This window comes from Paramisgurnus dabryanus, chromosome 2, assembly GCF_030506205.2.
Source record: "Paramisgurnus dabryanus chromosome 2, PD_genome_1.1, whole genome shotgun sequence".
Taxonomy (NCBI): domain Eukaryota; kingdom Metazoa; phylum Chordata; class Actinopteri; order Cypriniformes; family Cobitidae; genus Paramisgurnus; species Paramisgurnus dabryanus.
In genome coordinates, this window is record NC_133338.1 from 3,482,136 (window position 1) to 3,611,912 (window position 129,777).

The 129,777-nt window shown below is 39.4% G+C and overlaps 8 protein-coding genes and 1 long non-coding RNA gene across 11 annotated transcripts in view; 4 read left to right on the forward strand and 5 right to left on the reverse strand.

The window, feature by feature from the left end:
* Positions 1–32,233: 32,233 nt before the first annotated feature.
* On the reverse strand, positions 32,234–46,771 carry LOC135783457 (E3 ubiquitin-protein ligase TRIM39-like). The gene is made up of 8 exons (XM_065294188.2): positions 46,578–46,771; positions 46,156–46,245; positions 45,495–46,045; positions 45,296–45,391; positions 44,967–45,200; positions 34,092–34,233; positions 33,391–33,417; positions 32,234–33,257 (listed from the first exon to the last, which is right to left on the reverse strand). The coding sequence occupies exons 2-8, from the start codon at positions 46,223–46,225 to the stop codon at positions 32,710–32,712; spliced, it is 1,668 nt and encodes a 555-aa protein (XP_065150260.1). The 5' UTR covers positions 46,226–46,245; positions 46,578–46,771; the 3' UTR covers positions 32,234–32,709.
* A 5,821-nt stretch (positions 46,772–52,592) lies between these two features.
* On the reverse strand, positions 52,593–55,137 carry LOC141281592 (uncharacterized). Its single transcript, XR_012335934.1, has 3 exons — positions 55,010–55,137; positions 54,005–54,069; positions 52,593–53,633 (listed from the first exon to the last, which is right to left on the reverse strand). It is a non-coding gene; the product is annotated as an uncharacterized lncRNA (long non-coding RNA).
* Positions 55,138–57,885: 2,748 nt separating this feature from the next.
* On the reverse strand, positions 57,886–64,611 carry LOC135783460 (E3 ubiquitin-protein ligase TRIM39-like). Of its 2 annotated transcripts, none has more exons than XM_065294190.2 (8): positions 64,441–64,611; positions 64,019–64,108; positions 63,355–63,908; positions 63,156–63,251; positions 62,827–63,060; positions 59,871–60,012; positions 59,153–59,179; positions 57,886–59,019 (listed from the first exon to the last, which is right to left on the reverse strand). In XM_065294190.2, exons 2-8 carry the CDS (start codon positions 64,086–64,088, stop codon positions 58,472–58,474), a joined length of 1,671 nt encoding a protein of 556 aa, XP_065150262.1. In that variant the 5' UTR covers positions 64,089–64,108; positions 64,441–64,611; the 3' UTR covers positions 57,886–58,471. The 2 variants fall into 2 exon arrangements, with proteins under 2 accessions (XP_065150262.1, XP_065150263.1); XM_065294191.2 differs by having other exon boundaries at positions 64,019–64,120.
* Positions 64,612–70,650: 6,039 nt separating this feature from the next.
* On the forward strand, positions 70,651–78,135 carry rcn1 (reticulocalbin 1, EF-hand calcium binding domain). The gene is made up of 6 exons (XM_065294192.2): positions 70,651–71,087; positions 73,634–73,827; positions 73,973–74,151; positions 74,237–74,297; positions 74,544–74,743; positions 77,461–78,135. Exons 1-6 carry the CDS (start codon positions 70,867–70,869, stop codon positions 77,566–77,568), a joined length of 963 nt encoding a protein of 320 aa, XP_065150264.1. The 5' UTR covers positions 70,651–70,866; the 3' UTR covers positions 77,569–78,135.
* Positions 78,136–78,750: 615 nt separating this feature from the next.
* On the reverse strand, positions 78,751–104,062 carry fancd2 (FA complementation group D2). 2 transcript variants are annotated; one of them, XM_065294194.2, is made up of 44 exons: positions 103,936–104,062; positions 103,637–103,769; positions 102,821–102,955; positions 102,634–102,701; positions 102,448–102,551; positions 101,304–101,361; positions 101,152–101,204; positions 100,926–101,004; positions 100,646–100,770; positions 100,354–100,441; positions 100,081–100,185; positions 98,673–98,764; positions 98,071–98,173; positions 97,957–97,992; positions 97,718–97,864; positions 97,402–97,536; positions 96,129–96,260; positions 95,910–96,017; positions 95,603–95,712; positions 95,459–95,513; positions 95,252–95,371; positions 95,100–95,173; positions 93,176–93,322; positions 92,955–93,055; positions 92,698–92,813; positions 92,491–92,599; positions 91,474–91,572; positions 89,784–89,875; positions 89,273–89,440; positions 89,061–89,174; positions 88,828–88,956; positions 88,179–88,297; positions 86,019–86,129; positions 85,061–85,194; positions 84,485–84,584; positions 82,562–82,684; positions 82,388–82,481; positions 82,235–82,306; positions 82,060–82,098; positions 81,752–81,826; positions 81,471–81,545; positions 81,229–81,375; positions 81,019–81,099; positions 78,751–80,144 (listed from the first exon to the last, which is right to left on the reverse strand). In XM_065294194.2, the coding sequence occupies exons 2-44, from the start codon at positions 103,698–103,700 to the stop codon at positions 80,079–80,081; spliced, it is 4,302 nt and encodes a 1,433-aa protein (XP_065150266.1). In that variant the 5' UTR covers positions 103,701–103,769; positions 103,936–104,062; the 3' UTR covers positions 78,751–80,078. The 2 variants fall into 2 exon arrangements, with proteins under 2 accessions (XP_065150266.1, XP_065150267.1); XM_065294195.2 differs by having other exon boundaries at positions 103,637–103,790.
* Positions 104,063–105,783: 1,721 nt separating this feature from the next.
* LOC135783397 (erythroid membrane-associated protein-like) lies at positions 105,784–108,776 on the forward strand. Its single transcript, XM_073811735.1, has 4 exons — positions 105,784–105,990; positions 106,077–106,218; positions 107,538–107,561; positions 107,672–108,776. The coding sequence occupies exons 1-4, from the start codon at positions 105,784–105,786 to the stop codon at positions 108,226–108,228; spliced, it is 930 nt and encodes a 309-aa protein (XP_073667836.1). The 3' UTR covers positions 108,229–108,776.
* Positions 108,777–110,845: 2,069 nt separating this feature from the next.
* On the reverse strand, positions 110,846–111,604 carry LOC135783398 (lymphocyte antigen 75-like). Its single transcript, XM_065294075.1, has one exon. It carries the CDS (start codon positions 111,602–111,604, stop codon positions 110,846–110,848), a length of 759 nt encoding a protein of 252 aa, XP_065150147.1.
* Positions 111,605–117,834: 6,230 nt separating this feature from the next.
* On the forward strand, positions 117,835–123,359 carry LOC135731509 (E3 ubiquitin-protein ligase TRIM39-like). The gene is made up of 8 exons (XM_065249524.2): positions 117,835–118,196; positions 118,525–118,614; positions 118,700–119,220; positions 119,307–119,402; positions 119,498–119,734; positions 119,831–119,972; positions 122,136–122,162; positions 122,289–123,359. Exons 2-8 carry the CDS (start codon positions 118,545–118,547, stop codon positions 122,834–122,836), a joined length of 1,641 nt encoding a protein of 546 aa, XP_065105596.2. The 5' UTR covers positions 117,835–118,196; positions 118,525–118,544; the 3' UTR covers positions 122,837–123,359.
* A 1,986-nt stretch (positions 123,360–125,345) lies between these two features.
* Positions 125,346–129,777, forward strand: part of LOC135783465 (E3 ubiquitin-protein ligase TRIM39-like) — an 8,303-nt gene continuing 3,871 nt past the window's right edge. Inside the window, exons 1-5 of the mRNA XM_065294198.2 lie at positions 125,346–125,450; positions 126,012–126,101; positions 126,219–126,769; positions 126,873–126,968; positions 127,064–127,297. Coding sequence (XP_065150270.1) covers positions 126,032–126,101; positions 126,219–126,769; positions 126,873–126,968; positions 127,064–127,297 — 951 coding nt within the window. The 5' untranslated portion in view covers positions 125,346–125,450; positions 126,012–126,031. The remainder of the gene's footprint in view (positions 125,451–126,011; positions 126,102–126,218; positions 126,770–126,872; positions 126,969–127,063; positions 127,298–129,777) is intronic.

The following is a 129,777-nucleotide window of genomic DNA, read 5'->3' on the forward strand; positions in this document are numbered from 1 at the left end:
CTTGCAGTTCATTACCAGTGTTACACATCATGGTCAGTTGTCTAATTCTCTTTTAAATGAATTATAAGGATAGTGTCATGTTTTATTACACACAAGACACATGTTTACGTTGTACGCTGTTCAAATTAATAAAACCATTTTGCTGAGAGCTGAAAATAACCCAAAAGGACTTCTGTGATGATGTCAAGTCAATGTCTTACTATAAGTTACTACAATGCAAACCAAAAGGTGTTAAAAGATGCCAATAAGATTCTTTGCATTTCAAAAATGAACGCATCTATTGAAAACACATACCTGAATTAAGTCCTGTTTTGAAGTTTGTCTCTTTCTTGTGTGTTATATTGTGAAGATTTCTCTGCTAGATAAAATTCTTCATATTATGGTAATTTCTTCTTTCTTTGGAGAGTAAATTCAGGTGTTGTTTTAAGAAACATGACAGTTTGCTGTTAATGTGATATATGATGCATAAAACACATTTTAAAATCTAATGTTCATCGTCATAAATAAATTTTTATCTTTATCACACGGTACTGTAAATACTATTTTCTCCACGTATGCCTCCCATTTGCAAAAGGCTTTTTAATGCAGGCACAGTGAGGGGGAAGACAGATAAATGGTTAAGAGAAAAGCACAATGTAATTACTGAACTACTACTACTGAAAATGTTCCCAGTTGTCTGTGTTAAAGGAACAGTATGTAGGATTATGGCCAAAACTGGTATTGCAATCACAAAACTTGTGGCTAAAACTGGTACTGCAATCACACAACTGGTGGCCAATACACAAAATGACAACATAAACATCAGTTGAGGGCTGCATCTCCACTTTTTAAATGACATAATCCTGGCCGGACCACTGTTGTCAGTGATATAAGTATTTGAAATGAAAACTATTTCTTAATGTCTAGTGACATATCAGGGCCATTTTATGATTAAAGGAAGAGTATGTAGAATTGTGGCCAAAACTGGTATTGCAATCACAAACCTTGTGGCTAAAACTGGTACTGCAATCACACAACTGGTAGCACATAACATTTCTTTTTATTGTAGCAGTGAGATCTACATCTTTCTCCTCTCGCTGAATGAGACTTGTTTTGAACAGATGCAGCACAGGTTTAATGTAGGAAACACTTACATAAGATTCTCCGGACAGCGCGTCAACAAAGTCCTGAAGTGGTTTGACAGCTTTTAGACAGCATATAAAACCTCCAGATCTTGCCACGTAGGAACAAGATGGCGGGTTTTCTTGTCAACACCCAGAACAAGATGATGGCTCTCTCTTGTTCAAGAAATCGCTCAATCATTTTTTGATGCGAACCCCATTTTGTGTGTGACTCTGTTACCAGTTGATGAGGAGGAAGACCCAGGTCTGCCTGAACCTCTGCCATGTCCCGTCTTTTTTTCCAACTATGTGAAAAGGCAGAAACTGCCTTTTTACACACTCCGATGGCACAGTCAATCCTTTCATCTTTCACACCATTCACTGTAATAAAGAAAACAACAACAATATTTAGTTTCAGTAAGTGTACATTTTTTGAGCACACGCCCTACACACAGCTTAGGTACAAAGAATTGTTATCTTTACTTTAGAAATGTATTTTCCCATATTTATTGTAACACCATATTCATACCATATAGTCTTAAATGGTAATAGTTAAATCAGTGTAGTACTAGTAGAGGTTTTGACAAAAAAAAAAACGTTTTAAAATAGTCAGGGGAAATACATATAAAAATGTTGAGTTTAAAAAATATATAAACTAACAAAGAAAAAACAAAAAAAAATTTACTTCAAAGTGTAATTTAGGTTAAAAAACTCGTAATAACTTTTATAGTGAAGGTGAGTAGTACTAAACTTTCGTCATACAGGTAAGGCACTTTTCTGAAAGGCCCCAGGAGTTCAGAGCATCCTTTAACTCTAGTGCAATAGTTTGGCCCGTATGGTCCTGGGGGAAATAAGACGTTTGGAGACGGCGCTTCGCATGTCCCAGCTCTCGCTGACATAATGAACTGTAAGACACATGTAAGGCTGCATTGTTCGGCTCGACCACAGGTCAGTAGTGGCAGCGTGAAAGTCAGTTCCCTTCAACTCGCTTATTATCTTTTGCCGAGTGTTATACAGCTGAGGAAGAGCACCGTCAGAGAAATACTTGCAGCTAGGTACTGTATATCGAGCGTCCAAAACTTTCAGCATGTTGTTCAACCCTCTCTTCTTAACAGAGTAAACTGGCAGCATATCTATAGCTATGTAGAGGGTAATTGCCTCAGTTATGGCTTTCCACCTTGCCCCGCTCTTCTCATACGGTACACTGTTTGAAAAGCTTTGTTGAAGAGTTGTTTGCTTTGCAAACGGGGTGCTAGCGCTCATGCCACTAGAGTGGTTTTGTTTTTCGAATAAGGCAACACTTCTCCCACTCAGCCGCATGTCTTCACTTTAAATGCTGAAACAGATTTTTCGTACTGCTGCCAGCAACAACAACAGCTTTAAGACATAGTTTGCATCGAGGTGTTGTCTGTTCCTCATCAGATGCCGTAAATCCAAACCAACTCCACAGGACTAAGTCGAAGAGCTTTTTTTTGGAAGGACCTGCTCTCTTTCGCCGGCTGTTCCTGCCATGTTGTTTGTGTATGCATGCGCTGCCTTCGGGAGAGGGGATGAGCAGAGGGCTGCGCCGCAGGGAGCGTACCAACTCGACTTTTAAATCAAATCGATTTTTTTCCCAGCCCTAGCCCGGACTGAGCAGACAATCGCACAAGGACAACCAGTACGATCACGAGGCCTTTCTGGGCAAAGAGGAGGCGACCACTTTTGACCAACTTACCCCAGAGGAAAGCAAAGCCAGATTGGGGTAAGATCTGGGGTTTGTGTATTATTAATGCTTAACTTTATGTATAACGTTAAGTGTGTTTATCTGTAATGATCCAGAGATGTTTCAAACTGTCAGACTATAGAAATGTCTCTTCTTTAAACATTTGCATGTCAACATTTGCATAATGTAGATAAGCACTGCATTAGACACTGAATTGACTAAGTTATATAAGAATGAGTGTCATGGGTAAATATTTTTGTTTGTTTGTTTGTTTGTTTGTTTTAATTATAAGTTATTTGTCATTATGGTAAGTTTGTCCAGTTAGATCAGATTGGCAAATCAGGCTTGGTGCTTTAGGGGAGGGGTCAACATCCCAACGTGGCATTGGGATAAAAATACATTTGCTGCTCTTTAAACACAGTCTTCCAGTTGCCCCAGCCAGATTTGACTCGGCTTGATTAGTGGGTGGATCTTACACATGTCAAGATCATGTCTGGGTCACAATACAACGCGAAATAACAAGAAATTACAAAATTATTTGTTAAAAGCTTTTTAACATTAAAATACATTTTGTCAGGGTGTGGTGGTGGATAGAACCCAATCGCAGACAGCTCGTAACTTAAAGACGTTTATTAAAACATAAATACCCTCGAGGGGGCAAACAATGACAATAACTATACTAGTCAACATTTGAAGTGGATCAAAAACTTTCATCCACGTTGTCCTAAGACAAGAACGGATATTGGGTATTGGTTTAAAGGCAACTTTTAGGAAAGGTTTTGATCCACTTCAAATGTTGACTAGTATAGAAAAATAAACACGACAAGACAAAGCACACACACGACATGGTATCATTGGATACACAATGAACAGGCACAAGACATAAGACACAATGGCTTTAAATAGGGAAAACTAAACTAGGGAACAATGACAAACAGGTGAAGGGAATAAACCAATCATGAATAATTAACAAGGAAACGAGGGGGCAGGGTCAAAACTTAAGACAGGAGAGCATGCGGTACACAAAACATAAACACAGACCACATGACTCTCCACACAAACACAGAACACGTATACAGGGGTGTCAGGATCCCGGCACCAGAAACAAGACTAAATACACTTAATAACATTCGGGATCCTGACACATTTACATATTTGTCAGATGCTTTTGTCGTAAGAAAACAAACCTGTGACTAATACTTGACCGATATTAATGACCAATACTGCGCCAATACTATTAATGAATGTTTACAATCATCCTACCTTCAGATGATGGTGAAAAGGGGGTTTGAAAGGATGATAAGCAGATGATGTTGGCCAATCAAAACGTCCTCTTCTTCTCTGCTTTGGCACGAAGGTCAGACAAATAGAGGGGGTCATGAACATTTCAAGGCATTGTAAGCGAATCGGTGTGTTGATTTTTGAAATGTGTTTTCAAACAAACTGAGCGTAGTTAACTCCTCCCCCTCCCTTCCGTGCTTTCATGAACGCGCCCAAACCCCAAATCCTTCTTGGCGTTTATTGGCTGGAACAGTTTGTTTTGTTTTGTGGTGCAGGTTTGGCCACTGTGTGTTTATTGCAGTTTGTAGCGCCTGTAATGTCTACAGAGATCACGTTTTTTTACAGTTTGATCAGCGGACAGGCAGCAAGCAGATAGTGAGGAGATGTTTGCTGTATGTAACAAAAAATGTTTTATGGTCTAAAACGCGTCAATTCGCTTAGAGCGCCTGTCAGGGTTATCCCACAACCTGTATCCCCCTATTCACCTTATTCCGACCCGCCCATTAAATTTTTTTCTTAACAGTCATTGTCCCGGTCTTTTAGTTTTAGTTTTTAGATCAGTTTGATGTGTTTTGGCTTTTACAACATTATTCTGATGTCAGTATTGATTTATTTGTTCTTTATATTTGTCTAAACAAAATCATGAAAAAATAGGATGCTATTTATTTATCTTTAAAGTCTGTGTAAAGTCTGATAATAAATGTGTTCTCAGTTTGTCACACCACAGAAAAATGTGATATTAACCACCCAGCCAAAAACCAGAAAAACTGCTCTCAAGGGGTGGGGGTGTGTCCGGTGTCGCTGCTAAAACCACACCCAATAATGGGAAAGCTGCCATCTCTCCTAACTTTTAAATGCCACTACAACCTGAATGGATGCTCATGTTAGGGGTGGGGCCATGCTCTGTGGCTCCAGTGCGTCATGGAGCCACCGTTTGAGCCCCGCCCAAATAATCTTAAACACAGAAATGTGGAAAAAACTTTTAATGGTGTAACTCAACAATTCAGTTCAATATAGTTCATAGTCTTTGTAACGTTTTTCAGTAATAGCCTAGATTTCTAACATTAATAATGTGTTTAGAAACAATTCTCTGGAATGACTTTACACAAACTTTAATAACATTTGATGTGTTTATATGACTTTCTTGTGAAATATAATAAAAAAGAAAGAGCAAAACAATATTGAAGAACTGATGGAGGGTCAGTTGAAATGGTTTTGTATGAATGATGTTGTTTGGTGATGAATCGGTTGACTAAAGCACAATGTGGGTGTTGGATAGCGTTGCCCTGAGGCAACATAAGAGCTGACTGTGGCTCTTTTAAAACAGTATTTATATCTTTTATACATTAAGCTTACTTAAACATCTTCTTTGGCTCTATATGATTTTAACTGTGATTTTATATCATAAATTGTATATAAGTTTTTTAAACAAGGATTCACTAAGAAGCGGGATTTTATCTGAAGCTCTCCTGAGGAATCTGTGCCTTAAGTTTTATTGAAGTTGTGTTTGTGCGCCATCTGCTGCTTTCTGAGAATAATTCATTTATTTTTATTTACCTTCTGTTTATCTGACAGACTGCGATAAATGATCAGCAGATTTTTCGGTAATTGGATTTCTTTCTTGTATATTTTGGTAGTAACATGTTACAAACATTTTAAAAAATGAGCCATAAAACATAAAAAAAACACTTTAACCAAAACATCCTCTAATATCATAATGTAAATGGGCCATTCCACAGAGTCAGTGCCATTCTGTCCACAGGACATTATATGTATAAAATGGCAAGAAAACAAACTCTAAAATAAATTTTATTTTAAGCAAAGTGTCACACATGTTAATCGAATGCCAAATTGAAACTATATAATTCAAAACATTAATAAAAACTACATGGGACAGCATTTTTTATCCGTCCCTGCTCTCTATCTCTATACTTTACCTTTAGCTATTAGCACATATTTAAAGATCAGCGTGACCTCTCTAAGTGCTGTGTTGATCTTGAGCTCAGGTCTTTTACTGAATGTTTCTTTACAGTATGGACAGCTGTAGATCTGACTGTTGTCCCAGCACTGTTTCAGACAGATCCTGCAGAAGTTGTGTCCACATGGAGTGCTGACTGGATCACTGAACACATCCAGACAAATACAACACTGAAGCTCTTCAGACAGAGAAACACTGGAGGATAACAGAGCTGAGACACACAGAGATAAATCATCAACATTATCTACCCCTGTCAATAGTTGTGCTACCCTATCTGAGGAATTAAACATCTTTTATGCCCGCTTTGACAGAGATAATAAAGACGCTGTGTTACCCCCTCTCCCACCCAACGATACGGCACTAGTTTTGTACACCCATGAAGTCAGACGTTGCCTACGCAATATCAACCCGAGGAAAGCAGCGGGACCAGATGGAGTACAGGGTCGGGTGCTTAGAGATTGTGCAGCTGAGCTAACACCAGTCTTCACTACCATTTTTAACCTGTCTCTGGCGACCTCATGATTCCCTGCATGTCTGAATTCGGCCACAATAGTCCCAGTCCCTAAGCAGTCGAACATTACAAGCCTTAACGGCCAGTGGCACTTACTCCTATCGTTGCAAAATGTTTCGAAAGATTGGTCATTACGCACATAAAAACTGCAATACCGTCTTCGTTGGATCAATACCAGTTTGCTTACAGGAGGAACAGGTCAACAGAGGATGCCATAGCTATGGTGCTACATACCGTGCTGGAACATCTAGAGCATAAGAACACATATGCACGGCTTCTGTTTGTTGATTTTAGTTCAGCGTTTAATACAATTCTGCCAAACAAACTACGAAATAAATTACATGAACTTGGACTAGGTACCACATTATGCAATTGGACACTGGACTTTTTGACAAACCGTACACAACGACAGCAAACACTAAACTTTGATTTACAATAAGAAACAAATGTTACAGTCTACATTTAATAAATAATATTAAACTTTTACAGTAGATTTAAATAGTTCAACTAGTTTAACTCATGCATTAACCAGATTTTGTCTAATGTGTTCTACTTAATTATAAACCCTACTGAACCAGAACACTAACATTAGAAACATGTTCAGAGAAATGTCTCATATATTTCTATCATGTTACCTGTGAATGAGTATCAGATGTGTTCATGTACGGCTTTAAGTCTCAAATATCTTCTTTCGTGAGGTTTGCAAAGTTTGCAGATTGTTGTTTGTCACTTAAGTTTCATTTACACTGATGATGTCATCTCTCCCACAATTAGTGGTGATGTCACATAAGCTCCTCCCACATTAATTAAGTAAACTGGTAGCATTACAGCGAGACTGTTCCTAAAAACATATCAGTCTCAAGATTCATCCTCACTTCCTTCATCTCATGTCCTCTGTAATGTTTCAGGAGCATCAGATGATTATTAACTGATTATTGTACATTGTTATACAATTGTTTGTGTTCAAGTGAATAAATGAAGTCATATACATCTGGGATGATATGAGGATGAGTACATGTAAGGAATAATTGATGACGGACCTTTAAATCATATCTGCATTACCATCTTGTGTTTGCATTATTTTCTAATAGTTTAAAGGTCCGTCATCAATTATTCCTTACATGTACTCATCCTCATATCATCCCAGATGTATATGACTTCATTTATTCACAAAAAAATTTATTACAGTGTAAAATAATCAGTTATTAATCATCTGATTCTACTGAAACATTACAGAGATCATGAGATGGAGGAGGTGAGGATGAATCTTGAGACTGATATGTTTTTAGGAAAAGTCTGGCTGTAATGCTACCAGTTTACTTAATTAATCCTAGTGGTGTTTATTAAGACAACATCATTGTTTACTATTGCTCATACTGTTTTAAGTTTATTCACATTTACAAATTAAAAATTTTCTGCAGACATCTGTTTATCTACTTACAGGAAGAGTTTAAAGCATTTCAGTTGTGATTTGATCTCTGTGTTTGCAGACTATAGAAAGATTGTCTGTGTTTCAGTCCAAATCTTATGATGTTTATAATCAACACATTACTCAATCTACAAAAAAGCCCATCTTGATTGCTTTTGTTCTATCAAACATGTTTACATATTATGACACTTTCAGATGACAGTAAACATTTTTTGTCACCCGCTTTTATGTTGTTCTCGTCAAACTTTTTTGATTATATTTAAAAATCTCACATAGCCAGACTGAAGGTCATACTGAAGGTATGGGAGCATGGCCGCTTTGAATGTCCAAGGACCATCTTAGAGTCCATATGACCAAAGTCCTTTTAAGGAAGTCCCCTCACTGTGCTGCCATATTTGCAACACCTCATGCACAAAAAGTCCCTCCCCCAGAGATTTTCATTCTTTAATGGTTGGCGATTGGCTCTTTTTACTGTAAGACGGGATTAGGGCGAATGTACTGACCATTGTGATCTCCCCCATTCATATCAATGCCAGTGACACATCTTGTGTCTTTAATATGACTCACACATAGAGCAACCAATCACATTTCCCATTGTGCCACAGCATCTTCAGGGGTCAAGAGATGTCTTGTGCAACCATCAATCAGAGGATGACTTCGAAGCTGCTGAAGTGGTTCCAGTAAAGTGTGCCATACGTATCAGATGTTCAGCAAACTGTCCGTGGGCACGTCTGCGCCTGAGACTAGATATTGGATAACAGTTATCATTTTTTAAATGCGGATGTCACCGGGTGACTATATAGGGTGGAACTAAATGATGGCGAAGATTGGTTCCACCCGAAGATGGTTTCCGCCCGGACTAAAATTTTCGAACATGACCACTTCCTGGTTTCGGATGGCAACACAATTCAGGGCTTACGAGCAACAGGTGTGAGGATTAAATGCAGCAGCTTGTGATTGGAGGGTGTGTTGAAGCGGAGACACATAAATAGATCTGCAGAAACACAAGTGAGGGGGAGTTGATTTCGGGGCGAGCTCCGCTCCGCCAAGGGCAGATCAAACACCCACTCCTCTGAAGGCGCCGTTGATCCGGGGATTGCTAAAGCGAGCGGAAAGAGTGCGGGCCGAAGGAAGTGAAAGGAAGGAGTGGAGGTTGTTTGCTAAAGGAGCACCACGGAAGAGTTGTGTTTTGTGGTACAGTCGATTCGTTGGCCTCGATCGGTAGGGTGCTCACCAAGCTGTGGTGGTGTGAAAGCGGAGATCTGGGCGAAACTACGTCTGGTAACAACAGGAGAGGGTATTTACTGGGCGAAGAAAGAAAGAGGATATTTATATCACTGGGCTGAGTATACTGAAACTTCCTTGCTGTTTTGGACGAAATAACATGCATGCTTCATAGATGTGTTTATATGACAGTTGGATGAATACTTACTGGATCACGTGAAGAGTGAAGAGAACCCAACCAGCTTGAAGGCGAAGGAAACGAAGGAGAGAGTGTTATCATTCACCATTACAACGCCCAATAGGTTCCCAGGCAAGTTCCCAGAAGACCGTGGCCTGACCTTATCTTTTTCACTTAAAGTGTGTGGAGTGCTGTGTGTGAGTCCTTGACTTTGCTGAATGTGTGTGCACTTGACATATTGCAGTGGAATGCTGTGCTTATGTTGTCAGAAGCCATTATAGACGGAGTTAGCCGTGGGAGAACCAATAACCGTGAGGCTGGTGAAGTGTTCTTTAATTATATGCTGTCCAGCGACACTGTGTGAAGACAGGTGTAACGTCCCTCTCCAGCCCTGGAAATTGTCTTGGCTCTGTGGAGACGGTGGTGAATCATACAGGGAGCTCAGACTGTACGTGAGTAGAGTTTTCAAGGTGGTTTCACATGTATGAAGGAAGTTGTATTGCTGTCCAAGCACGGTGTGGATTAACTTTGCCTGTTGCGGAGCCTCTTCAAAGGTGCGCCCCTGTCTAGGTCTCTGGAACCATACGTGGAAGAGAGGCAGCGTTCGGCTCGACTGTGACAGTGTGGAATTCCCCCGTTGTATCGGAGGCCTCTGGGGAAGGCCTGTGTGAAGACATCCGACTACGAAAGGTCTGTGAGTAAATCCAACCATGGTGTATCCGTAGTTCATTGTAAGCTCACCGCCCACGAGTAGTATTTGAGGTAAAAACTTCTGAGGATAGAGAACCTGAAGAGTCAGAGGCAACCTGTGTCATACTTACCACTGTGTTACAGCCACGAATCCTCCAAGGGAGAAGAGTACAAGCCCAGTTACCTGAGAAGTACCTACCGTATCCGCTGCTACCAGCTACCTGTAAGAGAGAACAGTCTCAGTTATCTGTAAAGTGTCAATGTGTTACAGCCACGAATCCTCCAAGGGAGAAAAGTACGAGCCCAGTTACCTGAGAAGTACCTACCGTATCCGCTGCTACCAGCCACCTGTAAGAGAGAAAAACCTCAGTTATCTGTGAAGTTTCATTCTGTGTTACAGCCACGAATCCTCCAAGGGAGAAGAGTACGAGCCCAGTTACCTGAGAAGTACCTACCGTATCCGCTGCTACCAGCCACCTGTAAGAGAGAAAAATCTCAGTTATCTGCGAAGTGTCATTCTGTGTTACAGCCACGAATCCTCCAAGGGAGAAGAGTACGAGCCCAGTTACCTGATAAGTACCTACCGTATCCGCTGCTACCAGTTACCTGTAAGAGAGAACAGTCTCAGTTATCTGTAAAGTGTCATTCTGTGTTACAGCCACGAAACCTCCAAGGGAGAAAACTACGAGCCCAGTTACCTGAGAAGTACCTACCGTATCCGTTGCTATCAGCTACCTGTAAGAGAGAACAGTCTCAGTTATCTGTAAAGTGTCATTCTGTGTTACAGCCACGAATCCAAGGGAGAAAACTACAAGCCCAGTTACCTGAGAAGTACCTACCGTGCCAGTTGCTATCAGCTACCTGTAAGAGAGAAAAACCCAGCCACCTGTTAAGTGTATTCCGTGTCCACAGCTACGAGTCGGCAGAAAGAGCGGAGGAAGGCCTAGCTACCCACGTACTATTTACCTTTGTGTTTTGTGCTGAGTTACAGGACCAAAGTGTGGATCGCCAGGAGAGTCCATAGCAAGATCTCAGCAGATTGAGTTCGCTATAAGATAGCGCAGTGACCTACAGCGACAGGTAGCCACGTTTATTGAGTCTGACATTAATCTAAATACCTTCTTCTTAAACTCTGCCTCCAGGAGAAGAGGAGGGCGCCACGGGTTCAAGGAAAACCAAGCTGAAGGAGCCTCGGCCCCCCTTGTCCCCCCCTTCTGGACAACCTAGTGAAGAGCAGAAGAGAGAATATTTTAACTCCCCTTTTTCCACTTCCCAATAACCTATTTTAAATAATTTAAATAAAGTTTATTTTAAGTATACTTGCGCTCTGGTTGTGTGGTCATTGGGGTGGCTTTGGGAACTCCTCGAGGTGGAAACTAGGAAGGGGCGTGGCTTGTTACATCTGTGGTCCGCCCCGACCTGTGACACATACATGATTGAGAATTATGTGTGTTACTTAATAAACACATTCACACAAACATTCAGAAATTTTTTTTTATTTAAGTTTAGGTTTATTTATTTATACCTTTAGTATGATGTTTGCAGTCTTTAACAGACAGATCAGCTAAAATGGTTTATGTCATGTTCCTCGGTCTGATCACCTGGGTTTTGTTGTCCTGTGTGCATGTCATGCTTGTGTTGTTTTGTCGAGCACATGGCTCCTTGTTTTGACAGCTCACCATGTGCTCTGTGTCAGATCGTTGAGTTTATTACCCTTCGCTGATCGCTCTCATAGTCTTGGCTCGATTACCAATTTATTCATCTTAGTGCTCACCTTGTCTTGCCTTGTCCTGTTCAGGCTCCAGTTTTTGTGGCATGTGTCACGAGTGACTTTAAGGGCGAAACTAAAGAAAAGTTCCGCCCGGACCGATTTACGCAAACACCTGTCACTTCCGGGTAAACCCGGGCAACGAAATCAGAGGTAATACGCAACAGGTGTGTGTGATGAGGTGGCGAATGCTGACTGGGCAGTTCACACGCTGTGAGGAGTATAAAGGAAGCGTGTGAGACACAGGAAGTGTGCTTGCGGATGGTTGGAAAGAGGCGCTGCGGGCGAAGCTCTGTGTATGTTACAGAGACAAGGCAAACGGGACAGGAGAGGATTCGCTGAATTGGACGAAGTATTTGGGGATGAGCCATCGAAACAGGTTTGAAGGAATAAACACTTACCTGTGTGTGCATGTCATATTGAAGGCTGCATAGAAAGACGATCTCTGGGTGGAAATACTGTAGTGTTGTGGGCTTTCTGGAGAGCTGTTGGAAGAGAAAGAACGACACGAAGGAAGGGAGACAAACGTTACGAAGACTGTGAGTACAAGTGGTTTTTTACTTTCATTAAGACATCAGAAAACAGAGATTAAATCCTTGTGTGGAGTGTTGTTATTGTTTAGTGGCCCCACCGTGAAGGACGAAGCCGGTGGGCGAGCCAGAGGATTGCAGGGCACGCATACCATTGCGTGGGGACTCGCGACACCTATACCACTGCCCGTGGCAGCGATCTTAACGTTTCCCCCAACGTGGAACTTGACTTAGTGTGGAAGTATTGGCCTTACTAATCACTAAAGAGTGTGGATTGCAGTGGGTGAGTGTGCTTTATTGATGTGTGTGCACCTGAAGTATTGCAGTGCTGTGCCGTGACTCCTGTTGCCTATACCCGCCTCTAGGTCAAGTAAATCACTGTGGGTGTTCCGTGAACTGCTGTGGTGCACTACCATCGTGTATTTATCTAGCTACAACCCTCCGCCTGTGTGCCCAGGTTCGAAGGAAGTGAGTGAGTACAGCGTGTGGAAAAGACCATACTGTGATAAGGGGAGTGGTGAAACTGTTACAAGCCAGTCTAACCGTTGTGTGCATGTCCTGTACTGGGGAGAAAGTCTAGCCGTCTGCCCCACTGATTTAGGTGACTACCTGGCCCTGGAAAGGACCATACTGTGATAAGGGGAGTGGTGAAACTGTTACAAGCCAGTCTAACAGTTGTGTGCATGTCCTGTACTGGGGAGAAAGTCCAGCCATCTGCCCCACTGATTTGGGTGCATACCTGGCCCTGGAAAGGAACGGGAAGCGGACGTGTCCAGCTGACCGCACGGACGCAGCATTGCGATCCATCTACGCCCTTGAGTGTGATTAGAATCGAGCTAAAAACTACACTTACCTTAAAAGCCTTGTAAGTCCAGAACAGCACGCCCAGTGAACCACAGAGTATTACCAGAATTGAGCTAAAAGCTATACTTACCTTAAAAGCCTTGTAAGTCTAGAACAGCATGCCCTGTGAACCACAGAGTATTACCAGAATCAAGCTAAGAGCTATACTTACCTTAAAGGTGCCCTTCCTCTGGCGTTTTTATTGTTTTAGACTGTTGTCTGAGGTCTACTCATGACGTTTGCATGGTTTTTACATCCAAAAACATCAAAAGCAATAAGTAATATGCTATTTTGTACCCTGATTTTGAGGGCTGGTTAGAGAAATGATCCGTTTTAATGGGCGGGCTGCATTGACGACTTGGAAGTAAAAGCTCACTGCTATGATTGGATAACAGTTTTTCGTTCAAACTAACTTTCAATTTAATCTCATGTGTAATCAGTTTAATGTTAAGTGAGTGTCTTAAGACACAGTGTCTTTCTTACACACGCATATTTTATCATAAACCCTTTTGACACACACACACGCGTGTCTTTTATCGTAAACCCACGCACAAAAACACACACACAAACAAAAACGTACACGTGTCTTTTATCGTAAACCCTTTCGATGCACGTGTAGCAGCACACACACACACACGCACGCACGCACGCACGCACGCACACACACACACACGTTCTGGTTTCCATGTTTTTTGGGGACATTCCATAGACGCAGGCCCGGATTAAGAGGACTTTGGGCCCTGGGGCTATAGCAAACACCAAAGGCCCCCCTTCATCTGATTGCCAAGCCAGTCTTCTACCGCAATAGCCTATATATTTTTTATTGTTATTAATCAATGTATTTAATTAGTGTTTTTCTTTAACATTATTTATTATTATTTTTGCACACTAAAGAGTTCAGGCTATTTAACACAGTAACCCTCAACTGCACAGATTTTGGGAACATTTTATTGATAAAACATTTGTACCCTATGTAGTGCATTTACTCCAGATATGAACTCAAAAACATAAAGGTTGCCAAAAATCAGCAAAAACATTACTCCTACTTCAGTCATACTTCCTCAATAAGTACTTAACCATGAATAATTTAGGGATAGTTCAAAAAACATCACCCTCATGTTAATAGCATGAGGGTTATTAATAGCCTATATTAACACTGCATTTACAATTACATAAATGCTATGATTGTTATTTTAGAAGAGTTTATTGAAGAGCTAATATACAAGGTGATTTTGGCTACACTACCTCTCAAGCATTGCAGAGCTTTAGGCTACTGATGCTCTTCTCATCTTGTTGTGTTTATGAGCGCTTTTAATTTTAAATGCAAGTGATAGTTGGATTGTAGATCGCGTATGGCAAAGACAATTCAGCGCAAATTCAAAAATATGAGAGAATACACTGTTACACAGAACTACAGAACACGCGCGCATAACGCACCGCACCATAGGGAAGGAGAGAGCTCGCACACAGAGAACCGATGTGTGTGTGGGAAAACACTACTAACCTTTCGTTAAGTTATGATAAAGTCTGTCAGCCGTCTTCTCTGTCAGTAACATCTGTTGACGTTTACGTGAAAATACAAGTACATTGAAAAATGACATGAAAATGTCACAGGAGTGACGATCTGTTAGGCGGAACCAAAAAAATTGGAGAGTTTTGGTTCCGCCCGGATGTTTCCGCCCGGGCCGGGAAGAGAAAACACCGGACATCCGGTAGCACCGCGAGGGCTGTAATCAGCCAAACTACGGACAGCTGTGAGTTATTAACAAGAGCGCCGGGTGATTGGACGAAGGCAACACCCAGGCAGATATTTAAGAGCAGTTTAAACCACAGTTGTTGTTGTTGTTAGGACGAGTGTTGGTGTGTGCTGCAGCGCTGAGTTAAACTCACCGGGTACGCCAGTCGGATTACTGGACTCGCTCTCTCTCTCTTTGTGCATCGTAGGATTTCGGCTGATGCAGATATTGAAGACCTTACGGGTTGGAAAGTAAATGGAGACTGACCTTGTAGGAATGAAGTGAAAGAAGACGGAACGTGCTATCGTGAGTACCCATCTGTGTAGTGGTGGTATTGACGACTGGAGAAAACGTAATCTGTGTAGCTGGAATTATCATACGGAGGAGTTAACCTAAGGAAACGTGAGATAACCGAAGCACCACAGTCGTGAGTAAACGAATTCATTCATTGAGTGTACCTTGTATGTACTGGACCTGGATATCCTTTAAGAGCTTTCCAGCAAGAGTGGGTGGCCCTGCCCCTGAGTCAGCGCGGTGGGTGAGCCACCGGATCTTTGTGCGAGACAGCCACAGTGACGGAAAACAACTGCTAGGCCGTGTTACCATCTCCACATTCTTGCCCAGAGCGAGGCGAAGGAAGACGGGCGTCTATTGTGTGCACTGAGAGTGGTGGGTGAGTCTTGGATGTAGAAATTTCACTTTGAAGTGGTGCTGTGTATATTGCAGTGAGATTGCTGTGTCGTGTCTGACGTAACCCCGCCTCCAGTCACTCGCTAGGGGCGTTGAAGAGGAAAACGGGTCCTAAAATAAACCTGTGTACGATTATGCTGTGAGTGTGTTTCAGCCTTAGAAAACCACGGAGTAGTTCCTGAAGTACTTTCGTAGCCAGACGCTTGGCGGACTTGTGTTAGGAGTGGCGGTGAAGACCTGTACGACAGGCGGTGTGAGTATTACCAGTTTCATTGCTACTTTACCCGTGTGCCGTTTATCATCACAGAGACAGAGGCGAAGGAGATCCGCTGCCCCGAGGTCTTTACAAAGGGGCGCCCCGGTCCGGTGTTCGATTGCCAACGGGTGTCGAGGAAAGGGCAGCGCTCGACCCGGTGTGACGGCGTGACACTCCCGCCCCTCTGGGGAACCAACGAGTCAGCCGAGAGGGTTTGGTCCCCGGCGCTATCTTGGAAACCACTGTCGGTCGATGCAGTACGCCTAGCCGTGATCGTAAGTCCGCCACCCCGAGAAATAGAGCATAACCTGTTCAGTCTGTCCATCAATAGGGAAGAAAGCTGTCGTCTGTGGAGAAAGAGAGAGAGAACCAGTGTGAGCTCCAAGGAGACCCGTTGTGAAGGAGAACCATACGTACCCGAAGCTGTAATCAGCAAGGAGGTGAGAGAACTAACTGAGAACGATTCACTGTGCCTTTGTGTCCCAGCTGTTGTCTGTGGAGGAAGAGAGAGAGAACCAGTGTGAGCTCCAAGGAGACCCGTTGTGAAGGAGAATCATACGTACCAGAAGCTGTAAACAGCGAAGAGGTGAGAGAACTAACTGAGAACGATTCACTGTGCCTTTGTGTCCCAGCTGTTGTCTGTGGAGGAAGAGAGAGAGAACCAGTGTGAGCTCCAAGGAGACCCATTGTGAAGGAGAACCATACGTACCAGAAGCTGTAATCAGCGAGGAGGTGAGAGAACTAACTGAGAACGATTCACTGTGCCTTTGTGCCCCAGCTGTTGTCTGTGGAGGAAGAGAGAGAGAACCAGTGTGAGCTCCAAGGAGACCCGTCGTGAAGGAGAACCATACGTACCAGAAGCTGTAAACAGCAAAGAGGTGAGAGAACTAACTGCGAACGATTCACTGTGCCTTTGTGTCCCAGCTGTTGTCTGTGGAGGAAGAGAGAGAGAACCAGTGTGAGCTCCAAGGAGACCCGTTGTGAAGGAGAATCATACGTACCAGAAGCTGTAAGCAGCGAAGAGGTGAGAGAACTAACTGAGAACGATTCACTGTGCCTTTGTGTCCCAGCTGTTGTCTGTGGAGGAAGAGAGAGAGAACCAGTGTGAGCTCCAAGGAGACCCGTTGTGAAGGAGAACCATACGTACCAGAAGCTGTAATCAGCGAGGAGGTGAGAGAACTAACTGAGAACGATTCACTGTGCCTTTGTGTCCCAGCTGTTGTCTGTGGAGGAAGAGAGAGAGAACCAGTGTGAGCTCCAAGGAGACCCGTTGTGAAGGAGAACCATACGTACCAGAAGCTGTACTCAGCGACGAGCTGTCATCTGTGGGAGAAGAGAGAGTACAAGTGTGAGCACCAAAGTAACGAGTCGAGGAGGAAAAGTCATACTTACCCAGCAGCGGTAGTCGGTGGAGAGGTGAGGAGACTCTCGGGAGAACGATCCACTGTGTCTTCGGGTCCCAGCGGTAGCCTGTGGAGAGAAAGAGGAACAGGAAAGGAGAGTGAGTCGACGACCAAGGAGCTGCGTGGGAAGACGGCGGAGTGCCGCGAACTACACGCAGGTACACGGACGGGAAACAGTACATACCCATATTCATTGTGATTTTATTCTGCCTCCAGGAAGGAAGAGGAGCGCGCCACGGGCAGAGGGAACCAGAGGCAGGAGCCCGTTCCCCGACGCAACTTTCACCCCCCGGTCACTCACTTGCTCGTGGCCCCTTGGAGGACAGATTCAGACATTAGTTTTAATTTTCCTTTCCCCAATCCCCCGAATCTTTTAAATATTTAAACCAATAAAGAATATTGTTTTTATACTTACCTGTTCCTCGTTGTTGTTTGGTCATTGGGTTGGTTTTGGGGACCTCCTCGAGGTGGGAATTTAGAAGGGGCGTGGCTTAACCAGTAGTAGCCAGCCCCTGGCTTGTGACAGATTTTGGCGTAGTCGGCAGGGTCCCACCTCGAGTTGAGTAACCAGACTAGCCCAATGACCGACAACGCGGGGCCCGCAGCCCAACCCCGTGCGGTGCCTGTCTTTATGGGTAGCCCTTGGGTCCAAAAGTATGGAGGGATAGAGTCGGGAATACGACTAACGGAATGGAAGGCCCAGTTGGAGTATTTAGCCGATCTGCAAGGCCTTAGTGTAGCCCAGCGGCTCCAGTTCGTGTTAAACTCCTTAGAGGGAGAAGCGCGGCGAGAAGTACAGGCCGCCCCTGAAGCTGTCCGAGCCAGTGCCCAAACTATATTTCAGTTCCTTACCGAGCAATATGGTGACCACACCCCCGTAGCTGTCCTCCGTTCCCAATTCTTTAACAGTAAACAAGGCCCCTGACAACCCATTAGAGCTTTTGCCCTGAGACTGCGAGAACAGTTCACCCGGCTACAGGCCCGCCGCGACCATGGATTGGGAGATGGCGAGACTTTGCTGCGCGACCAATTCCTCCTGGGGATGAAAGAGGGCCCCGTGAGACAGAGTTTGAGGGTCCAGTTTCGCAGAGACCCCGACCTCACATTTGAAGATCTAAGGAAGGAGGCGTTAGCCTTGGAGGGCGACGAGGTCGAGGTGAGTGAAACCCCAGTATGTGCAGCGGTAAATGAGAGTGTGCCACCGCCACCAGAACGCACGGATTGGAAGCAGGCTCTAAAAGTCGAACTGTTGAAGGATGTCCGGGAGCAGATGTCAGAATTATCTAGAACTCTTCTGGGAGAGCTGCGCCAAGGTAGGGCGCGGGAGGAGCCACGGCCGGCACCCCGGGAGCGAGTATACTCGGAGAGGAGCCGAGAGCCGCCGGGACGCCCAAACCGTAATAATCGACCCCGTTTCGAATGGGATGACCAGGGACGACCAATTTGCAATCGTTGTGGGGAGCCTGGACATTACAGTCGTCAGTGTGGGCCTCGCAGGGCATCTGAAGGGGGTTTTTAGGACGACCGGCCACAGTGGGTCGTGTGGCCGGGACCCCTCGAGAAGACCCGGGAAGGAGGGACAGCTCTAGGCAGCAGATGATCGGGCATAGCCCGGTGGCAGAAGTAAAAGTGTGTGGCAAATGGATTCAGTGCCTGGTAGACACAGGCTCGCAGGTAACGATGTTCGCAGAAAGCCTCTCCAAGGAGATATTCGGACAGGAAGGAACACGAGGAACAGAGGCCCCCTGGCTGACGTTGAAAGGCGCCAATGGCCTAGAAATCCCCTACATTGGCTATCGCCTGGCGGATCTTGAAGTGCATGGGGTGGTCGTCCCCCAGAAAGGTGTGATCATTGTTGAAGATAGGTGTCTGGGCGCCCACCGAGCCCTATTGGGCATGAATGTCCTCTCCGAATGCTGGGAGGAGATATTCCAGGCTAGGCCTGGTCCGAGGATTTCACCCACTGAGAGACCCAAGTGGGAGCGGGTAGTGGCCGACTGCCGTCGGGTCCAAATGAACCAGGTGCGTAGAAATCGGGAGGAAGTGGGAAGAGTAATGTGTCGTTTTGCTTTGTCTATTCCCCCTAGGAGTGAGGCTATTGTATGGGCCAGAGTGCCCCTTCGAGAAGCGAGCCCAGAGGAGTGGGTGTTGGTAGAGCCACATACAGACTGCCCACAAGTGGAGGTAGCACGGGGACTAGCGGCGGTCCACCGGGGGAGAATCCCGGTAAGGGTACGGAACGAGCACCCCTATGCAGTACAGCTACACCGGCATCAACGACTGGCTCGGCTGACGACGGTCACACCCCACCAGGTGAGGGAAGAGAGAGACGTCAGTTTTCGTCAGGTGTGCCCCACTGTGATCGAGGTGGCCCTGACCCAGTTGGATGCCCCGGCGAGTAGCCAGGAGGGAGGTGTGCCCAGACACCTAGCGGGTGAGTCACTGCAAGGGGACAACCTGGGACAGGTACAGGCACAGAAACTGCAGGCACTCCTTCGAAAGTGGCAACATGTGTTTGCGAGGCACGATGAGGACTACGGGTGCACCAGGGTGGTGGAACACCACATCCCCACCGGGGATGCAGGGCCGAGTAGGGAGAGATACCGACCGATTCCACCTACCTTGTATGCGGAAGTACGTACACTCCTGCAGGGCATGTTGGGCCGGGGCATTGTCCGAGAGAGTAGCAGTCCCTGGGCGGCCCCCATCGTGCTCGTACAAAAGAAGACGGGAGCCTGGAGGTTCTGTGTGGACTATCGCAAGCTGAACCTGGTAACCAAAAAAGACGCCTTCCCCTTACCTCGAATCGAAGACTCCCTTGCTAGCCTCACGCAGTCAGCCTGGTACTCCACCTTAGATCTGGCCAGTGGATATTGGCAGGTGCAAGTAGCCGAGGCCGACCGGGAGAAGACCGCCTTCACGACCCCGTTCGGACTATTCGAATGGGACCGGATGCCCTTCGGACTCTGCAACGCTCCAGCCACCTTCCAACGCTTGATGCAACGCTGTCTTGGAGGTCAGTTGATGGAGTCAGTACTGGTGTATTTGGATGATGTGATTGTGTATTCCCCAGATTTCGATTCCCACCTCCAGCACCTAGAGGAAGTCTTCCGAGCCATGGAAAGGTACGGGCTGAAGCTGCAGCCGGACAAATGCCACCTGTTGCGGCGAGAAGTGAAGTTCCTGGGCCATGTGGTCAGCGCAGCGGGGGTGGCCGTGGACCCCGAGAAAGTCTCCGCAGTTAAGGATTGGGACGCGCCGAAGACTGTGAGGCAAGTACGATCCTTTCTGGGGTTCGTGGGATATTATAGGCGCTTTATTAAGGATTTTTCGAAGATTGCCAAGCCCCTTAACCAGTTGCTGGTTGGCACGGGACGAAGCCGGGGCCATGGATCGCCCTCTATTAACTGGGACAATGAGTGTGAGATGGCTTTTCAGAGGCTGAAGCAGGAGTTGTTACAGGCCCCCATCTTGGCGTATGCTGACTTTTCTGAACCTTTTGTCTTATATACAGACGCGAGCAACCTGGGATTGGGGGCAGTATTGGCCCAACGGCAAGAAGGAACAGAGCGGGTGATCGCTTATGCGAGCCGGAGTCTGCATCCGGCAGAGAGGAACGACGCAAATTACAGCTCCTTCAAGCTGGAACTGCTGGCCCTGAAGTGGGCCCTGAGCGAAAAGTTTAAGGACTACCTCTGGGGAGCTAAGGTAACAGTCATCACCGATAACAACCCTCTAGTACATTTACAGACGGCGAAGCTGGGGGCCGTGGAACAGCGATGGGTGGCTCAGCTGGCCAACTTTGATTATAAGCTGCAGTATCGGCCGGGACGAGAGCATACGAACGCGGACGTCCTCTCGAGACTACCTGAGGGAAAGAGCCCCAGACGCCAGGGGTATCAAAAGGAGGATAGCCGTGAGGAGGGCTACATGATCGGGGCCGTGGAGGCGCCAGGAGGTCAGCAGGAAGCTGCACCAGGGAATTGGGGGTGGGACCCCCGTCGCTGGATAGAGAGGCAGGCCCAGGACCGGGACGTGTGCCAGGTGAAAACGTGGGTAGAGCAGAGCAAACGGCCAACGTCGGCGGAAAGACTGGCCCAGACGGAGACTGGGAGAAGATTACTGGGGCAGTGGGAGAAGTTAGAGCTACAGGAAGGAGTGCTTTGTAGGAAGACCCGCGACCCGAAGTCGGGCGAGGAAGTGAGCCAGATTGTGGTACCCGCCGACCAGGTAAACGCATTAGTCACAGCCTATCATGACCAGTTGGGACACCAGGGACAGGAGAGAACCGTATCCCTACTACGGAGATTCTTTTACTGGCCTGGGTTGGAGGCGTCTGTGCATGACTCAATTCAAGCCTGCCCCCGGTGTACACTGTTTAAATCTAGACGAGAGGCCCGAGCGCCGATGGTACCCATCCATGTAAAGGCCCCCCTCCACATAATGGCAATGGATTTCCTGACGCTGGGCCGTCCCCAGGACCGTTATCAGAACATCCTGGTGATCACAGACCTGTTTACTAAGTACGCCTGGGCGGTCCCGACGCTTGATCAAACAGCCAACACCACCGCCACAGCTCTATGGCGCAATGTGTTCCAGACCTTTGGATGTCCCGAGTTTCTGCACTCCGACCAAGGGACCAACTTCGAATCTAAAGTAATCCGTGAGTTGTGCCAGTTGTATGGATGCACTAAAACCCATACGACATCATATCATCCCCAGGGAAATGGAAGCTGTGAGAGGTTTAATCAGACCCTATTGGGACTACTGGGGACGTTGGATCAACGACAGCAGAGCGACTGGGTGAGTGCTTTACCAAATCTTCTGCAAGCATACAATAACAGTGTTCATAGCACGACGGGGTATGCCCCCACTTACCTGATGTTCGGCAGACACGTCCGGATGCCCACTGACCTGGTCCTGGGAGTGGCCGCGGACCGGGAAGAAGTGAGTGTGACGGAGTGGGTGGGGCGCCACCACCAGCGGTTACATTTTGCATATGAGCAAGTGTCAAAGAAGATACAGACAGCGGGAGAAAGGAACAAACGGTTGTACGATCGGACTGCTCGAGATGCCCCCCTGTTACCAGGTGAGAGGGTCCTGGCGAGGGATAACCGGCGACAGGGAAAAGGAAAGCTGAGCGACCGCTGGGAGGCTATCCCGTATGTGGTCTGTAAGCAGCAGAGGCCGGGACAACCGGTGTATACCATCCGGCCCGAGGGAAAACCTGGGCCCGAGCTTCGCCCCTGCCCGAACTACCCCGAGGCTGCGAAGGAAGGGCCCGTGGAACCAGTACCGGCGGCCCCCTGGACGGAGGGATGGGCTGTGGTACCGGGTCGACCTGTGGTGGCGCTGCCCCCGGCGGCTCAGATGCAACCAGCGCTAGCACCCGAACCGGTTGCACCTCCAGCTGCCCAGATGCAGCCAGAGCTGGCGCCTGAACCGGCCGAACCCCCAGCTGCCCAGAGGCAACCAGAGTTAGCACCCGAGCCCGTTGAACCCGATTCACCCGTGAGACGTTCCCAACGGGAGAACCGAGGACGCCCCCCGGCCCGGTACGGTGAGTGGACGACACCGAGGCATTCCAGGGACTAGAATGCATTGGCGGGGGAGGATGTCACAGGAGTGACGATCTGTTAGGCGGAACCAAAAAAATTGGAGAGTTTTGGTTCCGCCCGGATGTTTCCGCCCGGGCCGGGAAGAGAAAACACCGGACATCCGGTAGCACCGCGAGGGCTGTAATCAGCCAAACTACGGACAGCTGTGAGTTATTAACAAGAGCGCCGGGTGATTGGACGAAGGCAACACCCAGGCAGATATTTAAGAGCAGTTTAAACCACAGTTGTTGTTGTTGTTAGGACGAGTGTTGGTGTGTGCTGCAGCGCTGAGTTAAACTCACCAGGTACGCCAGTCGGATTACTGGACTCGCTCTCTCTCTCTTTGTGCATCGTAGGATTTCGGCTGATGCAGATATTGAAGACCTTACGGGTTGGAAAGTAAATGGAGACTGACCTTGTAGGAATGAAGTGAAAGAAGACGGAACGTGCTATCGTGAGTACCCATCTGTGTAGTGGTGGTATTGACGACTGGAGAAAACGTAATCTGTGTAGCTGGAATTATCATACGGAGGAGTTAACCTAAGGAAACGTGAGATAACCGAAGCACCACAGTCGTGAGTAAACGAATTCATTCATTGAGTGTACCTTGTATGTACTGGACCTGGATATCCTTTAAGAGCTTTCCAGCAAGAGTGGGTGGCCCTGCCCCTGAGTCAGCGCGGTGGGTGAGCCACCGGATCTTTGTGCGAGACAGCCACAGTGACGGAAAACAACTGCTAGGCCGTGTTACCATCTCCACATTCTTGCCCAGAGCGAGGCGAAGGAAGACGGGCGTCTATTGTGTGCACTGAGAGTGGTGGGTGAGTCTTGGATGTAGAAATTTCACTTTGAAGTGGTGCTGTGTATATTGCAGTGAGATTGCTGTGTCGTGTCTGACGTAACCCCGCCTCCAGTCACTCGCTAGGGGCGTTGAAGAGGAAAACGGGTCCTAAAATAAACCTGTGTACGATTATGCTGTGAGTGTGTTTCAGCCTTAGAAAACCACGGAGTAGTTCCTGAAGTACTTTCGTAGCCAGACGCTTGGCGGACTTGTGTTAGGAGTGGCGGTGAAGACCTGTACGACAGGCGGTGTGAGTATTACCAGTTTCATTGCTACTTTACCCGTGTGCCGTTTATCATCACAGAGACAGAGGCGAAGGAGATCCGCTGCCCCGAGGTCTTTACAAAGGGGCGCCCCGGTCCGGTGTTCGATTGCCAACGGGTGTCGAGGAAAGGGCAGCGCTCGACCCGGTGTGACGGCGTGACACTCCCGCCCCTCTGGGGAACCAACGAGTCAGCCGAGAGGGTTTGGTCCCCGGCGCTATCTTGGAAACCACTGTCGGTCGATGCAGTACGCCTAGCCGTGATCGTAAGTCCGCCACCCCGAGAAATAGAGCATAACCTGTTCAGTCTGTCCATCAATAGGGAAGAAAGCTGTCGTCTGTGGAGAAAGAGAGAGAGAACCAGTGTGAGCTCCAAGGAGACCCGTTGTGAAGGAGAACCATACGTACCCGAAGCTGTAATCAGCAAGGAGGTGAGAGAACTAACTGAGAACGATTCACTGTGCCTTTGTGTCCCAGCTGTTGTCTGTGGAGGAAGAGAGAGAGAACCAGTGTGAGCTCCAAGGAGACCCGTTGTGAAGGAGAATCATACGTACCAGAAGCTGTAAACAGCGAAGAGGTGAGAGAACTAACTGAGAACGATTCACTGTGCCTTTGTGTCCCAGCTGTTGTCTGTGGAGGAAGAGAGAGAGAACCAGTGTGAGCTCCAAGGAGACCCATTGTGAAGGAGAACCATACGTACCAGAAGCTGTAATCAGCGAGGAGGTGAGAGAACTAACTGAGAACGATTCACTGTGCCTTTGTGCCCCAGCTGTTGTCTGTGGAGGAAGAGAGAGAGAACCAGTGTGAGCTCCAAGGAGACCCGTCGTGAAGGAGAACCATACGTACCAGAAGCTGTAAACAGCAAAGAGGTGAGAGAACTAACTGCGAACGATTCACTGTGCCTTTGTGTCCCAGCTGTTGTCTGTGGAGGAAGAGAGAGAGAACCAGTGTGAGCTCCAAGGAGACCCGTTGTGAAGGAGAATCATACGTACCAGAAGCTGTAAGCAGCGAAGAGGTGAGAGAACTAACTGAGAACGATTCACTGTGCCTTTGTGTCCCAGCTGTTGTCTGTGGAGGAAGAGAGAGAGAACCAGTGTGAGCTCCAAGGAGACCCGTTGTGAAGGAGAACCATACGTACCAGAAGCTGTAATCAGCGAGGAGGTGAGAGAACTAACTGAGAACGATTCACTGTGCCTTTGTGTCCCAGCTGTTGTCTGTGGAGGAAGAGAGAGAGAACCAGTGTGAGCTCCAAGGAGACCCGTTGTGAAGGAGAACCATACGTACCAGAAGCTGTACTCAGCGACGAGCTGTCATCTGTGGGAGAAGAGAGAGTACAAGTGTGAGCACCAAAGTAACGAGTCGAGGAGGAAAAGTCATACTTACCCAGCAGCGGTAGTCGGTGGAGAGGTGAGGAGACTCTCGGGAGAACGATCCACTGTGTCTTCGGGTCCCAGCGGTAGCCTGTGGAGAGAAAGAGGAACAGGAAAGGAGAGTGAGTCGACGACCAAGGAGCTGCGTGGGAAGACGGCGGAGTGCCGCGAACTACACGCAGGTACACGGACGGGAAACAGTACATACCCATATTCATTGTGATTTTATTCTGCCTCCAGGAAGGAAGAGGAGCGCGCCACGGGCAGAGGGAACCAGAGGCAGGAGCCCGTTCCCCGACGCAACTTTCACCCCCCGGTCACTCACTTGCTCGTGGCCCCTTGGAGGACAGATTCAGACATTAGTTTTAATTTTCCTTTCCCCAATCCCCCGAATCTTTTAAATATTTAAACCAATAAAGAATATTGTTTTTATACTTACCTGTTCCTCGTTGTTGTTTGGTCATTGGGTTGGTTTTGGGGACCTCCTCGAGGTGGGAATTTAGAAGGGGCGTGGCTTAACCAGTAGTAGCCAGCCCCTGGCTTGTGACAAAAACACCGCCAACTTTTAATTCTTTCACTCAGTGTCATGTGAGAGATGCACTGTCGAGGTGCGGCACACAGCATGAGACAGAGAGAGCGCGTGCGCACGAGAGAGGTGCCGCTGAGCCCTAGCAATAGTGAATGAAGCCGTTTTAAATATTAAAATAAAAATGTAAATGGTAATCATGAAAAATCTATTCGTGGCGCCCAGTGTTGATTCTGTGGCGGCGCGCCACAAATAATGTATTGGAAACACTGCGATTATCATCCAAATAGTGCTTAACTCATTAACTTCAGCTGCTTGCTTACCCTTTTCAACATTTAAAACACGCGGATCGGGGACGAGGCAGGGGGGTGAAGCTTGTTTTTCCTTTTTTTGTGAACCACTATCACTTTTTTCATCATTTTTGAACTCCAGCGGAGATGGGTCTGTCTGCAAGAGAGGGGCGTAACTATTGCTCCAGCGAGCGTTTCATAGCGCTACAATGTTCATGAAAGCATAACGAAAAGAGGCGTTTCCCAATGTCATGGCGCAAATTGTGGAGTTAATTTGATTGGGCGGTGAATTATATCATTCAAGTCACATTTTCCAATAACGTCTTGTTATTTTATTATACACAAATCAACCACCTATGATTTGACAATCTCATTTCCTCCAGCCAATCACGGGCCCCCAAATCCCGCGGGCCCTGGGGCTTCAGCCCCACCTAGCCCTTATGTTAATCCGGCCCTGCATAGACGTAATGCATTTTATTCTGTACAAACTGTATATTCTATTCCCCTTACCTGCCCCATTCCCTAACCCCAACCATCACAGGAAACTGTCTGATACCTTAGATTTTCAAGAAACATCATTCTGTTTGATTTATTAGCTTGTTTCCTCATGGGGACATCAAAATGTCCCCACAAGGTCACAAAAATACTGGTATTCCTATCTTTGTGGGGACAATTGGTCCCCCCAACGTGATAATTACCCGGCCACACACACACACACACACACACACACACACACACACACACACGCACACAGACATCTTTTAAATAAACCCTTCGACGCGTGTGTAACGAATGCACAAACACATTCAATGGCCGCAACTGATAGTAACACATAGTACTAAAGTGTTTTACTCACACAAACACGCATGTCTTTTATCATAAACCCTTTCAAAGCGTGTGCAGCATGAATTCGCGTCCCTAGGAAGAGAAAACACCGGCCACCACAGTGACACATAGTACTAAAGTGTTTTACTCCCACAAACACGCGTGTCTTTTATCATAAACCCTTTCAAAAAGTGTGCAGCATGAATTCGCGTCCCTCGGAAGAGAAAACACTGGCCACCACAGTGACACATAGCACTAAAGCGTTTTACTCACATAAGCTGCGCCACCATTACGTCCGGATCCAATATTGATATAGGAGCATTGCTTTTTAATCGCAGTCTCTCTTCAAATCCAGCGTTCTTCTGAACATTCAAACATGTAGCAACTGTATTCAATAGGAATGATGTCTCTCGACGAAAAACAATGGCCCGAATACGGTACGGTTAACGTTTAGCCATCCTTGCTGTAACTTGTTATGAAAACTAACTCAACTACACGTAATATGTGGGCGCTGTCTCAAGTTGAAGAGCTCATGAATATTAATGACCTCGATCAGTTCCACGTCACACTGATCAGCTTTTCAAACTGACCTGATTTCTCCGCTTCTTTCTTTTCAGTGGCTAGAGCTGACAGAGGAGGTGGAGAGATGGAAGGAGGAAGGAGATAGGGACTCAGTGTCCTGTAGGAAGCAGAGGAATCACGGAGCATACCCCTTGACGGGGTGCAGGTAGTTGCTCTCAGCCTTCCATCCGCTCATTGTGTGTTTCATTTCTGCCTCCAGGTGAAGAGGAGGGCGCCACGTGTCAACGAAAAACAAGGCAGAGGACCAAGGGATCCCCAGGAGGAAATACATACCGACCAGCGGATGAAGGAGCTCCGTCCCCCCTTTTCCCCTTCCCTTGGGTGTCCTTACCCCTGGCACTTGGCCCTCTCCTCCCCTGCAAAGAAATAGAAACCAGAAGAAGACAATTTTAAATTCCCCTTTCCCCTTCCCAACAATATTTTAATTAATTTAAATAAAGATTGTCTTAATTTTACTCATCTGTTCTCGTGTGCTTGGTCATTTGGGGTACTTTTGGGGACCTCCTAGAGGTGGAACTTAGGTCCACTCCGACCAGTGACACATGCACTCTCTTTTGTTGCCTCATATCTTTCTTCCAGTTTGCCCTTCGGGATCTCTCGTTGTGTTTTTTTTCTTGGTTTCTTAAACCTCATTGGTTCTGGTTTCAAATAGGATTTTCTGGTGGGGCTTCAATGCCTCATCATCTCAACCATATGTAAAAGTTAATTATGTAGACAATCATCATCACAAAACAATCATTATCACAAGACCAGACCCTATCTAAAGATCATTATGTAGACAATGATCCTTTCTTTACAGGCTTAGGCTACACAGCTAATATATGCAAAGGAAACCTCAAATACATAATGGTAAAATATTTGTACATATAAATGGTTATATTCACATAGATTTTACTTGATTCCTTTATATTTTGATGAATTAAATCTTCTTCACTCTGCCCTACAGCTCGTTGACTGGCTCCACGTGGGTTGCTCTATGCCATTGAGCCTTTCTCTTGATACTGCGTTTTCTCTTGCTAGTTACCATTTAGTGTTTTAATAAACTGTTTCACTGCACCCTGCTTTTGAGTCGAGTCATTCATGACAGATTTATATTCACTTGTCTGTTAAATTAAAGGTGCAGTATGTCATTTTTAGAAGGATCTCTTGAAAGAAATGCAATATAGTCTGCATAAATATATTATCAGTGATGTATAAAGACCTTACATAATTAACTGTTTTTATCTACATACACCGGTGGGTTCCCTTACATGGATGTCGCCATTTCACACTGTCATGTTTCTACAGTAGCAGTGGCGTGTTTACCCACCACGCAAACCACGCAATTGCGTAGGGCCTCGCGGGCTTGGGGGCCCCCTACTGGCCACAAGGTGTGCGAAAGTATGTTACGTTTATTCAGACCCAAATAGGCTAGGATAAAGCACGCGCAAGCAAGAGATGTGCAAGTATGCACGCAGAATAATATATGCGCGCATCCTCGCGAGGGCACATATAGTATGGGAAGCCGAACTCATCAAAAGAAGGACGAAACTGCGCCAATCGAGTGATCTGCGCGAACCAATTATATGCGCGGCTATGGCGTTTAATCAGACCAAAAAGTCGCGCGCACAAAAACCACGCGCGAGCGAGAGATACGAGCGCGCAGAACAATATTCGCGCTGGACAAGCGCCCTCGCGAGCGCGCAGATGAGCGAACTCTATGGGACAGCGCACCTCTGCTCTGCACAGCGCGCACAAAAAGCAGCCACACAAGTGCTGGAATGAGCGCTCGCTCGACTCTCTCTGTGCTCTCGTAACTGCACAACATTCACTCGATGGTCAAGTTTACTTTAAAGACTTTGGGCTTCACACTTGTGATTGGTGGTTTGGTTTGATCGGTGACACGCATCTTTTGTTCCACACTCATACAGGTATAAACATGATAAATACACCACGCAGGGGTTTAAATCATGTCTAAAATACATAAATCATATTCTGTATCTCATCATTGTCATTAAAATCTCATCTTTAGTGTATTTCTAGTCTCTATGCTTGTTGTATCTCACAGTAAGTTTGTTTTTACAATATGAACATGAGAGTTATGTGATTCCCATCCATAAATTCAAGCAATAACCAACTTACAATATTGTTTGCTGGTGTTTGTTTGTTAGATCAGTCTGAATCATAATCTAATGCTTCCTCTTTTTCCTCATTTAGTTTTTTTAGTAAGATGTCAGACACTGAAGTTGCAGTATTAATTACATTGTTTTAAATACATCCTATAAGACATTTGCAAGCAAAAGATATATCTGAGAGGGGAGCGAAACATTTTTTTTAAACCAAGAATTTTTGTCATACCAAACTGTAACAATTTAGTGTTATTTTAAGCAGTGTAAAACAAAATAAACCTGGTTTATATATATCTCACTTAATTCTATATACTGAATATTATTGTGCAATTCAATTGAAAAACGTTGGGCAATGCTGGGCCATGGGGGGCCTTGGTTCTTGGACTTTGCATAGGGCCCCCAAAATGGTAAACACGCCACTGTACAGTTGCCCTAGAAATTCACAATCTCACCACTAGATGCCATTAAAAGTGTAATACTGGATTATAATTAATCAACTTTAAGTTTATTCATGAAGAGACACTGTAAAACAATTAAACCTTGGGGGGGTTGTTAACCCAAATTTGACCCATAGATGAAAGAGGTCTTCAGATATGTGATGGCCATTGATGCAGCCACACATTAGAGCGTTACCTGTATGAGGAGTGGGGACTTGTCGCTGCTTAGTGCTGTGTGGAATGCCTGTGGAAGTCCGTGTCTATAGAGGATCGGCTGGCAACAACAACCGTCTTTTAAGTTCCTGGAGTATTCCATGTTTGAAATTAGCTGGGGGGGAATGTATGATGGTTTGTTTTGTTTGATATAATTTGTATATTGGCTAATGGTCTAATTTGATAACATACTTTGAATTGTGTTATTTAACATATTTGATTGGTTTACATTTTTTGTAAAAATTGATTTATTTAAATCTATTTAAATTGTGTTTTGTGTTATCCCCTGTGTGTGTGTAATGGACTAGTCCGGTGTGTATATAAGTTCCCTCATGTGTCATTTGAGTGGGTTTTTTTGTTCAGGTTAGAACTCTTGTGTTAAGTTTGTTTGCTTAGTTTATGTTAGCACAGATTTGAATTTCGTTATTCAAATTTAATTTGCTATTTTTTATGGGTTTGACCTTAAAATAAACCTTCTTTGTTTGGAAAACCTGTGTTCTTTTTGCCTCTGGCTGCTTGGTCCCTTACAAGATATACAACTCTTTGTTGTCTTAATCTATTCATCACAAAGGTTTTTGAACTGTTAGCCTTTAGGCTCACATCACTGAGTATCTGCTAAAATGTATAATGTAATGTATACATATTATGTGGTTCTAAGATTGTGTTTTACATACATATTCATGTGTAATATTATTTTAAAGGTAATGGTGCGAAGAGTAAAAAGGTCTCATTTCTATAAATTTAAGATAAGATGGATCAAGATTTTAGAACTTAGGATAGAAGATGCATTTCTTTTAGGTGGGGTTTTGCCAGAGTACTTCTGGCTAGTTTGACCAGGTGTTCTTAAGTATCACTTGCCACGTGGTCAAACTGGACTTATACACGCTGTGTATAAAAGGTGGCCTGGCTAGATGTTCTGGGAGCCATTCTGTACCCAGAAGCTCCCACACTCTGTGTGTATTCAAACCTTATGGAAGCATTCTGTAGTCAGATCTTCCCGCACTGCTGTGTGTCTTGAATTGCCAGGTATGATTTTATTTTATATGTAATGTTTATTTTTCTATGCTGATCTTTTAGTAAATGTTGTGATATATTTGTAATTGATTTATTTATGCTGATCTTTTAGTAAATGTTTTGATATTTGAATAACCAAATGATTGATTTAAGTGTAGCCTACCTGGCAAAATAAATTGTTAATCTTTATTCATTCCAAAACTTGTCAAATCTTTATTATATTTTCAGGGTTTAAGTTAAATGTATTGAAGGGGGCATAGATTAGGAGAATTGCCTCTATTGAAAATATTACTGGAGTAATTGCCTCCCCGTTTTAAGGTTAGATGGAGAAACCTCAACCTAAAACATAGATGGATCCTCTTATTTTCAATGTGTTTGGAGAAACCTCTAACTTTAACTTAAGTTAGAAGGAGAATGCCTCTATGCCCAGCTGTATGGAACTGCCTTAGCACCTTCAGAATTACACCTTATTCCCTATTTGAATATAATTCATTCTAAATAAATATAATAATAATTTTATAAATTATGATCAGCATCAGAATAGTATTGGTAACTAAGAAATTGGAGTCAGATTATAATTTAACCGCAGAAGTCAAAGAAACAAATTAAATAAATGGAATTATTCTTCTAGAAGCGCTACGGAGGGAAAGAACACGTGATACCTTCACCACGCCATTGGACTTCGACGTTGGGCCAATTGGGTGGCGTCTTACAAAAGTCTACACAGTTGACCTTCAATACAGAATATTAAACAATGATCAAATGAATGCACTGATAAATATGACAATAAAAAGATGTTTTGATAAGATTTATTGTTGTTTTAGTAAATCCATCTGTTAACCCTATTTTTTGCAAATTATAGATGTGTAATAATGTGCATTATGAATGAATAAATGAAACTCATTAGAACCCCAACACTGAACACACAAACCTCATTCATGACGATCAACAAACATCATTCATTATCGTATAACTAACAGAGACAACAAAAACAGCATAAAGAATCCCACAAAAACTAAAACAGTCATACTTTTTAAAATAATATTAATAGAAAAAATGCTGAAAATGTATCATTTATAAACATCATATTTTTGTACCAGTAATGTTTAGTACCAGTATATACCACAGAGATATTAATATGCACTCAAATTATTGAGAGGGTAAAGCCACAGTGACAGCGTTTGTACTGTTTTGAGTGTTCAAGTTTTCTGTTCTTAAGTTTACACATTATCATAAGAAAAAGAGGAAATGCGTATTTTCTTATTCTTAGTTTTCAGCTTTTTAAAACCTTTCATTTGGTATTTTATATTATGGATGTTAATTCATTTGTTGTTATGAACAGGTGAGATGATCAGAGGAGCTGAATTTTTACCTTTATCATCAAAACATGGACCGAAGAAAGGAAAGAGTTTCTCAGTGAAAGTTTGAGCAGTGAAAGAGTAGATATGAGACCTGGACTCTACATCATAAAAACAAACCAAACCCTCCTCATAATCCACAAACACCCCGACCTTCTGTGGTTTCACTTTCAGACACAGAGAGACAGGGCAATTAGCTGAGGCCCAATATTCATTCTCATTCCTCAGAACCACAGTCCAGAATCCATCCTGAGGAGACAGTGCGATCGCTCCCTTTCTGTTAATAGATTCTCTGGCCACTCCTAAAACCCATTTAGTTTTGTCCTTCACCTGAACCTCAAAATAAAATCTCCCTGAAGTGAATCCCTCTTTTCCCAGGACACAGACAAACCTATCAAATCTCTCTGGATTATCTGGGAGTTTATGTTCGATGTCTCCATCTCTCACTTGTTTTCTATCTTCAGACAGGAAGAGATTTGGATGAGCTGTATCAGGATCCAGAGTCACATCCACTGAGAGAGAGATGAGAGAATATGAATGACAATATAAAGATGATGATGTGTTTATAATAGTAGAGATGAGTTTGTGTATGTAAAGTATTATTGTTAGTGAATGTGAGAGAAGAGTGTAGATCACACATTGTACCTGCATACTGCTGCATCTTCATCAACACTGTCAACACAAATCACAATAAAACATCAGCAAGAGTTTAGAGAAGAAACTTAAAAACACTGACAGATAACAAGAATCAGTTACTATATCTCTATAGCAGATTATTTCTTTATATTTGCAGTTACTGGCAGTTACATGTCGACTTTTTTAAGTTTTGAGTACAATCTCTAACAGTGGATGTGCATGCAAATTAATTTTTTCTGCAATTGTCATTTTTCTAAAACTTCATAAACATTAAACAGAGGGGGGAAATATCAGAGAAAAACAATTAATGAGGAAAATGTTTTTTTTTTTTTTTTGTATTCTTGCAAGACTCATATTTACTAAATCTAACTCATATTTAACATCACTACTCTTTCTTTTAAAATAATAAAGTTTTTTTTACATTTCAAACATTTTTATGGATTTTCATAAACATGGGTTTGGGAAAAGAGAAAAACTATAAATATTCCAACTAAAAATATTTTAAAAAGTAAAAAATAAATGAGAAAAGTTCCAAAGCAATGGCCATATAACAAAAGTATAAAAAATATGAAAATTCAACCCCTAAAAAATTAAACGGAATGCAATTAAAGCATATTTATTTAATTATGCAAATGTACTTACTTTGATGGCACATTTTTCTAAAAAAAAAAACAATTATCTTCCAGTTTTGATGACTAATATTCACTTACCAGTTTGTGTGAGTTTCTCATTGAGAGTCTCCTGTAGTTGAGTCAGAGCTCTCCTCAGAGTCTCCACACTCACATGAGTCTTCATACTGATCTCAGACCAGTTCTTCATGTCTGGAGGTATGTGCAGGGATGATGAGTCAATCTACAGCAGGAGAGAGAGAGAGAAGAGAAATACATCAGTATGAGAGAGAGAGAGATAGAGAGAGAGAGAGAGAGAGAGGGAGAATTTTTTTATTAGACTTTTATTACACAAAATACTCCTATTCACAATGGACTCTTACAACAGTTAAAAATTGGCAAAACAATTATAAAGTAGGCATAAACATCAATTCACCCTCAATAACAGAGCCTCATTACATCACCAAATACATTCAAATGTGACAACATCATCAATAAACTTATAGTAAAGAAAATCAACCATAACTCTTAATTTACCCAAGTTAAAAAACAAGGCTATGTTCTGTATTATATTTTTTCTTTTTTTCTTTTTCCTACTTGTATAAATGTCCAGTTTAGCTTGGCCTAGAACAAAATTCAGAAGTTGACAAGCAAGTCTTTGTTTCATATTTAATTTCCAAAATAAACGCTTCCAGAGAAAAATTATCATTACAACTCCTAAAAACATTACTTACAACTAGAAATAAAGGTTGCAATCTAAAACAATTCATAAAAGCATGAAAGAGTTTCTCTATAAGAGCAGAAAGGATATGTAGAAGCAACCTCATGAAATAAAAGCATTAACTGCGAAAGCACCATGAAGTATTCTCCACTGCAAATCAACTGTTCCCTTGATCAACGGTGGTTTATACCAGGACCTCCACTCAGGTTTTATGCAAAACACAAGACCTGTACAAAGATTTATCGGTACTTAAAAAAAGTTTTTACACATAGATGCAACATTTTTAATGAAAGGAGAGGTAATCCCTTCAACATTTATAGACAAAAGCAAACCAGGAAAAAAGTCTTTGGGATTAGGAACTCAGGAACTAACACAATAGTCTGTTAACAAGTCCATTTTAGTTTATTTAAGTGCAGCTTGCCATTTCATGAGCAACTAGTTGACCAGACGAATAAACCTGATTCCCAAATGTTGAGCTAATGCTGCTTCATTCTTAAAATCTGGCCCTATGTCCATTAGCTGACTCAGAGAAACAATGTTTTGTTTAATCAGCAATTTACTAAGTCCAGGAAAAAAGAATTGCCTGTTAAGTCTAACCGGGAGCCGTAGATTAAGGGCTCCTCCAGTAGCCAATGAAGGGAATGTGAGTTTTCTGGTCATTGAACAACATAGACTCCAAACTTTCAAAATGTTCTTGGTAACATGGAGGGGATCCATCAAAAAAGTGCTTTGTCGAGCCCCAACCCTGTGAACTGTGTAAAATCAGTCAAGAAACTTGCCTGATGTTATCATACTTAAAATTCTAGTCAGAATTTGAGTCTGATACCGCTCCATTGGGCTGTGATTATGGGACGTGTTTCAACTGAACCAGGACATAAAATGCCTCTGCACTCAATTGGATAGACCTACAACCAATCAGAGCAAAGAAGTGTGTGATATATGTTGAAATTGCTTCTGTCCTTTTGCAGCCTGAACTTGTAGTTAATACAATGAGACTAACATTATGATCTGTCTGAGTTAGCGAAAGTACACGACATTGTGAGTTATTTACTAAGTCATACAGTCAGACTCTCTCTAACCATTTGTAAGTTAGATGAACTTCATCCACGGGCTTCCGAAAAGGAGCTGGCAACGACCGTTAGTTATATCCACATTGTCGTGCACGCTGAGTTGCTTTGCATCAGCTGATAAATTAAACTTTTGCCGAATCCCGTTGGAGGGACGTCAAAAGCATCTTTAAGATCAACAAATGCTTTGAACGCGTTTTTCTGTTCCTCTTTTAAAATCAATGCACTGTCCATATCTTCTAGAACAGACTCGATGGCAAAATCTACACATCTCAATTCAACAGTGGCAGGCCGGCAGCCATCTTTGTTGTAAACGGATTCAACACAAGTGCTCTTTGGTGACGTGGTTAATAACCATCTGTCCATCATCTTGCGCGACACCAGAACGAACTTCCCAACCTGAACTGTTGTGGACAGGGCAAAGTTCGGCTGGCACCCAGGCTATCAAAAAACAGCACGCCAGCAAAAATTTGATGGTCTTTGCACAAACTGCAGATGGAAGGTTGCAATTCTGATTTGAAGGTGTATTGGTCCCTGACCACCTTCCTCCTTGGGCAAAAACAATAAATTTTGTGAGACCCAATGGAATCTATCCCCAAAATAATCCACCAGAATAGTCTGGATTTTTGAAAGCTGCTAGAAAAGAGGATCTACACAAGCAAACTGTTAGAAAGGCTGCGTTCTGTGCGCATGCGCACTTTTCCATTAGTGGTCGTCAGGGAGATTTATTCAGCAGCAGATGCGAGCGGGACTGTATGTGTGCAAAGTGTGCGTGAATACGCAAAAGTAAGTTATCTGTCTTTTCAGTAGATAATCAATGTTAGTTCAGGAGTTTGTAAAGTATTCATTCAATGTTATTCTGTATCTGAAATATAAGTATTTGTTGTTAACATTATATAAGTATAATGTGCCAATTATGTTCAGTATTACTTGTCATTATTGCATATCTCTGGTAAGCATCGTTTGATTTGTATGTATATATGTGTGATTATCACATTAATAATGTAAATGCTTGCCATTTGATCTTTATCTAAGCAATATATCTGGTTTATATTCAGTTCGTTTAATTTACCTCAGAAATAAGTTTCGGTTTCAGTGTTTTGCCGTTTCTGACCAACAGGTGGTAGTATTGAGTAATAGTTATAATGCCTGTAAGTTCATTTCTGTAAATTATTCTCATTTAGAGGTTTTATTGAGAGATTTACAACTGTTGTGAAGTAAGGTCTGTGCTATAATATTTAAGAAACATTTGTTAATATATATCTTTATTTCTTTCCTTTGTAGACCAAACATAAACACACATTAAACTCCTATACACGCTTGTGACCTGTAACTCTGTGCACTGCTGTGTTGTGAAATACTAAAGAATGACAAATTAAACCCTATTGCATGAAACTAATGGAATTCAGTGTGTTCTAACCGACACCCCATAAAGGAAAGCTAATTTAAAACTTCACCTTACATAGAGAAGAACCTTTTTCAGTCCTGCTATCGAACAAATGGTCCTTCGAGCCGGATATGGCATTTCTTATGGACAAAGAATTCATTAGTAGCAACATGCCACTAGAAGATAAGTCTGCTCAGATAGTAAGACCCAAACGTCAAGTCAATCTTCCTACCTACCTTCAAGACTTTGATCTCACGACTGGGCGTCGTAGAACAGTAAACCAGCCAGTATTTCCTCACACAACACAGCATGCACAAGGGTTTGGAGAGGCTGCGAACAATGTCTCTTCACATTCGACCAGAGGATCAAGTCCTATAAGTCAAGCTCCATGGGAGACAGTGGATGACTGGTCTGTCCATTCTGAAGGAGAACTTCCTGTCCCAGATGTGGGTGACACTGAACAGCATCATCCTAGTCCTACTTATGCTTCAGTACCACCATACCCTCCTCAGTTTTCTCCTTATCACAGACCATGGGAAGAACAGCAGTCTACTCCGCTGCCACAGACCTTCCATGCTAATCAGCATAGGCTATCCCTGCATCGTGAAGCTGTACCTTACCATCCAGAGTCTACATTGTATTCTACAGTGCCTCGTCCAACGTATGGGCAACAGCACCAGATGAGCAGCATAACAGCACCCGCTGTGAAGCCATACCACCCCCCCTTTACTTCTACGGGTGGCCTTTCTTTCAGTCATAATCAGCAGTCTGCTTATCTAAGTCCGCCCAATCCAGCAGATGAAAGAACAGTAGATCATCGAAGTGACTCTGGAATGATAGACCTAATTGGAAAGATGATTGGTGAACTTAACGTAATGAAAGATCATATCTTGGCTGATACATCTCATAAATCATATGTTCATTCTGCTCAATCTGGTGTGCATACTTACCAGCATCCATCTCTCCTGCGGCAGTCTGGACACATCAGTCTCACTTTTCATCCAGTAGGATTTCAAACTACGCCTGGTCCTTACACCGCCACTCCTGATCCATACTGGCATTCAAGAACATCCTTAAAACCCACAATTGAGACTTTTGATCATCCTAAACAGGCATATCATCAGTCAAAACATCCTACTTGGCCACAGTCACCTCAGAAACCTTGCTGCACTACCAATGTAATTCCTGCCGGACAAGAGACCACATACCGAGGTCCAACACCAACCATACCTAACTTCTGTACTAAAGACCCTAGCGAGTTTACTCGGTTGAAGATAGCGCTTGAGAACCTTTTACCACCAGATGCCACTGAGCTGTTCCGGTACCAAATCCTGTTAGATCATCTAAAACTAGATGAAGCACGTCTGGTGGCAGATTCCTACCTCAATTCTCCATTTCCGTACTCTGATACCATGGCTGCTCTGAATGAAAGGTTTGGCCAGCCGCACAAATTGGCTCTCAAGAAAATCGCCAAAGTGATGGACTCCCCAGATATCCGACGTGGAGATACTGAGGCCTTTGATAAGTTCGCTCTGCAAATAAGGGCTCTTGTTGGTATGTTGGAGACTCTTGGAGATGAAGGCGAAGCAGAACTTCGATGTGGGTCACATGTCGAGAGACTGTTGAGTAAGTTACCTGCAGAAATGAGATCAGGATTTCGTAGACAGATGTACCACCGCCCTGGGTCTGTGTATAACCTCCGTGAATTCTCTGAATGGCTCCAGTATGAGGCCTGGTGTCAAAGCAGCGAGTCGCAGAGCAGTTATAAGAGCCAAAGAACAGAACAGAGATCAGAACGCAGGCGAGAATCCAAACCTACTGCCCGTTCAGCCACCATACTTCATGGAGCAGATGACACTGTCACTCCAGCACCGGCCCAAGTCAAACAAGTTAAAGTGGAGAAGCTCAAAGCCCCAACTAAAGCCTTCTGCCCTTTCTGTGATAAAGATGATCATTATCTCAGTCAGTGTGCTACCTTTAAGTCTTTTGATAAACAGCAAATGATTGACTGGATCCGAACGAACCATCACTGCTGGCGTTGTGGACGTGGACACCAGGCAGCTCAGTGTACCCTCAAGAAGCCTTGTAGCATATGTAATGGGAAACACTTGCAAATCTTGCATGAAGTCAACACAAAGAGTACAGGTGAGGGTTCCTGTCTGGTTAGCTCAACCGCTGAGACCTTGTACTTGGATAGACCCACTGACAACAGACGTGTTCTCCTAAAGGTCATAAATGTTCTACTGCGCTATGGAGGCAAGACACTTAACACTTACGCTGTCATGGATGATGGGTCCGAGCTCACTATTCTCCTTCCTGATACTGCCCGTGAGCTGGACATACAAGGCCAGGCTGAAAGCATAGCACTGCGGACCATCCGACAAGAGGTGAAAACCATCAGTGGTACTTCAGTTAACTTCCACATATCACCTGCCACTCAACCACAGAAGACCTTCAAGATTAATGCAGCATTTACTGCAAAAACCCTTGGTCTGGCTGATCACTCATATCCTGTGAGTTTGCTGGAGAAATATAAGTACCTTAAAGACATCCCTCTGCAGACCTTTGACAGAGTAAGTCCTTTACTTCTCATCGGAGCTGATAATACTCACCTTATCACACCGATCGCACCTGTCCGAATTGGTACGCCTGATGGTCCAGCAGCTATAAAGACGAAGCTTGGATGGACACTCCAGGGACCTGCCAAGATCCTGGAGAACCAATTACAGCCACAACAGTGCCTTTTCCTGTCTCTGACCCCTGCCGAACTCCAACTCAGAAGAGATGTTGAAAGATTATGGCAGCTTGATGTTTTACCTTTCCGCTGTGAAAAGCAGGTAACAAGGTCCAGAGAGGACCAAGAAGCCATAAATCTTCTAGAGACCAAGACAACACGTGTGGAGCTGAATGGAATCCTACGTTATGCAACACCCTTATTGCCCATAAAGGATTCACCCTTCTTTTGTGCCCCCAAAGAGGCTGTGCTGCCAAGTCTCCGGAGTATGGAACGCCGACTAGCTCAAAATCCAGTGAAAGCAGCTGTGTACAATGCTGAGGTTGAGAAGTTAGTACAGAATGGCGCAGTTACAAAACTCACACCTGCTGAAAACAGTATGACGGGGGAGACCTGGTATATCCCACACCATCTGGTAAACCACAATGACAAGGATCGTATTGTGTTCAATTGCTCTTTCCGATACAAGGGACTGAACCTTAATGATTCTTTGATGCCTGGTCCAACCTTAAGCCCCTCACTCCTGGGTGTTTTACTGCGTTTCAGGGAGCACTGTGTAGCCATTAGTGGCGATATACGTGGAATGTTCCACCAAGTCCTACTCCTACCTGAGGATAAGCCCCTCCTGCGTTTTCTGTGGCGTGACATGAGACGAGACAACCCACCTGACGTTTATGAATGGCAAGTACTGCCATTTGGAACTACGTGCAGTCCCTGCTGTGCATCCTTTGCCCTCCAAAGACATGTTTCATCGCAAAGCACACCAGATGAAGAAGTGAGGCATTCTGTTGACCACTGTTTCTATGTGGATAACTGTCTGCAGAGCTTTCCATCTGCTCAAGAAGCACGGCAGTTACTGGACAAACTTCGGGAGCTGTTAGCATCTGGAGGATTTGACATCCGTCAGTGGGCCAGCAATATGCAAGAGGTTATCAGTCATTTGCCAACAGAAGCCAGATCATCCAAGCTAGAGCTGTGGCTCTCACATGACAAATCTGACCCACATGAATCCACCTTGGGACTGAATTGGAAATGTGAGTTAGACCAGCTATGTTACAAGCACAGACCTGTCACTTACAATGCTTTGACGATGCGGAACATATATCGTGTGTTAGCAAGTCAATATGACCCCCTTGGTGCCATTCTTCCTTTCACAACACGGGCTAAGGTCATTGTTCAACAGCTTTGGGCTAAGAATAGGAACTGGGACGATTCACAACTTCCTGAGCAGCTTCAGAAGGCATGGAAAGTGTGGGAAGCTGAGCTTTAATACCTGCCTCATGTAACACTACCGAGAAGCTATACGCCAGCCAGCATGGATAACCCTGAAGTCAATCGGGAAATCCATATCTTCACTGATGCTTCTGAGAAAGCTTACGGAGCAGTAGCGTATCTTCGCTCAGAGGATTCATGTGGAAGTATTCATCTTTCCTTCCTTCTGACCCGATCACGTGTAGCTCCACGTAAGCAGTGTTCAATTCCCAGGCTTGAGTTGTGTGCCGCTCTTATAGGAGCTCAGCTGGCTAAGCTGACTGAAAATGAACTCACCTTGAAGATTCAGAAGGTCACTTTCTGGACAGATTCAACAACTGTCCTCCATTGGTTACATTCCGAATCCTGCCGCTTCAAGGTGTTTGTGGGCACTAGGGTGGCAGAGATTCAAGAACTAACTGACCTTAAAGCATGGCATTACGTTGACTCTGCCAGGAACCCTGCGAATGATCTTACCCGTGGTAAGAGCCTGAAAGAACTTACTGAGCCTAATCGGTGGACCCATGGACCTGAATTCCTCCTCCAACCTCAGAGTAATTGGCCATCACCACCAATTACCCACAGTCCAGTACCTGAGGATACCACAGAATTAAAGCACAGTGTATTTTGTGGCATTAATAACTCAGTACCAACAACAGCAGATGGTAGTAAGTTTAGCAGCTGGAAGGACTTAGTCAAAACAGTTGCAGAAGAGCTGCACGGGGCGGCAAATCCAAATGGTTCTCCTTCAGCGAATACTTACCAAACAGCAGAGCTGACTGCAATTAGAAGGGCCCAAATGGACAGCTTTCCAGAGGACTATCAGCTATTAAAAGCCGGTAAGCCTGTTCCTACCAACAGCCGTCTAATTTGCCTCTCCCCAGAGTTTGATCTAGACAACGATCTAATACGAGTAGGGGGACGTTTGAGACGCATAGAAGGCATTGATCAAAGCACAGTACACCCTATTGTGTTGGATTCCCATCACCCCTACACTCAGCTACTCATCAAAGACTATTATACTCGTCTTTGTCATCCGGGACCGGAACGAGTCTTTGCTGAACTTCGCCGGAAGGTGTGGATCTTAAAGGGCAGAGAAGCTGTAAGGAAACACCAAAGAACCTGCCATGAATGCTGCAGATGGAGGTCAAAGCCTGCCTCCCAGAAAATGGCTGATCTCCCTCCACCAAGGCTCCGTTTGTTCAAGCCTGCCTTCCATTCAACTGGAATGGACTGTTTTGGACCTTTCTCGGTCAAGGTAGGACGTCGGACAGAAAAACGATGGGGGCTTCTATTTAACTGTATGACCACTCGGGCTGTGCACCTCGAGATTCTAACATCAATGGACACTGATGCCTTTCTCATGGCATGGAGACGTTTCATTGGACGTCGTGGGAAACCAGCAGAATTGTACTCAGACCAAGGCACCAACTTCCGAGGGGGTAACACAGAGCTTAAAGAAGCCTTCAGTCAGCTCAGTGATGATTTACAGCAGCAGTTGGCACAGCAGCAGATCAGCTTCCATTTTAACCCTCCATCTGCTCCACACTTCGGAGGAGTGTGGGAACGAGAGATTCGTTCGGTTAAAGCTGCACTTTATACAACTCTGGGATCAGAAATGGTGTCTGAAGAAGTACTTCGAACTGTCCTCATTGAAATAGAGGCCATCCTGAACTCCAAACCACTTGGGTATGTTTCAGCAGACATCGCTGATGTAGATCCAGTCACCCCAAACTACCTTCTGATGGGGCGGCCAGATAGTTCCCTTCCCCAAGTCACATATCCAGTGTCTGAGCTCCTGGGAAGACGGAGATGGAGACATTCCCAAGTATTGTCTGATAGGTTCTAGACAGCCTTTATAAAGTACTATTTGCCTGAACTGCAAGCCAGAAGAAAGTGGCATAATTCAGCAACAGACATTCAACCTGGAATGGTGGTTATGGTCGTTGACCCTCAGTTACCTCGTTCATTCTGGCAGATCGGAAAAGTAGTACGGGTCTTTCCCGGAGATGATGGTCAAGTGCGTACAGCTGAGGTACAGATAAAGGACAGAGTCTATGCAAGACCCATTGCTCGCCTAATTGTTCTGCCAGAGATTCGAGATGAAGAGGATGAAAACCACACTGGAAATTAATGGTAGTACCTATGGTGTCAGCCTTTCAATGGTGCAAATTTGAAACCAAATTTGGGGGCGGCTGTGTTAGAAAGGCTGCGTTCTGTGCGCATGCGCACTTTTCCATTAGTGGTCGTCAGGGAGATTTATTCAGCAGCAGATGCGAGCGGGACTGTATGTGTGCAAAGTGTGCGTGAATACGCAAAAGTAAGTTATCTGTCTTTTCAGTAGATAATCAATGTTAGTTCAGGAGTTTGTAAAGTATTCATTCAATGTTATTCTGTATCTGAAATATAAGTATTTGTTGTTAACATTATATAAGTATAATGTGCCAATTATGTTCAGTATTACTTGTCATTATTGCATATCTCTGGTAAGCATCGTTTGATTTGTATGTATATATGTGTGATTATCACATTAATAATGTAAATGCTTGCCATTTGATCTTTATCTAAGCAATATATCTGGTTTATATTCAGTTCGTTTAATTTACCTCAGAAATAAGTTTCGGTTTCAGTGTTTTGCCGTTTCTGACCAACAGGTGGTAGTATTGAGTAATAGTTATAATGCCTGTAAGTTCATTTCTGTAAATTATTCTCATTTAGAGGTTTTATTGAGAGATTTACAACTGTTGTGAAGTAAGGTCTGTGCTATAATATTTAAGAAACATTTGTTAATATATATCTTTATTTCTTTCCTTTGTAGACCAAACATAAACACACATTAAACTCCTATACACGCTTGTGACCTGTAACTCTGTGCACTGCTGTGTTGTGAAATACTAAAGAATCACAAATTAAACCCTATTGTATGAAACTAATAGAATTCAGTGTGTTCTAACCGACACCCCATAAAGGAAAGCTAATTTAAAACTTCACCTTACATAGAGAAGAACCTTTTTCAGTCCTGCTATCGAACACAAACGTATGCCATAAGGAAGATGCCACTAAATTATTATTAACAATTAAAATACATCCTCTGTATGACAATTTTGGAGACAAAAATGTCAATTTTTCTAGGTGTCTTTTGACTTTTTCAATTAGACCTTCCCAGTTTTTATGAACTTTGGTCTCATCGCCTAAAAAGACCCCAAAGAGGAGGAACCCCTGTACAAACTCAAAAAAGAGCACATAGACCACTAGATCTTGAGAATGCTCGGAACATCACTATAGAGAACTTTTTTTATAATTCTGATCTAAAACCAAAAGCTTCCGAAACCCCCAATAAATAAACACGCTCAACACGACCAAAAGCCTTCTCTTGATACAATAATATCAGACCACAAACTAAATTTAGCATCTTAGAGACATCAAGAATATCCATAATCAGGGAAACATTATCAAAGATTGACCTACCAGAGACACAGTATGTCTATTCAAGATATATAACCTGGTCTATAACCTCTGCTAATCGGCAGCATTTCTCTACACCAACCGCGGACGCATCTTCCACTTTATGACTCCCGGTCAATGAACTCACAAATTGTGAGCGTATGGCCGTCATGCTCCCGATAAAAACAGGTAGGATGCGGCCCAAAACAACTACCAACGTAAACTAAAAAAACAACAACCGATAAACAACCAACAAAGAAAAAGTCAGAAAAAAAGATTCACTTACAGAGATCCAAACACACTCACACCACTCAGTCCACAACAATCACACCGGCAGAGAGAGAGAGAGAGAGAGAGAGAGAGAGAGAGAGACCTGAATGAGATGAAGATGATCTTCACTGTGTGTGATCTTCTCCAGCTCACTGTCTCTCAACTTCAGCTCAGTGATCTCCTGCTCCAGATCTTTAATGAGATCTTCATCCTGTTTCTCTTCTGCTTTCTGTTCCTCCTCCATCATCTCCAGCAGCTCAGTCTGACATCTCTCAATGGATCTGATCAGATCACTGAAGAGCTCAACACTCGCTGCTTTCTCCTGCTCTCTGCTTCTCTGAGAAATCAGTTTTTCATTACAATTCATCACCTTTATTTATAAGACAAATCAAAACATTATCATCCATCAAATATTTCACATCTTCAACTCACTTTTCTGAGTTCTGCTGAGTGTTTGATGTCTTGAATCTTCTCGATTCTCTTCTGGATCATCTGCTGAATGTCTGTCTGTGTCTTCATCAGTTGAGTCTATAGACAGACACATTTGATCATCTTCTGACAAAAGATCATGTTGTTTGAATATGTATAACAGATGAATAAAGCATGTATTAATGTTGTTATGAACTCGTACCTTCTTCTCTTTACTCTCCTCCTCTAGAGGAACAGTGTTGTGATTCTTGTGATCTCCATCAGTACAAAACACACAAACACATGTCTGATCATCTCTACAGAAGAGCTCCAGAGGTCTCTCATGTTTCTCACATATATAGTCCTTTATATTCTCCACAGGATCCAGCAGTTTGTGTTTCTTTAAATGAATTTTCTCATGAAGGTCCAGATGAGTTTTACAGTAAGATGTCTGACACGTTAGGCAGGACTTCAGGGCTTTCAGTTTTCTTTCATCACAGATATCACAGAGGACTTCAGATCTTCTCAAACTGAACTTTTCTTTAAAGATCAGCGTGACCTCTCTAAGTGCTGTGTTGATCTTGAGCTCTGGTCTTTTACTGAATGTTTCTTTACAGTATGGACAGCTGTAGATCTGACTGTTGTCCCAGCACTGTTTCAGACAGATCCTGCAGAAGTTGTGCCCACATGGAGTGCTGACTGGATCACTGAACACATCCAGACAAATACAACACTGAAGCTCTTCAGTCAGAGAAACACTGGAGGATGACAGAGCTGAAAAACACAGAGAGAAATCATGAACAATTATCACTGACAGCTTATGTTTCTGATCTTAAGATAATGGTAAGAATTCATAAATAATGTGCTTTGTGTTGTTTGCTTACATGGTGGTTCATCAATACTCTTTCTTCTGGTCCGTCTTGGTTTTGGTGATGTTGGTGAAGCTTCTGCCATTGTTCGTCTTCTCTTTAAAACTTTTCAGGAAACAATCACAACACAAATCACATTTTACAGCGTTTCAATTTTTCATTCTCGTTCACATACTGTACTTCCTGGTTCACTTTAAGCCGTGTGACTCAATGACAACAAACACTTAACGTTGATTTACAATGAAACAAATGTTACAGTCTACATTTAATAAATAATATTATACCGTTACTGGAGATTAAAATTATATACTAGTTTAACTTATACGTTAACCAGACTTTGTCTAATGTTTTATAGTTAGACATAAACTCTACTGAACCAGAACACTAACATTAGAAACTTGTTCAGAGAAATTTCTCATATATTTTCATCATGTTACCTGTGAATGAGTCTCAAATGTGTTCATGTACAGCTTTAAAAGTCTCAAATATCTTCTTTCTTGAAGAGATAAAGAGTTTAAACTCTTGCAGCTTGATTGTCAGTTTAGTTTCATTTTCACTGAACGCTGTCACACCCATCGTGTCAAAGCTCCTCCCATGTTTTGTGGTGTGTGTAAAGTTTGTACTGCATGCAGTTATAATGTAGATTATATATTTATACTTTTCCCCCCATGTGTAAGAAGCATCAGATTCATATGGTGACCTACAAAAGATATCCAATTTAGATCAATCGGAATAATTTACTCCCTGCTGAAAATTTCTAATAGTTTTCATTAAAATACCAACAGGAACCATTAGCTTTTACCATCAAAACCACTACAAAATTCCCTTTTGTAGTGTGTTTTGGGACATATTCTATTAGGATTTAATGGCCCCGCCAATAGAACCCAACACATACCAGTAGAGACCAACAGAGACCATTATAGTTTCCAATACAACCAATAAAATTCCCATTTAAACCAATATATCCAATAGAATTTTTGTTATGGTGTCTATTGTTTTTTTTAGCAGGGTCCCCTTCGTGTCGTGCAGCAATATAACATGTGTGCATTATTTTCAAATAATTCATCTGCCATTTTCGTGAAATAGTCACGCATTATTTTGCTCTGTTTTGCATGGCATTGTCACGTATTTTCACCATTTTACTTACCCGTGCCAAACATTTCTTTTCCGTGTCAGTTTCACATATTGGTTATTCAACTGTTTTTCCTATTTTTAAACAATTGTTGCTTCGGTCTGGGGTTAGATTTGCTGTTTGTGTTAGGATGTCACTTCAAGTATTGGTTTATTATATTTATTCGTATGCTTCTTAAACCATTGTCGCCTGACGTTAGGGTTAGAGTTGGATTTGGGTAAGGATGTAATTTTATGTAACAGAAAGTTGTTCTAACCCCAAACCAAAGGGACAATTGTAAGAAAATAGGAAAAACAGTTGAGTAACCAATACGTGATACTGACACGGAAAATAAATGAGTGGCAAGGGCACGTAAAATGGTGGAAATACGTGACACTCCCTCGCAAAATAAAGCGTGACTATTTCACATATTTTGTGAGATACCAGTGTTACACATCATGGTTAGTTGTCTAATTTCTCTAATGAATTATCAGGATAGTGTCATTTTTTATTACACACAAGACACGTTTATGTTGTACTCTGTTTAAATTAATAAAACCATTTTGCTGGGAGCTAAAAATACCCCAAAGGACTTCTGTGATGATAAAGTCAATATCTCACTATAAGTTACTACAATGCAAACCAAAAGATGTTAAAAGATGTCAGTAAGATTCTTTGCAATGCAACAATGAAAGCATCTATTGAAAACTCGTACCTGTATTAAGTCCTTTTGAAGTCTGTCTCTTTCTTATGTGTTATGTTGTAAATATTTCTGTTTATTTGCTAGTTAAAATTCTTCATATTATGAAAATTCAGATATTGTTTTGAGAAGCATGACGGTTTGCTGGTAATGTGAAGCTATAGATATATATATGATATGATGCATAAAACACATTTTAAATTAGGGCTGTCACAATAATTAAATAATCGTCTCATCACGATTGTTTTACCTCATCGTGATGATTTCAGATCACCGCAATGATTGCACATCTTTTTAAAAAACACAAGGGGGAGCTGAAGCGTCTGTATAAACCAGACAGTATCAGATCTCTCCTATCAGATTGGCTACTATTTGAGGCCTGTTCTGTTATAGTCAGTTTATTTTGATTGCATTTTTATTTTCAGTTATTTTTCAGACACGTTATTGTGTTTATTTCTTATGAAGAATTTTCCATTTTTGAAAGACATATTTGTGTAAAAAAATATTTTATGAACAAACAAACAAAAAATGTATGAGAATTAAATGTCAAAGCAATAAAACAGACAATTTATTGTCATAACTTTCACAATTTATTAGACAAATAACCGTCAGCCAAATTTCATAACCGTGACAGCTTTCAATTCCAACGTTCATCGGCATGGAACATTTATCTTTATAACCCGGTACAGTAAATACTATTTTCTCCACTGATGCCCCCAATTTGCGAAAGGCTTTTTAATTCAGGCATAGTGAGGGGGCACACAGATCAATGGTTAAAAGAACTTAGCTGGAAACGGTTCCTGGTTGTCTGTGTTAAGTTAACCATAACAGCACAACAATTACTGGCTAATTTAACAGCTGGAAAGGATTATTACTTACGCATCATTTGTGAAAAAGAGTCAGACATTACATGTGTCTATCATTTCTAGATTTTGATTTTCATTTTAGAACTTGGCCACGATAAAGTGAAAAGAAAATAATCTGATGTCGTAACCCAGGCTGGGACTAACCAAAGGAGGTCATGAACATTTCAGGGTTATCCCACGACCTGTATCACCCTAGGCAGCTTTGATTCTGTTCAACAGAAATTATGTATTATAACTGAAAGGAAGATTATGCAATTTTAAGCACTAGAGGACGTTAAACAACAACAACGGCGTAGTTTGATGACGAGTTAAAGAGTGTGGAAGAATGGGAGTTGTGGTCTTCAATGTCGATATTAATTGATCGTTGATGAATTGCTCATATAGCTTTGAAGATCTTGAAATTAAATCATGTCATTATGCAGCACACAAAGACATATCAGCCTGATCTCACAAGAATTTTTACATATTTTACAAGTTGGGTAATTCGTATGAATTCATATGAAGTGAATTGTACAAAAACATATGATCATTAAAAACAATAACGAAATCACATCCTTAACCCCGCCTTTAACCCCAACGTCACAGGGGCAAAAGCAAATCATACAAAAACTTACGAATGTGGTCGTACGAATTAATAAGAATTGGCCACCTCGTAAAATACATACGAATTGCCATAAGATTGCGTTGGTCATATACACACAAAGGTTACTTGAGAAAAAAAATCTGATTTTAAAATTTCTTATTTGTAACTGAAGTTTTGACACATTAAATTACATGAAAAGTGTGTGTAGTTTACGAATAATCATCATGTTTTTCTTCAAAACAGTGCTTTCTGCCTGGCACAAAGACACAAATTTGAACATTTGAAAATGAGCCTATCAACAACAGCAGGCTTGAGGCAAGCTCGGTTAAAGGTAACAATACCACCACCCACACTAAAGACCCTCTCCGATGGGGCGCTAGTTGCTGGAATAGCCAGGTATTTTCTTTCCAGACAACTGAGTCTTGTGAGGTTGGGTTGATGCTGCTTCCACCACACTCAAGTGGGTCAGTGTCAGGATCCACATCAGGACCCAATAAGTAGGTGGTGAGCTCTGCCTAGACTTTGTTCTTTACTGACTGGTGGGACAGTGATGCAGGTGCTGCTTTCTTAAAGAAGGCAGCTAAAGTTTTCTTCTTAGGTGGTGGGCTCTGTTCTTCTTGGCACATTTGTACAGCAGGACCTTCTTCATCTGAGCAGAGGGCAGAGAGCTCAGTGACAGCTCTTTTCTTAATAATGTCCAACTTCTCCGGGGTAATGTAGTTGGTACAGAAACGTGGATCCATTAGTGAAGCCATGTCCAGGAGCTCGTCATTCTCAGGGTCACTGTATTTCTGTTCAAGGTAGCAGATAATAATTCACATAGATAAGATTCTCAGAACAGCGCGTCTACAAAGTCCTGAAGTGGTTTGTTAGCTTTATTTGTGGCATCTAAAACCTCCAGATCTTGCCACATAGGAACAAGATGGCAGGTTTTCTTGTCAGCACCCAGAACACGGACGATGGCTCTCTCTTGTTCAAGAAATCGCTTAATCATCAATTTTTTGACGTGAACCTCATCTTATAAGTGACTCTGTTACCAGTTGATGAGGAGGAAGACCCAGCTCTGCCTGAACCTCTGCCATCTCCCATCTTTTTTCCAACTATATGCAAAGGCAGAAACTGCCTTTTTACACACTCCAATGGCATTAATTGGCAGATTTTTTTGTGCTTGTTTTATGCACAAAATCACTTAAATTTGATATTTTTAGTCTAAAAACTAGACTTATTTTCTTAGGTCATTTTGCTCATCAAGAAAAAGCATCTTAATTTAAGAATTTTTTAGATATTTTACTGAAAACAAGACAGAAATACAAAGAAAATGTTTTTCTTGAAAATCATTTTTTGCAGTGTACAACTGGTTTTGTGGTCCAGGGTCACATATGTTGCGTTGTGTGCTTATAGTGTGTTTTCTTTTACATATATTGCAATCAACAGCTTAGCCCACCGTTCACCGAAACGCATAGAGAAGCTACAGTAGCTGCCACAGGACAAACATGTTGTTGTTTAAGACGAAATACAGTAGTGCCAAAACACAGTTTGTCCATTTAGGGCTACCACAAAAACATGGCGGCACAAAATGGCGACTTCCATGTAAGGGGACCCGCGGTGTTTGTAGATAAAAACGTCTCATTGTTAGGTAATAAACAAATAACAGTTCATTGTGTAAGGTCTTTATACACCACTGATATTATAGTTATGTAGATTATATTGCATTTCTGTCAAGAGATCCTTAAAAATGTTACACACTGCATCTTTAACATGCTGCTGTTTTCTACAGTATGGTGCTTTGGCACTGTTTGGTTGAGCTGGTGTTGCAGGTACTGTTACATGTGCAGTCGACATTGTTGAGGGTTTTATGCTGAGTATTTTCTTGTTGTTGACCTACCTACACTATGCCCATTTTTGATTCGCTGTTATTCAATATTTTTCCCGTCCTGCTGTAATGTTTTTTCATCTGATCTTTTGTCCCCACCACTTTTTAACACAAACTGACGCCCCTGAGTATTTATATCTTTTATACTTTAAGCTTAGTTAAGCATCTTCTTTGGCTCGAAATGATTTTAACTGTGATTGTATATCATAAATTGTATATCAATTTTTTAACAAGGATTCACTTAAAAGCTGGATTTTATCTGAAGCTCTCCTGAGGAATCTTTGCCTTTAGTTTCATTGAAGTTGTGTTAGTGCGCCCTCTGCTGCTTTCTGAGAATAATTCATTTCTTTTTATTTACCTTCGGTTTATCTGACAGACCACGATAAGTGATCAGATTTTTTATTCATTGGATTTCTTTTTTGCATATTTTGGTTGTAACATGTTAAAAAGGAGCCATAAAACATAAAAAAAAAAACATTTTAACCAAAACAACCTCTAATTTCATATAATGTAAATGGGCTTTCCACCGAATCTTTGCCATTTTTGTCCCCAGGATGTTATATGTATAAAATTGCAAGAAAACAATCTCTAAAATACATTTTATTATTCAGCAAAGTGTCATTCATGTTAATCGAACACCAAATTTACACTATATAATTCAAATCATTAATAAAAACTACATGGAACAGCATTTTTTATCCGTCCCTGCTCTCTATCTTTATACTTTACCTTTAGCTATTTGCTCATATTTAAAGATCAACGTGACCTCTCTAAGTGTTGTGTTGATGTTGATCTCTGGTCTTTTACTGAATGTTTCTTTACAGTATGGACAGCTGTAGATCTGACTGTTGTCCCAGCACTGTTTCAGACAGATCCTGCAGAAGTTGTGTCCACATGGAGTGCTGACTGGATCACTGAACACATCCAGACACACACAACACTGAAGCTCTTCAGACAGAGAAACACTGGACGATGACAGTGCTGAAAAACAGAAATAATCAACATTTATCACTGACACACTATTAATGTCATAAATCAATGATAAGATTTATTTTATAAAAAATGTGCTTTGGGTCGTTTGCTTACTCTGTCTTCTGGTCGGTCTTAGTTTTGGTGATGTTGGTGAAGATTCTGCCATTGTTCGTCTTCTCTTTAAAGCTTTTCAGGAAACAATCACAACACAAATCACATTTTACAGCGTTTCAGTTTTCAATTCTGTCTTCAGTTCACATACTGTTCTTCCTTTGCTCACTTTTTCCTTTGTTTACTTTGTTCACTTTAAGCCGTCTGACTCAATGACAGCAAACACTAAACTTCACTCTAAAAATGGTTGGGTTAAAAACAACCCAATTGGCAACCCAGCGCTGGGTAAATATTGGACAGAACACATGCTGGGTTAAAGTAACCCAACACGTTGGGTAACACATTTTAACCCAGCAGGTTGGGTTGTTGAAAAAACCCAACGTGTAGTCATTTTAACCACTTATGAGATTAATATTCTGGGTTTGGGTTATTCTTGCTGGGTTATTTTTATCATGTGCTTTATTGTAAATCAAGACCATTGTGAACACCAAATAAATGTTTATTTGACTTCAAAATAACTACAAACTCTTAAATTTTTACAGTTGGCAGTTGCAGAATCATTTAAAGGACTGCTGCTTACTGACATCAAGTATAAATATATTTATTAAATATCAGAAATGATGCACATTGAAGTAACAATGTAACAGGTTAAATCAACTTGTTTAAATTTAAGACAGAATTTGTATATAAGTATATACAATATATAAATGAAATACTGAAATGTACATAAATAAAACTGCAGCAGTGTAAGAAAATAAACAATGTAATTGTTAAATTAAAAGTAAAATCATTTACAGATGTGTAAAGTTTTTTACAGAACAGATGTTCCAAGTTTCAGAGTATGGAATGTATTTGACTAAAAATACTTCATTTATTAAAGTTACTCCTCACGAACAAAGATGTACAAAGGAACCGAACAGCAGAGGATTCATCCATTTGGAAAATGACAGACTACAGTAGATGCACATTGCCTGGGGTATTTATTTTCAAGCACGTAAAATGCCTTTAAACCATAGACTGTAAAAAAATATGAAAGTAGTGTCCGTGATGTCACCCATTGGTTGTGAAGAGCATTTTTGAAGCCTAAAGTAGGCGGTGCGTGCCGTCGCCATCTTGGCCGAATTGCAGTTTAAGTCACTTCCGTATTGGCTCCATCAGAGAGACTGATAGACAAAAAAGATTGAGAGATCTGTTGCATGTTTCCCATGGCCAGGAAATAAAGGAAAGGATTTCGAGGATTCTGTCCAGAGAAGAACTTCCACCACATTTGTTGCAATCTACAAAAGAGGAAAAAACTTTTAGTGGTCTGAACTAAATGATCAGATTTAAGTGTTCAGAAAACCATGTGGGCCAAGTGAATTATACATTTTATAAAAATTATAAGACTTTCTTTTGCATCCCTGGCCGCATTACCACCACGTGTGAGATTTTTTTCCCCAAAAATGCAATGGCCTGTCGTCGGTTTGCATAAGACTTTGGTGTTACACTCCTTTAACTGTTGTGCCAACAACAAAGGCTGCAAACCACACAGACTGACAAATAGGATGATCTGACTATAAAGAATAAAGTACTGCAGAACTAAAATGTAGCAGATAATTAAGACATTCCCAATATATTTTAAATAGGAATTATTAAATGTTATACTTACTGGCTGAAGTTGTATGAAGGCCTTGCTAGCCTCATTAATGGATGGACATAAAAACTCTGCACTCTCTAGAAAAAAAGAATGGGAAAACAACATCACATCTGATCTCTGCTAAAAACATAACATCTTTGATACAGTATCAGCCACAGATCAGAGGGTTGGTCAATATAAACTTGAAATCACAGGAGACAACCCAAGAATATTATAAAATTAATATAAAATAGTAACTAAATACGACTCAAAAACACATCTTCATTCATATAACACATATAAATGTTTGTTAAACTGTACACGCAGTGACACGCAGTGTCTTGGTGACAAATGCGTTTATGTATTCAAGTTCATGTCCAAACACTTAAATTATTGTTTCATTTTAAAAGAGAGGACCAAGCAATATACATATAAGACACCGGTTCTTGGAAACGCTGTTTCGTTTTCATTTATCGACGCGTTACCCGCCGTACCGACTGTGAATTGAATGTGCTGCTTGTCCCTGCCTCTCAGTGACAGAGTAGACGCCGGCTCCGCAATTCTCCGCCGCCGGTTAAGTTAACCCAAGTGCTCGCGCCTCACGGTCTGTCTTTCCATATCGAATGACAAGAAAGCAACTCGTTTGTCATCAACTTTAATTTAATAGTGTCGCTATTGCTAAGCTGGGAAAACTATGCGCGTGTGTGACACAAAAAGCCGAAACGTTGCGGAGGTCGGCTCGGTACCGGTTTTGACTCGCTTTGTTAAAGGCTTACAGAAATTGTCAGGAGTTAACGTAATCAACCGTATGATGGGGATTTTGTAACATCGATTTTATTAATTTTATTAATATGCCATATTAAACATCTTAGAACGATTATCCGAGTCAATTTGTGTAAATGGCGATCTGAGGTAACAGTCGTCATTCCTCTAAATTACACCCGTCGTCAGTCTGTATAAATTAACACGTTGCTGTCTCGCAAAATGTTATAATCTTGTTTATATTCATGAAATGTTTACAAAAACATATAAACTTACCTTGAAACAACTGCTTCCAGTGACTCTGTCCTTTCACGACGACCGTTGCTGAGCACATTCAAACATCAAAGGCGCGAAGCACGTGAGCCTCTTCAAACAACCCAGTATAATAACCCAGCAGTTTTAACCAAACAACCAGAAAACTGAAACTACCCAAAAAGTGTTTAAAATGTTAAAAATTAACCCAGCAAAACAACCCAACAGACTCAACCCAGCATTTTGGGTTAAAAAATAACCCAGCCATTTTTAGAGTGTTTGATTTACAATGAAACAAATGTTACAGTCTACATTTTAAAAGTAATATTATACTTTTACAGTAGATTTAAATAGTTCAACTAGTTTAACTCATGCATTAATCCGATTTTGTCTTCCATAGTTAATTATAAACCCTACTGAACCAAAAGGCTAACATTCGAAACTTGTTCAGATAAATGTCATATATTTCTATCATGTTACCTGTGAATGAGTATCAGATGTGTTCATGTACGGCTTTAAGTCTTAAAAATCTTCTTTCTTGAGGTTTGCAAAGTTTGCAGATTGTTGTTTGTCACTTAAGTTTCATTTACACTGATGATGACATATCTCACACATATAGTGGTGATGTCACATAAGCTCCTCCCACATGTGTGTTTTGTTTGTTTAAGTTTATACACAAATCCAATGTAGATTATATAAACATTTTAATATTTATAGATTGATAAATGTATTCCCCAGGTTAAAGAGACATATAAATCAGATTAAAACAGATCCAGAATAAAATAGTTGAATATTACACTGATCAGTTAGTAAAATATGAATTAATTACTGAAAATAATAAGAGATTACATATTTAACTCAATTCAGCATTAAATATAAACTTAAATATACACTTTAAATCAGGCTGAAATCTGATCATATGTCATGAATGTGAGATTATTAAGTAGAGTTTACTAGTAGAAAATTACTCTAGTCTCTCTTCTTTAGGTTTTACACTGTAGTAATGTTTGTTAAGTGTTAGAATAAAGATTAATTAACCCTGTTAATAGCACAAGCGTCACTTTCCATTAAAAGCTATTTAATATCTTACAATACACATTTGTATCTTGTAAATTATATCTCATATTACTCCAAAGAAACTATTCATTTAGGTTTAAGCTGCACACAATGTTAATCAGTCGCCAAACCTCTTTCAGCCGTTTCTCAGTCAATCACCTCTCATATTTAGGGCCATTTTAAATAAATAATTAATCAAAAAAATGAAAAAGTTTATAATTTTATACGACAGAGCTGTTGAATGCTTCATTCTGATTGGTGGACAAAGATTAAAAGTGTGCAATTATATTTCAGGAAACACACCTATGAAGTAGTTACAGATATGTTGACTGCATGGATATCACTTCTCTATGTTAACCGAAATAAAAGAAAGGTTCACAATCTGCCACAGCACACTGATCATGCTCATATGTTTACATTAATGATAAAGTAGACTTATCAATCTGTATTTATTCAAACAAGACTCAACCATTGAATTATTAGAAAATAATGCAAACCAATGTGCAACAGCCGCTCGAGTCTACATCATAACTGCATTACCATCTTGTGTTTGCATTATTTTCTAATAGTTCAAAGGTCCGTCATCAATTATTCCTTACATGTACTCATCCTCATATCATCCCAGATGTATATGACTTCATTTATTCACTTGAACACAAACAATTTTATAACACTGTAAAATAATCAGTTATTAATCATCTGATGCTCCTGAAACATTACAGAGATCATGAGATTGAGGAGTTGAGGATGAATCTTGAGACTGATATGTTTTTAGGAACAGTCTCGCAGGAATGCTACCAGTTTCCTTAATTAATCCTAGCAGTGTTTATCAAGACAACATTACTATTGCTCATACTGTTTTAAGTTTGTTCACATTTACAAATTAAAAGTTATCTGCAGACATCTGTTTATCTACTTACAGGAAGAGTTTAAAGCATTTGAGTTGTGATTTGATCTCTGTGTTGTTAGATTATAGAAAGATTGTCTGCGTTTCAATCCAAATCTTATGATGTTTATAATCAACACAAAACTCAATCTACAAAAAAGCCCATTTTGCTTGCTTTTGTTCTCTCAATCATATTTACATCTTATGTCACTTTCAGATGACAGTAAACATTTATTGTCACCTGCTCTTTATGTTGTTCTGGTTCAACTTTTTTTATTATATTGGATAGTCTCATATAGCCAGCCTGAAGGTCACACTGAAGGTATGGGAACCATGTCCGCTTAAAGGACCGCCCAAGAGTCCCTATGACCAAAGTCCTTTTAAGGAAGTCCCCTCACTGTGCTGCCACATTTGCAACACCATATTATAAAACTATATTATAAAGACCTTACATAATGAACTGTATTGTTTTTATTACCTTATAATGAGATGTTTTTATCTACATACACCGGCGGGTTCCCTTACATGGATGTCGCCATTTCACACTGTCATGTTTCTACAGTAGCCCTAGCAATTCACAATCTCACCACTAGATGTCGTTAAAAGTCTACACAGTTGACCTTTAATTCAGAATACTAAACAATGATCAAATGAATGCACTGATAAATGACAATAAACAGAGGTTTTGATATTATTTATTGTTTATTGGTTTTAGTAAATCCATATGTTATGCCTATTTTTTTTTTTTTGCAAATTATAGATGTGTAATAATGTGCATTTTATAAATGAATGAAACTCATTACACCAAAAATAAAATTTTCTGATTAATTTTTTGTACTGTATATCTGAGGTAGAGAAAACTTATGTAAATGATATTTCAGGACATTTTTAAGTAACGTCTGAGGTAAGAAATTCACCTAACATTTACGTAGTAATGTCCAAGTCCACCCAACTCATATTTAAAAATTAAGCTCAGGTTTTTATTTAATTTTGTTATATCATTTTATAATACAGTATACATACTCTGCTTAAGACCATTGGTCAAGGTACTGTTCAAAGTGTTGTGATGAATGTATTACTCTGAGCAACAAGACATCATGGACTTAAACCCCAACACTGAACACACAAACCTCATTCATGACAATCAACAAACATTCATTTCACAACAGATAATAACAGAGACAACAACAACAGCATAAATAAATCCCACAAACACTTAAACAGTCATACTTTTTTATAATAATAGAAAAAAATGCTGAACATTTATCATTTATAAACGTCATAATTTTTACTATTTAGGTACAAATACTGTACTGTACCAGTAGTGTTTAGTACCAGTATTTACCACAGAGATACTAATATGCACTCAAATTATTGAGAGGGTAAAGCCATGGTGACAGCTTTTTTCAGTTTTCAACTTTTCTGTTCATAAGTTTACATATTATCATTAGAAAAAGAGGAAATGCGTATTTATTGTTTTCTTATTCTTAGTTTTCAGCTTTTAGAAACCTTTCATTTTAATATTTTATATTCTGGATGTAAATTCATTTGTTGTAATAAACAGGTGAGATGATCAGAGGAGCTGAATTTTTACCTTCTTCATTAAGACATGGATTGAAGTAAGGAAAGAGTTTCTCAGTGAAAGTTTGAGCAGTGAAAGAGTAGATATGAGACCTGGACTCTACATCATAAAAACAAACCAAACCCTCCTCATAATCCACAAACACCCCGACCTTCTGTGGTTTCACTTTCAGACACAGAGAGACAGGAGGATCATCACAGGCTTCATATTCATTCTCCTTCCTCAGCCACACAGTCCAGAATCCATTCTGAGGCTTCAGTGTGATCTCTCCCTTTCTGTTAACAGATTCTCTGACCACTCCTAAATCCCATTCAGTTTTGTCCTTCACCTGAACCTCAAAATAAAATCTCCCTGAGGTGAATCCTTCTTTTCCCAGGACACAGACAAACCTAACAAATCTCTTTGGATTATCTGGGAGTTTATGTTTAATGTCTCCATGTTTCACTTGTTTTCTATCTTCAGACAGGACGAGTTTTGGATGAGCTGTATCAGGATCCAGAGTCACATCCACTGAGAGAGAGATGAGAGAATATGAATGACAATATAAAGATGATGATGTGTTTATAATAGTAGAGATGAGTTTGTGTATGTAAAGTATTATTGTTAGTGAATGTGAGAGAAGAGTGTAGATCACACATTGTACCTGCATACTGCTGCATCTTCATCAACACTGTCAACACAAATCACAATAAAACATCAGCAAGAGTTTACAGAAGAAACTTAAAAACACTGACAGATAACAAGAATCAGTAACTATATCTCTAAAGCAGATGATTTCTTTATATTTGCAGTTATTGGCAGTTACATGTGGACTTTTTGAGGTTTTGATTATAATCTCTAACAGTGAAAGGGCATGCAAATAAATTTTTCTGCATTTTGTCATTTTTCTAAAACTTCATAAACAGAGGGGTAAAATATCTGAGGAAAAAATGAAAAGCAAACAAATGTTTTTTTTGTTTTTTTTTTGCATTCTTGCAAGACTCATATTTACTAAATCTAACTCATATTTACATCACTACTCTTTCTTTTCAAAATAATAATGTTTGTTTACATTTCAAACATTTTTATGGATTTTAATATTTTAAGAGTAAAACTTTGGGTTTGGGAAAAGAGCAAAACTATAAATATTCCAACAAAAAATATTTGAAAAAGTAAAAAATAAATGATGAAGGAGAAAAGTTCCAAGGCAATGACCATATAACAAAAGTAAAAAAATTATGAAAATTCAACCCCTAAAAATTAAACGGAATGCAATTAAAGCATATTTATTTAATTATGCAAATGTACTTACTTTGATGGCACATTTTTCTAAAAAAAAAAACACAATTATCTTCCAGTTCTGATGACTAATATTCACTTACCAGTTTGAGTGAGTTTCTCATTGAGAGTCTCCTGTAGTTGAGTCAGAGCTCTCCTCAGAGTCTCCACACTCACATGAGTCTTCATACTGATCTCAGACCAGTTCTTCATGTCTGGAGCTCTGTACAGGGATGATGGGTCAATCTACAGCAGGAGAGAGAGAGAGAGAGAGAGAGAGAGAGAGAAAGAGAGAGAGAGAGAGAGAGAAAGAGAGAGAAAGAAAGAGAGAGAGAATTTTTATTAGACTTTTTTTACACAAAAAAACTCCTATTCACCATGGACTCTTACAACCGTTAAAAAAGGACAAAACGATTATAAATTTGGCATAAACATCAATTCATCCTTAAAAACAGAGCCTCATTACAACACCAAATACATTCAAATGTGACCACATCATCAATAGACTTATAGTAAAGAAAATTCATCATAACAATAATGGACAGTTTGCTTGGACTTGAACAAAATTTAGAAGTTGACAAGTTTTTTCATATTTGAACCCCGAAATAAACGTCTCCAGAGAAAAATTCTTATAACAACTCCTAAAAACATTACTTACAACTAGAAATAAAGGTTGCAATCTAGAACAATTCATGAAAGAGTTTCTCTATCAGAGCAGAAAGGATATGTAGAATCAACCTCATGAAATAAAAGCATTAACTGCGATAGCACCATGAAGTATTCTCCACTGCAAATCAACTGTTCCCTTGATCAACGGTGGTTTATACAAAGACCTCCACTCAGATTTTATGCAAAACACAAGACCTGTACAAAGCTTTATCGGTACTTAAACAAGGTTTTTACACATAGATGCAACATTTTCAATGAAAGGAGAGGTAATTCCGTCAACATTTATAGACAAAAGCAAACCAGGAAAAGAGTCTTTGGGTTTAGGAACTCAGGAACTAACGCAATAGTCTGTTAACAAGTCCATTTTTGATTTAAGCGCAGTTTGCCATTTCATGAGCAACTGGGTGACCAGACGAATAAACCTGATTCCCAAATGTTGAGCTAATGCTGCTTCATTCTTAAAATCTGGCCATATGTCCAGTAGCTGACTCAGATTAACAATGTTTTGTTCAATCAACAATTTACTAAATCCAGGAAAAAAGAATTGCCTGTTAAGTCTAACCGGGAGCCATAGATTAAGGGCTCCTCCAGTAGCTAATGAAGGGAATGTGAGTTTTCTGGTCATTGAAAAACATAGACTCCAAACATAAAAAAATGTTCTTGGTAACATGGAGATATCAAGTTTTAGGGGATCCATTAAAAAAAGTGCTTAAGAAAGAAGACCCTGCAAACTGTGTAAAATCAGGCTTAGAAACTAAGGCAAGACAAAAAATGCCTCTGCACTCAATTGGATAGACCTACAACCAATCAGAGCAACGGAGTGTGTGATGTATGTTGAAATGGCATCTGTCCTTTTGCAGCCTGAACTTGTAGTTAATACAATGAGACTAACATTATGATCTGTCTGAGTTAGCGAAAGTACATCAACACCTACTATGTTTACAACATTTCATTCATATCACAACATTGTGAGTTATTTACTAAGTCATACAGTCAGACTATCTCTCACCATAACTTCATCCACGGGCTTTCGAAAAGGAGCTGGCAATGACCGCTAGTTATATCCATGTTGTCGTGCACGCCGAGTTGCTTCGCTTCAGATGATAAATTAAACTTTTGCCAAATCCCGTAGGAGGGACGGCAAAAACATCTTTCAGATCAACAAATGCCTTGATCGCATTTTTCTAATCCTCTTTTAAAATCAATGCACTGTCCATATCTTCTAGAACAGACTCGATGGCAGAATCTACACATCTCAATTCAACAGTGCCAGCCATCTTTGTTGTAAACGGATTTAACACAAGCGTTCTTTGGTGACGTGGTTGATAACCATCGGTCCATCATCGTATAATCCCTGACAATGTGATTGGTTCGACCAATTTTGCGTCGAGTATAGTTGCGCCACAACGGAGCGGAACCAGACCAAACTTCCTAACCTGAAATGTTGTGGGCGGGGCTAAGTTGGGCTGGCACCCAGGCTATCAAAAAACAGCACGCCAGCTAAAATTTGATGGTCCATACAACAGTCTTTGCACAAACTGCAAACGGAAGGCTGCAATTCTGATTTGAAGGTGTATTGGTCCTTGACCACCTTCCTCCTTGGGCAAAAACAATACATTTTGTGAGACCCAATGGAATCTAAACCCAAAATAATCCACCAGAATAGTCTGGATTTTTGAAAGCAGTTGGAAAGGAGGATCTACACAAGCAAACTTATACCATAAGGAAGATGCCACTAAATTATTAACAATTAAAATACATCCTCTGTATGACAATTTTGGAGACAAAATTTTCCATTTTTCTAGCTGTCTTTTGACTTTTTCAATTAGACCTTCCCAGTTTTTATGAACTTTGGTCTCATCGCCTAAAAAGACCCCTGTACAAACTCAAAAAAGAGCACATAGACCACCGTAGATCTTGAGAATGCTTGAAAAATCACTATAGATAACTCTTTCTATAATTCTGATCTAAAACCAAAAGCTTCCAAAACCCCCAATAAATAAACATGCTCAACACGACCAAAAGCCTTTTCTTGATACAATAATATCAGACCACAAACTAAATTTAGCATCTTAGAGACATCAAGAATATCCATAATCAGGGAAACATTATCAAAGATTGACCTACCAGAGACACAGTCTGTTCAAGATGTATAACCTGGTCTATAACGTCTGCCAATCGGCAGCATTTCTCTACACCAACCGCGGGCGCATCTTTCAGTTCATGACTCCGGGTCGATGAACTCAAAAAATGTGAGCGTATGGCTGTCATGCTCCCGATAAAAACAGGTAGGATGCGGCCCAAAAAAACTACCAACGTAAACTAAAAAAACAACAACCGATAAACAACCAACAAAGAAAAAGCCAGAAAGAGAGAGAGAGAGACATTGACCTGTATGAGATGAAGATGATCTTCACTGTGTTTGATCTTCTCCAGCTCACTGTCTCTCCACTTCAGCTCAGTGATCTCCTGCTCCAGATCTTTAATGAGATCTTCATCCTGTTTCTCTTCTGCTTTCTGTTCCTCCTCCATCATCTCCAGCAGCTCAGTCTGACATCTCTCAATGGATCTGATCAGATCACTGAAGACCTCAACACTCGCTGCTTTCTCCTGCTCTCTGCTTCTCTGAGAAATCAGTTTTTCATTACAATTCATCACCTTTATTTATAAGACAAATCAAAACATTATCATCCATCAAATATTTCACATCTTCAACTCACTTTTCTGAGTTCTGCTGAGTGTTTGATGTCTTGAATCTTCTTGATTCTCTTCTGGATCATCTGCTGAATGTCTGTCTGTGTCTTCATCAGTTGAGTCTATAGACAGACACATTTGATCATCTTCTGACAAAAGATCATGTTGTTTGAATATGTATAACAGATGAATAAAGCACGTATTACTGTTGTTATGAACTCGTACCTTCTTCTCTTTACTCTCCTCCTCTAGAGGAACAGTGTTGTGATTCTTGTGATCTCCATCAGTACAAAACACACAAACACATGTCTGATCATCTCTACAGAAGAGCTCCAGAGGTCTCTCATGTTTCTCACATATATAGTCCTTTATATTCTCCACAGGATCCAGCAGTTTGTGTTTCTTTAAGTTTAGGACTCTCTGGTGAGGCTCCAGGTGAGTTTCACAGTAAGATGCTTGACATGTTAGGCAGGACTTCAGGGCTTTCAGTTTTCTTTCATCACAGACATCACAGAGGACTTCAGATCTTCTCAGACTAAACTTTTCTTTAAAGATCAGCGTGACCTCTCTAAGTGTTGTGTTGATGTTGAGCTCTGGTCTTTTACTGAATGTTTCTTTACAGTATGGACAGCTGTAGATCTGACTGTTGTCCCAGCACTGTTTCAGACAGATCCTGCAGAAGTTGTGTCCACATGGAGTGCTGACTGGATCACTGAACACATCCAGACAAATACAACACTGAAGCTCTTCAGACAGAGAAACACTGGAGGATGACAGAGCTGAAAAACACAGAGAGAAATCATGAACAATTATCACTGACAGCTTATGTTTCTGATCTTAAGATAATGGTAAGAATTCATAAATAATGTGCTTTGTGTTGTTTGCTTACATGGAGGTTGGTTTATACTCTTTCTTCTGGTCCGTCTTGGTTTTGGTGATGTTGGTGAAGATTCTGCCATTGTTCGTCTTCTCTTTAAAACTTTTCAGGAAACAATCCCAACACAAATCACATTTTACAGCGTTTCAATTTTTCATTCTCGTCCACATACTGTACTTCCTGGTTCACTTTAAGCCGTGTGACTCAATGACAACAAACACTAAACGTTGATTTACAATGAAACAAATGTTGCAGTCTACATTTAATAAATAATATTATACTTTTACTGTAGATTAAAATGATAAACTAGTTCAACTCATGCATTAACCAGACTTTGTCTAATGTTTTATAGTTAGACATAAACTCTACTGAATCAGAACACTAACATTAGAAACTTGTTCAGAAAAATTTCTCATATATTTTCATCATGTTACCTGTGAATGAGTCTCAAATGTGTTCATGTACGGCTTTAAAAGTCTCAAATATCTTCTTTCTTGAAGAGATGAAGAGTTTAAAATCTTGCAGCTTGATTGTCAGTTTAGTTTCATTTTCACTGAAGCTGTCACACCCATCGTGTCAAAGCTCCTCCCATGTATTGTGGTGTGTGTAAAGTTTGTACTGCATGCAGTTATAATGTAGATTATCTATTTATACTCCCCCCCCCATGTATAAGACCCATCAGATTCATATGGTCATATAGAAAAGTTATCCAGTTAAAAATGAGATCAAGCGGAATAATTGACTCCCTGCTGAAAAAAAACAATAAAACCATTACAGAAATTCCTAATAGTTTCCATTGAAATACCAATAGAAACCATTAGCTTTTACCATCAAAACCACTACAAAATTCCTTTTTGTAGTGGGTTTTGGGACATATTCTATTAGGATTTAATGGCCCCACCAATAGAACCCAACACATACCAGTAGAGACCAACAGAGGCAGTTCCCAATACAACCAATAAAATTTACATTAAAACCAATAAATACAATAATTTCCCCCATTTTCCGTGTCAGTTTCACATATTGGTTACTCAACTGTTTTTCCTATTTTTAAACAATTGTTGCTTCGGTTTGGGGTTAGACTTGCTGTTTGTGTTAGAATGTCACTTTAAGTATTGGTTTATACTATATTTCGTATGCAAATCATTGTCGCCTGACGTTAGGGTTAGAGTTGGGTTTGGGTAAGGATGTAATTTTTTTGTAACAAAAAGTTGTTCTAACCCCAAACTATGGGACAATTGTAAGAAAATTGGATAAACTGTTGAGTAACCAATACGTGAAACTGACACGGAAAAGAATGCGTGGCACGGGCAAGTAAAATGGTGGAAATACGTGACAATGCCACGCAAAACTGAGAAAAATAATGCGTGACTATTTCATGTATTTTGTGAAGTACCAGTGTTACACATCGTGGTTAGTTGTCTAATTTCTCTAATTAATTATCAGGATAGTACCATGTTTTATTACACACAAGACACGTTTATGTTGTACGCTGTTCAAATTAATAAAACCATTTTGCTGGGAGCTAAAAATAACCCAAAAGACTTCTGTGATGATAAAGTCAATATCTCACTATAAGTTACTATAATGCAAACCAAAAGATGTTAAAAGATGTCAGTAAGATTCTTTGCAATGCAACAATGAAAGCATCTATTGAAAACTCGTACCTGTATTAAGTTCTTTTGAAGTTTGTCTCTTTCTTATGTGTTATGTTGTAAAGATTTCTGTTTATTTGCTAGTTAAAATTCTTCATATTATGGAAATTTCTTCTTTCTTTGGAGAGAAAATTCAGATATTGTTTTAAGAACCATGACGGTTTGCTGGTAATGTGAAGCTAAAGATATTAAATATATGATGCATAAAACACATTTTAAATTAGGGCTGTCACAATGATTAAATAATCGTCTCATCGCGATAGTTTTATCTCATCGGGATGATTTCAGATCACCGCAATGATTGCACATCTCTTTAAAAAACACAAGGGGGAGCTGAAGCGTCTGTATAAACCTTACAGTATCAGATGTCTCCTATCAGATTGGCTACTATGAAGAATTTTCCATTTTTATTTTGTAAAAAAATATTTTATGAACAAACAAAAAAATATATATGAGAATTAAATGTCAAAGCAATAAAACAGACAATTAATTGTCATAACTTTCACAATTTATTAGACAAATAACCGTCAGCCAAATTTCATAACCGTGACAGCTTTCAATTCCAACGTTCATCGGCATAGGAACATTTATCTTTATAACCCGGTACAGTAAATACTATTTTCTCCACTGATGCCCCCAATTTGCGAAATGCTTTTTAATTCAGGCATAGTGAGGGGGCACACAGATCAATGGTTAAAAGAACTTAGCTGGAAACGGTTCCTGGTTGTCTGTGTTAAGCATAACAGCACAACAATTACTGGCTACTTTAACAGCTGGAAAGGATTATTACTTACGCATCATTTAAAGGTGCTCTAAGCGAATTGAAGCGTTTTAGACCATAAAACATTTTTTGTTACATACCGGAAACATCTCCTCACTATTTGCTTGCTGCCTGTCTGCTGATCAAACTGTAAAAAAACGCGATCTCTGTAGACAGCAGGCTTCACAAACGGCAATATCAACAAATGGCCAAACCTAGCATCACAAAACAAAACAAAGTATTCCAGCCAATAAACGACAAACGTTCATGAAAGCACGGAAGGGAGGGGGAGGGGGAGGAGTTAGCTACGCTCCGTCTGTTTGAAAACAGTTTCAAACGTCAACAATAACTAACGTCTCGCAGATTCGCTTAGAGAGCCTTTAAGAAAAAGAGTCAGACATCATTACATGTGTCTATCATTTCTAGATTTTGATTTTGATTTTAGAAAGTCGCCACGATAAAGTGAAAAGAAAATAATCTGATGTCGTAACCCAGGCTGGGACTAACCAAAGGAGGTCATGAACATTTCAGGGTTATCCCACGACCTGTATCACCCTAGGCAGCTTTGATTCTGTTAAACAGAAATTATGTATTATAACTGAAAGGCACTATATGCAATTTTAAGCACTAGAGGTCGTTAACCAACAACAACAAGTTGTGGTCTTTACCTTTAATGTCGATATTAATTGATCGATGATGAATTGCTCATATAGCTTTAAAGATCTCGAAATGAAATCAAGTCATTATGCAGTACACAAAGACGTATCAACCTGATCTCACGAGAATTTGTACGTAATTTACTAGTTGGGTAATTCGTATGAAGTGAATCGTACAAAAACATATAAGATTATCATAAAAACAATAATGAAATCCCATCCTTAACCCCACCTCTAACCCCAACGTCACAGGGGCAAAGGCAAATCATACTAAAAGGTATGAATGTGGTCTTACGAACTAATACAAATTAGCCACCTAGTAAAATACGTATGAATTGCCTTAAGATTGCGTTGGTCATATACACAAAAAGGTTACTTTAGAAAAAAAATCTGATTTTAAGATTTCTTATTTGTAACTGAAGTTTTGACACATTAAATTACATGAAAAGCGTGTAGTTTAAGAATAATCATCATTTTTTTTCTCTCATAACAGTGCTTTCTGCCTGGCTCAAAGATACAAATTTGAACATGTATGACATGTGCCATGAAGTTTTATGTCGAACAGTTACTAGGCAAAGATTTTCATATTTAATTATTCACAATTTAATGAATATTTTTATATGCTCTAAATTTCCATGGGCTCATTATGTGATAAATTGCTCACAGTGTCATATCAAATACTGCTATGCAAACAGAGTTTGTTCATTTATAATTTGTATAATATGCTAACACGTGAGTCTTTCTTACCTAACCAAAAGCCACAGCTATTCATAATCAAACTAGCCTGAAGGTATGGCCTTTCATTTGAGTAATGAATTGTTTAGTATTTAATTATATTTGCTCTGTCAATTTGAATCAGCTCAGTTTGAAGAGATTAAGGAAATGTAGTATCTTTCTCAGTCTTCTGAATGTATAAATACATCTGATGCAGAACTCTATAGACTCTGTCTGCAACATCAAACCTTGTTCTTAAAGGTACAGTATGTAAGAAATGGATATCAATTAATCATAAAATGGCCCTGATATGTCACATTAAAAAATAATTTTCATTTCAAATACTTATATCACTGACAACAGTGGTCTGGCCAGGATATTGTCATTTAAAAAGTGAAGTTGCAGCCCTCAACTGATGTTTATGTTGTTATTTTGTGTATTGGCCACCAGTTGTGTGATTGCAATACCAGTTTTAGCCACAAGGTTTGTGATTGCAATACCAGTTTTGGCCACAATCCTACATACTGTTCCTTTAATCATAAAATGGCCCTGATATGTCACTAGACATTAAGAAATCATTTTCATTTCAAATACTTATATCACTGACAACAGTGGTCTGGCCAGGATATTGTCATTTAAAAAGTGAAGTTGCAGCCCTCAACTGATGTTTATGTTGTCATTTTGTGTATTGGCCACCAGGGGCCTATACCATGAAGGTAGCTGAACAAACTCGGGGTTACAGGATTGGTTTTGAGTTGACAAAACCAAACCGATGCAATCAGGCTTTATTGGTCCCATGAAGCGGCTTATCAACTTTCTCTGTCAACTCAGGCTCTGATCTTTAGGATATAATTACTCCACCCGCGCGTGCACATAAAAGAGTGACGTCGGCACCGAACAACCAATCGGAATAGAAAAGGGAGAGAGCACGTACGAGCAGTGTATTTTTTTTAGCGGAGGATCATGAGCTAATTATACAAAAGTATGAAGATTTATAAAAATGTATTTCAAGAGCGAAATAATACTGCCTCTGCTCTTTTTAATATATATAACATGTACATTAACATACTTCATTGTATAATATATTTTGGTAGGCTACCCAAAGTGAAATATGCTTTTATTAAAGGACAAGTTCGGTATTTTACACTTAAAGCCCTGTTTTCAGATTTGTTATGGTCAAATAGAATGGTTTTGACTGAAATTTCGACATTTTCGGCTGCCCTGAGAATTTTCGCGTGTTTGTGTTTCAGCTCAGACCTCTACAATGGGTTTAATGGTGCACTGGAACAATCCTTCCTAAAATGCATTAAACTTTTGTTTACAAAGACGTGAAACTCACCGAGTGGTTAATGTAGCCCTACAGTGCGAAGACCACCTTACGCATGGTTCGATAAATCGTGTTTTCCCCACTGACCGCATAAGTATGCACTTGCAAAAAAGCGCAACGCAATACACGTCATTTACGGTACAGTAAGGGCACGGATTCAACGTGATACATTTCTGATGTGAGGCTAGAAGTTTGCAAAGATAAGAGATTCCTTCCGTGGAAGATCTAGATATTTCATACAAATAACTGGGCAAGGGAAAACTAAAAACTCTCCTGAGACTTATTTCTGCTTTGGATGTTTAAGACCTCGCCCTCCTTTTTTTCTTAGTTTTTTTCCTCTTTTTTGTCTTTAAATGCGGTATCAACACGGAAAATAGTGATTGTTAAATATGCCGTAATGTTTATATTTGAATATGTTCAATAAAAAAATACAAATAAATAAAATTTGCGCGGAGACGCTGTAGTTACGTCAGCTATATATTTCTTTGCTCGCAGGTGATTGGTCAAACAGCAGTCTCAGATCTCGAATCCAGAACATAACCTGCCCCAGGGCAGGTTAGCCGTGCAGCGTAAGATACCATGGCGACCAACACCGATTAAAGCCACGCTACTTTCATGGTACCTAAAACCCAGGGTTGGTGGAAACTAATCTTAAACTTACCTGGCTATCCACTTAAACCGGCTTCATGGTATAGGCCCCAGTTGTGTGATTGCAGTACCAGTTTTAGCCACAAGTTTTGTGATTGCAATACCAGTTTTGGCCATAATCCTACATACTGTTCCTTTAATTGTTTGACGTGATGTTTTAATAAAGTAAAATTAATAAAATAATAAAGTGTAAAATAGTTCATTAATTCATGACTTTAGTAGCCAAAATATTGCAGTGGTCTTTTGTGTAAATAAACCATTTAAATTATAATTCAGACATAATCATACACTAGTTTAGTATTATGTGGATAATAAGTAAACAATGAGATTCCTGTCGCTTTCAGCCTTGTTTATTTTTTACTGATATAACAACCATATCAAATAGGGAAAAGCACATTTCAAGACACTAAATATTTAACTGGTTCCCATTAAAATCCTTTAGAAATGATCCTATAGGATATTTTTTGTCTTGTCCTAAAATCCTTTAGAAATGATCATACAGGACAAACCTAATGGAACCCTATAGGAACGACCATTGCTATTAAAATCATTTAGGATCCTTAATCCTTTAAGGAACAGCAACAGATATAAAAAGTATCTATAAAGTATGTATAAAAAAAACATTTATGCATTAATAACTAGGCACTGAACATTAAAACTTGGCTAAATCTAAAAGGATTTCGGATTGTTTGTATTTTTTACAATCTACAGCATGCAGAATATTTGTCATTTCCAAAAAGAAGGCAGTGGCAGCTGCTGCGTGTCATTTTGCAACGTGGCGTCCACGCCCCTCTCGAGTAACAGACAACCCATTGACCAATCACAGAGCTTCTAACAATCACCGTGCTTCGTTAGCAGCAACGCGATTGGCTGTACGTGAACGCGCTTGCGTTCGGGGTTTGGTTGTATCGCTTTGTGATCCGCCGGGTATGTTTGAATCGAAAGCGAACAGAACTGACTCGTATTCACATGACGTGAATTGCTATACATTGATAACGTTTGGAACGCGTCGCTAAGGGCAACGGCGACGATTTTTATCGGTGTCTCGATTCTACGTTTAATTTCTTTTCGGTTTTAAACTTGGATTGAATTTGGTAAACATGGACGTGTCATTGCATTTGTGCGTTTTATCTCTTTGCGCGTTTCTCGTGTACGGAAAGCCCACAGTTAGGAAAGAGCGAGTTCATCACGAGCCCGAACTGAGCAGACGATCGCACGAGGACAACCAGAGCCACCAGTACGATCACGAGGCCTTTCTGGGCAAAGAGGAGGCGACCACTTTTGACCAACTTACCCCAGAGGAAAGCAAAGCCAGATTGGGGTAAGATCTGGGGTTTGTGTATTATTAATGCTTAACTTTATGTATAATATAAGTGTGTTTATCTGTAATGATCCAGAGACTGAGATGTTTGAAACTGTCAGACTTTAGAAATGTCTCTTCTTTAAACATTTGCATGTCAACATTTGCATAATGTAGATAAGCACTATTAGCATTACACTGAATTGACTAAGTTATATAAGAATGAATGTCATGGGTAAAATATTTTTGTTTGTTTTAATTATAAGTTATTTGTCATTATGGGTAGTTTGTCCAGTTAGATCAGATTGGCAAATCAGGCTTGGTGCTTTAGGGGAGGGGTCAACATCCCAACGTGGCATTGGGATAAAAATACATTTGCTGCTCTTTAAACACAGTCTTCCAGTTGCCCCAGCCAGATTTGACTCGGCTTGATTAGTGGGTGGATCTTACGCATGTCAAGATCATGTCTGGGTCACAATACAACGCGATTTAACAAGAAATTACACAATTATTTGTTAAAAAGCTTATTAACATTACAATACATTTACATATTTGTCAGATTCTTTTGTCATAAGAAAACAAACCTGTGACTGGTACTTGACCGATAGGGATTATTTGATAGCCGATACTGAGAAAGCTTTGTGGACGATATAACAGAAATATAATGGATTTACGGGCCTATACAGTAACTAAAATTATCAATATATTCCGATATATTGCCATTAGGTGTGGGCGGTATGACCAAAATTCCATTTCACATAATGAGTCCTTTTATTTCACAATAACGTATATTTCACCATATATATGTTTTTCAGTTTACGGTATATTGTTTCTAGAATATTTGTTTGCAGAAATATGCACAAAGCAGACAGGGAAAATACTAGGGGTGCACACATATATCGCCCGATGATGCTTGCTATGCTTCTCAATGAATAACGTTAAAATGGCGCTACATCCAACAGCCAGAGGGCGCTCTTGTGCACTCAATATGCGGTGTAGACCAAGAACTATACACATGCAGCTATGACACACAGGTCCAGAAAATGTCTTAAGGATATTTATATTGCTGTTCTTCAAACCTTTTCAGGTATTTTCACGATAATTAAGAATATGTAAATGATTATGTTTGATGAGTGTTGCTTTTTCAAATGCATTAAACGACTCAAACTAACAGGTATTTCAGATCGATAAGGACTTACTGATCAAAAGCCGTAGTACATGAAATAGCTGTGCGATTCAGACCAGTTATTGGCCACGTATTATTAGTGTATATCGGCTTTTATCAGTGCACACCTAGAAAATACTTGTATATGAGATCGTTAGATATGGAGATTAAAAATATGATAGGTGCTATGAGGCGATGATCATGGAGTTTTGAGGTCGTCTTGTCACTCCTTATTATGGTGCGTTCACACCAGATGCGAATGAAGAGTTAAGCGCGAGTGATTTACATGATAAGTCAATGCAAAGACGCAATAGACATCCGGCGGCACGAATTGAGTGTTTCGAGCATTTGACACACGTAATGCTGCGTACGCATCAAACGCGTGGCATTGCGTTACTCGCTCTAGATTACTTGCGGGATTTAACTTTTGGTCATGCAAATTTTTCGCTTGAGTTTCAACTTGCGCAAACACGCGTTTGAGGCGAATCAATTGCGCCACCCTATTTGCATCACGCGGGGACAGGTCTGATCGCGTCTTTGCATTGACTTTGTATGTAATCTACTCACGCAAAACTTTGAACTCGCGTTTGATGTGTATGCCCCATAACACATGATTCACACGAGTTGAAAAATCTGAACTTTGACGGATATTAACCAATCTCATAGTACAAATATCTAGCTCAAATTGAGTAAAGAATGTTTTTTATACTTTCATTATACTATTATTATACTATTATATAGCGTTCATTATACTATTAAAATGTCTTGTTAGTTTAAAAAAATCAACACTTCCTTGTTATTTCACAAACAACTTTTTATTTAAACCATAGACACAAAACCTCTGGCGCGCACCTCTCCAAAAATGTAGCAACGTGTCAGTTCTATATATGGACTGCAAGCACTGTGATTGGTCTGTTAGAACCACTTTTGCTAGGTCCTACACAGTGTTTGGTGTAACTAGTTACTAAGTAATTTGTTACTGTATTTTAATTACTTTTTCCCTTGATAAGTAAAGTAAGGGATTTCAAATTTTTCCAGTAATTTAATTACAGTTACTTCTGATGTAACTAAACTAAATACAGTGTTTGGATTGTAGAACAATTATACATAATAATACAATAGTGGATTTAACATCAAAATTTAAAGTATACAATTAAAATGCATGTTTTTTATTGATCCTCTAGTGTACTTTTCAATTCTCACTATTAACTGGTTGGTTATTTTTATTAAAATGACTGAGATATTGGCTGTTAGTACTACTTAAAAAGCACGTATAAAATACATGATTCTGCAAAACCTTATTCTATATCCCTAATATTAGTGGACCATAAAGTACTAAATATGCCACTTCATGACCCCTTTATAAAGTCCTGTTTCTTTGTATGCACTTTGTCTTCTTTAGGAAAATAGTTGATCGTATTGACGGAGATGCCGATGGATATATCACCACTGATGAACTCAAGGCCTGGATCAAGAGAGTACAGAAGCGTTACGTCTATGAGAACGTAGCAAAGGTCTGGGCTGATTATGACCTGAACAAAGACAACAAGATCTCATGGGACGAGTACAAGCAAGCGACATACGGCTACTATCTGGGTGAGTTACTGAACTTTTGGCAAACTGTGGCTGGGACACGTCATTGACACAAAAACTTGTAGGCAAAACGATAAACTTAGCCATAGAAAGTTTGTGCCACCTTGCAACATTACACTGTTTTGATGTGATCAACACCGCCTTTCAGCCAATCCTGATGAGTTTGAGGACGCCACCGATCAGTTCAGCTTTAAGAAGATGATGCCGCGAGATGAACGCAGGTTCAAAGCGGCAGACATGGATGGTGACTTGGCTGCAGAGCGAGAGGAGTTTACTGCTTTTCTTCATCCAGAAGAGTTTGATCACATGAAGGACATTGTGGTTCTTGTAAGTGTGATCAGTTGACTGACAAATAATTAAAGAAGTAATTGCCATAGCAGATTGCTAACAGTTTCTATCTTTGTTCTGCCAGGAAACTCTTGAGGACATTGACAAGAATGGAGACGGTCACGTAGATGAAGATGAATACATTGGTGGGTTTATTTGTATTTTAGACTATTGCGTAAGATAGATGATGTACTACAATATTTTTTGTCTGTGTTTAGTTAGCTAGTTATGCAGTTTACCTCTAAAATATAATTTTGTGAGCTTTGGTTGGTCGACATGTTTTTGGAGGGCGGGTTCTGTAAGACTTAGATTTGGACTGACAGACAAACCCACCAGATGGAAGACCATGTTGTGAAGAAGCACATTTTCAATCTGTTCCTGCCATTTTCCAGCTGACATGTTTGGTAATGAAGACAACGGTCCAGAACCAGACTGGGTGAAGACAGAGAGAGACCAGTTTTCAGACTTCAGAGACCTGAATAAAGATGGGAAGATGGATCTGGAGGAGATTCGCACCTGGATTCTTCCACAGGACTACGATCACGCTCAGGCAGAGGCCAGACACTTGGTGTACGAGTCAGACACAGATAAGGTAAAGGTGCTCAAGATGCATTTCATGCTATTTATTTGTTTCATAATGGCTAAAGTCCTTGTAACCCTGAGTAAAACAAAATAATAGATACCTGGACTCTTTCTTACCTGGGATCACAATTATAAAGGGTGTGGACAAGCAAAAGTGTGTATGTCTGCTCAGACCCCGACGTGGCACAAAGCACTTTTCCACATCAAAGTTTTTATAAATTAACGTTGTCGTGATTTTTTGGGAACACACTATACCAGGTGTCTCAAACCCTGCTCCTGCTGCGCTACCGTCCTGCAGACTTTATTTCCAACCCTGCTCCAACACGCCTGTCTGTAATTATCAAGCAACCCTGAAAACCTTGATTCGCTGCTTCCGCTCTGTTTTATTGAGGTTGAAGCTAAAATCTGCAGGATGGTAGCTCACCAGGAGCAGGTTTGGAGACCCCTGCACTTTTGATCAAATTTATGCTAAGAAAAAAATCAAAGGCAATGTTTATATTTATAAAAACGTCTTTGACATAGAAAAGTTGCTTCGTGCCCCTTAGGGGTCAGAGCAGACTTAGGCACTTTTGTTTGTCCGATTGCTGCAGGTTTTTGAAAATATATGCCATAATTCTTGCTGCTCGAAAAGGATTTAAACATAAAACATTATAACAAAGTGAAGGGCCGGGTATACCTTTTTCCATGTCCACACAGCTTTCCAAGTATACTCAACGAGCTACACACGGATGGCCGCGTTCAACATGTACCCAATACAAATGATTTCTTATTCAAAATATTGCTCTACCAGATCGCCAGCATTGATTCGCGACATTTATAGTACATTTTAAAAATTAGTATAGATAAAGAAAAATAGCAGATTCACCATTGCAAACAAAGTTTAGAGCAAACAACAAGAAAACAAAGAACATGAATCAAATATTATGGTGCCAAATTGCTTCAAAGCTTTCTGTTCTTGGAAGAAGTAAAAATAAAAGAAGAAAAGATGATGTTGTGTGTGTGCAAACGCTTCAATTGTCTTTGTGTAATTGTTTGTAGTGTAGTGTCCTGTCTCAACAATTTTACCCGCATGTGCTGTCGTACACGGACTGTCCCAGAACTTGTCTCAAATTTTGGGCAGCACGCAGACGGTGCATGCGGACGACCGTGGACTCTCCTGATGACATCATGTGGATGGCGCGAATATACCTTCGGCTGAAGGCGTACATGCGCTTTTGAGAAATTATCGCAAGATCAAATTTAGGACGTTGCTATGCAGCATTTTTTAAATTATGCACCTGAAACCAAATGATCAACACTCAATTAAATGGTTACTCCACTTTTATTTAAAAAAAATCAAGAAAATTGACTTACCCCCATGTCATCTAAGATGTTTATGTCTTTGTTTGTTCAGTCGAGAAGAAATCAATTTATTTGAGGAAAACATTCCCGGATTTTTGGACTTTAGTGGATCTCAACAGTTTAAAGTTTCAGTACAGCTTCAAAGGGCTCTAAACAATCCGAAATGATAGCCTGGCTCCGCCCTCCTACGTGCTTCCGCTTAATTTTCATTTCGCTTCAGCAGTACGTCTGGGATTTCTCTATAGAGTTTCGTTTTCTCCTGCAAAAATCTGCAGGACCAATCAGCGAACAGATGGGGGTGGCTAAGAACGATGACGTTGAGGTCGTGCGTAAGTTTGAGTTGTAGTTCAGTAATGGCAGCGGAGAAAGACGTGAGAAAAGCTATTCGGTCCGTTGTTGCAAAACTGCCGAATATACAGAAGTTAAAGCCGGAGCAAGAACCAGGTTTGCTAAGTTTTGTTTGTCTGATTATTCTGACTTGTTGTTTCCGGACGGTTTTGGTGCATGACGACCACACGTTAGCAATTGGCTTTGGCAGATCCTGAGTGACTCTGGGCAGATCCAATAGTTTTAAACTTCAACAATGGACCCTCCTTAACGTTAGTAACGCTTTGCAGTGGAGCGTGGCCAGACTCTCTGTACAAATAAAATGAATGTACAAGAGTCTGGTTGGACCAGGCTACCGAAATGAGGCATAAGGGTCTTATCTAGCAAAACCATTGTCATTTTCAGAAAGAAAAATTAAGAATATGTACTTTAAAGCATATTTCTCGTCTTGCACTAGCCATGTGATGCACCAGCGCAACCTTATGTAATGCATCATCACATCAAAAGGTCACGCATGATGTATGTGAAACTACAGCTCTAGTGTTTACAAGTGTGGAGAAAGAGGAACGTTCACACGTTGTTGCATGTGAAATGATACTAATCAATGTCTTCGTGTCAGTTTATTGTTTAAAATGGTCTGCAAGTGTACCTTCCACAAACGTAACGTGTGACCTTTCAACGTGATTGCGTAATACATAAGGTCAAGCTGGCACGTCACATGGCTAGTGCAAGAAATGTTGTAGCATTTTTTTGGCTAAAATTATGATGGTTTTGCTAGATAAGACCCTTATGCCTCGATTGGGATCTTTTGGAGCCCTTTGAAGCTGCATTGAAACTGTAAACTGTTGAGGTCCACTATATGGAGAAAAATCCTTTAATGTTTTTCTCAAAATTTTTTATTTCTTTTCGATTGAACAAAGAAAGATATCAACATCTTGGATGACATGAGGGCGAGTAAATTATCAGGATTTTTTATGAAAGTGGAGTAATCCTTTAAGTAGTAAGTTAAGTAGGCAATTATAACCACACATTTCTCATTTGTGATGTTTTATTCCTCAGGACCAGATGCTCACCAAAGAAGAGATTCTTGAGAACTGGAACATGTTTGTAGGCAGCCAGGCCACCAACTACGGTGAAGACCTGACCAGGAACCACGATGAGCTATGAGCCCAACTCAAAGGGATGGGACTCAGTAAACACATTAAGGTCTAGTAAGAACACGGTGTGTCCTGGCATCTCTGAAAGCCATTTCACTGTCAGACTGATCTCTATTGCAGCTCTACCTCACAGTCTGGACATAGAGTGAGTATATGAGGAGAGTATGGTTTGGATGCAGGATGATGGTCTCTCAGGTGATGATTCCTCTGTGTTCTTTTGTCAAGAACGTCTTCTGCTTGTGGTTGAATAAGCTGCTAAAGCTGAGCCTTTTCAATCACACTTTTTGTTTGTTTTGTTTGGAAGCAGTCATAGGATGAAGCCTGTTTTCATACACTTGCTGCCTATTTTGGTGTACCGTCAATACATAAAAACGGACGAGAGATAAGAATTGTATTTATTTAGAATTTTAATGACACAATACTACTATGATTTATTACAAGCGCTACATGTATTACAATTCGTTTTTACACTTAAGAAAATTTCAGATTTTTGTTGCCAATGCTTCCATGGAGTCTTGTTTCGCTGCCTCCGATGCAACTTTAAATGAACTTTTACTGTATTTCTTTTTACTTTGCATATGTGGTTTGTTTTGGCTCATGTCTGATTCATTTCCGTTTAAAGGTTACATTGACACACTACATGGCCATTTATCTTTTGGAAGTATACTGTATGTTCTTTTCTACAAAGGGTCGTTCACATTTGACAATAACATTTACTATATTAGCGATCACATCACCAGATGATAACAAAAATTATGTTAATTCTTTCGCATGCCGCAGTACTCGCACAAATCATTTACCTTTTATGGCATTAAAGGGATAGTTCACCCAAAAATTAAAATAATGTCATTAATGACCTTCTTTTCGTTCCAAACTTGTAAGACCTGCGTTCATCTTCGGAACACAGTTTAAGATGTTTATGTTTAGTCCATGAGCTTGTTGACCCTCCATTGAAAATCTATGTATGGTTTCCATGTCCAGAAAGGTAACAAAAACATCATCAAAGTAGTCCATGTGACATCAGTGGGTCAGTTATAATTTGTTGAAGCATTTGAAAAATTTTCGTCCAAAAAGTAACAAAAATTATGACTTTATTCAGCATTGTCTTGACGTGACGTGTTTGTAAAGTTTTTTTTTTCAAACTTACAGCGTGCGTCTCCCTCCGACTGTAAACGAAGCCCGGACACCAGCTGGGGCGCACCAGATAACACGTCAGCCACGTCACTGCAGTCACGTGACTTTAGTCTCACGCATGCACTTCACAACAGACGCGGAAGTGACGACAATACTGAATAAAGTCTTTTTTTTTATTTTTGGACCAAAATGTATTTTCAATGCTTCAACACATTCTAACTGACCCACTGATGTACATTTTGGGTTTTAAGGGGCATCTAGGGATGTAATTGCAAATTGCAACCAACCTCAATTTAGAAACGCAATGAGCAGCTATGGTAGCTGCCACAGGACAAACATGTCGTCGTCTGAGACAATGTATGGATGAAATGCGTTCTGTAGAGCAGTTTGTCTGTTTAGGGCTACTGTAGAAACATGACAGGGACTTACATGTAAAACCCGTGGTGTATGGAGATAAAAACGTCTCATTGTAAGTTAATAAAAACAAAACAGTTCATGATGTAAGGTCTTTATACACCACTGATAATATCATGTATATTAATTAGCATTTCTATCAAAAGATCCTTTCTAAAAGTTACACAAACACCTTTTACTAAATTATAGATATCCTTTAATTAAAAACTATGCACTTGTTTACATGTCATTTAACGTGTAAATATGCTGTTTTCGTTGCATTTACAGCCGCTATAACCAGCTGATGTACTCAGCACACTGCGTTTCACATATCTAAACAGGGCATTTGTGTAATCTATCATCATATCTACTGGCGTAGTCATTGTAGTAAAATAAAAACATTACGTAGTCAATTTCACTGCAACTGCAACAGCACTGGATACCTGAGGTAATGTTATGTTATAGACTTCAGCAAAGTGCTTCATCATCATTTCAAATACGCAAGCACTTTAAATTCGAACAGATCTGATTGGCTGGCAATAGTTTATAGTTCATTATTGAAAAAGGAAAACGATGCAAAAGTGATCCCAACGATATCGTTCCATGTATCTTTCTCGTTGTGTTGTGAACGCCGCTGTTATCTTTAATACAGAATGATTTTATTTTTATAGTTATTGTCCATAATGTGAACGACCCTTAAGACAGTATTACACAGACAGTGTTTTGGTTTCCTTCTGACATGTCACAGTAGCAGGATATATTTGATGGAAATAATATGCATTTTTAAGCATTTATGTGAAAGCTGCACACGATTCTGCTTTTATAATAATTGAGTCGTTATGTTAGATGAATGAACATTACGCAACTTAAACCAGATATTTTATTAATTTTTGCTTTTAAATAAAATCACAAATGAAAGAAATACCTTATAACATGGAAGGTAATAATAGTGTATGGATTACGTGCTTATGTAAATGAACAAATAATTTTATTTTAATCTGATTCCTCCTCCTCCTCATCCTCTGGCTGCTGATCAGTTCTCTCTTCAGTTTCACTTTCCTGTACAAAAACAGACTTAATTAAACTTTTAAGAAAATTACTAAAAAACTATATTTAATTTATTGTAAAGGTTTTTTTTGTTGATATTAGTGTTAGATTTCATTTTATTTTCTAAATGCATTCAAATTATATTGATGGCAACTTCATTAATAGAATGAGAAAGTATCCAAGTGTGCATACTATCTATCCTGAAAAAAATGAGTATGGAAGTGGATGCCAAATCACATTACTATGAAACTAGCATGTCAAATGCACTAAGGTGGAGTACAGTGGCTTTTAAAAGGGAACCTATTATGCAAAATTCACTTTTACAAGATGTTTCTACATAAATGTGTTGGCCTTGTGTGAACACAACCACCCTATGATGAAAAAAACGTTTTTAATCTCCATTAAATCAAAGCAGTCTCATTAGACATGCTGTTTTGATTCTCTTGTTAATGTGACGTCACACAAACAAAGCCCCGCCCATGGCCACTGACTGACTGGTTAATTTTACCGAAAAGCTTTTCTAAATGTGTTTAATAGCACATTGTAGCTAAAGATATTATTTTCTCAGACTGTATTCACAGACATCAGATCTATTTTTAACCAAAATCGCTCACAGTCTGTTGGTAAGGGAGCGAAGAGCAATAGCTCATTTGCATTTAAAGGTGTACACATGAAAACAGCGTTTTTTGCTCCCATCCAAATAGGATCATTTTGGACATACTTTAATAAATGATCTGTGGGGTATTTTGAGCTGAAACTTTACAGGCACACCTGAAACTCATATAACATTTTGTAAAAATTGGCATAATAGATGCCCTTTAAAAGCATGCACTCAATTATACTTGTTAACTCTCTTATTTATGGCCCCACGACTTTTGTTTTATACCTCACTGTCGCTCTGAACTTGAGATGTTTCTTCTTCTTGCTCATCAGCGACCTGTGACCTCTGTGAGAGAATCTCTTCACCCTGAAAACCAAACATATAATCAGTAGAAACGGTACAAAAAATACAGGGAGAAGTGAAGAAACTAAAGGGCCAGCCTCAAACTCTTATTGCCCACATTGGCACCAAGGCTCAACGGGCCACAGCGCTCACCTTTAGATCTCGGTTCTTCAGGTTCCCCAGCCAGAAGGCCTCCTGGCAGTGGTTCAGAGCGAGCATGGCCTTCACACGATAAACAAACTGCTCCAGACTTTTCTTCAAAGCTGGCACATGATTGGTCAGCCCCGTATCTTGCCTAATCTGAGAACAGTCAAGCAGTGCTTACAAAAAGAGATGCTAATGTATGTTTGTAACGTTAGCATGTTGTTACATACATTGCAGATTATCCAGTTTACCTTTGAATGACCACACATGTGGTGGAGTTGTCTTGTACTGAGCTGAAAAGTCTTCAGGAGACTCTGAACATCCTCCTGAGAAGATCCATCAATGTGCAATGATTAAAACGCTCAAGGTTTGTGTTTTAGAGCTCGGGTAGAGCCCTCAGGGTAGTATGTTGGATAAAACATGGTTAAACATTGTGCTAGCAACCATAAGGTCATGGGTTTTAATCTCAGGAAATACATAAATTGATCAAATGTACAGGATCTTGTGTGACATTAAAATAAGATAGAAATACCTTATGCTTTTTAAAGCTGTAGTCGAGCAGAGGCATTCCAAGCTTGAGAAACGACTCCAGAAAAAGACGACCGTACTAAATGAGAAGATCAAAGAATTAAGGTACACATATTATGCAAAATAAGGTGCCACTTTTATAAGGTGATGGACATAAATGTGTTGGGAGTGTGTGATGCTTTTTTCATTCTCTTGTTAATGCGACATCACACTGATAAAGCCCCGCCCACTGACTGACTGATTAATTTTACCCAAAAGCTTGTACATTATTGTCATAAGCAGATCTTCATACACATGGATAATCTTACTTACCTTCAAACACACTGTAAGTACAGGTCTGCTGTCAAACACCTGTTCCAATAACAAACAAATACACATACAGAATGCTGGGATTGTTCATAGGTCATCACTGTTTTTTCCATCACAATAGCTAAACATTGGTAGAAGGTATAAAGGGATCGCATGACAGATGTAAAGGCTTCTATACCTTAACCAGGTTCATGAGAATGTGGAAATCACGCACGGCTAGATTCCACGTCAGCAGTTTCTCACTTTGTACCTGACAAAACCAACAGATTGGATTAATTAGTTTAGGAGAAACACATGCTCTACACTTTATTTTTGTCATTGATGCGCTCACCTCTCTGTTATCGGCCGGTTTGCTGGGAGGAATCTTGCGTACAGCTTTTTCGAGCTCTGCCATCAGGCTCTTGTAGTACACTAGGAAGGTCTGTCTATAAGGTGAGAAACATTAGAAACATCACCGTCGCTCCTTGTGTCAGCAGATGAGTGAAACATCAGGGATATGTTGTACCTGTTTAGGGTGGGCCAGCTGCGTGAGCTGGCGTCTTTAGCGGCATTCATCAGCTCTGGAACGCCCTCACCTGCGATCTCCTCCACGGCCTTCAGGACATCATCAGTGTGTTCCAGATAAATACTATAACCGAAGAGTATTGAAACAAAACAATATGATATAGGACACCTCCAGAAATAATCCATCTATCTAACTCTAAGGGGCTTTTTACACCTCGTCACCTCGTAAAAAGATGCAGTGTAAATGACCTCCGAAACGTTTTCGAGATGCATTTATATCCTATCGCTCAAACCACTTCAGGAGGTGGTCTGGGACGCATTTCAAATGAAAGTGGACAAGTGTAAATACATCTGGTTGATGAAACCACACATCAGCGCTTTACTCCTCCCAAACGTAAGGACGTAACCCAGAATTTAGCCGGCAAAGAGGAAAACAAACAAAGACGACATGCTTATTGCTCTATGGAGCGACGACAGCGGGTAAAAAACTTTCTAGAACGAATAAAAAAGCCTAATGACAAACTCCAATGATATTAAACAAAGAAAAACACCTTTGAGAGACAGTTTTACGCTTTACCCCGTCATGGACCTGCACATCAAATAATCGTCACTCTCCTGCTGCTGTATTGTGCGCTCCACCTTATGCCGCGCGTCCCCTGCCCAACAAACAGTACAACATACAGTAAGTGCTGCCTTTTGTTGCATAAACGTCGTCTTAAGTTTTTTAAGGTGGAGTAATGAATAGTGTATTTGCATTTTGCGCGGGAGTAGAAGATCGGATTCATATCCGTTTTCACAAGACGCATTTATGCCGCCAAATGTAAATGGAACAGTTTTAACAAATCAGATAGCTATCCGATCAGAGAAAACACATGAAGTGACCAGGTGTAAAAAGCCCCTAAGTGCATCTTGCCGTTTTCTTGTAAATGAGAATTTTAGGTTATGTATCAGTAATTGAAATGCCTTATTTTCACAAATGTCACTATAGTGATCTCATTGATATTTAACAAATTTGTCTTCCCCTGCAAAACCCTCTAATTGCATGCAAAAATCTCTTTCCTCTTCCTTCCATGAATAAAGGTAATAAAAGTTCTGCCAATATCCTAATGTATTCTGTAAACCATCTGTAACAACCTGAACCACATGCACCGTTGTTCAATCAACTCTTTTTCCATGCACTAATTGTCTTGATGTTTAACATATTCATGCGGGATTAAGCAGATTTAAAGTGAAAGTATTTAATGTACACGCCAAGAGCATTCGGTCAATATCATTATCTAATTTTTGCTTTTGCATCTCTTTTCAGCTCTTTATATTTTAGTATTAGATTTGTGAGATTTAATACTAAAGTTTCATCTTGTAGAATGCAGGATATTAGATTAGCTGTATAATACAGTCCTTCCAGAAAAACTTGGAGTTTTTTGTGATTGTTACGGGCAAAATTGATTGTTGCGTTTTCTTAAAAAAATGCATTGGAATATGCAGGATATTTATGCAATTTTAAGCAATGAAATTGCATAAACTTGTAAAAACTGTTTGCATTTCATTGATGTTCATGTCGTGTAATTACGTCACTTCCTAACATTTCCATGACAACAGGGGACATGGCTGTGCATGTGTGAAGTAAATGTAACATTTTTCAACTTTCTGCTAAGACATATATGACTTTTTGCTATGAAAATGCGGTGATTATGAAATCATGCAAGCCCCGCATATTTTGCGAGCAGAAATCTTTAATTTATGTGGCGAAAGTGCAGCGTATTTAAAAAATACAGCCCCGGCACAAATATGCAAACTTTGGCAGATTATCCATTGAATCATGCGATCACATAATCACGTTTTTCTGGAGGGACTGATAATAACAATAAATACTGTCCTGATCTAAAATGAACGTCAGTGCTTGTGTGTGTAACTCATAAGATACCCGAGAAGGGTTTGAAGAGCCTCATTGTATTTGTTTCCTCGCTCTCTCTCTCCACTCGCTGTAACCCACTCCTGACACAAGAAATGCCTCGCCAGGGATGCTGGGAAAACAATAGCATTCAAAATCAATGCATTACACATACAAATAAAAACAAACAAAATCTTATGTCATTTACAATATGCACATTTAAAATACTTTTAGGTATATTTGGGGAGGGGTAGGTCAGGTTTACAAAGTAAAATCTGAAGTGATTTCCATAAGCCATGTATTTTAAAAATGAATTTACAGCATATAGAGTGTTATGTTTTTCGAAAGCACAAGGGATAAAATGTATTTGGACATGTTCTGGTTTTCAAATGTTAATGGTGAACTCAAAGAAAATTGACTTGATACATACATTAAAAATCACAATAACAAAATTTCCAAAAAAGTACAGTTAGCATCATTGGTTTTTAGGTATCAGTTTGTTTAACACTGTGCTGTCTAATCAAACTCATATATTTAGTCATCTGAATGGTTTTATGGCCATTGTCCAGTATATAAACCCAATGTGTTGAGAGTATACAGTAAACGCACAGATCTGCTCTCTGTAGGTCCTGTGGTTTGATCCTCCAAACTGGGCCAGCACAATGAGCAGCTGGGTGAGACACAGGGCTGTGGTCAGGCTGGGTAGTGAACTTCTGAAGTTCTGCAGATACTGGAAAGCGTGCCTGAGTATAAAAAACAGGACAAAACATCACAATCAAGGGGCAACCTTCAGTTCTCTTTTGTGAATCCAACACAGAAGTGACTTAATCTGCAATTCATTGACTGGCCACTAGAGACAGGCTACAAAAGGGGATCAATCCCATAGACCAGGAATGGGGAACCCTGGGTCCTGGAGGGCCACTGTCCTGCAGAGTTTAGTTCCAACCCTAATCAAACACACCTGAATTTCATTTCCAAGTAACCCTGAAGACTTTAATTTGATTTTTCAGACATGTTTAATTAGGGTTGGAACAAAACTCTGCAGGACAGTGGCCCTCCAGGACCAGGGTTCCCCACCCCTGCCATAGACCCCAAATGTTAAAATGTATTTTTTTATTTATAGCATAAATAAATCTTTACAGCCTAATAACTGAGAGGGGGTTAGTTTTTTGTAACTCATCCATTTGAATTATATTAAGTTATATATACTTCTTTTGCATATAATGTTTATTATATTATGATGTCTTCTTTTTGTTTTGCTGCTGTAACACTGAAATTTCCCCATTGTGGGACGAATAAAGGAATATCTTATCTTATCTTAAAGTGCTGTCACGAGTGTAGAGCTATGTGGGCGTGGTTTCAGCAACCAGGGCCCCACCCATGTTTTTGGTTATCAGAGAGTGACCCGCCATAAATGCGCTGCCAAGATGGCGACGCCACTTTGGGCTTCGAAAATGCTCTTCAGAAACCTACGGGTGACATCACGGACACTATGTCCATGTTTTATACAATCTATGGTTGCAAACTCTTAACTGATCAAAAGCTCACGTATGAGCACTGATCTCACCTGCTAAGCTGGTCTAGCATTAGGTCAGTCTCTTCCTCCTTTAGTCGACTAGCCAGAACTCTCAGAGCTTTCTTCAGCAAAACACGATGTTCTGTACCAGAGAATCCAGCCCTGAAGACAAAAAGCTGATTATATGGCTTTACCAACAACCAAGTAAGCGGTTAGTGAAGTTGACAAGTGGGTTTTGAGAACCAGAAGTGTTTTAATGTAAATCATTTAAAGTCCCTGTAAAGATCATCTTGAAAATAGTTTCTAAACACATTATAATGAAAGAAAAGTATTGCTGAAACACGCCACAAAGACTTTAAACTATGTAGTACTCAATTGCAGAGTTAGATCGTTAAACAGTTTTTCACCATTTCTGAGATAGGTGGGCCTAAAACGGTGTCTCGATAACATACTTGAGCAGCGCACATGGCCCCGCCCCTAACATAATCACGATCATCCATTCCGGTTGTAGTGGTCATAGATATGTATAAAGGCTAGATGTCTCGCCCACGCTGCTTGCCAATTGAGTGGAACGTCCGCATTTGGCGGCCATCTCATCACAGTGGGGATGTGCATCGATGCATCACGTTCCCATTGAAGAGACCTGTCTAAAAATCGATTCTGAATCGTAAGGTTCGATTCAGTGTTTCATGCACAGCTTGTGCACAGCTTGTGCATGTACTACGGCTCCGTAAGAAGTCCTTATCAATCTAAAATCACTATGAGTTTGACTCGTTTATAACGTGCATTTAAAAAAGCAACACTCGTCAAACAAAATCATTTAAAATATTCTTCATTATCATGAAAATACCTGAAACAATCTGAAGAACAGCGATATAAATATTCCTGTAGACATTTCCTGGAATAGTGTTTGTAATGATACTTCTTCTGTGGCACAAATGGAGTTTCTGCACGAAAGCGCCCCCTGGCTTTTGAATGTGGCGGCATTTCACCGTAATTCATTCAAATTCATTCATTGAAAAAACGCGCATTTGCCCGAATAATTGTCACAACCCTATATCACAGGCAGCTCACTCACTCATAGAATTGAGTTTTAATGGTGCAGGTACTTTTAAATTACTTTTCCATAACTTTCAAACGGTTTGGTTTGTTATAAATGTCAAAGATGTACCTATGACGCTGCATACTAATACAATAAAAAAAATCATGAAACATGTTAAGGCATCCAGAATTATAGCCACGTTAATAACGTTTGTAAGAAACCAAACCGTTTGAAAATTGGTAGAAAATTGAGCAAGTTATGGTCATTTAAAAGTACCTGCATCATTAAACTCAATGCTACGAGTGAGCGAGCTGCCTGTGGTAAGATGGCCGCCAGGCAATGGCGTTATAAGTCTAGCTTTTATACATATCTATGGTAGTGGTTTTGAAAGTTGAGAGAGATGGCAGCTTTCCAGCGAGTGGGCGTGGTTTCAGCGACAACAGCCGACACGCCCCCACCTTTTTAAAGGAAGCAAAGAATGCAGCCTATTTTTCCAAGATTTTGATAATATTTTATTAACTTGGCATTTTGCCAACATTGAAATTTGGTTGGATGATCAATAACACATTTTTTGGTGGTGTGACAAATTCAGAACATTTAATATCAGACTTTACAGGGACTTTAACCTATTAATTAGTTTAGTACTAGGGATGCTTAACGATTAATCGCGATTAATCGTTAGCAGAATAAAAGTTTTTGTTTACATCATATATGTGTGTGAACAGTGTATAATAACTTTGTATAAATAACTGTACACACATGCATGTATATGTTTTAGAAATGTTTACATGTGTATATACATTTGTATATTTATGTATAATTTATATTATATATAAATATAAATACTTAATATATAAAAAAAATTCTTAAAATTATACATGAATGTGTTCATATTTTTATATATACATATTTATTATACACAGTTTACACACATATTTGATGTAAACAAAAACTTTTATTCTGCTAACGATTAATCGCGATTAATTGTTTAGCATCCCTATTTAGTACATGTTAATTAATGTGAGAAGGTTTTATAAAGTCTCAAGGCTACTGTCTTCAGTTGCATTGCATTACACACAAAAATGTTTCTGGCCTTTTGCCTCCACTTGTGGGAGATCCATATTGATCCAGAGAAAGAAAGAGACAGACTGAAGTGTTTTTGGTCTCACCAGCTGAATGTGGTGTGTAGCACCTGCAGTAGAAGCTGATAGGCTGAAGACATCAGCTGTTGTTCCTTCACATCCACACCTGAAGCATCAACAACACCCTGATTCTCCGACAGCAGAGTCTGTGTGAACAAACACATTCAAACACATGTGCTAGCATTAATGCATATGAACATTAGGAATTCAAATAGTAATAAATGCAACAATCCCGGTTCCTATTTCCAACTGCGGTGCATTATGGGATTGAATAAGTGCAAATGGCTGTCCCCTTAAAGGTATTGCGGAGGATTTTTTTTCCGGGTGGATCATCAAGACTATTGGTCCTCCTAGTTGTCAATCAGGAGTGTTGCGCAATTGCATTTTTTTTAAAAGTGGAGAAGGCGGTTATTTTCTAAAATTCGAGAAAATACTCCGCTAGACCTTTAAGGTAGTGTACTATTTAAGGGTATAGGGATCTATTTCGGACACAGTCATTGTTGCATTTCAGTACAGTGTTCAATGCACTTTGAAGAAAGTATAAACGATTCAGACCCATTAACAAAATAATATAATTTTTTAAGAACTGCTTCTTGGTTCCGGACCATTATGAACATTGTCTACTACTGTAATGTAATGTAATAAAAGACTGTCATGAAAAATGTACAGTATGAACCTGAAAATGATTGTGGCAGTTCTCCAGGTGTGTGCACAGTGTGGGCAGCAGCTCAATGCAAAAGGTGATGATTTCTTTAGCATTTTTCTGCTGCAGGTGAGAAAATCCCACAGTTCTGTCTGTCTTACTCTAGAGAGACACCACAAACAATTTTTAATCATCATGATTATAGATCATCTATATAATACAATTTATTCACAACAAATCATAGACATATCACATGGTATTTATACTTTGAAAAATGGAGCCTTTTTGGCTGGAGAAGCCAAACTGAAGTCCAGCTTACGCCACATGTCCTCTAACAGGAAGTGCAACTCTGCAGGACCCAACTGCACTTCTTCTCTGATCTATACATACAAAACGACAGCATATGAGAACAAACCGAACATTTATTAAAGAAGGAAAGTACTTGAAACTGAAAGTACATCACACAGTGTTGATTTACTTTACTGTGTAGCTCAGTGTCTAGTAGAGATCGAGACAGAAGACCACACTGTAACACGCTCAAAGCTTCCACGTCCAGCTCTCTGAAGAACGGCCAATAGGAAGACAGGCTGACCCCTGATGTGCCCTCCTTCTCTTTCTCCTTCTCGCTCTCTTTCTCTGGATGGTCCTGTCACAATACAACATTTACAGTATGTTTATCAAATGGTAAAGAATTGAAGTGTGTAAAATGCCAGTGACAACCAATCTCAGTATATTTTAATGAAGTAAATAAAAGAATGTCATGTCTTTATGTTCTTCTTAAATATTAGTTTCAGGCATGGCTGTCACAATTATCCACCTCGATTAATCCTGTGATGTCATATCCTGATCGGTCTGCGCAGTGCAATTGAAGTCAAACAAACCTTTATCCCATAATAATACACTAACAAGCTGAATCAGGTGTTTTAAATAAAGAGACATCTAAAATACTCTGGAGTTGAGAAACACTGGTATAATTAAACACAAGTTACCTGCTGGGACTCGTCTGCCTCGGCTGCTCCTTCCAGCTCAGACTTATCAGCCGAAGAGTTCTTATTTACTGACGCCTTCCTCTTCTTCCCAGCTGAGCCCAAACACATACAAAGAGATAAAGACTGCTTACGAAAACATTGTGTCTACTAGTGCCGGTCCATCTTCAATTTAACTTTTTCCCTGCCATTGATGAGTTAACGCATCAATTAAGAGAAAGCGCCTTCCGGCCAATGACGAGTATTTCCGGCAATCTGTAATACCAGTATTATCCACCAGGGGGCTGCATTTTATAATACCCAGAAGTATCACCCTAGGGCAAACAGCTGTATGTCTGTGTATGTTTTGAGGATCGCTCTGAATATGATCTCTATCAAAAGTCTTTCACAACAAATTGAATTATCTCAACTTTTTACTCAAAATTGGGTATTTTTGAAGAAACCTACCCATATCTGAGTGGTGATAAAAGAGAACAAATGAAGGTAGAATGAAACAAAGGGGCCGGTTCTTTCATTTGATATAGAAGAACATTTTCTAGAAGGAATTAAACTTTTGTAAAAATAAAAAAAATGCTGGTGCTGGCTAGCAGCTTTTTTTTAAAACGCTGGCGAAGAAAGAGTTAACAAAACAATATAAATTTGGAAATTCCTTAATTGATTCTTATTGTGCATGTTTTACTTCAGGCAGGGCTCGTAAGGATAGCCTGATGGCCCACTTATAAAACACTGAAGCATCCACTGATCCAAAACCAGTAAAAACTCTGTGTATGTTCTGAGGATCGTTCTGAATCTGATCTCTAACAAAAGTCTTTTACAAAAATGCAATTATGTCAACTTATTGCTGATTTTTTTTTATTTTTCAAGAAATATTTGAGAAGTGATAAAAAGAGAACAAATGAATACAGGACAAGGGTCTGCTCTTTCATTTGATACATTGTATGTTTATATATTTAAAGAAGAACATTTTCTTGAAGGCATTAAAGGGACATTCCACTTTTTTGAAAATATGCTAATTTGCCAGCTCCCCTAGGGTTAAACATTTGTTTTTTTCCGTTTTGTAATCCATTCAGCTGATCTCCTGGTCTGGCGCTAGCACTTTTAGCATAGCTTAGCACAATCCATTGAATCTGATTAGACCATTAGCATCGCGGTCAAAATAACCAAAGAGTTTTGATATTTTTCCTATTTAAAATTTGACTCTTCTGTAGTTACATCGTGTACTAAGACAGACGAAAAATTAAAAGTTGCGATTTTCTAGGCAGATATGGCTAGGAACTATACTCTCATTCTGGCGTAATAATCAAGGACTTTGCTGCCGTAACATGGCTGTAGCAGGCGTAGTGATATTACGCACTGCCCGAAAATAGTCCCCTTGGTCACTTTCAATAGCAGGGGAATTTTCCAGGCCCTGCGTAAAACTCTTTGGGTTTTTTTTTTGCGCAATGCTAATGGTCTAATCAGATTAATGAATTGTGCTAAGCTATGCTAATAGTGCTAGCGCTAGACCCGGAAATAGGCTGAATGGATTACAAAATGGTAAAAATCAAATGTTTAACTCTAGGGGAGCTGGAAAATGAGCATAGTGGAATGTCTCTTTAAAATTTGTGAAAATCAAAAAATGCTGGTGCTGGCTGGCAACTTAAAAAAAAATACTGCAGTGGAAAGTGAAGTATGTGAAGTGAAGCCGATTTACCCTTCTTTACTTTCTTTGGTGGAGCGATTGAAGAAGGGACAATCCCCTCCACACGTTCTCCATCAAAGTTTGCCTGAGGAGGAACGTAGCCTGGTGTGGCTGACACAACAAAAACAAAAACAGCGTAAACCTTCTTCCACCAAAGGTTTCACACAAAATGCTAACTGTATAAATAACCTGCATACAGGGTTGCCAGGTCCAAGAAAAATTTCCAGCCCAATGACAACTTAAAACCCGCCCAAAAGGAATGAAAACTAGCCCAATTTTTACATTTGTCCAATCACAGTTGAAAACTCCGGGATTACAACAAAGGCTCTAAAATAAACTCTTACTATTGCTTTCAATGTACTTTCCATGCAGATGAACATTTTCTTAATGCACTTAAAGTGTTCTTTTTTCACACACTATTCTGTTCTAAACAAAAAAAATTCTACTTTAGTAATTCTTAAGATTATTTTAATGTTAAATGTACCCAACCGGGCCATTTTGAGACAGTATGAACTCTGCCCTTTTAACATACTATCTATGTATTTAAAAGTTCTATTTAACTTGAAAATATCATACAAAGATGGGTTCACATAGTGTGTAAATATCCTCTCAGTATAGACGTAACTTCTTACCTAAGGTAATTTCTTGTTTCTAACGTGATATTAAGAGCAAAACGTGACCCTCCACTCACTTTTCCACTGACTTCCTGACGCTGCAGCTGTCCTTGGGTTGACAGGTATTTCTTATGGGATTAATGCACATTAGGAAAATAAAGAACGTTCATTTTATAAGTCTACATATAAACATTTTTGTGGCCGCGGCACATTATAAAACTAGCCCAAAAAAACGCAACCCGCGGCTCCGAAATTTTTCCCGCAACTGTATTTTCAAAATAGCCCAATTGTGTGGGAAAACCGCAAACCTGGCAACACTGCCTGCATATTATATATATTGATTAAATATGTATAATTCAATGAAGTTAAAATAAGAAAAGGATTTGACAACATTGTTTAGTAATCTCTCTGGTACCGGCTAAACCCGTCTGAAGTAAACTCTGAAGGTAGGTGATGTTCTGAATACGATTTACAACCTTCATCTTCATCTCAGCGTCTTTCTGTCTGCAGAAGGCATTTATCACCTACATACACAAACAAAACATTTCATATATTTGTATTAACATACACATGCTTCACTCCCTAACAAACATACATGTAATAAATGTGGATATGCAGAGACCTCTCTGAACCAGTTGATGGTGTAAAAGAGCAGAGAACAGAGAAACTCTCTCTCAGTCCTGGACAAACTCTCCATCTTCTCCATCACCTCCATATCCGTCAGGATCAGAGGACAACCTGAAACATACAAACAAACTTACAACAGACACTCAACACAAAACTGTCAGTATCAGACACCAATGCTGCCAAGACCTGACAGTTTATAATTAAAAACTTAAAAATGGATATAAATAGAGACGGAAATAAAGCAGGTCTGACCTAAAAGTGCATCAATCTCTTCAAGATCTCCGTCATGCTGTACTTCCTCACACAACCTCAGCAGGCGGAAGAAGGAGAAAAGACAGAGAGGAGACACACGCCTGAGAGATACAGAGAGAGATTTGACAACTGTGAAAGATCTTCTTTAGTTTTGCTACCAAATAAAGTGTGGTGATAAACTTGTACTGTATGTTGTGTCAGGTCAGTGAATGTGTACTGACCTCTCTTTATTTACTCCAGCTGTTTGTGTCGTATCTGATTTGTTCTGTTGGTCTTGAGACGTCAGAGGCAGGAGATTGATGGCGATTCCTCCCTGACTCTCTTCCTCATCCAGACTATACATCACAGACGCCGGAAACACAAATGAACTAAAACAGGACACAAGCAAAAGTCAAGACAACTTTATATTATAATGTCAATGTTACAAAAATCATATCCTTCATAACTGCCATAATCTGCTGCATCATTTGCTACACAAAGCCGTAGTTCTCTGACAACCAAGGAAACTTTGCATTCAGTATCGCCTGTCAGTGAAAGCAGGTGATCTCAATTTACTACTAATCAAGGAACCGGCTTTACTAATGAGATGCTTTACTGATTTATCGTGCAGCCCTAATGTCAACCTTATCATGAAAAGCAAAAATTTTACCTAAAGTTTTTCACCATTCTGGTATCTCAAATGTTAAAACCCTGTGCAAAGTCTCTGTTAAAGTTTTTTAAGCCTTTTTTTATTATTGTTTTCCATTGTTAAGTAAGTGCAAACGGAAAAATGTCACATTCATAACGCTGTTTCTTACCGAGCCCCTAAGGTGACATTGGAGTAAAAAAAATCTAAAGTTTAGTTTCATGTGCTCACGTGAAACTTTCATATGTTCACGTGAAACTTTCTTTTTTTTCATTTTTTTTTTCAGGTGAAACTTTCATGTGCTCACGCAAAACCTTCATGTGCAGAATTTTTTTTTAAGTTTCGTTTTGCGTGCTCGCGTGAAACTATTGCGCACGCGCGCACGTGAAATTTTCGCTTTCACATGCGCGCACAATAGTTTCAGGTGAGCACGCGATAGTTTGGTGCCTTTTAATTCACAAAATTACTACAAAGTATGTTGTCTCTCAAAACTTTTTTACATCCATAATGCATGTTTATTTCCCTCATCTATAACAGAGAACAATATAGACAATTTTTATGTCTGGACTCAAGGGTTTAGGAAAATATGAACAGATGGTTTAATACACTGCAAAAAATTACTTTTTTATTTAATATTTTTGTCTTTTTTTTCAGTAAAAATATCAAAAAATTCTTAAATTAAGATGTATTTACTTAATGAGCAAAATGACCTAGGATATCAGTCTAGTTTTTAGACAAAAAATATATTTATATATAGCGAATTTGTGCTTAAAAGAAGCCAAAAATCTGCCAATGGAATAAGAAAAAAATTCTTAATTTAAGTGTTAATGAAAAAAGTAAACTTATTTCAAGAATTTTTTTCTTTTTCCATTTGCAGATTTTTTTGCTTGTTTTACGCACTATTTACTTAAAGTTTATATTTTTTGTCTAAAAAATAGATTTATTTTCTTAGGTCATTTTGCTCATCAAGAAAATACATCTTAATTTTATATATTTATAAATATTTTATATATTATACTGAAAACAAGACAAAAATACTAAGTAAGAAAGTCATTTTTTGCAGTGTATATTGGTAATAAATTAATTCTAAGAACTTAGTTTTCATGTTTCATGTCCAAATGTCCATCTTTGCATGTATTCACGTAAATTACATACATTTGTTTAAAACTTCCTGGTGCTGTGTGTTCATATAAGAATGATTTTTGATCAAATAAATCCAGTTTGATGAGCGTAAGTATCAGGATTCTTAAAAATGTGTATTACCTTGCATGCATGTCTGCTTATGACCAAGCAAAATGTTTATTTATGATAAGGTTTATATAAATTTCCAAATAATTCCCATAAATTCCTGTAAATTCCCATAAATTTCCGTAAAGTTTCCAATTTTCCAAAATTCCAAAGATTAAGTTCCCATGGAAAGTGTAGGAAGTTTACCAGAAGCTTTCGGCCCCTTTGCAAACCTACATTCATAACGCTGGAATTGCTCAAATATTATGCTCAAATCCGCTGTGGTTACTCACCCTGATATCTCTGGTCCTAGATCGACAATGAAGTCGTCCTGAAAATCCTCTAACACCCTTTTCCCGATCCAAGCCTGAAGACATATGACAGCAGGGTAGGTTTTAGTTTTGGTAAACTATCACTTTAAAGGCTAATGGTGGTGGACACCCACCTGCACTAGAGGGTCCAGTTTGCACGTCTGCAGGAGGTTGGCCAGCTCATCGTAATAGAGAGCAGCAGCTTCAGGTGAACTCTCACTGCATGAGCGTACCAGCTCCAACAGAGCCATCACCTACAACACACACACACATACAACACATGCCAAAACACACATCTACATCCCCAATTATCATACAAACCATCAGATCATCTCATTCACCTGTCTGTGAGTTTCTTTGGGCAGTGTTCCTCCTTGAGAGTCAGCGGGGCAGTTTCTACATAAAAAAAGAAAAGAAGAGAGCTGAAGATAAAGAGCACAAAAGTATCTGCTTTCTGCTGATGGTGTCTGAAGTGTAGAGTTTACCTGCAGGTCCCCATACTGCCCACCATCATGACTGCTCCGATGATACCAATACGCTTGTACTTGGGCACCGTGCTGGACAGCTGCTTGCGAATCACAATGTGCATGTCATCCTGGAGACAAAAAAAAGTTTACATCCAAGTGAACAGGTTTCCTCGTAGCATCCCCACCGTTTAGGCAATCCTAAAACTTTGACATTTGGTCCACTATAACAAACAGCAAGAAAGTATCTGAGTGCTTAGGCTTCAACAAAATGGGTTCTTCAAGTTTACCCCACACATTAAACACGGGGTACATGAAAGTCTCTAACCTGGATGTTTCCTCCTTGCTGCTCTTGTCCAAACGCCAGGTGGCTCAGCAGATGAAAGAGACGTCTGATCTGCTGTGATGTCAGGTTATCCATGTAGTCCAAAATACCCTGCCAAAATACCCACAAATGGGTTAAATGGGTAACAATTCAGCTTAAGGATAAAGATAAGAATCAACGTAGGAGTTTGACCGGGCAGGTGTTTATAGGCGTCCTACATACCTTCACAAAAACACTGAATTGTCTCATCTCTGCAGGTCTCTGAGACACCAGCTCACAGAGAAGTTCAAGAGCAACATCCACCTCCCCAGCAACACCACTACACGCGTGTGTGACCAGAGAACCCACAACCTCCTATACAACACACATGACAGCATCACATACATACACTGTCATCATCTTTTCAACTTCATGTCAAACAAGATACATTCTGCTCTTTACACAACAACAATGTATGGTAACTGTTAAAATATTAAAACAATTTGTTATACACTGCTGTTGTTTCTAGGGATGTCCCGCAAAGATCGGTATTGGGACCGATCAACATCTGCGTTGTGGAAATATGAAAGCAAGTTTACTCCTTGCACTGGAAAAATTAAAGTGACTCTGTATTGGCCAATACTCAAAATTAAATTAGGATCGGTGAGGCAAAAAACCCCCCAAAAAAACATGAATATTAGTGTTTTCATGGTACAAATTTCAGTAGTGGGTAACAATACCAGTAAGACTTCCAATTTCGGGAAGAAAGACAATTTTTTTTAAATTAAACACCAGACAATATTATTAATAAAATTAAATATCAAGATAAACTAATAATATAAAAAAATTGCCATTCTGTATTTACTTTACATTTATACATCAAGTATAAATCTGCTGGTTCTCTGTATGATCTGCATTAATCTGAAGTACTTCTGTACGTGATCCTGTGCATCTTCACACAATTTTGTGGAGTTTAGAGACCCTGCATTAGCTCATCATGTCTTCTTGTTGCGTCTATGAAATTCCTGACTGACTACCACGCATCAAACAGTGCATCAGTTCCAGGTGAACCCAGATTTTCTTCGGTTACATTACTTCTGGTACTGAAGACTTAACTTTTTATTACCGACTTTAGGGATGCGCGATAATTTGCATGCAATAGTCATTACGAAACTCGTCAGTGAAGCCGGTTCCTTGATTAGTAGTAAATCTCTATCACCTGACTAACCGAAGACCATGCAAACTATTGCACATCCCTAAGGATTTTAATTTCAAATTAGGTGGTTATGTGTAAACGAATACAAAGTTTTTTTTTAGAAAGTCGCCTCACTGTGGAGCCATATTTGCAATGCGCATGCGCAAAGACCCTTCCCCAAAGAATTTCATTCTTTAACGGTTGACAATATGCTCTTTTTACTGAAAGGTGAGACTAGAGCAGACACACTGACCGCTGCGATCTCTCCTATTCATATCAATACCAGTGCAGTTAATATTATGTATCTTTGACGCATCTTACCTGCTTGCAGTAGGAGTCAAAGGCAGTGAAAGCTTGTTTGTACAAGTGACCTCCAAAAGGCACCACACAGCAGTCTGAAGAACGCAAAAGGCCTTGAGCTAGAGCCAGAATCGAGGAGAAATAACCCCGCATCACCTGCACAACACAGTTACAACACAAACCGCACCATAGTTAAACTAGCTGACTATTCTGCTGGTACATTCCTAATGTGACAACCCTTGAAATAGCAGTCTGTCACCAGTCAGAAGATAGACCTATAGCACAAATGTACACTTGGGCACTTTGGAAGCTTGGATGAAAGCAGCACAGCACTGACCTGAGCGTGACTCTTGAAGGTCTTCTGCAGGAGGGTCTCCTGAATCAGGCACTTGCGAACTTTGACCCTCAGGACTCTCTCAGCATCCCGTTTGCTGTGGTTTGCATTAGTGGAGTGAAGAATGAGGAGCACCAACAGATCGATCACCTGATAAACGTAACAGGTAGCATTCAATTTTAATGTCGATGATTGGGTGTAAAATATTTTTTCTTTAAATGTCAATGACAAACAAATCACACCTTATGGTCCTCTGGCTCATCAACATTCTCTATGGCCTGCAAACAAAATTAACAGTTAATTAAATAATATGGATTTAAATTTTATATAAGGACAGTGAAGACCTCTTGGCTGACCTTAAGCCAGGCCTCTGAGATGGTCTTCTGGAAGCGAATCGCTGACTTTATGACTTCCAGAATCAGAGCCACACTGTCCTGACCGCTGCTGCTTGATGGGACACTAGAGGACCAATACAAAAATGTGACATTTAAGAATAAAAGTCAGTTCACACTATATTAACTTTATACCATGGGCCTGTTGAATGCTTTATTCTAAATGGTTGAGAAATGTTCTATGGGTATGCATTATTTTTCGATAAACGCACATCTAACCGGTCAAATGTCTTAAAATAACCACCAGAGCGATGTTTTAGCAATGTTGAAAATAATGCATAATCTTGGGTGTGGATTATTTTCGAATAATTCAACAGCCCGTTATCAATTATTCCTTACATATCAGCATCCACACCAACAGATGATTACACTTACACGCCGCAGTTTCGCGTTTTAAATGCGCAAGCCCTTTAATGTGTTTTGATTGGCTGTGAAATGAGTATTTGCTAATGTATTGTAACCCATACTTGGAATGTGACCTTTGCATTTAAGCCATCCAGTGAATGTTGAACACACGCACTGCAAGTCATGAACACACAAACAGCCGGACCACTAGGAAATCTCACCCTGCATTTTTTTTGCTGCTCTGAGAGGCCTGCAGGATGGCCGGCAAAACACATTGCTCCAACTCCAGCTTCTTACGCAGGTCACACACCACCTGATGATCAGCAACACAACATGAACAAAATTACCACAAGGATAAACAAATTAGGATATTCCTTTTTCTCAGGGAAGAAAAAACGATAATAAAGACGTAAAATAAAACCTGTAATCTGTCTAATCTATATGAATGTCTGTCACTCTTACTACTGGAAAGCCGTCCTTGCAGAGTTAAGTCTCCTAACCAATCTTTTGAAGTAAACTTAGGGGCTGTTTACACCTGATATGAAGATGTATTTATGTTGATCAGATCACAAGTGGACGACGCTAAAGACAGGTGTAAACAAAATGTAAAACATTTTGAGCTTGTCCACTTTCGAACACTTTGACCGAATTGCTTTTGTGGCGTAAACGTGCATGTGGTTGAATGTGTTAGAACAGCCACAAGAGACCGCCTACTCTCCACCCATTTATCTAATGTGATGTACCGAGCACAACATTTTATAAGATAGCACTAAAGATAGCGCTATCTTTAGGATTTCACTAATAAAACTAAAGCGGCTGCTCTCCGTGTCTTTCATTGGTTTCATTTTGCGAGCTTGTGAAAGTTGCACGATCTTATTTCATCAATTGCATTGAAATATCAGAGAAAGCTCTTAAATATACAAAACATTGTGCAACATGTTTACTACAACACAAGCAGCGGAATCTGACATAATATTAGTTCACGTCAATTTAACCCCGTCATTTCTCCCGCTCGCGTTTAAATGAAAGCAGAGGGACTCGCCGACAGTCTCGACAGACCACCCCGTCAAGTAATCAAGACAAAAATGGTCGAAAGTGGACAAAAGAGACTGATTCAAATACCAGAGCAATTTCTCAATGTCAAGGAAGGATCCTTGGAAGCCAGAATTTCGAAGATGCCACGTCATTGAAATCCGTCGAAGGACTGTTCCAATGTCAAGGATCCTCGGAATTTGAGCCAAGAACTGAGTCCTTCGTTCGAGAAATATCCCATATACAGGAAAGGATGCATATGTGTATCCTTCGCGCTCTCTGACGCTGAAGTCACCCACAATCCTATGCACGCAACGCCGAAAGCACACATTTCATTAATGCAATGACGTGCAACTGCTAGCCTGTTCCATTTACGTGTTCTCCAAATTCTTAAGAGGAGCCTCGCCTAGCCTCCGCAGGAAGTGACTTGGAAGGACATTGAGAAACGGACCACGGTGTAGATGAAATGTCTCTCTCGTCCACTTCTGATCAGATCGATGAAAACACATCTTAATACCAGGTGAAAAAAGCCCCTTAAAGATCTTTGATGAGCTAAACCACAGAACAACAGGAGCAGGAGTGGATCACAGGTCTGACCTCATTAGCATCAGAAGCAGAGATGGAGTGAAGGATGAACTTCACAACAACAGCAAGATCCTCCAACTGTACAGCACAGAGAGTTCTCATCACCGCCTCACGCACCTGACAGACAGAGAAAGCATGAGATCACTAGTTGTGTTTTTACTAGGGCTGATGGGTTGCAATCACTATGTTTACATGCACCCTTATAATGCAATCCAGGCAATATTGGTATTCTCTTAATCTTGAATGTTATCATTTTAGTGTGAACGGGCATTTAAGGTGATGTACCTCGGAGAGTAATGCAGAACCGAGATTCAGGCTGGACAATGAATCCAATATGGGCACAGTGAGCTGAGTGTTTTGCTGAAGTAAAACACTGTAAAACACAATATATATTTAAATATAATATAAGCACCACATACAAGATTATAATAAACATCACACATCCTAATCACAACCACAATTACTTCATAACACAGACCCAAAAAAGCCAGCTGATAAGATAAATCAACTTTGTATGGGTTAAACACATGAACAGGATCTGAATCACCAGCAGCAAGCTCAGATAACGTTGACGTACTTTAGTTCTCTGGCCATGTCTCCATGCTGGGAGTCCTCAAGTATCTCTGGAAGACTGGTGATAATGTCCCGCTGGATTTCCAATGGAGCCACAGACACCATCTCCATCAGTTTACTGCCTAAATCCTACACACACACGGCAGACATTATAGTACTTAAAGCACTAAAAAGTAACGGGATAAAAACAGCTTGCAATATAACATCTGTTATGTCAGTAACTGAATATGATCTACTCCATGTGACCTCTACGACCAAATTTCTTGTGGATATGAGTAGAGTACCTTGCAGTCTATGATTCTGTCCAGCCACTTTAACTGATTTATAATGAGACGAGGAACATTAAGTCCATCCTGCGTCACACTGTAAGAGAGAATATTAAACTCACTGATGATGTGACAATGATAACATGTGCTAAATTATTATAACGGTTTCACGCAATTTAGATTTAAAAAGGCAAAATGTAAAAATGTAATAGATAACAACAATGCAGACTTTATAAACATTTACCCCTCAAACATGAACTCTGGAAGCTTTTCAAACAAAGTGTTTATGACCAGGGTCTAAATATACGAAAAAGAAAAAATAGCATGACTTAGTTTTCTCTCATGTGTGGTTCATGATCTGTGGAAGTATGCAACAGGTGTGTTGATTTATTTTACCTGCAGCATCTCTATTCCAAGCAACAAGCGCACCAGACTCTCCTGATATGAGCCAGAACTATATTTGGAGAAACCATGAGAAAAAATTTAATTTCATTACAATGAAAAACTAGTTTTCTCTTAAAGGGGACATATTATGCCCATTTTTACAAAATTTTATATAAGACTTACTGTGCGTCCACACCAGATGCGAATAAATCGCGCTATACACGGATAGTTGGACGCTTGAAAATTTGAGTTAACTCGCTTCATTTGCGTGTAAAATTCAGATGCAAATACTTTCAATTTGCTGGTTTTAATTAGCTTGTAGTCTCAATATGTATATAAATAGCTCAAATTGAGTAAAAAGCATTTTTTTTACAACTTGTCAGATTGTCCGACGTCCTCACTCACTTTCTTTCAAGCAAGATGCTTTTTAGTCCTGTTTACAAGAATGTGTTGTACAATAGCGGATGGCCACATACAACAATGATGATTTTGTGCTCCATAGTCGTTTCATATTTCTGCCTCTGCTCGCTATGTAGTGCTGCCTCACAATTAGTCGCGACCAATCATTTGCAGAATAAAAGTTTTTGTTTATATAATATATGTCGCGACTAATCGTGAGGCAGCACTATCGCTATGTCATAATAACATCACTACTAAAGCAAATTCCTAATTGGTTAACACGGCGCAAATATCCACCAAAGTTTAGATTTGTAAACTCAGTTCACGCTGCAGAATGTCTATCGCGTCTTTGCATTGACTTAACATGTAAATAACTCACACATAATGCTTCATTCGCATCTAGTGTGAACACACCATTAGATTGTGCCTAGACAGTGAGCGCTTTTGGTTAAAAAAAGTCTGATTCATATACAGACAGTAGTATATTTAGCCGCATTAGCGCTACATTGTGCTAACAAACACATTTAGAAAAGGTTTTGGGTAATGTCAGTCAGTCAGTGGCCGGGGCTTTATCAGTGTGATGTCACATTAACAAGAAAATCTGCTTTGTTTTATGTGGATTAACAAAGAGGTGGGTGTATTTTTTGTTCAGACACTGCCAACACACATTTACGTCCAAAAACCTTGTAAAAATTATTTTTTGCATAATATGTCCCCGTTAAGAAAAGATTTACTTGTTAAAAAGTTACTTAGTTACTTGTTATCCTGCTGAGCAGCTGGCACACAGGGAAGCAGGCAGTTCCTGAAACTCTCTGGATCTTCAATGTATGTTTCCAGCCCAGATATAAACTCCTGAAGAATCTATACAATAAACCACCACTGTAAATATGAATACTGTAAGCTTTCTTTATTAACATTGTGGAATTTATTTGTCATTTCTCACATTTGGGAATCTGGGATTCTTCCGTAGACGCTGCTGGAGTCGCTTCTGAAATATAACTTGGTCTACGGCTGTTATAATGAAAAAAGACATCATTGAAACGCAGCTAATTACATAATGTATGTTTATCATATGATATCACCTGTATTGTATATTGTATAGTTATATACTTTCCCATCCATCATCTTACCAATTTCATTAGCCGTGTTGGCAGGTGTCAAAGTGACCCCGGACTCTCTGAGTAGCTGAACAAAGATCGAATTTGGGTTCGACTCTTTAACCGAAGATTTTGTAGGTCGTTCACTGGTTTTGGTCTTTTTTGACTCTGTATGAATAAAGACAAAACATGAAATTCAGTAATACATAATAAATACAACTAAATGTACCAGGACCCAGCAAACACAGAGCGTTCCGCTAACGTTTTTTGGGGGGGGATAACATTATGGGAACGTTCTATTTAGAATTTTTTTGCAACCATAAAATAACGTTCCCATAACGTTGGGTGACTATTTTTTTTTTAAATAACTCCAAAATACTTTCAGAATTATGTCTCCAACGTTTTTCTAATGTTAGGAGAACGTTAAATTAACTTAAAAATAACGTTCGATTTTCGTTAACAAAACTTTCTTGGCTAACCAAAAACAAACCTTGGAAATAGCGTTCTGAAAACATTAGGGGAACGTTTTGGCAACCAAAAATTGTTAGCTGGTAATGTGGTATACACTGAGTACTTTTATAATAGCACATAAAACATTACCCGGTATATGAATTATTTCAAACAATGACGTTGTGTGATTACAATAGAAAAGCGCATTGCATTTTATTGGATATAACGTTAAAACTCACCGCTGTTTTGCTTGTAACGTTACACATTAGCAAATGTAATACTGTAGGTCATACAAATTTTACCGGCATAAGTTACATAATATTTGCATCCGTGTACTAAGTTACACAAACAGCAGGTTCAGTATGAGATAACTGTACAGATGCCACCATTAAAACTTACTGGGAATGTCAAGTGTTGAATCTTCATCCACTTTAACAGATGATCGCTTCTTCTTTCGCATCATCTTCACTTCAAATGAGATCAGATGGAAATTATGAAGAATAACAGTCGATTTCCTTAGCTCACCTTAGATCTGTGTACAAAGTAAAATAACCTTTGGAATAACAGATGGTAACGTTACAAACTACGAAAAATCAATCTATGAATTTTGTAAACAATCATTTCGCTGACTGAAAAAAAGAGCTAAATTTAAGTCAAACAGTCATCACACTTAACGCATGTAAATCGAAAAAGTGTACCGTAAAGTTATATATGACTCCGAGAGTTTGTCGTTGAAATTGTGTGCTATTAAACGCTCGGTTAAATTAAAATTTTCATAGTTTTGCTAACAGAGTGACTCGCATGTCACGAACCTTCCCGCGCCAGTGTTTCGTAAAACGCAGGGATCGTGGATAAATTATGAATCTTCACGATATAGCAAAATGGGTAGGGACGTCGCTTTATGTCTTTGTGTTTCATGTATGTGTTTCTAAGAGATGAAATAAAGACAAATGCGCGTATTTTCTGTGAAGATCCACAGATAGGATAGATAAATATTACTTTGGAACAAAACATTTTGATGACACTCCCTAACAATGTGCCCGCGTGGTACATCACACAGTGACGTCGCGACTCGCTACGCCCCCAGCAGTTCCTGACTCTTTCCTGTTTAGCTTGGGATAATTTTCCTGCTAGACGACACGGCACATAATAAACATTGTTTTACAACTTTAAAGGACAGAGTTGTAGTTTTTGTGGGAATGAGCCACCTGCATTTGTTTACGGATTTGGTAGACAATATTAACGAAAGCGACTTACAATGCGTCAGCGAATGTATCAGTATATGGGATCGAACCAATAGCGTTTTGCGCTGCTAACCTCTGCTTCACCAACTGAGTTATACATCTGTGTATTAGAAATGTCCATCATTTGTCTCCTAAATCAATGTTAAACATTAAATAAACAAGAATAATTAAACAATAAACGTTTTATGCAACAGTGCTAAGCTAACATTTAATCCTTCTTATGCTATCCTCTGTCCTCTGTGACCTGAAAGGTTATATTTAAGACAATGTTTTATTTTGTCATGAGCCAGTTAAGTAGAAGACTCACTAAAGTTGTATAAACTTTACACAAGCTTAACACACCCCTCACATATATATCCACATTTACATCATGTATATATGCATGAAAACATGTGGGAGGAGCCTTGACGTCATCACAGGTGAGCAAGAGAGCTTTCAAAGTTAAAACCAGAGAAACAACAGGTTGCAAGCCTTTAAAACTCTTTTAATCTCTTCAAGAAAGATATTTGACACTTTCAAATGCGTTCATGATCCAAGCTGATACTCATTCACAGGTAACATGATGAAAATATATGAGAATGTTTGATTTTAGTTGTTGTAACTTAAAATGTAGTGCTGTCATTGTGTCACAGAAACAGGAAGCACATTAAACAAGGGGTTACATCTGATTATATGTTTAATATACGTTACAGGGTTTTTTTTAACTGTATGCATTATGTTTGCCTCTCTGTCGTCATCTTAGTTTGAAACAAAAATGCTGGTTACCTGAGTTGCATTCCTTACGTGGGCTGTCAAAAATAGAAAAGTCAAACTTGACAGCCCAAAATATATATCATTATTATGAGCTTAGCTTCCCTTTGTGAATCTGGGCAAGACAACAGCTTTGTGCTATACTTTTGTGCTACCAAAAAAGTTAGGGACTGCAGTTTTTGCATAATTTAATCTGATTATGTTTTTACCACAGCACCATCCCTTAGATCAGATCAAATAGGCTAGTTTTATTACATCTGTTACATATTTAATAACATGGTAACATTAAGTTCATTAAAAAAAATGTTCTTGGGTCATTATACAACAATGCTAACAAATCTAAATTTACATCTATGTACATAAATGTACATTTATGATCAGAAATACACAAGCTGTTGATGATAAATATTGATCATTTCCCTCTGTGTTTCAGCTCTATTATCCTTCAGTGTTTGTCTGACTGAAAGAATCACAAACTGATGGATCCTGTGGAGAATATAAAGGACTATATATGTGAGAAACATGAGAGACCTCTGGAGCTCTTCTGTAGAGATGATCAGATCCATTGAGAGATGTCAGACTGAGCTGCTGGAGATGATGGAGGAGGAACAGAAAGCAGTGGAGAAACAGGATGAAGGTCTCATTAAAGATCTGGAGCAGGAGATCACTGAGCTGAAGTGGAGAGACAGTGAGCTGGAGAAGATCACACACAGTGAAGATCATCTTCATCTTATACAGGTCAATGTCTCTCTCTCTCTCTCTCTTTCTTTCTCTCTCTCTCTCTCTCTCTTTTTTCTCTCATGCTGATGTATTTCTCATCTCGCTCTCTCTCTCTCCTGCTGTAGATTAACCCATCATCGCTGCACATACCTTCAGACATGAAGAACTGGTCTGAGATCAGTATGAAGACTCATGTGAGTGTGGAGACTCTGAGGAGAGCTCTGACTCAACTACAGGAGACTCTCAATGAAAAACTCACTCAAACTGGTAGGAATATTATTAGCACTGTAAAAATTGAATGGAACACCCTTATCGTTTTGCTCTTGTCCCAGACATCAGTCTGACATGAAAAAGGCAATTTTTGGTTTGGGTTAGAATTCATTTGCAAAAGTTTCATATTAGAAAAAAGCAACAAGAGAGGCAAACTAGTATGATCAGAAATACAGGCAGATATCAAACAAAAGGTACACTGTCAGAAAAAGTTGTCAGAATATATACCCCGCCTGTCAGTGGGGCTGTACCCTTTCAAAAAGTACAGCTTTGGACCTAAAGGTTTAATTTTAGTTCCTCAGAGGTACATACTGGTACCAAAGAGAGCTTATTACCTCAAAATACATATTAGTATCTCAAAGACACATATTGATACTAATGTACATATCTATACCTAATGGTTCATATTAGGACCTTTTAAAGAGTACTGCCCCATGACAGCTGAGCTAGGGGACATATTTTGACAATTTTTTCTAACAATGTAGGTCCTTAAGGTACATTAATCTACCTAAAGTTGTATTCTGTTTAATATTCATGTAAAGGTACAAAACAGAAACTTAGGGTACACCCCCATTGACAGAAATGCAAACCTTTTTTTCTGACAGTGTAAGCAATCCAACAAAAACAGTAATCCAAAACATATAAATCAAGAACATAGGCCGCAGTGGTGGCCAGAGGCCAGTGACTTCTTTTTCGAGGGTGCACGATGCAAAGCTCGTCACATGTCTTTAGCTCGTCATGTGTGTGGTGTGTCATTTCAAAATATGTGTTTGTTGCGTCATGTGAACCATATTTTTAAATGACGAGCCACACATGACACCCCGAACACATATTTTGAAGTCACCGCCGCCACTGATAGGCCGTTTCTCAATCCGAAGGCTGCACCCCTGCGGAGGTCGTATCCCATACAATAAAAAAATATATTTTCAGATATAATTCTAAATATATTTCAAAAAATGGCCAAAAAATATTTGTGCTGAAATATATTTTTAATATTAAAATTTTTGGGATATATTTTAAAAAGAAATATATTTGAAAGCATTGCATTGGAAAAAACTTTGTATGTTACAAACCGGTAAACATATTTAATTTTAAAAGGTTAAATTGTATATATTTTTAACTGCAAAAATATACTTTTATATTGCTATTTTATACAAACTTATATTTAGCTAGGAAATATATAATTTTTGCCATATAGGTTGTAAAATTAAAAATGTATTTGTTGTCGCTGAATTACATTTTAAAATATATGTAAATATATCAAGGTTAAAACTAAATATATTTTGCTGATGTTTTATTGTGATTTGTGTTGACAGTGTTGATGAAGATGCAGCAGTATGCAGTTACTCACATTCACTAACAATAATACTTTACATACACAAACTCATCTCTACTATTATAAACACATCAACATCTTTATATTGTCATTCATATTCTCTCATCTCTCTCTCAGTGGATGTGACTCTGGATCCTGATACAGCTCATCGTAGACTCATCCTGTCTGAAGATAGAAAACAAGTGAAACATGGAGACATTCAACATAAACTCCCAGATAATCCAGAGAGATTTGATTATTGTGTCTTTGTCCTGGGAAAAGAGGGATTCACCTCAGGGAGATTTTATTTTGAGGTTCAGGTGAAGGGAAAGACTAACTGGGATGTAGGAGTGGCCAGTGAATCTATTAACAGAAAGGGAAGAATCACAGCGACTCCTCAGGATGGACACTGGGTTGTGGTTTTGAGGGATGAGAGGGATTATTCAGCCTTTGCCGGACCCCCTGTCTTGCTGTCTCTGAGGTTGAGTCCACCGAAGGTCGGGGTGTTTGTGGATTATGAGGAGGGTTTGGTTTGTTTTTATGATGTAGAGTCCAGGTCTCATATCTACTCTTTCACTGCTCAAACTTTTACTCAAAAACTTTTTCCAATATTTAGCCCATGTCTTAATGATAAAGGTAAAAATGTAGCACCACTGATAATCTCACCTGTTCATTATAACAAATTAATTTAAAATCAGTATTAGGTGTTCATCTGTGTGTTTTTGTCTTCTGTTTTGTAATCTAGCCTTTTTCACTTTTATTTTTATTTTAATTCCCTGTTGTGGTCATGTCTCTCTGTACCCTGCCCTATTGTGTTTATCTTTTTAGGGTTATATATAGCAATGGTGTTTTCTCTGCTTCTGGTTGGTAATTGTTTTACATTTCTAGCTTGCTCTGTCTGTTGAAAAAATAGCTATCCACCTGTTTTTTGACTTGACTGGCTGTTTAATGTTTATTATGAAATCCAGGAAGACCGACATAATTTGTGCAGTTAGGGGTTGCCATAATAGCTGATACAAACGCAGTAAATCTCTACAAAACTTTGGTTTAACCATAATCCATGCACAAGAACTGAATGTGTATGTGGCGCACAAGCACTCATGATCTGTATTTACAAATCCATCCAGTAAAACCTTTTATAGAAACTACTAGTAAACAATAAATACAATCATTGTTTAAAAACAACTAATATTATGCTGATAAAAATATGCTGATTTATTTATTCTGCTACTATATATTATTACAAAAATGCGATAACAGTACAGAATATATATGTCATTATCTGCTTAGTTAATAATAATTAGTTAAATAATAATAATAATAATTATAATAGTTCGTAATGTGTTTGCGTGTACTTTTGTTGTGTTTTAAATGAAAAAGCCAATACTTTAAAAAGTAGGCAAATAATTTAATAAGCTCATGTCTCCACCTAGTGCATAAGAAGCGATGTAATAAAAAAAAAACAATACTCAATACATGTAGTAGTTTAATATGTTTATTATGGTTTGTTCAAATAATGTGTTGAATTAGAAAGATACTGCTGACTGTGTCGGATCGCGTGTAGCTTGACGTGTGGCCATAAACAAGTCCATTAAAAATTGCTGTTTAAAAAAACTCACACCAGAGGAACAGTTGTGACATTTTAAACCAGCCCCTGAAAAGTTAAAAACATGAAGTCTTGGTAAATTCCATGTACAAACACGCGACTGACTTTCCCATTGTAAAGATGGTATGTCTCTGTGCTTTTAATTTGGGCATTGAAGACCCGTCACCTCCGATCAACAACACGAAATGATTGAATATATATTCATAAATCAGGCAACTTCTTAATTTCATCCTCACACTGGTTCATACATGGCAGGTGTAGTAAATATGAACTGTTTAAATCATGTTTTATGCGTGCTGCGTGCTCCCAGTACACTGTTTTCTACCGGCTGGCTATTGAACCGGAAGTCTCGCACTGTAAGGGAAATACGTAACATCACTTACTTCCGCGTTCAAGAAAAATGTGGATACGTCATCTAATGTTGAGATTAAAGCGTCATAGTACGGAAGGCATGACCATAAACATGTCCAAAATTTGTTTTTTTGTGATTATCATTGTAAATGACAGATTAAAAACTAAGCCTTTAATATCCAAAACTTTAACTTTATTTATAACATGCAAAATATTGAAATTAATGGTTTTATTGATACTACGCTTTATTATTCTGCACAAAATTTGTCTTGATAAAACATTGACTTGAAACCTGATGAAACCTTTTATATGGCCTCCCATACGGCAAACATATACACTGAAAAAAAATTATTCATTCAATTTACTCAATTTTTTTAAGGTAAGTGGTCGCAATCAATTTATTTAAGCTACATTAAAAAAGGTTTAAGAGAAACAAAACAAAAAACTTTGGTTTACATGTAGCTTAAATAAATTGATTCCAACCAAAAATTTTGTAAATTGAATGAATCATTTTTTTCACTGTATTTTTACTTTTAAATATATTTTAAAATATACAAAAATGGCCACAAAATATATTTTTAAATCACGGAAACTAAAAAAAAACATTGCTGAAAAATCTTTGTTTATGTAACAAAACTTTTAAAAATAACAGGTGTGACTATGTTAAAATTAACTTCAAAATATACTTTCTAAAATTTACTTGTATTCAGCATTTTTCAAATGTATTTTGGCCAAGAATAAATTTCTTGCCATATGGATTGTGAAATTAGAAATGTATTTGCTTGCCCTTGACATGCATTTTAAAATATGAATATAAGTTATTAAACAGTGACTGGGTTTTCACATGCCGGCGGAGTCACATATTGTCTAGGAGTCACTACAAAATATGCTTACAAAACATAGCTACACTATGGAAAGATGAACAACATAGAATTGTCTTTTCAAAGCTTTACATTATTATACATACAATTAAAATGTACACATTTTCCAATTAATGTTCATAATCAGATGTAATCTAATGTATATAGTTCATAGCCTATGCCATCATCAATAGCACATACCAGTGCAAATTTTATTTATAAATATTTTAATAATATTTATTTTCTTAAGAAAATGTATTACAACACATTAAATAAACCGTGTATGTCTCAGAAACACCAAACATATATTTTTATATTTTTTATACCACGTTCTACACATTATACACCCTACGATAATCAATAAAAGTGAAACCATTATTATACTGATTTACAACTTACTAGGAAATATGCTTATAAATCATATATATTTATTTTTTTAAATGAAAGAGAAGGTTAAGCTTGAAATATAACATGGTAAGTGCATGTTATAGATCAAAATAGTTCAGGCTGTTTGTACTTCTTAAGACAGAAAAAGTTGAGTCTCTCGTTGCAGTCTTTAGGTTTCCAAACGTTGTTTTCTTTATCCAAAGCTGCACACTGGAGATTTTTGGAGGGGCACTGGAGCTCTCCCTCAGACCAGGCTTTATATTTAAAATTTCCCCCATTGACCCAGAACCAATGTCCAGCTAAAAAACGCAGTCCAATCCATACATTAGCTGTCTGTGATGTCATGGTGTTATTTATCGCCTCTGCCATTATCCTCGACGAGTCGATACTGACGAGATCAATGTAGTTTTGTCTGCAGTAGTCCAGAGCTTCTTCCCACGTCTTACTGTCCTGCACCAGAATCAGCCCAAATCTCTCCATGCAAAAAAATGAATAATTTCGATTGCACACAACATTGATTAGTTTCGAACTTGATTTCAGTATAGCAGTGCAATGCTCATAATTCGTGTTTGGTTCTCCAACGTCCCAATAATCAAATGCTTCTTTTTCACCTCCGGACCAAATCCATTCTGTTGAGTTTAGAGTGTTGAGTCCAACCCACAATTTATCACTAACATCCGGATTACTGGCGAGCTGCTGTGCCTCTTGACTGCTAGCGGTGGACAGATCATCATGATGCTCTCTGCAGTACTTCTGTGCATCTTGCCAGTAAAGTCCTTTATTCACATAAAAGTGTTTTCTAAAGAGAGCAGAGCTCAGACCACAGAGACTCAAAAACAAGTAAAGAGAAACAGATGCCTTCATTTTTATATTCGTGGTCTACACCAGACAGGCCTTGTAGAGCAAAACTTGCAGAAGTCAACAATGATGTTATCACAACCCTACAATGTTTTATTATATAGGAAAAAAATTAAAGCTGAAAATCTTTGACCAATCAGATGATCAGGTTCAGTTTTTGTGTATGCAAATGTTTATAGTTTTTACAATTTTGCAAGGCAAATCTGTACATACAAAGTAAACAGATGATGTATAGGCTACTGTGAAAAAACAAACAATGTGGTTTTCTCTTGTTACTTTAAGACCCAAAAACCACAAACCAGTCATAAATTACACAGGTTTATTTGTACTGGTTACATCGTATGGGTCAAAATTATAGATTTTTCTTTATGCCAAAAAGCATTACTATAGTATAAGATCATGTTTCATGAGGATATTTTGTACTTTTCCTACCATAAATATATTAAAAAAATTAGTAATATGCTAAGGACTTAATTTGGACAATTTTAAAAGGTGATTTTCTCATTATTTACCTTCAGATTCTAAATTTTCAAATACAGTAGTTAACTCTTAGAATGGATTTGTTAAAAATAACACAATCAGTGTTAGTTTAGGGACAACACACTAAATCCGTTGTCACAGAATACACACATCTCTGTGTTATTATTAAAACAACACATTTTGTTACGTTTAACACAACTTGTGTTTTATTTTAACACAAATGTGTTAAAATTACACATACAGTGGCAAGAAAATGTTTTTGAACCTTTTGGAATTTCATGGTTTTCTGAATAAATTTGTCATAAGATGTGATCTTCATTTAAGTCAAAGCCAAGGTATTGACAAACAGTGACGGTTCTACATGGAATTAAAAATTATGTTTTTATACATTTTTATGAGGGTTACATATATACCCTTACACACTAAATGTCGTTCATTACAGGCTATCCTTCTGAGACCCAGAAAAAAAGTTTTTTGAATGTAATTTTTTTACATGTCACATTGTTTAGATAAAGCATATGAAACAAATGATAACATTTTATATTTTTATATTTTATTTATATGCTATGTCATCTGTAGTGGACACTTGGACTTTTTACATAATGTCTGAGATGTTGGTTTATGAAATACAATTTGAAAATTCCATTGGCTAATTACAGGGCCTAATGTTAATCCAACTGATGGAAATAAATAATAAATGTACTTGTAACAGTTTATTGCAAAGCACATATTATGGTGAAAATAGATTTAGTTATATTTAGTTATACCCATCAATTAACATTTGCCCTTCATTCATGAAAAGGATATCATAGTAATCAAACAATAACACTGATATGTTAAGATATGTCAGCGCAAGATGTTTTTAAATTAAGGCAGCTCAAACATGCATTTTAGTCTGGGACTAGAATAAACCCTGTCAGGGAAACCATCCCACAAATTATCACATCATTTTTTAGAGTGTTGTATTTTGGCCAAATATTGTCAAACAAACATACACACTGTACAACGATGGAAAGCTTATTTATTCAGCTTTCAGACGATGTATAAATCCTAATAAAATCATGACTGGTTTGGTTGTTCAGTGTCACTTATATTTAACAAGTTGTGTTCAGCAGTGGTTACTTGAAATTGGTAAGTTCTCTGGTTTCCAAATTGTGGGACCTCATTTAGCAATTATCTGGCCAAAAATATGTTTTAAATATGCTAAATACATTTTGTAGGAAGTAAAGTGTAATTAAATATATATTTTGAATTTAAAAATATATTTAGTTTAAACCCCCATATATCAATATTTATTACAAAATATATTTCAGGGGCAATGAATTCATTTCTGGCAAATGTTTTTTTTCTGGCCAAAATATAATGGCTACGGGCCTGTTATAAAATGGTACATTTTAAACATTCTTAATAAACTTTTATATTTGGTCTCATAACCTTGCCAGGGCCAGTATAAAAAATCCTTTACATTGGGCCCTGCGATAATTAATTCCCCCAAATAAAAATTATCTAAACCATACTGAAGCTCTAATCTTGTTAAAAAAAAAATTTTATGCTTCAATCAATGTGTTAAACTTGCACACAACATATATAATAATAATAATTATAATACAAAATAAGAGGAAAACTGCATAAAGGTCCACTTTTTGAAAAAAGGACCCCTCTCCATGCACCAGGCCGGCTAAAGTATATTTTTATAGTTTAATATATAGTTAATTTTAAATCTGTTATGCTTGAAACTAAGTTTTTCTTTCAATGTGCTGTGAATATAAATATTTATTTTTTAAAATATATTTCAAAATATGCAAAAGTGCCCAAAATATATTGGTGAAACATTTTTATAAACATATTCCAAAATATATTTTTGACAATTTTGTATATTTTGAAATATGTTTAAAATTATTATTGAAAATCTACAATTTTTGCTGTGACCCTAGCCCAACTGTTTGGTGTTTTAAGATCAACATGATTATGAAAATAGTGACAAGCAGGCTCCCAACTCCAAACCCAACTCATAGATGAATGATACAACATTACACCAGACAACATTCAAAAGTTTTAAAAATCTACTGTGACAAGGTAAATGGTAATCCAACACCTTAAAAGTAATTTCAATGTTTTCCTATAGTGTTGTCCACCCCCTGTATATTACAATTTGTCATAATCATCTCCTGACCCTGCCCCCTCATCTTTTTCTCCTTTATTTAATGACCTTGTGTTTTGCTGTTCAATGTTTGCTGTTGCAATGATCTGTTTTGTAACCTTTTCTGTTTCTAGCCTGCTGTTGTCTTTTGGTCAAGTTTATTGCCCCTTCTCCTTTGTCTTAGTCTTCCCCTTGCCACTCGAAACTGAGTAAAGGGGAAGGGGTAAGACAGATCGTTCATCTAAAAAATGAGACACCACTCGATTACCGTTTGCGTCACCTTCCCTTGCCGCTAACTGGGGTTACATAAACAGACAAGCATTGACATAAACAAAGAAGATGCCGTTGTCTCAGGTTGTGTCGATTGCCTGAGCTGAGCTCAACAAATAGCGCATAACTTAGCTGCTAGCTAGTGCCTTACCTAGCGATTCAAAACAAAAACATTACCATTAAAACAGCTTGAATGTTTTATTAAAAGTATCATAAAACATGAGTGTCATAATATAATCTCAATTAAACTGCTGAAAATAACGTTACTTTCATTTGTAGGACTCCTTGACAGTTCGACGTTCAGCCATAAAACATCTTGCTGCCTGCTCTCCTGAGAAATTCCTACGTTAAAGTTTACCCCTCTCTTTCAAGTGTGGTCCTTATCACACTTCATTTCAAGGGCTATGCATCCCTACGCCTTGGCCCTAGCCCTTGATCAAACTGAGAATTGAGACGCCACTTCGCCTCACATGAACGCGCAAAATTGAGGAGTAAGGGGTAAAGGGCGATTTATAGTCGTGCGTAGGTCCTACGGCGTAGCTACGGCGTAGGCTATCCGTAGCCTGTGCGTAGCTCTGCGTAGCCTGACGCGCACCTCACAAAATTTCTAACAGCGCGTCGGCTCTACGCGGACCGTAAGCGCTGTGATTGGTCCGCCAAAACCCCTCCCGTCAGGTAAAAAAAACTGCGTCATAGGTATTTCCGTTTGAGACGGTGAAAACAAAGATGAGCCAAGTTGAGGAGTGATTTAACTCAAACTGAAACATAAGTCGCTGTTTATTTACTTCCATCATTGCTGGTCTTCTCAAATTATACACAACAAGTTGCTATTTCTTCTTCGTTTGTGGGTTAACTTGCTTAGCTTCTTCTTCTGTGACAACTTCTGCTGCTACTGTGGTTACATGCGTGATTACTGCCAACCAGCGGTTTCGCGTGTCTTTGCACGTCGACGCGGACGGCGACGCACAAGTATAAATGAAAACCGACGCGGAACCTACGCCGTCGCTGCTACGCCGTAGGACCTACGCACGACTATAAATCGCCCTTTAGACAGAGAAATGAGACGCGACCTTAGTCTAGTCTGTTCATTATTGTGTTTATAAGTTCTGTGTAGGTTTGTCCCCTTGTGGGTTTTGTTTTTCCCCTTGTTTTGTGTAATTAAAGTCTTTTGGTGTCCATCTGCTGTCTTCACCTGGGTTAGTGATGGCAAAATGAGGCTTCCTGAACCTATGGCCCTGTCCAAAATGGCACACTCCAGACTTGTGGAGTTACTTAAACAGAGTCAGCCAGGAAACGAGGGGGCTCTGATTGAACAGGCATTACATGAATAGTCTTTGGCTTGATAAATCTGGCATCTAGGGGTATGGCAGCACGCAAAACTGCACCCAAAAAATCTGCCAAAGTCACAGTCTAAAGGTACAAACTTGCTTAGTTTGGAGTTGAGTCCCAGCCAGTACCACGTCTGCAGGCATTGCTCCGGGTAATCAGTCTGAAACGCCAAACTCCAAAACTTAGCGGTAAAATCCTGAACAGATCCATTACCTTGGCGTAGTTTGGATATCGAAACCGCCGAGTCCATGGTTGTGCAAACTTCTGCTGGATTCAGGATTAGGCAAAGTATTCTGTAACGTGCTGAGACTTTGTGTAGAATCCAAATGCAGAATTTATTAACAAACCAGGCAAACAAGACAAAAGGGTAATCCACAAACTTTAACCAAACAGCAGGCAAGGGTCATAACATGAACAAAGCAACATGAAAAAACTATGGGAAACACAAGGAAACCGCTTAGTAAGGCAGGTTACAGCTGACAATACTTAACAACATGAATGAGATAATGGCTTGGTTATATACACACATGCTGTGTCCGAAACCGCCTACTTCTATACTATATAGAAGGCGAAAAGCAGTAGGCAAGGCGAGTAGTATGTCCGAATACATAGTATTCCAAAAACAGTATGCGAAAAGTAACCGGATGACCTACTACTTCCGGTTAGATTTGCAGCGTGCATACGATGGACACTTCACTATCCCATGATGCCCCAGTAACAAAGAAGAAGAGGTGAAAGCAACAATGAGGCTGTTTTTGTGCTGGTATGACATGACGTGATGACGACGTATGTCACGTAATGTATTAACATGGCGGATGTAGTACATCCGAATGGCATTCATACTACCAGGATTCATACTATACAGTACATCTGTTTTAACGGTCAGTAAGTGGGTACTTCATCTTATTCAGTACATACTGTACAGTATGCGGCTTCGGACGCAGCCACAGACAAGGAAATGAATGCAGAAGCAGTGAGTGAGCAGGGAGTTCACAGTCCAATAGTGGAGTGGGTACCACCTGGTGGTGGGATGAATGGTATCCTTCTATTCATTACATTTACTTCCAAGTCTTTAATGCGACCTTTAAAACAGTCTTCAAAAGTTTTCAAAAAAGAGCATTTCTTGAGCCAACCTCAAAACCAGGGTCAAAATAGCCTGATTCTTATTGCTTTTGATTTGTTTGAATGTAAAAACAATGCAAACGTCATAAGTAGACCTTAGACAACAGTATAAAACAATAAAAACGCCCGATTTAATGCTTCGGGGACAAATGTGGATGGGACTAAAAAGTGGCCCTGGACTTTCTTACACAAAGCGGCCCACCACACCCTGAAGTCAGCAAGATTCATAAATAGTCAGTTGGGTGTAAACCCCTGAAAATGATAATTGGTTTACATTGTTATTATTTTGTCTTCTTTACAAGCTGTAGAAAATACAAGACATTACTAAATTAATAAATAAGATTTTTACAATGTCCAATGTCCAAAAGATGACACTCACCTGACTTTTAAATGTATGAGGTTGACTTCTTGACTATCACTGAATGTTTATATTTATTGTAATAATTGGGTATTAGTCTCTTGATTGTCCTCAATGAAAAATATCTATATTTAAAATCTCATATATATATATATATATATATATATATATATATATATATATATATATATATATATATATATATATATATATATATATATATTAGTCACAGATGATTTTTATAAAGGCAGTAAAAGATGGCTGTATTATAATTCTTTGAACATTCTTAACTTGTTTAGTTAAACAGATTGTGTTTTCACTTTATGTGATCTTTTTTTACATTTTAAACATAGAGGATCACAGTGGACAGTTTCCCTGACAGGGATTAGCTTAAACCAGGACTTGGCCTTAGTTTAATTAGGAAATATAACTAGTTTTAAAAAAACATGCCTTACTAAAACCATTACTTGTGTGCATTTAAGTAAAACCATTACATGAGGCAAAACAAAGGGCACTGAAGTATTTTAAGATGTGTCAGTCCAAGTTGTTTTCAATTTGAACAGCTCTCATTTATTTTAGTCTAGGACTAGTCTAATCCATGTCGGGGAAACCACCCCTATATGTATTATAAATATATTGACATTTTAAATAATCATTGAGTCTGTATATAAACTTTACACACACCAAACACATCTCACAGATCCACATTTACATCAGCTCCATAAGTAAGAGGAAATGTGGGAGGGGCTATGGCATCATCAGTGAGTGACAGCTTTGAGTGAAAATGAAACTAAACTGACAATCTACAAGCTGCAAGATTTTAGACTCTTCAACGTCAAGAAAGAAAATATTTGAGACTTCTAAAGCCGTACAGGAACACATCTGATTCTCATTCACAGGTAACATGATGGAAATATATGAGACATTTCTCTGAACAAGTTTCTAATGTTAGTGTTCTGATTCAGTAGGGTTTATGTCTAACTAGAACAGACAAAGTCTGGTTAATGCATGAGTTTAACTAGTTTAATCTACACTGAAATGTTAAGAGAACTTTAATAAATGTAGACTTTGTATTTGTTATATTCTAATTCTAAGTTTAGTGTTGTCATTAAGTCACACAAATTTAAGAGGTATAAAACAGGAAGTACAGTTTGTGAACTGTAGACAGAATAAAAAAAGTGATTAAACTGGGTATCTGATGTGATGTTGTGATTGTTTCATTAAAAGATTTAAAGAGAAGACAAACAATGGAAGAATCTCAAGCAACATCACCAAAACCAAAATGGACCGTAAGAAAGAGTATAGAGATACCTCCAAGTAAGTCAAAAATTAAAAATGAATTAATATATAAACTGTCAGTGATAAATGTTGATGATTTCTTTCTCTGTTTGTCTGAATGAAGAGCTTCAGTGTTGTGTGTGTCTGGATGTGTTCAGTGATCCAGTCACCACTCCATGTGGACACAACTTCTGCAGCATCTGTCTGAAACAGTGCTGGGACAACAGTCAGATCTACAGCTGTCCATACTGTAAAGAAACATTCAGTAAAAGACCAGAGCTCAAGATCAACACAACACTTAGGCTGCTCACACTGATCTTTAAAGAAAAGTTCAGTCTGAGAAGATCTGAAGTCCTCTGTGACATCTGTGATGAAAGAAAACTGAAAGCCCTGAAGTCCTGCCTGATGTGTCAGACATCTTACTGTGAAACTCACCTGGAGCCTCACCAGAGAGTCATGAACTTAAAGAAACACAAACTGATGGTTCCTGTGGAGAATATAAAGGAATATATATGTGAGAAACATGAGAGACCTCTGGAGCTCTTCTGTAGAGATGATCAGACATGTGTTTGTGTGTTTTGTACTGATGTAGATCACAAGAATCACAACACTGTTCCTCTAGAGGAGGAGAGTAAAGAGAAGAAGGTATGAGTTCATACCAACATTAATACATACAAGGTTTTTTGTCAGAAGATGATCAAATGTGTCTGTGTGTTGCTGTCTGTCTATAGACTCAACTGATGAAGACACAGCCAGACATTCAGCAGATGATCCAGAAGAGAATCAAGAAGATTCAAGACATCAAACACTCAGCAGAACTAAGAAAAGTGAGTTGAAGATGTGAAATATTTGATGGATGATAATGTTTTGATTTGTCTTATAAATAAAGATGATGAATTGTAATGAAAAACTGATTTCTCAGAGAAGCAGAGAGCAGGAGAAAGCAGCGAGTGTTGAGGTCTTCAGTGATCTGATCAGATCCATTGAGAGATGTCAGACTGAGCTGCAGGAGATGATGGAGGAGGAACAGAAAGCAGCAGAGAAACAGGATGAAGATCTCATTAAAGATCTGGAGCAGGAAATCGCTAAGCTGGAGTGGAGAGACAGTGGACTTCTGGAGAAGATCACACACAGTGAAGATCATCTTCGTATTATACAGGTCAATGTCTCTCTCTCTCGCTCTCTCTCTCTCTCTCTCTCTCTCTCTCTCTCTCTCATACTGATGTATTTCTTTTCTCTCTTTCTCCTGCTGTAGAATTACTCATCATCCCTGAACATACCTCCAGACATAAAGAACTGGTCTGAGATCAGTATGAAGACTCATGTGAGTGTGGAGTCTCTGAGGAGAGCTCTGAATCAACTACAGGAGACTCTCAATGAGAAATTAATTCAGACTGGTAGGTGAATATTAATTCCCTTTCAGTCGTTTACTCAGCGTTGTGTCGATGACAACACTAGAGGTTTGCTCTTGAAACCCAATCTATTCTGACTTGTATGCAAAGCCCAGAGGCTGTTCGCCATCAGGACTGGTTCGTGCCCATCGACCTGAAGGACTTGTACTTTCATTTGTCAATTCTCCCTCATCACATGCCCTTTCTATGGTTTGCCTTCTTGGTGAGAGCTTATCAGTACGAGGTCCTCTATTTCTGTCTGTCCCTGCCCCCCGCATCTTCATCAAGGTCGTGAAGGCATCCCTGTCTTCCCGAGGGAACAGGGCATTCGCATTCTCAACTACCTAGATGACTCATCCTAGCCCACACGCAGGAGTTAGTTTGCATGCACAGGGCCCTTGTGCTTCAGCACCTAGACCAATTGGGTCTTCGAGTCAACTGATAAAAAGCAAGCTCTCCCCTGTGCAGAGCATCTCTTTTATCAGCATGGAATGAGACTCGGGTTCAATGAAATCTGGACTTATGAACAAGCGCCTTTAGTCAACGTTGACTTGGCTCAAAGCATTCAGATGCAGTAGTCCCACTCAAGCTCTTTCAGAAGCTCCTGAGGTACATAGCATCCTTGGCAGTGGCAGTTCCCCTCCGTTTAATGCAAATGAGACCGCTTCAACACTGGCTCTACTCACGTGTCCCTAGGTATGCTTGGCACACCGTCATTAGGGTGTCGCCACACTTTTAGCCCGTGGTCAGACCCTTCGTTCCTTAGATCCAGAGAGCCAGATGGAACAGGTTTTCAAGTATATCTTGGTAATGATGGATGCCTTGAAACTGGGCTGGGGTGCAGTATGCAACGGGCATGCAGTGTCGGGTCGTTGGACAGGTCCCCGCCTGCAATGGCATATCAACTGCTTGGAGTTTTTGGCTGTCCTGCTAGGGCTGAGACAAACATGTTCTGGTCTGAATGAACAGCACCACCATGGTAGCATCTTCAGGGTGGCATTAGCTCACGGCGAATATCACAACTCACCCGGTGCCTCCTCCTGTGTAGATTGCTGAGACTCAGGTCTCTTCGCGCCACTCACATTCCAGGCGACCTCAATCGTGCAGCCAAAAGACTCTGATGGCAGGTTACAACATGCAGAGAGTGGAGACTCCACCTCTGCGTAGTTCAGTGCATCTGGAAGATGTTCAGCGAGGCCCAAGTAGACCAGTTTCAGCTCCTCTGACAAAACTATTGCCTGCTATGGTACTCCCTAACTGAGTGTTTTCTCAGCACGGATGCCTCAGCACAAAGCTGGTCACAGATTCTGAGGAAGTATGCCTTCCCCCCAGTAAGCCTCATTGCTTAGATTTTGAGCAAGGTCAGAAAAAAAGGACACTAAGTCCTCTTATGTGCACCTTATTGGCCCATTCAGACGTGGTTCTTGGAGCTCTCGTTCCTAGTGACGTCTCCTCCCTATTCGATTCCTCTGAGGAAGGACCTTCTTTCTTAAGATTAAGGCATGGTTTGGCAGCCAAGACCAGATGTTTGGAACCTCCATGTCTAGCTCCTGGAAGGGATGAAGAAAGTTTTGCTGGACTTTCTCCAGCTGGGCTGATACCATCTCCCAAGCTAGAGATACCTCCACGAGGCAGCTCTACGCCCTTAAATAATAACATGACCTGATTGTCAGGTTATGAGGGGTGTGGGGAGAACCTCTTAGTGGTCCTGTCGGGCCCCAGTTTCGGCCTGTGTCCTCCAAGGCAGCATCAGTTAACTCCGGGTGGCTGGCAAGGTGTCCCGCTTGCTCCAGAATCCAACGTCAGACTGATACCATCTCCCAAGCTAGAGATACCTCCACGAGGTAGCTCTATTCCCTTAAATAATAACATGACCTGATTGTCAGGTTATGAGGGGTGTGGGGAGAACCTCTTAGTGGTTCTGTCGGGCCCCAGTGTCAGCCCATGTCCTCCAAGGCAGCATCAGTTAACTCCGGGGCTGGCAAGGTGTCCCGCTTGCTCCAGAATCCAACGTCAGACACGGGTTAAGAATGAGTTAAGAATAAGAGTCCTCTTAGAATTTTTCTCTCAACTAATTCTCAACATTATGCTGTGTAGAAATGTTGATTATGTTCAATGGTTTTAAGTTTCTTATCTAAACTGATGTTTTATTCTGATTTGTCTTGACAGAGTTTATTGAGAAGCAGCAGTATGCAGGTACAATGAGTGATCTACATTGATCTATACTAACAATAATACTTTACATACACAAACTCATCTCTACTATTATAAACACATCGACATCTTTATATTGTCATTTATATTCTCTCATCTCTCTCTCAGTGGATGTGACTCTGGATCCTGATACAGCTCATCCAAATCTCATCCTGTCTGAAGATAGAAAACAAGTGAAACATGGAGACATTAAACATAAACTCCCAGATAATCCAGAGAGATTTGATCATTGTGTCAATGTCCTGGGAAAAGAGGGATTCACCTCAGGGAGATTTTATTTTGAGGTTCAGGTGAAGGACAAAACTAACTGGGTTTTAGGAGTTGCCAGAGAATCTAATGACAGAAAGAGATCGATAAGAATGTCTCCTCTGAACGGATTCTGGACGGTGGCTCTGTGGAATGAGAAGTATTATAAAGCCTGTGCTGATCCTGATGTCTCTCTGTGTCTGAAAGTGAAACCACAGAAGGTCGGGGTGTTTGTGGATTATGAGGAGGGTTTGGTTTGTTTTTATGATGTAAAGTCCAGGTCTTGCATTTACTCTTTCACTGCTCAAACTTTCACTGAGAAACTCTTTCCTTTATTCAGCCCATGTCCTAATGATAAAGGTAAAAATTCAGCCCCTCTGATCATCTCACCTGTTCATTACAACAAATGAATTTATATCCATAATATAAAATACTGAATGAAACTACAGCTAAATAAACAAGTTCAATGTTGACTGAGTCATGTGGTCAGATGTGCTATGATAGCTGAACATTTCAATGTAGGTTTTATAATTTTCAGAAATCAAGATCAGTATAACTTTTGCTCGTACAGTATTTTTGGTTTGCTCCTACTTTTATATTTGCTTTGTGGAGGATAAAACAAGTGGAACATACACCCACCCACTGGAGTGTATACTGGAGTGTATGTGAATATATACTGTATGCTTATAACATGATGGTTTACAAGTAAATGTTTGTGAGATGTGAACGTGTTTACACACAGAGGACTCTCTTGTCTGGTGCATCATGATATTGTACGTTTATGTAATAAAAACAAGTAATGTCCTGCTGTACATTTACTGTACTTTACAGTCATGGAAGAAATGTTCTTCTTTAACACTGTGATGAAGACTTGAAGTGTTGATGTATACATGTTATTGTTTTTCTTTTAATAAAAGTCAATCTGAGCCTCAAGTCCACATTGGTGTGGGTTTTGTAAAACAGCACACTGAGGTGTTCAGATTTTCGAAAAAAAAAAATGCAAAGTGAAGTAGGCACAAAACTGCAGGTGTGGGACATGATCTTTATGAGCTGTTTAAGGCTGTGGGTATTAACTTTATTATGTTAAAGAGTTTATATTGAATCAACAAAAGCCTTTGGGTTGTAAGATGCTGCTTTCATCTGTATGTCAAGAGAGTTTTCATGTACTGATAGATTTACTGATTGTCTGATTCAGTTAGATGTGCATCACTGTCTGAAAGATCGATAAACCTCTGATATAACACCTTCAATCCCACAATGCACTGAGAAGACTTAGTCCATTATGCACTTTCTCTTTATTTCTAGATGGTGCTGATATCTTTAGGTTGCAAGGAGATGAAGGGAATGCTGTAAGTATTTTCTCTTCATCCTCAGTAAATGAAGTCTCTTCTGCTGTCAGTGTTACTTGTGATGTAAAAGAAGAAATGAGGCTGTGTTTTACACTGAACTTCCCTTCATACACACAGAACAGATGAAATATTTTCTTCTTAACTACTGTCCTGTTTACCTGCTAAATCAGTGTTATGCTTTAAAGTGTGCATAGTCCAAATAAATGTACAATTTGTCTTCAATCATTCAATCAGACTTGGCCAGTTGCCAGGTACATGCACAGACATTTTGGGAGGCAGGGGCTGTTTCATGAGGTGGTCAGTTTTGAGTTTATTTGGCTTCCATGCTTTTTTACTATAATAAAAAGAAAGCTGCCAAAATGCACAATTAGACTGTGTTTGTGTTAAGCCCATTACCCTTCATCTTTTTGTATCTGTAGATGTCTTCTAAAGTAACCAAAACATGCTAATCTGCATTTTTAAACATTTCAGAGTAAAGACTATTGATGCACATCATTAACTGTGGTGATATGCTTTAGTTATTTTGTTTTTCCTATTCATTTGCAGTGTGTTGTCAAATGTGTTCATGTTAGCACATTTTAAATAGTAAATGCCTAATTTGCATATCGGTGTGGCGATTGTGATGAAGTAATTAGACAAATATTTGATGTATTACATGAGCATGTATTGCATGGAGGGGGGGGGGGGTTAAGGAGGGGCATCAGAACTTGACAAATATCTCAAAATTGGTAACAATTTATAGTAAGGGTACATAAATTATCATGAATTAATGCATACATACATGCATGGACTAATCATTAGTAACACAAGTTCGAAGTATTTTATTCATGACTTCACGGAAGAACAACTAATTAATTAAGACATTAACTAAGATGGGTACATCATCATGAATTATGATTTATTATTCATTTATTACTTATTCATCAGATATATTTATTTCACAAGGAAGCTGTGCACAAATAGTAAAAAGGGCACTTTCTCTCGAGGAAGAAAAGGGGCAGGTGCTCAAGGACCCTTTGATGTATATGTGTGCACGTGCCTGCCGGTTGCTGATTAAAATGGATCCTGATAAATAACATGTAACACAAAACAATTCGGCAACAGCTGTTTACTTGTCCTTACTCACGTTCCACAAATGATCATGCGGTGAATCACGCATATTTAACTCCTTAACCGATTAGTAAAGAAACAACTGATAAACAATCATAACAAACAAACAAGGCTAAAAGCAACTCAATGCATTTTGGTAGACGTGGTAAAGACGACTTACTAAAGTGTAAACTGAGCATCATAATGGAGAAATTTAAGTGACATTGAACGTGAGGGGCTGGTCCAACCCGGTACTAGTAAATGTACCCAAAAAGTGGCAGGTGAGTATGTCTATGTGTGTAAGTTAGAAATATGTTAACATTTTGTATCATCTAAATTAAATCTGTATATAAACTCTACACATCAAACACACCTCATACAGATCCACATTTACTATATCAGCTTCATATGTAAGAGAAAATGTGGGAGGGGCTATGACATTATCAGTAAGTAACAGCTGTGAGTAAAAATGAAACTAAACTGACAATCTACAAGCTGCAAGTTTTTAAACTCTTCATCTATTCAAGAAAGAAGATATTTGAGACTTTTAAAGTCGTACATGAACACATCTGATACTCGATCACAGGTAACATAATGGAAATATATGAGAAATTTCTCTGAAAAAGTTTCTAATGTTAGTGTTCTGGTTCAGTAGGGTTTATGTTTAACTAGAAAACATTAGACAAAGTCTGGTTAATGCATGAGTTACTAGTTGATCTACACTAAAATGTTAAGAGATTGTTAATCAATGTAGACTTTGTTATTTGTTATTCTAAGTCAAAGGATGTCACGTTAAGTATTGGTTTATATATATTTTTTTCTTATTTATTTTTTATATTTTTATATTTTTAAACCATTGTCGCCTGGTGTTAGAGTAAGTGTTGGGTTTGGGTATGAATGTCATTTTATGTAAATCTAACCCTAAACCGAAGCAAAGATGGTAAGAAAATGGGACAAAACAGCTGAGTAACAAGTTCGTGACAATGACACGTAAACAGAAATGCGTGATAAGGTCACGTAAAAACATGGAAATTCGTGACAGTATCATGAAAAATAATAAAAAATGTATGTGACTATAGGTACGTAATTTCGTGATACTGGGCTGTGTCAAATGTGATGTTGTGAGTTGTGTTTGTTTCCCCAAAAGATTTAAAGAGAAGACGGACAATGGCAGAATCTTCACAAACATCACCAAAACCAAGACGGACCAGAAGAAGGAGTAAGAGTCCACCTCCATGTAAGCAAACAACCCAAAGCACATTATTTATTATATGAAATCATTCCATTAATTTAAGACAAACGGTAAATAGTGTGTAAGTGATAAATGTTGATGATTTCTCTCTGTGTTTTTCAGCTCTGTCATCCTCCAGTGTTTCTCTGACTGAAGAGCTTCAGTGTTGTATTTGTCTGGATGTGTTAAGTGATCCAGTCAGCACTCCATGTGGACACAACTTCTGCAGGATCTGTCTGAAACAGTACTGGGACAACAGTCAGATCTACAGCTGTCCATACTGTAAAGAAACATTCAGTAAAAGACCAGAGCTCAAGATCAACACAACACTTAGAGAGGTCACGCTGATCTTTAAAGAAAAGTTCAGTCTGAGAAGATCTGAAGTCCTCTGTGACATCTGTGATGAAAGAAAACTGAAAGCCCTGAAGTCCTGCCTGATGTGTCAGACATCTTACTGTAAAACTCACCTGGACCTTCATGAGAAAATGACTTTAAAGAAACACAAACTGATAGATCCTGTAAAGAATATAAAGGAATATATATGTGAGAAACATGAGAGACCTCTGGAGCTCTTCTGTAGAGATAATCAGACATGTGTTTGTGTGTTTTGTACTGATGGAGATCACAAGAATCACAACACTGTTCCTCTAGAGGAGGAGAGTAAAGAGAAGAAGGTACGAGTTCATAACAACATTAATACATGCTTTATTCATCTGTTATACATATTCAAACAACATGATCTTTTGTCAGAAGATGATCAAATGTGTCTGTCTATAGACTCAACTGATGAAGACACAGACAGACATTCAGCAGATGATCCAGAAGAGAATCAAGAAGATTCAAGACATCAAACACTCAGCAGAACTCAGAAAAGTGAGTTGAAGATGTGAAATATTTGATGGATGATAATGTTTTGATTTGTCTTATAAATAAAGGTGATGAATTGTAATGAAAAACTGATTTCTCAGAGAAGCAGAGAGCAGGAGAAAGCAGCGAGTGTTGAGGTCTTCAGTGATCTGATCAGATCCATTGAGAGATGTCAGACTGAGCTGCTGGAGATGATGGAGGAGGAACAGAAAGCAGAAGAGAAACAGGATGAAGATCTCATTAAAGATCTGGAGCAGGAGATCACTGAGCTGAAGTGGAGAGACAGTGAGCTGGAGGAGATCACACACAGTGAAGATCATCTTCATCTCATACAGGTCAGTGTCTCTCTCTCTCTCTCTCTCTCTCTCTCTCTCTCTCTCTCTCTCTCTCTCTCTGTGCGCATGCGTTGAGTGAGCGTGAGCGTGGAGCGTGCATGGGGAGCGTTTGATCGCAGCGTGAGTGTTTGAAAACTTTTTCTATCTTTATCTCTCTTTTAGTAGTGTTAGCGTTTAAACTGTGTTTTTGTGGTAAAGATAGTAGTAAGAGGTGATTGTTTAAGGGAGTTTTTTCGCTCCCAGTCTGTGCACTGGGAGCATGGCTGCTCCAGGTGCGGAGAGTTTGGAGTATTTAACGAGACGTCATGGAGTGAAAATTGATACTACCGCTAATGTAGAAGAGTGTGTTTTAGCGGTGGCTGCTTTAGTTGGACATGAGAATGTATTATCAGCATCACGGATGAATAGTGCTATTGTCATTTTTCTGAAGACGATTGATTTGGCAAATGTGGTAGTTGAGAGTGGTATTGAGATTGGTGGTATTTTTACATCAGTGCTTCCCCTTTCTACACCTTCAAAGAAAGTCACGCTATCAAATGTGCCGCCGTTTATTAGAAATGACACTTTGGCCGAAATGCTCGCCAGATACGGAAGACTGATATCACCAATAAAGATGATTCCAATTGGAAGCAAGTCTTCTATTTTGAAACATGTTGTGTCTTTCAGGCGATATGTGTATATGGTTTTGAAAGATAATATTGATGAACTTGAGTTGACTCTCAACTTTCGTCATGAAGGTTTTAATTATGTCATATACGCCTCAACAAACACAATGAAGTGTTTTGGGTGTGGCGAAAATGGACATCTTATCCGTGCCTATCCGAGAAAAGTGAATGATGTTGTTTCTGATAATGTGACTGAAGTACAGAATGTTGTTAATGAACGTGACGCTGAAATGCCTGGTCCGAGTATAGCGCCAGTTGCTGTTTTGGAAAATGCACATGACAGTTCTGAGAGCTTAGAGAATACAAACGTTGTTAAGAATGGAATAATTACAGAGAGAGCTGAAACAATCAAAGCCCTTATACCTCTTTAAGTGGTGGAGTTGCGGTGTTATTTTCAAAGAGTTTTATTCCACACTCTTATAATGTTGAAGAAGTAATTAAAGGAAGGGTGTTGAAAGTTAAAGCTTTATTTGAAAATTGCTCTTTTGTTTTTGTTTGTGTGTATACCCCAACTGTGGCATTGGAAAGAATGCTTTTTTGAATACACTGGACAATGTTTTAAAGGATTGTAATACTGATGATTTTTTAATATTGGGAGGAGATTTCAATTGCACGGAAAGTGCTTTGGATAGAAATCATGTTGAACCACACATGCAATCAAGAAAGAGGTTAACTCAACTGATTAAGTCTCACAGTATTTTTGATGTTTGGAGGAATTTTCATGACACACAGAGACAATATACATGGGCCCATGTTCATGATGGGCAGGTGTCTTTGGCAAGGCTTGACAGATTTTATGGTTTTAAACATCAATCGAGTATGTTTAGAGAATGTTTAATATTTCCTGTATGTTTTTCTGACCATACTTTGGTAAAATGTGTTATGGCAAAAAACTGTGTCAAATCAAAAAGCGCCTATTGGCATTTTAATAATAGCCTGCTATGTGACTCTCTTTTTAGAGAAGCTTTTAAAGAGTTTTTTTTAAATGCTAAAGCTATGAAATCTTCTTTTTCGACATTACAGCAGTGGTGGGATTTTGTAAAGTTGCAGATTAAACAGCTGTGTCAACAATACACCCTCAACGCTACAAGAGATATTAAAGGGTCAATGAGTGTATTAGAAGAAGATTTAATGAAGTTACAAGAACGTGTTGAATTATCAGAAGATGTTAATTTTATGGAACAAGTTAAAGAAAAGAAAAAATTATTGGGTGAAATGTTAGGATTATCAACACAAGGTGCTTTAATTAGATCTAGATTTCAAAGTGCTGAACTAATGGACGCTCCTTCAAAGTTTTTTTTCAATTTGGAAAAAAAGAACGGTCAGAAAAAATTTATTCATGGCTTGCGGTCTACCACAGGAGTTTTATTAACTGATGCTTTTGATATTAGAACAAGAGCAGTACAGTTTTATAAGGATTTATATAAGAATGAAATTTCAGAAGTAAAAGATGATAATTTGGGTTTTTTTCAGAACTTACCACATATAACTAAAGATCTTGATAAGGATTTAAGTAAAGCACTAAATTTAAGTGAACTTAAAGATGCCCTTAGTAAAATGGAAAGTGGTAAAACACCTGGTATAGATGGTATCACAATTGAATTTTATACATCTTTTTGGCCAGAGGTTGGCCCAGAATTACTTACAGTTTTTAATGAGAGTTTAAAAGAGGGGCGTTTGCCACAGAGTTGCCGTAGAGCGATTATTACCTTACTCCCCAAAAAAGGAGATTTAAATGAAATTTCTAACTGGAGACCGATAAGTTTATTATGTAATGATTACAAAATACTTTCTAAAACTTTAGCGGTTAGATTA

Coding starts and splice junctions, on each gene's coding strand:
- LOC135783398 (XM_065294075.1), bottom strand. CDS start 111,604: ATGAAGGCATCTGTTTCTCTTTACTTGTTTTTGAGTCTCTGTGGTCTG.
- LOC135783457 (XM_065294188.2), bottom strand. CDS start 46,225: ATGGCAGAAGCTTCACCAACATCACCAAAACCAAGACGGACCAGAAGA. Junction 33,418..34,091: donor TGAGAAACTCACACAAACTG/GTAAGTGAATAT, acceptor TTGTGTTGACAG/TGTTGATGAAGATGCAGCAG. Junction 33,258..33,390: donor GAAGATGCAGCAGTATGCAG/GTACAATGTGTG, acceptor TCTCTCTCTCAG/TGGATGTGACTCTGGATCCT.
- fancd2 (XM_065294194.2), bottom strand. CDS start 103,700: ATGATGCGAAAGAAGAAGCGATCATCTGTTAAAGTGGATGAAGATTCA. Junction 100,186..100,353: donor GTTCTGCATTACTCTCCGAG/GTACATCACCTT, acceptor TCTGTCTGTCAG/GTGCGTGAGGCGGTGATGAG. Junction 89,876..91,473: donor ACCAAAGAAAGTAAAGAAGG/GTAAATCGGCTT, acceptor GTTTGGGCTCAG/CTGGGAAGAAGAGGAAGGCG.
- rcn1 (XM_065294192.2), top strand. CDS start 70,867: ATGGACGTGTCATTGCATTTGTGCGTTTTATCTCTTTGCGCGTTTCTC. Junction 71,088..73,633: donor GAAAGCAAAGCCAGATTGGG/GTAAGATCTGGG, acceptor TGTCTTCTTTAG/GAAAATAGTTGATCGTATTG. Junction 74,152..74,236: donor TGAAGGACATTGTGGTTCTT/GTAAGTGTGATC, acceptor TTGTTCTGCCAG/GAAACTCTTGAGGACATTGA.
- LOC135783460 (XM_065294190.2), bottom strand. CDS start 64,088: ATGGCAGAATCTTCACCAACATCACCAAAACCAAGACGGACCAGAAGA. Junction 63,061..63,155: donor ACTCAGCAGAACTCAGAAAA/GTGAGTTGAAGA, acceptor CTGATTTCTCAG/AGAAGCAGAGAGCAGGAGAA. Junction 60,013..62,826: donor ATCATCTTCATCTCATACAG/GTCAATGTCTCT, acceptor CTCCTGCTGTAG/ATTGACCCATCATCCCTGTA.
- LOC135731509 (XM_065249524.2), top strand. CDS start 118,545: ATGGAAGAATCTCAAGCAACATCACCAAAACCAAAATGGACCGTAAGA. Junction 119,403..119,497: donor ACTCAGCAGAACTAAGAAAA/GTGAGTTGAAGA, acceptor CTGATTTCTCAG/AGAAGCAGAGAGCAGGAGAA. Junction 119,735..119,830: donor ATCATCTTCGTATTATACAG/GTCAATGTCTCT, acceptor CTCCTGCTGTAG/AATTACTCATCATCCCTGAA.
- LOC135783397 (XM_073811735.1), top strand. CDS start 105,784: ATGATCAGATCCATTGAGAGATGTCAGACTGAGCTGCTGGAGATGATG. Junction 105,991..106,076: donor TCAATGTCTCTCTCTCTCTC/TCTCTTTCTTTC, acceptor CTCCTGCTGTAG/ATTAACCCATCATCGCTGCA. Junction 106,219..107,537: donor TGAAAAACTCACTCAAACTG/GTAGGAATATTA, acceptor TTGTGTTGACAG/TGTTGATGAAGATGCAGCAG.